The 121,996-nt window shown below is 45.7% G+C and overlaps 4 protein-coding genes across 7 annotated transcripts; 1 reads left to right on the forward strand and 3 right to left on the reverse strand.

Annotated features, from left to right (window-relative positions):
- Positions 1 to 1,611: 1,611 nt before the first annotated feature.
- Positions 1,612 to 25,570, reverse strand: LOC108937589 (apoptosis regulator Bcl-2-like). Of its 2 annotated transcripts, none has more exons than XM_029253638.1 (2): positions 24,857 to 25,570; positions 1,612 to 3,076 (listed from the first exon to the last, which is right to left on the reverse strand). In XM_029253638.1, exons 1-2 carry the CDS (start codon positions 25,340 to 25,342, stop codon positions 2,930 to 2,932), a joined length of 633 nt encoding a protein of 210 aa, XP_029109471.1. In that variant the 5' UTR covers positions 25,343 to 25,570; the 3' UTR covers positions 1,612 to 2,929. The 2 variants fall into 2 exon arrangements, with proteins under 2 accessions (XP_029109471.1, XP_029109472.1); XM_029253639.1 differs by lacking the exon at positions 1,612 to 3,076 and adding an exon at positions 19,644 to 19,715.
- Positions 25,571 to 26,623: 1,053 nt separating this feature from the next.
- kdsr (3-ketodihydrosphingosine reductase) lies at positions 26,624 to 36,041 on the reverse strand. Its single transcript, XM_018757479.2, has 10 exons — positions 35,165 to 36,041; positions 33,875 to 33,964; positions 32,512 to 32,568; positions 31,986 to 32,051; positions 31,244 to 31,339; positions 30,076 to 30,267; positions 29,899 to 29,982; positions 29,735 to 29,818; positions 29,533 to 29,634; positions 26,624 to 29,239 (listed from the first exon to the last, which is right to left on the reverse strand). Exons 1-10 carry the CDS (start codon positions 35,351 to 35,353, stop codon positions 29,120 to 29,122), a joined length of 1,080 nt encoding a protein of 359 aa, XP_018612995.1. The 5' UTR covers positions 35,354 to 36,041; the 3' UTR covers positions 26,624 to 29,119.
- A 3,710-nt stretch (positions 36,042 to 39,751) lies between these two features.
- On the reverse strand, positions 39,752 to 51,621 carry vps4b (vacuolar protein sorting 4 homolog B). 2 transcript variants are annotated; one of them, XM_018757464.2, is made up of 13 exons: positions 51,403 to 51,621; positions 50,255 to 50,366; positions 49,825 to 49,925; positions 45,532 to 45,643; positions 44,891 to 45,041; positions 44,157 to 44,215; positions 43,808 to 43,927; positions 43,421 to 43,577; positions 43,135 to 43,283; positions 42,125 to 42,206; positions 41,562 to 41,781; positions 41,334 to 41,474; positions 39,752 to 40,890 (listed from the first exon to the last, which is right to left on the reverse strand). In XM_018757464.2, the coding sequence occupies exons 1-13, from the start codon at positions 51,421 to 51,423 to the stop codon at positions 40,789 to 40,791; spliced, it is 1,527 nt and encodes a 508-aa protein (XP_018612980.1). In that variant the 5' UTR covers positions 51,424 to 51,621; the 3' UTR covers positions 39,752 to 40,788. The 2 variants fall into 2 exon arrangements, with proteins under 2 accessions (XP_018612980.1, XP_018612981.1); XM_018757465.2 differs by lacking the exons at positions 49,825 to 49,925; positions 50,255 to 50,366; positions 51,403 to 51,621 and adding an exon at positions 47,335 to 47,600 and having other exon boundaries at positions 39,753 to 40,890.
- Positions 51,622 to 54,267: 2,646 nt separating this feature from the next.
- LOC108937590 (laminin subunit alpha-3-like) lies at positions 54,268 to 121,381 on the forward strand. 2 transcript variants are annotated; one of them, XM_029253747.1, is made up of 78 exons: positions 54,268 to 54,753; positions 55,793 to 55,945; positions 64,809 to 64,926; positions 68,379 to 68,497; positions 68,699 to 68,869; positions 70,441 to 70,538; positions 71,788 to 71,903; positions 73,815 to 73,933; positions 74,502 to 74,592; positions 75,512 to 75,643; positions 78,715 to 78,765; positions 79,038 to 79,088; positions 79,772 to 79,909; positions 82,073 to 82,207; positions 82,506 to 82,643; positions 82,768 to 82,826; positions 83,926 to 84,025; positions 85,059 to 85,111; positions 86,009 to 86,114; positions 86,212 to 86,311; positions 86,618 to 86,774; positions 86,881 to 87,013; positions 87,371 to 87,513; positions 87,860 to 87,966; positions 88,056 to 88,209; positions 88,771 to 88,922; positions 89,105 to 89,213; positions 89,876 to 89,973; positions 91,615 to 91,792; positions 92,153 to 92,279; positions 92,674 to 92,813; positions 93,336 to 93,451; positions 94,380 to 94,591; positions 95,277 to 95,481; positions 96,588 to 96,732; positions 96,860 to 97,000; positions 97,110 to 97,271; positions 98,713 to 98,814; positions 99,586 to 99,669; positions 100,769 to 100,999; positions 103,381 to 103,494; positions 104,488 to 104,606; positions 104,738 to 104,818; positions 104,998 to 105,098; positions 105,250 to 105,303; positions 105,410 to 105,561; positions 105,899 to 106,009; positions 106,151 to 106,262; positions 106,492 to 106,656; positions 106,756 to 106,952; positions 107,096 to 107,212; positions 107,597 to 107,751; positions 108,685 to 108,826; positions 109,174 to 109,273; positions 109,471 to 109,587; positions 110,082 to 110,252; positions 110,342 to 110,490; positions 110,608 to 110,811; positions 111,072 to 111,220; positions 111,337 to 111,496; positions 111,690 to 111,817; positions 111,937 to 112,084; positions 112,277 to 112,384; positions 112,595 to 112,746; positions 112,938 to 113,055; positions 113,161 to 113,301; positions 113,516 to 113,646; positions 114,036 to 114,170; positions 114,518 to 114,657; positions 116,517 to 116,529; positions 117,503 to 117,616; positions 117,705 to 117,882; positions 118,051 to 118,206; positions 119,640 to 119,805; positions 119,966 to 120,096; positions 120,278 to 120,371; positions 120,478 to 120,597; positions 120,870 to 121,381. In XM_029253747.1, exons 1-78 carry the CDS (start codon positions 54,478 to 54,480, stop codon positions 121,013 to 121,015), a joined length of 10,209 nt encoding a protein of 3,402 aa, XP_029109580.1. In that variant the 5' UTR covers positions 54,268 to 54,477; the 3' UTR covers positions 121,016 to 121,381. The 2 variants fall into 2 exon arrangements, with proteins under 2 accessions (XP_029109580.1, XP_029109579.1); XM_029253746.1 differs by lacking the exons at positions 116,517 to 116,529; positions 117,503 to 117,616; positions 117,705 to 117,882; ... (4 more) ...; positions 120,478 to 120,597; positions 120,870 to 121,381 and adding an exon at positions 114,962 to 116,003 and having other exon boundaries at positions 54,273 to 54,753; positions 114,518 to 114,653.
- The last annotated feature ends 615 nt before the right edge of the window (positions 121,382 to 121,996 follow it).

The raw sequence follows: 121,996 nt of genomic DNA on the forward strand, positions 1-121,996 counted from the left end.
CTGGTGGACTGACTTCGCACTACAGCAGTGTGACAGAAACCTGGCTGAAGCAAGGGCATTTCACTCTTGTCCAGTGACTTACCGCATTCGACAAGGAACTTTTATGGTAAATTACCCATTTATAAAGCTGTAACACTAAATTAGGGTGGGCAGTTTGGTCAGGATATTACAGCAGGAGGGGATTTGACCTGGGAATGTTCAGGTGTGAAGTCGGCCTTTGCTTTGGAAAGGAGGAAATGCTCAGTTGAGATAATTGATCAGTCTTAAGCTGACACTGTTCAGCTCTTTTCCCCCTTTCCTTCACTTTACCACTAGGGGGCATTAGAACAGTGGTGGAAACATGGCCATTCATTTTTCCAACTGCTTTCCTGTCCCATCAGTCTTGAACAAATAGGGGTTACATAAACAGGTTGACCCTGTTTCAAACACACTAGTGCCTATCTAGTGGGGGCTGTAATGTAGTGGTTAGCAAAGCTGCCTTGGGAGTCAAAGGTTGCAGGTTCAAATCCCCTCTGGCTGTAGTACCCTTGACTGCCCAAGCTTGTGGGAACAAGGGCTTACCCTAAATTGCACCTGTAAAATTACCCAGCTGTAGAAATGGGTAAATAGGAAACTATAATTACAGGTACCTTAACATTCTAGGCTGCTTTGGAGAAAAGTGTCAGCTAAATAAATGTGATGTGGTCCACACTTTGAAAAGCAAGAGGCATTGTGTTGTGGGAGGTTCAAACCCGGTAAGTTGAATTTCCCACACCTGTTGGCACCTGAGCTGTGGGAAGCGGTGTGGAGGGTGGGAGCAGGTCGGACCGGACGTAGCTTCCCAGCACGGAACAAAGAGCGATGCAGCTGAACCCCAGTCCCTGTTCACTCGCTGCAGTATTGCTCAACTGAGTGTTTAAATTGAGGACTTGGGGTATAACCCTTTCACTCTGTTCATAACTGTCACTGTCAAACAGATCTGATTCACAGGTTTTATTACATTTTGGAAATGGACATCTTTTCATAACCTTTCTAAGGTAGTGACCCAGTGAAGTTGATGCAGGATGTTCATGTGGACAAACAGTAAGCTGTTGCTGCATTTGTGCCATACATTTACCACCTGTTTGAGTGCAAGCAACTCATGGCTGTTAAATCTCCAGTTTCACACAGTGAGCCAGGTGGCCTAGAGTGGAATGGGATTGAGACCCAGTACTTCCTCCACCCATGTGCACCCCTTTAAGTGATGACAGGTAGGTAGTGCACTGACTAGTCCTGTAAACCAGCAGTGGGGTACAAGCTTGGCTCTTCTATATAGCCATTTTGCACTTTTCCAACCTCCCCCAGTGCTGATGGGTCATTTTTACTGTTAGCCTAGGGTAAGTAGAGGCACTACAGCAGGAGGGAGGATTCACAGCTTACTTTTGATCAGAAGGCAGCAGATCTATCCTACCAGTTTCCCCATAGAGGGGGCCTCTTACTGAGTGGAGCCCAGCCGATCACACGGCTCCCACATGACAGACACACACACCACTTAGCTGCACTTTCCTTCTGTATCAATGGCCTCAAAAATGCAAAGCGCTGGAACTTTAGAAGGGGTTGCATGAGGACTAAACAATTTACAGTGCAGGAGGATGATATTTAGATCCAGCTCACTTTAGTTCATTCTAATATCTACAGTCAATTCAAACATCACTTGAGGTCAGAACCCAACAACCAGCCAATGCTTCAAGGACAGGTCTCTTTATTGTACATGTTAATGCATGAACAGGAGCTGAAAGTCACAGCTTCTACACATCCAACTTAAGTACGGAACTGAAGGAATAAGAATAAAATACACAACTGTTAGTGAATAAAATTAGGGTTAAGGTCTCTGCTGGATGTCCTCAGGTGCAGTGCCAACACTAATGGGGGGGGTTTGTACAGAGGAGTGGAACAGTGTGTCAGAGTGCCACGTGGAGGCTCCTGTCTCACGTCAAGAATTAAACATCCAACCGCGTCCGACACGTTGTCTAGTTTTCCGAAGCTATACTTGGCAGACGGGAAGGTTCCAGAAACATCTCCCAGCAAGGCACCCCTCTATGTACAATGAACAGCACAGCATTCTGGGATGGTGCTGCCCGTGGCTGAGAGTTCATGGGATGACCCCTTTCAGGGACACATTCCAGCCTGGTGATGAACACCTAGCTGCACCCGGAGGCTCCACCCCAAGATTGTGAAGAAAGCGTTTATGGGAATGAGGAGGAGAACAGATGGGGCAGGCAGGGCACCCGTAGGATGTGGGTGCAACTCCCCTATCCATTTAGCCTTTGAGTGTCTGCCTGCTCTCTGGAACAGATCCAGACCCCCACACATTGCACATCCTCACCTGCAGACAGGTGGAGGCACACCTGGTTCCCTCTCCCATGATCCTTTGAAGACAGGGCCAGCTTTGAAAGACCTCTTTGTGCATGCTCCAGGAATGAGGGCATCCCCACCTGAAGGACATTGGTGGGTAACTCCCCATATCTCCTCCCCCACAGTGCTGTGCCACCAGTTCCCTTCCCAACATGCTATGTACAGCAGTCCAAAAAAATCCAGTTATGCTTTTGTTTCATAAAACAAAATCTATAAAAAAAAGGATTTGAGCTGTAGAAAAAAAAGTACAAAAATGTAGCTCCTTATTTAGATGACAGGAAGTGAGGCTCTCGGTATGATATTATGGCCAAGTGCAGCCCTTTGTACCTGAGCAGGGTGGGTGGGCCTTCCTGTCCAGCCAATCAGAGGCCAGATGTTTAATGAGCCAATAAGAGCAGTGACGTGTGCTCGATTAAAAGGACACACACACACTTCACAGTTTCACACTATCCATTAAAACCAGTGGCACCGCAGGCATCAGTGTCCCCGATTCACTGGTGTCCATCAGAGCTGTGGGACGGCTGTGCTCGGGAGAGGTCGCCACCGGTGTTCGGTCTCATTTCTGGGCGAAATAGGCCCCGACCGTGACACCGACAGCCCCCAACGCAGCCAAGCCCGCCAAGCTGAAGACCGCCCTCAGGTTGGACCAAGAACCGTTGGACCCGGAGCCAGTCCGACCATCGTACAGCTCCACAAAGGCCTCCTGGAAACGAAGGAGAAACATGGAGAAGTTAACCCTCACGTTGCTGGAGGAATGACACTTTTTGGGACCGTCGCCTTGTACCACTAAACGAATGTCACCCCCTTTGGGTGGAAAGGGGGAATGTAGGTGAAAAGTCAGTTTTTCAAAAAGCCCCCCCCACCCCACCTGTGTGCTTATGAGTGCCCCTCACTGGCTCAGCCCAGACTGTAGGGTGGGGCAGTGGGAATTGGGTGACTACTGGAACCCACCTACACCACCCCCAAACCACAAAAGGCCCATTCCTTCTATCCACAGCATCACTGTACTGTTAGTATGTCATGCATTATTATTATTTGTTCATTTCTTCTTATGACATTTTTCTCCAAAGCCACCTATAGTTCTAATCTACACCATTTACCCATTTATACAGCAATGTAACTTTTACTGTATCAGTTCAGGCTAAGTACCTTGATCAAGGGAACTACAGCAGGAGTTGGGATTCAAATCTGGGTCCTCAGTGTGAGGCAGCATCTCCGACCACTACGCCCCCTGCTGCCCCTAATGCTGCACAAATACATACCATTTTGCTCGCACGTGATCGTGAAGGCTCCTCCTAGCCACCGCCTTACAAAACTTTCTTTTTGGAACTGCCGTGGCATCTAAATTACATCCAACACTTATCAGGTGCCAGGCAGCGGTGGCAGCGGTAGCAGCAGTATGGGTTCGAGCCCAACTGCTTCTTGCATGCTCTCTGATCTCACGACTGCTGAGAAGGACCCTAAATTAATAAGCAGGGTCCACATGGGGGGGGGGGGCTGTGCATTCTGAAGATAAGCCTCCAGCAGCAGAGTGGGAACACAGAATTACTGCACCCACCTCTGCTCATCTGCACTGATTCCCTTCACTTCTTCTTAGCTCTGTTAAACTACTTACACCAGTTTACCCATTTATACAGCAGGGTAATGTCATTGTACCATTTCAGGGTAAGTACTCTGATCAAGGGTACTACCAAGAGCAGAAGTGTCTCCTGCGTAATTTCAAAGTTCCACTGCTTCCTGCAATGACTGGTCATCAGGGTGCAGGCAGAGCCCATCATTCCCACCCTTCATAATTTACGCCGCCGGGCCGCTTACCGTTCGCCCTTTCATCCACGGTGACCCACATACTGCGAGCATCACGTCGGACCATCCCGAGCTCACGAGTTCTCCTGCCCGTTGGCAGAGACACGTGGGAGCCGGGGGGGCCTTGCCCCCAGTACCTGTTTATACCACCAACACCACCTGCGCCCTTCCTGCAACACCCTTATCTGGGCCATGTCGTTCTCCGCGCACGCGTGCCCCTCAGAGAGGGAAAGCAAGAGCCCCGGCCCAAAGCTGCTCTGTTCTGCAGGAGAGGAAACACCGGGGTGGAGGGGCTCAGACAAGGTGCCGTTTGCCTTTGCTGGCGGATGGTACGAACACACATGCGAAGCAGTGGCGGGCGGTCGCGTTGGCACGCAGAACCTACCCAACCTCGACGTGACTAAACCGACCTTGTAAATCATTAGAGAATCATTAGGACCGAACATCTACAATGTTTAAAATGGTGAAAAGGTGCGGAAGAGACTGCCCTGTGATGGACCGGTGTCCTGTCCAGGGTGTACCCTGCGTCGCACCCTATGCTTCTGGGATAGACTCTGGACCACCAGGACCCTGCGCTGGAAAGCGGTTATTGATGAACAAATGCATGCAGGACACGTCCATTTCTACACACACCTTTCGCCACTGCAGCGCTGTGAACCAACAACGTAATGAACGACCCGTTTCCATCCCCTCCTTTTCGACAAGCATCAGGGTATGAAGGGTCTGGGTTTGAATCCTACCTCCAGCTGTAGCACCCTTCAAGGTAAATTGCCCTAAACATGTACTGCTAAGAAGCCCTACATGAATCCCAGTGGCACTGACCATCGGGGTCCTGTCGCGGAGACGACAGGCTGCGAAAATAAGGAAACGTCCACGCCGCTCTGCTCATCGACTCACGGGCAGCTGCTACAAGAGATCAACATGCGTGTGCCCCGGGAAGAACAATGGCACGGGTCACCCGGGGACTGAGTAAGGGGAACTGACACAGAATGAAACTGGACGTAAGTTGAAACGCTGTTTGAGAAGAAACCACATGACCAAGCAGACACACACACACACACAGCTCTGACTCAGCCTTGAATGCTTTTTTTTGATTTAAAAAGAAGATAAAAACCTTCGGTGGGAGTCTACTACAAAAACACCTCTTTGCCACTTTCAACATTCTTAATAAAATTTATTATTACGGCGCTCTGTCATGGAGAGACACTACAAAAGAAACTATCATACACACATTTACAAACCACAAAGTAGTAAGCATTCAAATAACAGGGACAAAGCAATGGAATAAAAATTTCTATAAATATGAGATATGATATTCACTAATGGTGACGCAGTAGCCAGGTGGTGCTATTCAAGTCCTTAAAGACAAGCAGGTAAGCTAAGGGGGCCACTATGTTTCCGTAACACTCAAGCACACACACAGTTGTTTAGACAAATTCATAAGCACATCAAGCACCTGAGAATATCTACCAACTCTGAGTGCGTTTTATCATGTAGCCACAGGTGGTGCAGTGGTTAGAGCTACAGCTTTCCACTCCAAGAGCCCGGGGTTTGAATAGCACCGCCTGCTGTAGGACCCTTTATCGAGGTACTTGCTGTAAACTGATATAATAAAAGTTACCCTGTCTGTAAATCAGTGCAAGTCACTTTGGAGAAAAGTGTCAAAGGAATTAGTTAATGCAGAAGTATATCACCACTGCATATTCTCAGACGTCATTGACCCTTCTGCAAATCCAAAGGGAACCAAACCAGTAGCTGCCTTGTTCCGATTAATTTTACATCCATTATTATTTTGCAGGTCTCATAACACAGACATGCCCCCTGACCGTGGAGCACAAGGTGGTAGAAGTGTCAGCAGCATGAGCCCATACCACTAGCCTGGCTGGATATTTATAGAGCAGCTAACGGTTTACTTAGCACCAGTGTGCCACCAGGGACTTGAACCAACAACCTTCTGGTTGTCAGCCCAGGTCTAGAAACACCGTGCTACTTGACTACTTTAAGCCAGCTGCTCACCTACAATAAACTGGGCAAAGTATTCTGACCGCACGCAATACCCACAGCAGGTGGGGAACATGTGCAGCGCACTTGGTGCAGCTTCACTTGCCTCCTACCAGGTCATGGGCACAAGGGGTGGTTTCTACAGGAACCTCCATGGAGTCTTTCCAAGCAGCGGCTCTGGCGGGTGGTCACTGTGCATTACGGGACCTGCCACTTGCATCATCAGCTCTTCCCATCATTCCTCCAAACTCCTCACCCATGAAAGACCTCAGTGGGACTCGTACGTAACTGGGATGGAATCGGAACACAACCTGGTACACAGCGTCACTACATCTGAGTTTACACAGAAGCATTTTTTAATACTGTATCAGTTCAGGGTATGTACCCTAATCAAGGGTAAACAACCTGGGGCTTTCATGTAGCCCTAACCACTATGCCACCAGCTGCCCCGTTTCTAACGCAGACAGACATGAGCACCAAGCATACAGGACATTGTGTGTACTTGACCCAATGGGGCCCCAAACAAAGGCTACCAGGTCAAGGTTTGAAAAGTAAGAGCACTCCCACCAGAAGACTGGAGCATTGGGTGTGGGATAGAGAGATATTTTGGAGAAGTTTCACCAGCAGGTGGCATAGTGGTTAAAGCTGGTGCCTTACACTCAAAGGACTAGGGTTCGAAGGAAGAAGAAATTTGTTTATATAAATATCAGCTTGTCGCTGATTGTTTACAGAACACAATCAAACCTGGAGCTCAGATGACGGCGCTTTGTTAACCGAGCGGAAAACCAGGCATTTGTACGAGCAGCAGCTGACGGGGCTCGAGGAGCCGATAAGGTTCGACCAGCTGTTGTGGCGCTGCGGTTCATAACTCCCTTATCGAGACACGGCGAGATGTGGGATTAGACGCATTTCACCAAGTGCGTGGGCATCGTCCCGGGAGCGCCAAACGTGGGCGGAAATTGGATCCCACAAAACCCCGATGGGGAGGTTCGAGAGATAAATCCCCAGCAAACCCTCCACTGCTTCTTCGGCTAAAGACGCACGGAGGAGACGAGCAGCTCCTGCTGCTCCAGCTAAACAACTTGAAAGACCATTTAAGCACAGTAGATGTGACAAGTGCCAGTAGGTGGTGCAGTGCGGTTAGAGCAGGAGCTTTGCTGTCAAAGGATTCATGTTCGAATCCCACTCCTGCTGCAGTACCCTTGTTCAATGCATTTACCCTGAATTGATACAGTAAAAGACACCTTGCTGTATTAATGGCTAAATCCCCGAGTACCTTAACATCGTAAATCACGTCGGAGAACAGCGTCAGATAATACCTGTGAAAGGCCAGCGTCAGCAGCCCCCCCCCCCAACAAATTCCAGTGCTTCCTTAAAGTTGCCATCAAAGACTAATGTGGATGGGAGGCCGCCCCGGATGGACCCGCAGATCGACCTGCTTCTCGAAGCACATCCAGCATTTTAAACGGCAGATAAAAGGAGCCACGTTCTACACCAAGACCCCCTGCAGTTGTGAGGATGCAGACAGTGCGGGAGGACCTTCACGCATGTTAAACATGCCTATCCACCCTGAAACGGGACGCGCGCTGACCTCGGCACACGCAACCATCACTCAATGCTAAGCAACCAGACTTGCGAGCACGAGAACGCAGCTAAGTCATGGTCAGGTGTCTCAAGGAATCAATCTAATCTATCGACCCACCTGAGGTATTGTTTACCATGGTATTCGAGTGCTTCTCATCAATTCAGGAGCAGGGGGACAAAGAATGAAATCCTTGTGGAAAGATCCAGCACCTCCTGAACACAAGGGACAAAGGATGAAGGACTAGGTCCCCAAGCAACAATCCTCATTATCAACCTCTTGTCCTGTGCAGGGTCATGTGGGTCCGGAGCCTATCCTGGAGTAAGAGGGCATAACATTTTACACCAGTCCATCAAAGGGCACGCTCTCACACAAACAGGGCAATTTATGGTCATCAGCCCACCTGAAAGATGTCTTTGAATGTGGGAGGAAATTCATGGACACACGGAGGGAACATTCTAACTCTACACAGGTTGCCAGGCAAACATCCACAGAGCATGGTTCGAACCCATGTTTAAATGGGCAGCAAAGCACTGCGAGGCCCCCACTGCGACCCACCGAGCCACCACTCCACCTCCATCCTGTGCTCAACTGCTTGTTACAGTGAAGATGAGAGCACCTTTTATGAACCTATGAAACATGAATGCTCCTGCAGCAACTGTCCAGGTGGTATGTTGCTGGTAGGGGTAACGTAGTGGTTAGAGCTACTGCCTTTGGAGCCACAGGTCGCAGGTTCGATTCCCACAACCAGCTGTAGTACCCTTGAGCAAGGTACTTACCTTGCATTTCTCCAGCAAAATTACCCAGCTGTATAAATAAGTACCTTAACAGTGCAATTTGGAGAAAAGTCAGACAAAATAATTTAATATTTCTAATAAAAACTTGACAACAGAAGTAAAATGGGGCATGAAAGAAAAGAGTTATGCAGTTTAAGGAAACTGCCATATCAGTGAATCGATGACATTAATTCTGGGAATACAGCTGTTTTATAATTGCCTTCACTCGACTTAGAAAAAATTTTTTATACAAAAGAATGGGTGTCTTCCTCTATATTCTTGTTAAAGCATAACTATAATCTTTCTTTGGAAAAGTTATGAAACTGATAACGCTGACTACTCCTACATACTTGGCAAGGAGATGTAGTTTATTGTCATGATCCACACCTGAAGCGCCCTCTGTACATGTGGGTGGACCAGGTATTTAACTTTTCCTGTAGAAAACTGGGCATGTGAGCTGCATGATAATTCAAATACATTCTGAAATGTCTGGACACTGGATCTCATCACAAAGGTGAGTCAGACAGTACCCACAATGAAGCGTTTCCGAAAGAACGTAGATCGCGGATACTTTTTCACTAGCCCTCATGGATGGTGTTACATCATCACACCTGTGAAACATTGTCACCTTTAGGAGCCCTTTTATTTATCCTTAGGCATTTACAGTTTCTCTGCGCCATTTCAATATTGCTGTAAACCGGCGCTGTTCCATTGTTGATAAAAAGAAGCATGGAATCTCGGCGCCGTTCTAACCTTTGGTATCTCATTGCCGGTTTCCCAAGCGGTCGAACGTTACCATTAGTGTTAAAACGGTGAATCGGAAATGCAAAGTATCAACTAATTGGTATCAAACTGGCAGTGAGACTGATGCCACAGTTGCCCCTCTATGTTTCGCTGCTTTTGCCTAAAAGCCGGTCTTCTCTGTGAAAGAGGAGCATGTGGGGGGTGGGGGATTACCGTCACCCTCCGAAACCCAACACCCGGCTCAGCCCAACAGCGGTTATCCAATACAGCACTTTGCATGTTCAATTTGTGATCATCCATTAGAGAGCTGGCAACAAAAAAGGTGCACTTTGCGGGTTCTCCATGGCACAAATCACAACTCAACTGGTCTGCAGTGGCCCATCTTCCAGCTTCTCAAGTCCTGTGTGAAGCCCTTGCAGATACCAGCAGCAGCGGAACAGCTGGACACCGTGGGGTGGGCGAATGCGGAGTCCGGTGGCAATGGAACAAGACCCCTTCAAGGTCCAAACAAAGGGATCCACGTTAAGAGATGTCTGAGAATTAAAATACTTGAGAAAGTCAGACAGGTTCAATTGTTCTGATACCCGTCACATAGAGGTGTGGTCAAATATTACAAAACTGTATGGAAAATGACTGCCACCATAATAAACGAACCATGTGATACATGATTTTGCATTTCCTTTCTAAATTGCTTTCTGGCTAGAAAATACCCAAATTACTAATGAATAAAGCAAAACACCCCCAGTATTTTGGGCCATTTCTTTATAATTGTTTAGGAAAAAAAAGTTATATAAATGGGTAATAACGTAGGTAGCTTAACACTGTAAACCTCTGGGGGGGGGGGGAATCAGCTAAATGAATAAATATTTCAAACCTGGTCACCTACTTATTTTTGGATATCCGATACATCCCAAAACTGGACACTCTCAAAGTCTGATGAGGCAGGTAAAATGGAAAGTGTACCTGTCCTGAGGACAGCCAAACAAATTATCATCGAGCCCTGAATCAACAGCCAACTGGATGCCTCAACGGAGTCGGAGTCCAGGCGTCCGCAGACATCAGCGGGATGAATAATTGAGTGCAGGCGGGCCTGTTTAAACCACACGCTTCCTGCTATGAAATATTCATTCAACAGGGATTTGGTAGTGTGCCATGTGTAACATCAAGAGCGTCAAGGCTAACCAGATGGTTTAGCCTTTTCTACTCCCTGACATGAACACGCAATGAATTATTGACGAAAACCCGGAAGCCGCACCGCTTTGAAATATTTCATCAAGAACGCCCCTCATTTGTGAGCACCGGGGGTGATCACCAGTTGCCTTTAAATAGTCTCCGAGGGGTAACCCACAGGAGGAGACGCGTTCTGGCAGCGAGGCCTGAGAAAGACGACGGCGGGATCTCCCTCTCCCACAGGAAGGGCAGGAAGCTGCCGCCGCTACCTATTAATAAGCAGCGGGTGGGAGTTGAGGAGGGCAGCGATGACTCGTTGGGTGCCGCAGTATTCCCAGTCACCAGAACAATCGCATTTACGGGCGCCACCCTGATGTGGGGAGGATCGCCCAGCGTCGCCGTGGAGAGCGAGGTCAGACGATCGGATGGCAGCCAGGGCTCGGGGTTACACCCAAGGGGGCAGCAATGTCATGGACCCTCACACACTGACATTCCATATCTTACAGCTACCAAGCCACTGGTTTTGGGGTGCTTGAGCAGGAGATGCAGGGATGTCAAGCTGAAGCAATGCAAAAGCTTCTAGAGAGGTAGTGGTCAAACACAAACTCCAGGAAAGCCTTCAAACAAGCTCTTGAACTGTTGGGGGGGGGAGCTTGTTCTCGCAGGACCCGGGCAATCAGCACAAACCAGTCACTCCTACCAGAAAAGGCAGGAAAACAGATATGGGTTCCCACTATTCCTGGAGGACTTAACGCTTGAGTAATTCTACCTGAACGTCCGCCAAATCTGTGAGCTGCTTTACTGAAAATTTCACCTGCAGCAGAAGCTTCCAGCAGCCTTCAACAAAGTCGTGTCAAGTGTCAAAATGACTTCATTTACAGTGTTGCTGTTTTGAGATGAAAAAAACTGAGCGCTGAACATGAAAACTGGAACCATGAACAAGGTCAAAGGCTTCAAACCAATCTACCATTTTCCCATTGGGCTCTGAACCGATCTTACCAGTCTACGGCCCCTACATTTACATTTATCTGACACTTCTACAAAGTATCTTACAACGTGAAGCTACTTGCAAAAATGTATAGAGCCGAGACATTTTTTACATTCTCAATCGAGTGAAGGTACTTTGATCAAGGTTACTACTTCAGGAGGTGGGATTTGAACCTGGGACCAGAGACCTCAGGCTCTAATCACTATGGCACTGGGAGCCCCTGCAGCATAACCACCTGACTTGGACACACACAGTAATGGACAGGGAAGAGTGTTGGACAGTTTCACCACCCTTTCCTATACACCTGTGCACATTGGGAGGGGGGGGTATTATTTTTTTCCAAAAAATTGGAAAATGTATTAAAATACTGTAATACACAGGACTGTCTCATTCAAATGTTTGGTCACCTGAGGTCCAGTCACACAGGGTTGACCCATCAATCATTTACTGAAATCTACATCAAAACTTCCCTGAGGGTTTTATATTGAAAGAAGAATCACAATACTGAGACAAACTACACATGATTCAGGCCCAGCAGGGAAGTGGAAGGCTGTGAGTTCACAGGTCAGTTGCAAGGAAATCTACTGAACTTACTTGGCACAAGTGTTACTGTCTGGGGCAGGGGGAGTAAACATATTACAGTCATTAATTTTGGGGAAACCAGTTGTTGACATGTTTCATTAGTGGTTAGAAGAAGCTGCAGATACACTAGTCCTTCATTTGAAACAGTGCAGATCGCCAAAGAAAAATTAACTCCTCCCATCACTTCAGAGGAGGTAATGAAGTATGACGGTGCCCGTTTTACCTGAGCCAACAGGTACAGCAGAAAGGAGCAGCTCAGGCTGTGTGATTCCTGCACTCAAGGAAACGCTCAAGTGTGTAAACTGTGCATCTCCGCAGCTGGTTCTCGTACAGGCTGGGCTTCGATCCACAGCTGTTGCCGAACACAGGGTTGCTTAATGATGGCCTTGATGGTGGCTCTCATTCAGATGTAATTTAGGGCCATTTCAAAATCACTTTAATCCCCAAAGTGTTGGGTTAGAACAGAAACAACCTGATTAAAACGTCAACATGAGCAGAGCAGAGCTAAAAAAACAAAACACTGTCTGATGTAGCCTTTAAAATGTTTACTAAATGGACCAAATCTTGATCTGGTTTCTATTAAGAACCAACCCTTAAAACCAGTAAAGTGGAAGGGAATAAAACCCATGGTAACTTTTGGTTAAAGATCTCAGCACATTCTTTGCTGTGTCTTCTGGAAATGCGGTACAGTCCACAGATGAACTTGTCAGGTTGAGTAAGGAACTCAACACGAGTAAAATACCGTCTACAGAACAAGGGTAGAACTTCTCTGCTTTAGATAAAACTACCAATTATCGTAACATACTTCAGACTTTTTAGGTTAGGGCACCAACCTCGCCAGTCTGGCAACGCTAGAGTGGACCAAAGGATGAGTGTTTCAATGACATGAAGAAACTGACACACCCTCCGAGAGACCCATTGAATGAGTTTCATCACCAAACACCACATGGCTGATACATGTGTTGGAGGCGAGACAATGGTGCTGCTGTCTTTATCTGACTTATGGCCTCCTCTCCATGAAGGGTGCACAGTGAGTTTCACACGGGGAAGGCCCAACACAGAGCTTGGTCCACACAATAAACAGATCATGGGAAAGCTCCAGAACAGACATCAACATAAGACGTAACATTGGAAGAGAAACGCAACTGAACAGATGACATTGAGATGTTCACCATAAGGGCCACCTCCAGTACCAATACGCAAAACAAGTTTAAAGACTTTACGTTAGAAGACCAAGTTCAAACCCCAGGAGAAAAACTTAAGGGTGACAAGGTTCCTCTAACAGCCTTGAACTACTGCAGTTAGAGTGCAGGTATGTCATGTAGAAGGACAAGAGATGATATGAGGCCTTTAGATGCTTGAGGGCAGCTTGTCTCTCACCGTCATATGCATCTTCCATTAGTCGAAAAACTAAATGAATGACACAGCCACACAAAAGGAGCTCTGTAGTTCTCCATTAGTTTGTTCCGCTGGAATGCATGTGCTTAGCTTGTGAGGTCTAATCTCAATCAGAAGATCTCCATCAGAAAGTAATCAGGGGAGCCAAAAGCACAGCAGAACAAAGCTGCCTGGAAACCAAGTTGAGGGAGTCAACGGAGATCCTCGAAAAGCCTCCAAACCATCAGCTCTACTCGAATTTACAGAATAAAGCTTGTGCTCCAGCAGAGAAGCCTTCAGAATAGTCCTCTTCTCCCCTCAGCTCTCACTTGATCCTGCAGACTCTGAGATGCACATCCAAAATCCATCATTGATGTATGCAAACCTAGAATTAGTCTTGGCCAACGATGGCCTGTTGCCTAGATTTGCAATATACACAAAAAAGATATCTTAGAGAGCTGGGCTTGAAGAAGATCAAAGCTCCCATAATTATTGCACCTCTTGCACCTTCAAATCATATGTCTACAAATTACAGGCCCACAATAAAGTCGCTCTGACAGAGTGGCCCATTGTGGCTCCACTTTATTAGCTTTTTTTATTCTTGCCTGTGGCAGTTCAGTTACAAAACACACTGCTCCGTGTAGCAGAACAACCTTTGAGCCTTTTTACAGCAAGCGCGTAGACAGGAAGCAACGAAGCACAGTGGGGTGTTTTCAGCACCCAAACTGCCTCCTTACTCACCCGACTCCAGTAACAGGGTTGAAGCACCTGCCTGTGGGGCTTCTACAGAGAAACCTTGACTATTAGTTATTATATTACTGCTATTATAACCCCTCACTCTTATACAATCTATCCAGAGCAGCGCCATAAGAATTTACCTTCAAGCAAAGGGTTCCTTCAGGTACCCTACCAGCCACATGCAATGGCAGCGGGCATGTAAAGGGTGAGGGTGAAATGGTGCCACGGGTGACATTTACTTTACTGGCTTTACATTCAGTTTGTTTGCAATTAATGTTGCCTTTGCTGCATTTAAAGTTTGTCAGGCCACCCGATTAATTTCTGCATTTCCAATAATTAAACGATCCATGAACTTGCACAGTACAGTAAATTTCCCTGTTAAGCTGGCAGTTGAGTACTTCCTCTAAATGGGGGGGGGAATTAAATCTCTTGAGCCATAACAAGGTGAGAACATGTTCAAAAGTGGAAAATTGCTCATTGCTCCCACTTCCCAGCTTTCTCAAGCCTGCCAACACCCCCCGCCCAATCCCACCCTGAGTCACATCACAGGTTCATTAAGGGGTCTTTGCTTGGGCTCATGGAGTGACAATCCACAAGGTGACCTGCAGGGCAGCACCATAATATCAGCCACCCAGGTGGATCTACTGCTGAAGTTCCCATCGGCTCACCAAGGGCAGGAACCCGAGGGAGGACGTGCCCTTGCAGCACAACCTCACGTAATGGCGAGCAAAGCCAAATTAGCAGCACAGACAAAACGCCACGGAACCGGCGCGCGTAAAACCCGCCGGCACGGAAACACAAACGCCACCGTGGTGGGCACATCGGCCGCCCTCGCCAGCTTTCCCAAAACAGACCGCTGCTCTGACACGTGTGCCGTCCCCGTGAATCTCTCCACCCCCCCCGAGGAGCCCACCCAGGGCTGCCGGTCGAGCGCCGTCATCCGACACAGCCGCCCGTCATGTGGTCTGGCTCACATGCAGCCGCCGTCCTGGGACCCATCGAGATCAAACAACTAATTCCTGCTCTGCGGCGCAACGCTCGCTAAGGGCTTCCCGCTATGGGCACATTGTTTGGGAAAGTGAATGGCGGGTTTGCAGGCAGTCGGACCCTCATCCCCCTGTGAGCCACTACTGGTGAGGTGCAGAGTCACAGGGTGCTGATAAGTCACATTACTCCACTTACCAGAACAGACATCACAGCTCAAGTTTCCAAGACAAAACAGTTTTCTTGGAAGAGTCCACAAGCAGTCAAGATGTGCGACTGGAGAAAGGGTACAACCCACAGCCCACCCACGACATCCTTACAGGCATTAAGCTACGGCACGTGAAGCGCGGAACGCCGACGCATTTAGCCGTCATCAGCCAAGAAGGCATCCGCAGCATCACCCTGCCAACAAATCTCACTTTATTGGACCCATTTTGGATAATTATGCAATTTCTTGTAACAAGCCATGTCTAGACATATGCTTAATGTTCTCGCCGCACAAAAATAAACAAAGGAAAAAGGGGGTGGGGGGTAATCTATTCTACAACTTCCATTCCCCCCATTATGAAATTGAACAGCATTTTGACGTAAAGTCCGAATCAAGAATGAAACTGGCAGGTATACCCAACACCACCTGCCAAAGGTACGTAAGGGTCAGCAGAGCGATCAAGGATGCTTCAGACAAGGAGACCTCGCGGCCCTCGAGTCGAGTGTTTTAACAGCTCGCTGAAAAATCACATCTTCTCACCTGGTTGCCAGGCAACATAACTTCCAGCTTGTTCGAATGCTGGCATTGACACGGGGAAACACGCATGTCAGCAGAAGGGCCCTGAAAGGCAGCGGAGAACAGCATGCTGGTACTGCACTGTGCCCAACCAGACGGATCTTCGCAGATCACCCATCGCACCTATATACCCCTTTAGAAGAGAAAATTGGAGTTTTCCACTGCACTGTGGAAAAAGCAAGTTCCGCCAGAAATTCCAAGAAGTACGAATTTGAGCAAAGCAAAAAATCAAGGACACCCTGTCCGAGTCACATGTCCTTACATATTTCAGCAGCCAGCCATCAGCCGCCTGATTATGCAAGCTGCCCAGGTGACTAGCATGTGGCTCCACGGTCCACAGAAAACGGGGAAGGTCGACTCAAAGTTTTTACAGTACGACACTTATTCGCTTAGAAAGGATCCTTTATCCAGAAAGGCTTCACCTCATTTACAGTAGCACTACTCAGTACTTGAGCTTTCAGGGTTTAGGCTATGGGGCAGCGCAGGTCTGGTGAGTTTGGCCAAGTTCAGTGCAGAGGAGCAGCAGCAGAATCAATGCCCTTCATCCAAACCAACTTTGGTCGCTGTTAGCCGGAACAGTTATTTATACAGGTTATACAAATTAGGTTTCTCAAAGAGACAAGAGAAGGCTCTTCCCGTACAACACATGTTACGATGCATTGAAACTATGTAAAGGTCATCCGAACAACGCCTTGTACGGAATACCGAGCTGAAGGACTGAACTGAACCACGGTAACCAGATTGGCTGGGCACAGAGGTGATATGCAAGGATGTGCAAACATAAAAATTTATTTCCAAAACAAAGCATTTCCAGCGTACCATCTGCAAGTGTGAACAATCCCATCAATGTCTATACATGGCTCAAAACCACCCATAGGCAGACTCTGCCTCCTCTCAGAAATGAGCCAAGATGGATTCAAGAGCTAAACAATTTAGATTTATTCCTCTAAATAAATTTAAAAAAAAAGAAAAAAAAATCAAATCAATACTATTTTGCAAAAGGGAGGCGCAATGGCACAGCGGGTTTGGCCTCTGCCTGCTCTCCGGTGCGTCCGGGGTTCGAGTTCCGCTTGGAATGCCTTGCGACAGACTGGCGTCCTGTCCTGGGTGCGTCCCCTCCCCGTCCAGCCTTTACGCCCTGTGTTGCCGGGTTAGTCTCCGGCTCACCGCGACCCCGCTTGGGACAAGCGGCTTCAGCAAATATGTGTGTGTGTGTACTTTGCAAAAGGCATTTCCCCATTTCATTTTAATATCAAACACGAAACCAGTTCGCCTGCTTCTGCCACCCATTTCCCAGACCGACTCTTCCGGGAACATTAAAGAGCTCAAATCCCACAATTTCACTTTCCCTCACTATGGTGCTACTATCTAAACGCAACCGAGTTCTTTTTCTTCAGGCATATTCACCGTTACTAAATATATATGCTTACGAACGGTGCGTATGTGCAGGGCAAAAGGTCCGTCCCCAGCTGAGGGGGCGTCACGGGCCACTCTGAGAACAGGGCATTCCCAGGCCAAAGAGAGGTCACTCAGGAAAAGCACACCCAGATCTGCCCCATTCAGGCCACCGCATTCCCCAAACCCGAACCGCTCCCAGATGAGCGCTCGGCTGGGCGCCGGCTCAATCGCAGGAAGGGCTTGCCACCCGGGGCTCGCAATCTCACCGACTTGTTTTAATCGCGATTCATTCACGGAACAATGTGCTGCGCCCCATCCCGCATTCTTTCCGCCATGAAATTCTGCATAATCGACATGACTTAATATCCAGCTAACTGCAGCATTCCTGGCGCATTCTGGAGGGGGTGGGGTACGAGGCATGGGCGGGTCGCGGCAAAAACAAATTAACTCCAAACTGACGAGGAATCGCGATAAAAGCAGGACCGCGGAGGGCTGATTGTTCACAGCACCAGCGGAACAACCCTGTATTTTGAGCTCCGCTGCTTTAGCAATTTCACCAAATATTTACAAGAAAATTTACCAGAAGGGTGGCACAGCATGTAGCACTGGTGCCTCAGCTCCGAGGCTATGCGATCGGTTGTCTCCCCGTGGAGTTTACATGCTTTCCCGTGGTCACAAGAGGTTACTCCAGGTGCTCTGGTTTCCTCCCACAGTCCAAAGGCAAGGGTTTCAGGTGGATTGATGAGTAAGTTACCATGCCTCATGCTTAACACTTCGGGTTAGGCTCTGGACCACCATGACCCTTTGCTGGACGAGCAGTTGAGGACAATGAGCGAATGAAAGAAATACTGTATATAAACGAGCACACAAGCCTGTAGAAGCTGTCAGCTTTTAGGTGACGCACAACAGTTTTAATTATTGATTCATTAAAATAGGTTTTAAACCACAAACTGAAGAATGTATGAGTTGATACAGAGACCTTTTGTCTTGGTGCGTCCATTCTGATTTGCGTAAATAAAGCAAAAGCTCCGAGGTGCTTCCCGATTTGCAGCTAAACGACTAAACGGAAGCACGGCTCATTCCGCCGGAACACGAACCGCAACATTCCAGCTGGAACGAAAGGCTGAGCCGAGCCCGTCGGTGTTCCAACGGCCGGCGGTTCCAGCGTCGCAAACAGACCCGTGACAGAACTTGGTCATGAGGAAACAGCGGAGGACGATATTAAGGATGTCGTGAGGCCGGCGTGCGTGCGTGCGTGCACGAGTGTGTGTGCGTGCAGCCCACGTGACTCGAACCATTACACAACGTACTGCCCGTCCTGGCATCCTTTCCTGCACCACTTTGACCAACGACCCAGCTGTGAATATCCCTCCCCAAGACAACAGGTACATTCTGACGTGAAGGGGAAAAGCCAACGGCGAGAAGAGCAGTCACTCCCATGCATGTGTCAAATAAATAAATAAATAAATAAAAACGAGCTAATGAGGGAATGATAAAAACCCGGCGAAATGAGCACAGGTGCGGATTTCGGCTGGGCGCCGCGTTAACTTCCTTATCGCGGTCCACTGATGTCCACTTGCTCTGTCTAATCTGCTCGCGCTTCCTGACGCTCTGGAAAATATTTAGACAGACAGAATGTTTAAAAAAAAAAAAAAAAAAAAAAAAACATGTTCAAAGAAAAAGGCCTGATTGTTCCAGCCAGCTCAGATTTGTCCTCGCACCCGGAAAACCACCAATTAATACGGGTCGTCACAGCATTTATAGGGCCGGACAAAAGAAAGGGCTTTGAACCCCTGAACTGAACGCGAAGACCCCGGGTCTCCCCATCTCCTTCCAGGCGTGTTAGAACAGCTCCTTTAAACCCAGGTGAAAATTGCGATCGTAACAGAGCTCCAGCCCTGCCTTTAACCCGCAGACAAACCACATCAGTGGGTCTCGAAATGCTCCACGCAGCCACAGCCCTCATTTTCCCATCTTCGTAACAGGTGGAAACACACGGTATGCAGGTTTGGACCGACTGCACCTCCGCTGCTCCCTCCTGCTGATCGGTGCATTATTGTCCGTAAGGAGATTGACGACAAGAGCGGGGGCAGTCCTGGCGACCTCTGACCCCGGCTAAGGGCGACCTGTCGGACTTCGTTTCCGAGGAAAGGTAGCGGTGAGGAAGCAGACCTAGAGCCAACCGCGAGAGGTGGAACGCGCAACCCTTGGGCTTGGAACCGTTCTTCTGCTGGGTCCCTGCCGGTAGACCTGGACTACGTGGGGAAAAGCCCTCCTCTGGAAAGTGCACCTCCTCACGAATACTCACCCGAGCAACAGGGAGGAGGCGTGGCGGTCAGAACCGCCGTCTTCCACTCAAAGGATCCGGTTCGAATCCCACCTCCTGCTGTTCCATCCTTGATCGAGGAACTCGCCCTGAATGGATCGAGTAAATGACCCAGCTGTTTTTAAACAAGCGCAAGCAACTATGGAGAAGAGCATCAGCTAAATTTTTATATATCAACACGGGGGGGGGGGCACATTCAAAACACTCCCACAGAGTCAACGGTGGTGCCCAATTATCTTGTCAGCTGAAAGGAACGCCACTCAAAACACGGTCAACGTGGCAAGAAAGCGGCACGTTGGACGAACGAGGACGCGCTGAACGGGAGCAAGGGCACGTCAAGCCCGCAGGATGAGGAGAAGCATAAGACGACAGAAGTAGCCTACTGTCCATCCTTGGAAAAAACACAAATGACAGCTGTTTTTAGCGCCTCCTCGTTGCGTGAGCATCCCTTTGAGCCGCTAACGTTTCTGCAGAAATTCTGCGGAAGGTGCCGTTTTCGCTAGAGGTGACATACAGAACACCGGACCTATTTTCAGTGTCACTTTCTCAAAAACAGGAAAACCGAGGAGGAGAGAGACTAGGGTGGAGGGAAATTTCCACACTACTTCTTTTCTTCTTCTAAGTGTTGCCATTAAGCTAATTAGCTGCCCACTTGGGTCTAACTTTAGTGAGGATAAACAGAGCCACACCAGAGTTAGAGCTGAGTGCGAACACACAACCACCAGGGCGCTCTGTGACTTCTGGCTCTCATCCTGCCAGAAGGACTCGCTTGCGGTGCTGCGTGTTACAGGTTACGGTGACAAACGGCTACAACACGGGTCAAACCCAGGGCTGCTGAAGGGAACGAGAACATTCGGTGCCAATCCTTATTTATGCAATAATTATTGTACTTCATTTTATGAAGACCATACAAGGCTACAGCCAGTTTGGCACACCAACCCATCGACTGAAGTGACACCTCCCACCATAGCAAACGCCCCCCTTTCTCACTTTTCCCTCTCTCAAGTCTTGTCACGAGACTGTTCACGGTATTTGAAACACGCAAGTCAAACACATGCTGAGAAACATACACAACCTTTACCTGAAGTGCTCAAAAACAAGCATTGTGTAGGGGGGGGGGGGCAGCCTGAGACTCACTCTTTTGCCAATCCAACATTCAAAAATACACCAAGACTGTCCCATGTACAGTATATCTTAACTGGAGTAAAAATTGTTTACGAAAATCAAGCAGTCTAGCAGATGTTTAACTCAAACTGTGCTAGAAGTGCTCTTGTTACACACTGATGAAGCAAAATCCCTTCAATCTAAAGGAGAACAAAGCACAGGGCAAACAGTACAATAAGATGGGCTTCAACATAAATCACAGTTGTGCAATTGTGACAAGTTCCATGATAATGTTGTGGAGTTCCAAGAACCCCCGCTGCCCCCCCCCATGGAGGCCTTAGTGGTACACAAGGTTCAAATGGAAAGAAAAAAAATAAGTGAAATGTTTCCATAATCCATCAAACACTGATTGGGGCAACATGCCCTCCGAATGCAAGGGAAAGTTCAGCTATGGTCCATTTTGCTGCCAGATTCAAGTTGTGTAACAAACAAGGCACAAGGTACCGGGTCCCAGTTAAGATCAAATGACTCGTTTTCAAGAGCGATGAGAGAGACTCAAGACAATATGACCCTGCAGCTTAGAGCTGTCACCATCACAGGACATCCTCATTCTCAGCAGAGATCTGAGAAGTCAACTGACATGCATCTTGTTGCTGTTCTGGCTTTCATGTAAACACAAACAGTACTTGAAGGGGACTTGTTGATATATTGAAGTCTCCTGTTGCAAGTCTTTTAACATCTGCTCATGAATCCACCTATATTTACACAGCATGAATCATTAATACATCTAAAAAACATGTTATACATTACAACACAAGTACTCCACACAAGCCTTTGCCGCATTGCAACCTTTTTTACCCTTCAATTACTGACCCCCTCCTTACTACTAAATGCTTTGATGGTGAAACAGGTAGGTTGGAAGAACTAGGCCCGAGTGTTTCTAAACCCTGTTGTCAAAGTAATGCCACTAATACAGCAAACACTAGCATCGCATGACAAATTAACGCGGTTCCGGTAGCTTCCACCGCAAGTGATGAACTCTTGGCTTAGCATCTATTTGCCTTGGATTTCCACAGCGGAGACCTGAGGTGGTCTTGAGATGTGAAGCATAGCTGGTGTGTCGACAAACAGTAGAACAGGTTTTAAGGAAAAGAAAAACAGCTCACAGCAGTAAAAGCATATGAAGTGGGATTTCCCCAGAGTATTCAAATCAAGGGTGGGGATTGCATCCAGCAGCAAAAGTAAAGTTCTCCATGGTAGAGATATGAAAATAGGCAACTGGAAAGGCTTCATATTGAAACTGTTCAAAAAACATTTATCTAAAAGTTTGATTCAGCCCTTTGGTTTTCTTGTTGAACCACAAACCCAATTGTTTTTATGAAGTTATGGAATGTAGGCTGGATACTCATGTACTTGACAAAGGAAATTTGCTCTAATGTCATGATCCACAACAGAAGTTCCCTCTGTAAATATGATTACCAAAGTGTTTAGTTTCTCCTTGGGCTTGAAAAAATAATTTCTCTGCATTGGAAAAAAAAAAAATTTAAGGAATTCTGGAATGTTTGGACACTTAAGTATTAAACAGAGCTACATGACCAAACCTTTCAATCACTGTAACCTTTTGACCCTCTGCCCTTGTTGTATGTGGACATCTGCAATTTCTCCGTTCTGTTCCAGTCTATGTTGCTGTGGCCCGGTGCTGTTTATAAAACCGAGAAGAGATTTTATATTAAGCCCAACTCGCACCTCTTCCACAATGCATTTCCACCCCCCAAGAGTCTGTGGCGGGGCGCCAGCGGAGATTAGAAAAGGGTGACAAACATACACAAAGAGGGAGTCGGCACATATGTGTAACACGAGCGAAAGCTTTCATCATATAGTTCCTGGCAATGATAAGGACCCCGATTTCTTGGTGAAAAAACACTGCAACAGCAACAGACTTATCAGAAACATACCGAGGGAGGGGGGCTGGTGCCGTCTTTTCATCATCTCCCAGTGCCAGATTAAAAGGAGGCATTCGCCCTAAATGAACCAACGCGTAGGCGACAAAGGGATTATTAGTTCCAGTCGCCCTCTGTCTCCAACAACCAAATCTCATTTGAAAGCGGGATTCGATCCAAGACGGGCAGAATGAATCGAGCAGAATCAGGACTATAGATCCCTTTGGGGGGTTAAGGAAAAAAAAGAGGTCTGGTGTATAAACCTTATGAATGGCAGGCCTACGAAGACACGCCAGCAAACACGAGACCGTTAGACACAGTGGCAGGAGGACTGTGTTACCTGGGGCGATTTATGCCAAATTACGCACTATCTTCACACGCAGGGCCTTTAATGCAAATGTTCTTATGTTCGCTCATGAGAAATTAACTACGGCACTCAAATCATTTATCGCCCCCAGACAGAGCGGTAAAGAGCGCTAAATAATGCAGGGGGTTGTTGAGTTCAGAATAAATGGCTCCTTGGTGCTTTATAGCCTATATGGAGGGAAAGGAAGCCTGTAGGGGGCAGAATGTAGTGCCTGCGCTTGAGTGGCTTCCTGCAAACAAAGGACGGAGGACAGGCGAGTGTCGAAACAGGTAAAACGTCAACACGTCCTGTGTCCCAGGACAAGGAGTGTGATCCAAACCAAGACTAAAGACTGCGCGACTCTGGACCTTAGTGTGCTGCAAAACATATGCAAATTAGCACCCGGTGTCCCCTTGAACGTCCCGTCCTGGGTGCGTCCCCTCCCCGTTCAGCCTTGCACCTTGTGTTGCCGGGTAAGGGTCCAGCTCTCCGCAACCCTGCTTGGGACAAGTGGTTCTTCTCGCAGGACGGATGGACTGGATGTCCCTCTGAAACACCTGCAGTGTCTCACTACCCTGGTAATTACATCATTCAGTAATTTAACAGCTTGGGGTAAGAGAGCAATTAAGGCAGGAGACAGAATGACAATGTAGAAAAAAAATTATATAGGTTTTGTTTGATATTTTCCTCTAAAGTGAGTTACAGTGTTGACCTACTGTGCATTTTATCGATTTATACAGGTGGGTAAAGTTTATACCAATTCAAGGTAAGTACCTCGATCAAGGGTAGGAGGTGGAATTCGAGATAATCCTTTAAGGACAAAGAGGCTGCTCTAACCACTATGCCACTTGCTGCCCCTGAGTGGGGACACAGGGACATTGCTTCGGTGGAGCAAAGTGGTAGAGCACCTTTTCTCCCATCATGACATGAAGCATCGGGAAGGAGCACTGCCCCAACTGGCCTTGAACCTGCTGACAGTCATCCTCTCTACAAGACAATTACTGAAAAATCTGCCATATTTCACAGAACAACACTTTCGTACCCTCCCCTTAAAAAAAAAAAAAAAAAAAAAAAAAAAGTGATAACGCAACAATGAGAAAAATCTCAGTATGACTACATTCAGGGATCTTAATGATGGGGGAAACCAGAGAAAATAAACCAGCTGTCATTTCATGCAGTTTGGATATTCTTTTTTACAAAAAGAGTGACTGTCAGCAACAGTCCAGTCAGTGGCTTTCCAATCTAGTCATCCATTGGTATGGTGATTACACAAGATTGATATTTTACAATCTATAAGAGCAGTTCGCTACATGCATCTGCATGTGAAAGTCACAATCATCCTTAGAAGGAACTGGAAGGTTGCAGAGATGACAAACACCACTGAATGCAGGTTGGGTCTCAATCTGACATGCACATACATTTATTTAGCTGATGCTTTCCTCCAAAGTAAATTGGTGTTAAGCCACTTACACTGATGTATTCATTACAGGGGCAATTTTACTGTATTAGTTCAGGGCAAGTACCTTAATAAAAAGGTACTAGAGCAGGTGGTCAGATTCAAACCAGAGTCTTTTAATTCAAAGCCAGCAGCTCTAACCGCTGCACCACCTGCTCATAAAATACAATGTATTCAGGCTAGATAAGTAAACCACCTGAAATCTGTGACCCTTAACTATGCCAGTGTGTGTCCTGGTCATAAGGCTTGAGATGATGGGCGGCGATGTTGCGCCACCCATCACACCTGCCAGCAGGAAGGAACCTGCTCTTCCCAGTGCCAGTGGGAATGACCGCACCCCCAGGGCGCATCCCTGTGAAGGACGAGGAGCTGACAGAGACCTACCCATCCGCCGTTCTCCTGGATCCAGCTCTGCAGGGGGCCGTTCAGGTATTCCGTCATCCAGCTCGCGATGCACTCCACCTGCTGCGGCGCGTCCCGGTTCACGCACTCCACGCAGAGCGCCCCGCCGAACTCGAGGAAGGCCACGATGCGCCCCCAGTTGACGTCGTCCCTGAAGAGCTCCTCGACGACGGCGGAGAAGGTGCCGCGCGCCCCCCGCGGGCTCAGGTTCACCTGCGATGACAGGTGCGCGAATTCGTGCAGGTAGCGGCGCTCCATGAGGTCCCCGGCCTCGCGCAGCACCCTGCGCAGCGCCGCGTGCGCCTCCGCCGCCCCGGGGGTCCCTGGCGGGAAGCCATTTCTAGGGGTGGGCGTGTCCCCGTTGGACAGGTGTGGGTGGAGCTCGCGCGCCACGCCCCTCCGGCGCAGCTTCTGGCAGATGTAGTTGTCCACGACGAGGCGGCTGCTGTAGGGGGTCCCGGTCGTCATGGCGGCTGCTGGAGAAGCCGGAAAGGAGAGAAACTTCCTGCGCGCTGCTTCTCCGATTCTTTTTCCCTTTGCTTTCACGCCGGGAAATGCGTCGCCATCGCGATGCCCCGCCACGTGGAAGCAAGAAGAGAACAGAATGTGGGCTTCGAGGCGCCCTGACTCCTCAGATCCCCGGAGCGGAGAGAGCGAGGAGGAGGAAACGCGTTTTTTTTTTTTTTTTTCTTTTTTCCTCTGTGTGTATGTTTTTATTCTGCCTTCTTCCGCTCCTCTCCTTTCCTCTCCCACCTGGACTGAAAGGTAAGACACGGCCACGATCTCCGCTTCGGCTCTGTCACCGCGCTCTGCTCGTGAGGGGGAGGCGCGTGCGCGCCGTAGTACCTTTAAAAACCACGTGCGGGACACGCCCCCTCCGGGCTATTGGTCATTGGCGGGCGCACGCACGCACTCGAACCCAGGGGTCTCTCGTCCGAGAGGCGGATCGCGGAGAGACGACAAATATAAAACACATAACCCATTTGTCCAGACTGAGGGGGAGGAAGAAACGATCGACTGCGGGTGGGGATGAAGGTCGGGGAACCAGTCCTCCGTCATCACTCCATCCCGCATCAGCCAGCACTGGCAGCAGTACCTCCATCACTCTCCCTCATCCTCCTTCTTCTTCCTCCGACATCTTTCCTTCTCTGTTCCTCTTTGAGCTCCACCTGTCAGACCGCGCGAATGAATGAATGAACGAATCCTCTTCACGCTGCAGAAGAATTTCGCTCGTCGTGTTCTTGAACTTAGTCTTATTTACTTAAATATCATTTACCCCTCTGTTTATCTCCAAGTGGGTTCATGGAATTACTTGAATGGGACTACGTGAGATCGCAGAAGTCTAAATGAATTTAAGTTGCACTATTTGTCAGGTAAAACCACCAGTGAAACAATCTTAGCTGATGCTAACTGAGGAATTTATGAAACTTGAAACATACACATCCAAATAAATAGAAATCTGTAAAAGGTCTATAAATCACCCATCGCCAGAATATTTCCTGTGAATTTATTTATATACATTTTCTCAGCAGTCTCTTCAGATTCTTCAAGCCCTCCATGGCCTGGAGAACATGGAACGGGCTGTGCTTTTTGCCACAGGCGCAGTACCGCCCCCTAGCGGCGATCACAACTAGGACTGCCGCCCTGACCTGTACAAACACACCCTTGAACACATAAAAGAACAAAACGTGACATTTTCAAAAGTTATTTATTTTTATGTAACAAAATAAGACAAAGCAACATTGTTACGCTCTTCCTTTTTCTCCTCAAAATGGCACACAAGGTGATATTCTTACAAATTTGGCATAAACAACAGTAAGAAATAGGTGAACATATCCTGGTCTTTCTGATAACTTAAAACAATCTATATTTTTACCTCTTATTGTATAACTTTAAACCACCACAACGAAAAACTGGAACTAGGGCTTAGCATGAGTAAAAATATACAGGAATAATTCTAATGAGATGCCAGAAAGAACGAGAAACACAGGCATAACTTGCATAGCTTTAAATTGTTTAACGAAAATTGCTTTGTAATACGCTACGTCAAACTGCTATGAAGTACGGGTTTGCTGGCGACAGTTGAGGAGGAAAGAGAAACAGTTTCAGAATGAGAACGTCGATGGGACGAGAGCTGTGTCTGCGCGCCGTCGTCAAGCAAGAGCATCATCGCCCAGAGTCACATGCTCCCGCCATCATGCTTCCGGTCCACGAGGGGCATCATCGCGTAAAACCACGGTACGAGGAATCGACAATCGTTCTCTGTGGAGACGAGGTGGCGCAAGAAAGAGCAGTCGTCGTGACGACTGATGCATCACCGTCACGGCATTAACCACGCATCTCCAACTCTTAAGGCTGAGGCCGAGTTCTGATTTGGCGCTTGTCTCTGAGGAGAACAAAGCAATGCTGCTTACGCACACCTGCACCGCAGTGACCCCGGTTTCCGCAGAGACCCTGCATTCCGGTCGAGCAGTACACCCTGTCCACGGTGACTGCTGGGAAGAGTGGCGGCGAGCGCTCGCAGACAATGGAGCGGTTAAGAGTGCCGGTTGGGGCGGCGAGACTACAGCTCCGTCTGGCTCCGCCCTGTGACCTGTGAGGCATCTCCTCGAACCCGCGAGTGTCAGCCTCACAGCTCCTCTCCCCTACAGGTTCAACTTCCACTGGCCTCTTTTACCTTCTCCGAAAATGGAAACTGCTTTCACAGCAAGACGCTTACACGCACGCACGCACGCACACAGATTGTGTCCACACTTGTGTTGCTGAATTTCCCTTGCTGCTCAACTGACTCCAAACACAGTGTGTGTCACCCCGGTTATACTATAAACGGCCAATGAACACTAACTTACACTCTCTGGGCTCGGAACGATTTCCCAGCACACACCGCAAAGGCCGAGCGGAGTGTGAGAAGTCCATGGCTGTGGCCTTCTGGAAGCTTTGAATCCCTTGGGCTCAGCAGTCAATCAGTGCTCTCTAGGAGTGCTGCCCAGGTTGTGTATTCCAGTCCACGCCCCTCCCCCTCCTCGCAGCTCCCCAACGCAGCTGACACACACAACCTCTGTGCAAAGGCAGCCGTAACATTGGACAAACATGGTGGGAACGTTTAAACAACATCTACATTGGTGCATCGTCGTTAGCCAGGAGGGCAGCAGCACAAGTCGGAACAGTCATCGCGGTAACGCAGGAAGAGGAATGTGTGTGGAGGCGAATCAGTATGAAAAACTAAAACACTTTGCCTGCAAAGTGTTACAATAACAAATCAGTCTAACTGGTGTCAAGACAAAACAAGGCCAGCAGGTGGCGCAGTGCTTAGAGCAATCACTTTGCAACTGGAGGGCCCAGGTCTGAATCCTAAACTCCTGCTGTGGTACCCCTGATCAAGGTTTTAACCCTAAATTACTCCAGTAAAAATTACCCAGCTGTATAATTGGGTAAATCAGTGTAAGTAGCTTAGTGTACAAACCTCACACTGTCAGTTGTTTATGAGAAAAGTGTGGGATAAATGAGTGATACTAAAACTGGAGGATAAGCAGGTGGTTGTTAGTTCTTCGCATCAGCGCTGGATGTTTTCAATCATCACAGTTCCCAAAAGCTGGAGAATCACAGAATGTGTCTAATTACCATAAAGAGCTCTCACATTGACTTAAACACTAAATTAAAGGTGTTCTTTCATACATGACACAGTCCTGAAAAGTTCAAACCTTGGCTAGTAAAATATCCCCCACTCAGTTCAGTGTAAGGTACAAAACACACACATAGGAATTAAAACAATACTAAAGAGCTGTTTTCATGAACAGCATCATGTTGTGCCGGTTTGTGAAAGTCATGCAAAATCTTTACTTATTAGTGTCACCTATATAATCTATATTGAGTTAAATTCTATATTTTACCATGTAATGAGAACAGAATTTATGACAACTCATAGCTTCACAAGTGCTGGATTATGGACTACTGAGAATATGCCAGAAGGTTCTCTGTCTGGTGAGAGAAATTTCAGTGTTTAAAGCAGAAAGTCAAAATCCAACAAATCAGAACCTGCCGTTAGGAACGGAAAGGCTTGAAAATGCTGTGTGCACGCTGCTGTCAACAGGGAGCAATTGTCTTACACCAGTGATGCGCCCACCTGGGTGTGGCGCCCCCATCCTTCCACAGCGTCACAGTGACGCAAGGGTGGGGTTGGGGAGGCAAAGCTGCTGGGCGGAGGGGGGTGATTTGGGGAGGGGTGGGTTGGCTGCAGTGAGTGGGTCATTCGCTCTTGTCTGCACCCTTGGACTGCTCCCTCTGGATCATGCAGCGGCGGATGATGCTGTCGAAACTTCCCAGGTAGAACAAAGCGATGGTCCGGAAGAGACTCATGGTCAAAATCTGTAGGGCGTGGAGCCAGGTGATCAGCCAGCACCTTCCGCCCAATTCCACAGTCAAATACTTCACAGTCTGGTCGAGACCCATGTTTCTCATTTATGTTCATATTCGGAAGAAAACGAGCAGTTTTAAGCCTTTGTCAAGGTGAGGGTCAGCAGAAGTGTGGTGGCTTGTGACCCATCACCCATCTAATAACCAAGTAAAACATCAGGAAGGTGAGGTGTGTCTCACTTAGCTTGCTAGTGGACTGACTGATAAATGGGGTCTGAGAGGTGAGGGTGAGGATGGTATTTTACCTGCTGGAGCCCCTCTGTGATTGAGGTGACCGGCGACATCCCGCAGGTCAGCGCTGAAAGCATGTACCCGTCGGGACCCACTGAGCTGTTGAAGTTCCCCTGCTGTGGGCGACAAAACATAATACACAAGATGAGGCAAATATGGTCTCCATGGGCACTGACACCGGGGATCAGAGCTGCTGCTAAACTGCATTCATCTTACCACGGCATCCTTTACCACGATTTTGGCAACCTGCTCCGGTTGGCACACGCCCGATGTTTCAGAGATTAGTCTCGTCTCAAGGGGCTGCGAGAGGAGAAAGGGCTGTGATCAAAACGTTGCCTGTGATCCAGAAACCCGAGATGTTCTTTATCAGACATGCCTACCTTGCTTTTGTTCTCCTCGGCGAAGCCTGGCGTGTCCGTGTCCGGCGGATAGGCTACAGTCACATATATGTTGTATGGCTTCATCTGCAAGGAATTGAAGGAAACCTTTCAAAATGAGACAAAACACCTAGCGAGACAGTCAACATCCCCACAGTGGGGCGGAGCCCTCGCACCCACCTCCATCTGCAGTGACTCAGCAAGGCCACGCAGGGCAAACTTGGATGGCGAGTATGCGGTGTACCCAAAGAGCCCGATCTGGCCTGCCTGCGAGGACACGAACATGATGCGGCCCATGCGCCTTTCCTTCATGGTGGTGACGACAGCCCGAGTTGGGTACACGCTGCCCAGGTAGTTCACCTCCATCAGCCTCTGTGGGAGCATGTGTGTACATACACACACACACACACAAAATCACTGTGATGATTTTTACCCAAGCTGGAAAACCCCTGCCGAGTTCAGCCAGACTGGACCAGATAGGGAACATTCCAGAATTCATGCGACTGATGGAGCAAGCTAAGTGACCATCACTTTCAGTCTGGTAATTTCCAGAACAGCAAGTAGACAGCGCATAATTATTGATTTGGAGCATCTAGGGTCATAATATGGATTTTGAGGACATTATGACAGCTGGTAGTGCAGTGGTTAGAGCTGCTGCCTTTGAATCCAAAGGTTGCAGGTTCAAATCACACCTCTAGTGATAGTACCCTTGAGCAAAGTACTTATCCTGAATTGCTGCAGTAAAATTACCCAGCAGCATAAATGGGTAGATAATGGTAGAAAAAGAAGAAAAGCACCCGACAGTGAAAAGACTAAAATGTAATTATTAGTCTCCTTAACAAATGCCTAGAAATTATGCTTTTGAAAAGTAATTTTTTTGGGATATTTTTCAACATTTTAGTTGCATTAAATTTCTGCCTCACAATCTTTCTTCCCTATTTTTTCTGCTTTATACAATTTTTCCACAGTAATGCTTTATCAATGAATGGGGGTGTGGCGGCGCAGTGGGTTGGACCACAGTCCTGCTCTCCGGTGGGTCTGGGGTTCGAGTCCCGCTTGGGGTGCCTTGCGACGGACTGGCGTCCCATCCTGGGTGTGTCCCCTCCCCCTCCGGCCTTACGCCCTGTGTTACCGGGTTGGCTCCGGTTCCCCGCGACCCCATATGGGACAAGCGGTTCTGAAAATGTGTGTGTGTGCTTTATCAATATGTTGTGGATACTTATGGATTTAGCCTTGTAGTTTAAAAAAAAAAAAAAAAAAAAAAAAAAAAAAGTCAAGTGCAGCAGATTAGAGTTGGAAGAGTCCAGTTGAATCAGCACAGAGGTCCTCAAACCTGTGGAGAACTGACCTTGAAACAGTCAACCTCCATCTCCTCAAACTTGCCGGACAACGATGTCCCGGCGCAGTTCACCAGCATGTCCACGGGACCTAGCTTCTCCTGGGCCTACAGACACACCCAAAACCGTTACTACAGTGGAGAAGGTATATCACCAGGATCTCTCCACCCCTTTTCAAACAGGGCAGCACCACAATGCTTAGAAAACATCAAATAATCTGAGTTTGTGAAACAAAGATTATTTTTAGAAAATAATCTTTCTTATTTTCTAAAACTTCTGTCTGCAGCTGAGCAAAGGGATCCATGTTTGCCCCCCAAGCCGACAGATGGCAGTAAAGAGCACCCATACAGAAGAGCAGTGTGGCAACCACCTTAATTTGACACCTAATTTGAGTGTTTACAGCTCGTGCTTATTGTTCCAGTGTCAGTGACCAGTAACAAGTTGAGGAACACTGCATGTTTATGTGGTGAATTTGTGAACAACTGGTACGAATAGGAGTTCATTGTTTTTGAAGTCATTTTAAATTAGCTGTTATAAATATATTTATAAATTATATATTCTTATGAAATATTAAAATAAAAAGTCTAAAAACACTTATCTGAGACTTTTACAAAACCTTAAGGATACATCAAAGGGCATCTGTAGTATTAATCTTTCATCAATGATGACTTTGGAATAAAATTACTCCAGAGTTACAAACAAAATGAGTTACAAACAGCCTTCTGGTCCCAGAGTAAAATCCCTTAACTTTACCTGTTTTATAACGCTTTCAACCTGGCCATAGTCCTTGGACACATCCACAGATATACAGAGTACGACCTACAAGAAAGCACATATCGGTGGAGTGATTGGAGCAGAAGAAACGTCAGTTTCTCAGAAATTGTTTATGAATTTATCAGGTTCACTGAAACAGTGATTAGGGCCAAAATCTGACTTCATTTCATACTATATGTGATCAGAACTCCAAAAAACACGGGGACAGAGGAACATTTTACTCTCCCATTGGTGCTGAAACTGCACAATGACATGGAAATATTTGTACAGATGGTCTCAGTTTCATGGTTTAGAAATCTTTAAATAGTTTATATCTGCAAGATCAAATCTGCTCAGTTAAATCCATATGCACAAAAATGAGGTCCAAGGTTTGGAAATGACACAACAGAGTGTTATGCCACTGTTGATCACAGGTCTGTACTACTCCGACATTCAAGGAGGACTAGAAATCAGAATCATCAACACGTCTTTGTCACATTAAAAAAAAACACACACGTCCACATACCTGCTTGTCGTTTATTGCGCATTTTTCAACCTCTTTCTTAGCTTGAACCAGTTTGCTCTAAGGCAGAAAAAGTAAAAGAAACTAGGTCACTTTACAATGAGAAGGCCAGAAATTTATTCAGTAATTTAATTTTCTATTTTTAACACAGTACAGCTTTGGAAAGACTGAATGAAAAGTGGGAAAGGGGCACAGATAACATCACGTAACATGCCATAATTGAGGCAGCAAAATATGTGTGTTCCTGAAATCATTTAGCAGGAGGTGTCTAAGGGCCAGTAAGTGGCGTGGACTTGGGTTCAAATCCCACTATCGCTGTAGTCGCTTTGGTCAAATTACTTTCCCTGAACTGATACAGTTAAAATTACCCTATTGTATACATGGGTAAATCAGTGTAAGTAGCTCAGTGTTAAAACCTCACATTGTAAATCACCCTGGAGAATGTAATTGGGTAATTAATATATAATATTTAATGTTACATTTAAATACAATGAACAAGATATAATAGTTTATAATCTACAAACAATAGCGCAACATAAACAATGTAGATCATCTTTTGCTTTTGAAAGCAAATTTTAAACTCCATGTCTACAAACACTAAGTGTGCAGAGACTATAAAATGGTCTTTATTTCCGTGATGAAATTTCTACTGTGAAAATGATTTTAATAAGCGCCATCTTTGAACCACAGTGGTCTATATTTATTTTGAGATCCTTTAATATTACAGCAGTAGCTACGGAAAGAGATCCCCTCAGCGACTTGGTTTTCTTGGCTGTCAGAGTTAAGGAGTCGCTTTGAAATCACGCGGCTCTTCATGTCTTGCCTGCATTTCATTATCTCGGCCAGCGGGATGGTCCATTCATGAATAAGTCAATGTGCAGCTCATCTGTGCGGCAGCGGGACAGCGGCCTGTGTCTGTACACCGTTCCTTTGACTCGCGCTCCTGATGAGCCCACGATTACAAGAACCTTGTGGGAACTTTGACTGCAGACAGGTCACATAACCATCAATCCTTTTCAATTAGCACAAAGAGCAAGATAACTAAATCAGTGCTGCTAGGATATGAGTATAATAAAGGGAATATTTTTCTGGCCCAACAAATGTTTGCGAGACAATCCATTAATATTTACTAGTGGGTCGTGCCAAATTTAATGATTATTAAATAAAGGTTTAAATGAAACTGAAGCACAAAAGAATGACTAAATACTGTATGATCCTCTGATGTGAAGCAAAACTAAGCGAATATAGCCTGATGTTCCAATTCCAGTTCCACAATTTGCAGAAACAGCCAAACATCCACCATCCACCATCCTTAAAGGTTACTCAGCTCTACCTGGCTGAGCAGCCGGTTGGAATCCGGCCTTACCTCGTCCCGCGCCACCAGCGTGATGAACGCTCCTTGTTTGTAACACTCCATGGCGATGCACTTTCCAATCCCACTGGAACCTCCAGTGACCTGAAAGGCAATGCACCATCGGGGCCATTAGGTCAAAGGTCATTCAAGAGGAAGCAATGCTAACATCTTCCATATTAAATAAAGATTTAATTCATGTTTTAAAAATCAGTGTAAATGTTAGATCACACAACCACATTTGTTACCTGTCCTCTAAGAAATGTAGACCAAAAAAAAAAAAAAAAAACACTCTCACCCTCTACACATCACATCACATCACATCACATCCTGGCTAAAGAGAGGAGCACCTTCAGCGACAAGCACTTCCAGGTGTGCTGTTCCAAGGAACCAGCTGCAGTCATTCCTGGCAGTGATCTAGACTCTACAATTTCTCAGGAAGTCGGCGCAGTACTGATGTCTTACAGTCTGAGGGGAACTGAGCTGTCTGCACTATTTATTCAACTGCGTACTTTACTTTTATTCATTTAGCTGACACTTTCCTCTAAAGCACAATTATTTACCATTTATACTGGGTAATGTTACCGGAGGAGTTTCGGGCGAGTTCCCTGCTCAAGGGGACTACGGTTGGAGGTGGGGATCGAACCTGCGAGCTTTGGATCCAAAGGCAGTGCTCTAACCACTACGCCACCCACTGGTCCCACTTTACACCTCCGGTGTCTTCTCTCATCGTTCTGTTGTATATATGCTGCTATAGCCTTATGTAATTTCCTTTGTGATCAATTCAATTTTTATCTACAGTTAAAGTACCAGCATTAATGCTTTAACTCCCTCCCACAAGTTGCACATACTCTTTGATTTACTCACGAATCTGTCTATCTCATAATATCTGGGCCCAACCCTAACAATGAACTTCAGCCCAGGTTCACAGGTAACGGTTACAACCCCTGTTGTCACTACTAATGGGGCAAAGAAACCATTGTAATAAATAAACTTGGCGGGGAGTAATTTAAAAAGAGAAATGAAGCGAAGACCGTTCAAGACGCAAACGACGATGATGACATTAAAAACAGATTCAGTTTTTTTTTTTTTTTTTAACACAAACAAAGTTGTTCATGTTTAGAAACTGCATCATGCACAATCAATGTCGCTTAGCTCATGTCATCTATACACAACGAATGTTAATAATTGGCTGGAGTTGTTCGGGCTGAACGCGGTGACTGTGCCTCCACAGGTGGTGTTTCTCCCCCCGGCCTCTCGGTCCCGCTCCCGTTCCCGTCCCGCTCCCGGGCCGCTGTCACTCACCACGACGTGCGCCCCGTTCAGCTTCAGCGGCTTGGGGCTCATCAGCGGCGAGATCATGTAGAGCAGCAGCACGAAGGCCACCACGAAGGCGCCCACCACCAGCAGCATAGCCAGGCCCAGCAGCAGCCACCACGAGTCGGGCAGGAGCCAGTCCAAGATCGCCGGGCCCCAGCCTTCCGCGGAGGACATGGATGGGCCTTCGGGAGCGGGGAGGAGCGAGTGCTGATGGGTCGCCGAAGTGGGAGTTCCCGCACTGTTTTCCAATGGACTTTGTTACGTAGGACCCTCGGCTCTGCTGCTGCCAAGACTCCAGCTAAATCATATCATCATCCAGGCGGTTGTGACATGAAGCAGAACCAGACGAACTGTGACTCCTCGCAGCACCAACTTAGGCACTTCCGGGTACGTCTATGGGACTTGTAGTTTTTTAAGTCCACCACGAAAAAAAACTCGGAACTTCGAGTGTGAATATATAGAACTTGTACAAAGTTTACCCAAGCAAGTGCTTTATCAAGACACTTCAAAAAGAGACATCGACATGATCAGGTGCTCATTTAATGAAGGTCCCTCAGAAAACAGCTCTTCAACGATTTTGGTTCTGCTGTTGATACGCACAGAAATTCTGGTCGGACCTTCTTCTTAATGCAGCTTTTCCTCTCATTTCTCCTTTACTTTTAATCATGTTTTGCTTGAATTCGCAAATGTCGCAGAGATGACGTAGGTACCAGATACAACCCTGTTTTTTATTAACCAAATATTATATGACTGTAAATTTAGTAGCCTTTATTACTGTTTGTAAAAGAAATTAAACATTATTAAGAACGCTATTCTACTTTATAAAAACAGCAAAGAAAATGTGCGTCTGCTGACGTCTTACCCGACGAATAAGTCTTTATTTACTCTTTCTCTACATGTGTTTTTATATTTCTTTTTAATTTATTTACTTGTTTATTTTGTGTATTTATTTTAAATTTCTCTAACATTCCCTCTTGCATTGTTCTTCTTTGTAACATTTGCATCTGGTTCCGTGTTTTCTCATGATTTTGACTTTTGTAATTACTTGCTTTTGTTAATAAAGTTTGTTTAAAAGAAAAACTCTGAGACTTCCGTCTGTTTGTTTGGAATTTGTAGTTTTTATGGAGAACAAGAAAAAAAAAAACTCCTGCACTTCGAGGTGTCTGTGTACAATCCAATAAAACTTTATTGTCAAATTTCTCTGAAATTTGTTGTGTATCATAGGGGGTTTTATCCTTCAGGACAATGACATTACAGACTACGGGTAGCACACGAGAATGTAACAGAACAGAAAAAAAGAATAAATTTGGGTGTAAAGGATTTCTCTGTGTTCGTACCTCGATCATGGACACACACAGTCTCAGCATTATATTGTGTGTTTGGGACTTTGACAGAGTCTGAATCGCTTGTCCCATACGGGGTCGCGGGGAGCCAGAGCCTAACCTGGCAACACAGGGCATAAGGCTGGAGGGGGAAGGGACACACCCAGGACGGGACGCCAGTCCAGCGCAGGGCACCCCAAGCGGGACTCGAATCCCAGACCCGCCAGAGAGCAAGACCCGGCCAAACCCGCTGCGCCACCGTGCCCCCAGAAACAAACAAACACTCAGACCTTCAGCCGGCCGAAATATCACTTTCGGAAACAAAAATGGTCAAACGGTAACCCTAATATTACCCCGCTGAAAACTGAACTCTGCAGTTAAACTTTACAACATGTCTATAGCAAGCAAGGTGCACCGTTGCGTCTAAATTTTACAATTTGTGTGGAATATGCTAGTAAACCCTGACAAAGAATATATATATATATAATTTGAGTTGTGTGCAGGGGGGTGCAGTGGCGCAGTGGCGCAGTGGGTTGGACCACAGTCCTGCTCTCCGGTGGGTCTGGGGTTTGAGTCCCTCTTGGGGTGCCTTGCGATGGACTGGCGTCCCATCCTGGGTGTGTCCCCTCCCCCTCCGGCCTTATGCCCTCTGTTACCGGGTAGGCTCCGGTTCCCCGTGACCCTGTATGGGACAAGCAGTTCAGACAATGTGTGTGTGAGTTGTGTGCATGTTTGTTTACAAATGCTGTTGAATTTGCTGTGGGCAGCACAGTAGTGCAATGAGTATAGCTGCTGTCTCACAGCACCTGGGTGGCGTGAGAGGATGTGGGTTTGATCCCCGCTTAGTCTGTGTGGAGTTTGCGTGTTCTCTGCGTGTCTGTGTGGGTTTCCTTTGGATGCTCTGGTTTCCTCCCACAGTCCAAAGCCATGCTGTTCAGGATCGCCCATAGTGTTCCAGTGTTGTATGTATGATGACTGACATATAAGTACTGTATAGCAGTGTGAGTCCTCTTAATACTACAGTGATCACTGGGAGTCGCTTTGGAGAAAAGTGTCTGCTAAGTGAAGTAATTGTGTATGGCTGTTCTTGGTGTTGAAGTTTGAAAAAAAAAAAAAAAAACTTTGAATGGCAAATAAAATCAGAAGGAAGATCAGTTCCAGAATAAAAATGCATAAGCATATTATTAAAGAAAAAACTTAAAACTGCCTGAATCAAACTAAAATTGTCACTTGCAGTATAATGTTTTAAAGAATGAGAACAATTTAATCTGTGTATTTCTGTATGTGGTTTAAGTGCTTAAATTCATTGTGAATAAACCATAGCACAAACATCTGAATCCATGAGTTAAAAAAGAAAAAACTGCCAACCGTGCAATGCAGGATAAAACTAAATGTCAGTTAAACGTGTGGATGGTTCCTCACCCGGAACAATCTCCTCAATGGATATCGGTCTGGTTTTAAACTTAATCACTCCACAGAGATGACTCTTCTGTCGGTGTCTGATGCTCTCCAGTCTGCTAGAGCTGCCTCCCTCCCCTCAGTCCTCATCCTCCTTGATCTGTCTGCAGCATTCAACACACCGGATTCTACTATCCTCTCTTAGTCAGTTTGGGATCAAAGGAGCACTAAGATGGTTTGAGTCCTACCTATCTGACAGATCCTATCAAGTGGTCTGGCGGAGCTCCCGTTCTTCTCTGCCTCTCTCAACCGGTGTCCCGCAGGGCTTGGTTTTGGGTCCTCTTCTCTTCTCAATCTACAAGTATACCTCCTCCCTCCGTTGGGTCATAGACTCCCGTGGATTCAAATCCCACTGCCATGCTGGTGATAACCAGCTCTTTCTTTGCTTTCCACCTGAAGCATCAGACATTTCCGCACGCATCGCTACCTGCCTGTCGGACATCTCTGCATGGATGTCTGATCACCACGTTCAACTTAACCTCTCCAAAATAGATTCTGAACCTCCCAGCTGACCTGTCCTTCTGTCACAATCTTTCGATCAAGTCGACAACTCATTCATTTTGCCTACCTCCTCAGCTAAGAGTCTGGGAGTGACGATTGACTCAAGTCTATCGTTCTCTCAGCACATCAAAGCCACAACCCGGACCTACAGATAACATCCTCAGGATCCGTCCCTACCTCACAACAGACTCTGCCCAACTACTTGTCCAGGTGACATCCCGTCTGGACTACTGCAACTCTCTCCTGTGTGGCCTTCCTGCTACTACCATCAAACCTCTACAGCTGATACAGAATGCTGCTGCACGAGTTGTGTTTGATTTGCCAAAGTGTTCCCATGTATCCCCTCTACTCATTTCTCTGCACTGTCTTCCTATAGCTGCCTGGATCAAATTCAGGACCCTAGTTATAGCCTACAAATGCATCAATTAAACTGCTCCCAGCTATTTACAAGACTTGACCAACTGCTACACCCCAATCAGACCACTTCGCTCGCCTGGTGGTCCTATGCATGAAAGGTAAAGTGTGGAGGTTCTCGGTTCTGGCTCCGTTGTGGTAGAATGACGTCCCCCCTCTCACTAAGAACTGCTGAAACTGTCTACATTCAGGAAGGGTCTGAAAACTCACCTTGTCGGGCTCACTTCGCCCATCTCTCAAGCTTGTTTATGGTGTAAATGTTCACGCCCAAGGACTTTATGATCATGCTCAGATAGGGTTTTACACAGCTGCTACTCCTGTATCGTATGTAAATGTTTGTGTACCTTTTTTAAAAAAATAAATTGTAAGAAGGTGATCAGGAAGTTTTGTGTACCTACTCGTGCGATGAACATTGGTGCATAGCGGAAAGAAACAAACTAGGTTTACTTAAGAATCGCATGTCTGCAACTAAGTCTCCCTTTCTCCTAATGTAATATACACATTTTATTTCTCTGAGATGTATGTCATTTTGGAGAAAAGCATCTGGTAAATGAATAAATGTAACGTAAATGTGTTCTATGTATAGACAAAATGGTTGCAGAAAATTGTATTTATCCCCTAGAAATTCCAGAACAATTATAGTGACAATAATAAAAGGAAATTGAATTTTTTGCAGATGGCAATATAAAAGAAAACTCAGATGATTTTCAGTAAGTATAATCTTTATTTACAAATGCAAGAAAAACAACAACAAAAAAAAAAAGAAAAAAAAAAGTCTTTTGTATATTTAAATGGAACCCTACAGACATCTCCACACTTCCATAAAAGTGAATAAAATGTCTAAGTTTACACTCTTTATGTATAAAGAATCATTTTTTTTTATATTTTTAACAGGAAAGAACCAGCACCATGAGTGCAGAATATAGCTGTATACAATCAACATACTAAAAGGTCTAAATATGCTGATATTAACCAAATACCAAATTCTAGTAATATAACTATAAAATGCACACTGTGAAGAGGTTTCTGTGGAACGTATCTTACAATGTAAAACCCAAATAATAAAAACCCCAACATTTCAATCGAAGGCACATTCGGAATGTTGCCACGTCCAATGGCAGACATTACAGTACACATAAAGATGCTGTTCCAACACCCCTCCTCCAAAATACATTTCATTCTATTATCCGTTTCCACATATTCAATTTAAGACTCAATATAGTTTGTCAACTTGTAGTTTGTCAAAATTTCTTTCAGTCTTTATGTGTTTGATGTCTCTGCAATAAAATTGCATGATGTTTACGATAAAAAAAACTGGAAGCTATTTTCAGAAACATAGTGAACCTCATCAGTGTCCTGGATAACATTTTTAGAACCTATTTTTGATCCCTCTAGAATAAACCAAAATGTCAAAGCATTTGGACCAGAATTTCTACAAAGGGACAGTAACTTACACAGGGTCACTTTGGTCTGGCTGGTCTAAAGTACTTATATCCCCCATTACCTGCATGACTCCAAAACCATTTTTCCTGAAAAAGATGTTAAGAAAACAGCTACAAAGCACAATGACCACACTGTTAGTCTGATTTTCCCCACTGCCAAAATGTGTTTAAAGCAGCTAATAAAATGGCTTGTGTCACGAGCTTTGATGCCCTGAAAAAATAAACTTACATATATACACGTGTATATATTGATTGGCAGCAAAGGAGGATTACACAGTACAGATAACATATTTTGAAGCCCTTGGGTGACCCTGGTCAGGTTACTGAATCAGCTTCCTGCTTGTACCGGGAAATAATTGGAAAGGACAGAACATTAGATCAACAAATCCAGAGAGAGCAGGGGGCAAAGAAACAAACAAACGGAGGAAAACAATTTACAATCGATTCACTTTGATTTCTGTAGAGTGGTGCTTCAGCCTTCCTGTCCAAAGTCCTCTGTGAATTTCTTCAGTTTTTCCAGATCCTGTTCATTAACTGTTGGTTTAGTGTTGGAGAGAGACTTCTCCATGTCCCGCTGGAAGTACGAAGAGCATTAAACATTCTCATCCATCCTCACTTTCTCTCAGAGCAGAAATATTAAATTATTTGTTTATAACACGGCTTGAATTCAGTGTTTACTTTTAATTAATTTATCCGACACTTTTCTCCAAAGTGATTTACAGTATTAAGGTACTGAGTCATTTAACCCTTTGTATAGCATGGTCATTCATCAAGCCTACTATAGTAGGAGGTAGAATTTATACCTAAATCTGTTGATTACAAACCAACAGTTTTATCCCCTGTGCTACTTGCTAACATGTCTCCGATCAACAATCATAGATAGCTGGTGACATAGTAGCTATGGCCCTGGCTTTCTGGACACCTTACAGATGTTAATTCACCATTAGGGCCTTTCTATTGTACCAGTGCATGCAAAACTGCATAAAGCTGCTTAAATACATTGTGCATCTGCCTTACCATGCTGACAATTGGCTCCAAAAGCTTTTCTCCTGGGACTTCCATCCAAGTCATTTCTATGGCATTTGGATCCCCTGGAGAACATGGAGTCAGAAGGTCATCTACCAGGTCATTGGGGTCTTGCCTTGATGGTCCTCGAACCTGTAACCACAGACAACAACAATGAATGAAACTTGCAATGTATCAAAAGCCTATAAAGGAAGCAATGAACCACTGCTGGCTAGATACCTGTTTGAAGTGAGTAGCTGACTGCACTTTCCGGACCGGCTGCATGAGGGCGTCCCTCACAATGATGCTTATGTCAGCACCAGAGTAGCCCTCTGTCTTTTTCCCCAAGGAGACAAAATCTGCTTCCGTCAGGCTGTTTGGGGTGGAGCCCAGGTTCAGCTTGAACATGAGGGTGCGGGCATGGTCCTCGGGCAGCGGAATGTAGATGCGCTTCTCAAACCTGTAGCAGAGAGCAGGATGAGGACTGCCGATTGGCTACCTGTCCCGTTTGGCTAATAATAGTTCCCATTGTGTTTTCCAATGACTCACACTCAGGTTGCTACTGCCACTGCCATCACCAGTTCAACCAGTAATATCAATTCAACAATGCAGCACTAATTCTACATTCTGGGCTGTGAAAATATAAATGTGTAAAAATTTTAAGAAAATTTTATTTAAAATGTATTAATACAAAAAGCTATACTTCATGGTTAGTAAACACTGCATAATACATTTAGTAAAAACATATAAAAAAAATTTATAGAAAATGATAAAACACAACATGAAAGGAGCGAAGAGCTTACCGTCTCCGGATAGCAGAGTCCAGAGTCCAGGGAATGTTTGTGGCACCCAAAACCAGGATTCCATCGTTGTCATTCCCAACACCTAGACCCAGATCAAGCCGTAAACATAACATTGACACAAGAACGACACAACTAATAGACAACACTTCCCGAATAAGCTCACAAGAACCAGTAATGCAATTAAATACCATTCATAATTATAAATTACTCAACAAATGGTCTAATTTCATTCACCTAATCACACACAGAAAGGCACTTCTTGACAGTTACACTATAATGTAAAAAATAGAAGGAAGAAAATGATTCAAACTTCCTTGAACCAGTTGTCCTGAATGCACTGATCAGGACTTAGAGTAATGGCTCATCAACTTAGAAAAACAACTGGACTGGATGTCTGTTCATAATTTGTTTGGTTCATAACTTCAAAGCCACTTTTCGCACTAACTTACAATCAAAAACTTAATGCAGATGTCCCCGGAAGTGTGACACTGGGGAGATTTTCTAAAAATCTCAGTTACAGCTGTATAATTGAACACTTTGTAAGACTATCTACTTTGATATAAACTAAAACTCAAACATTACTGGGAAAAACCGCATACTCCTGTTCAATAAGGATTGCTGACATTCATCCTATAAACAAGTTCAACATTTCTAATTAACTGCCAACTCACAGGTACACCACACGCAAATAGTAAACACTAATATGAGTTGAAAAAGGGAGAACCACATTCCTATTCTGTTTTGATGCCATTTACTATCATCTGTTGGCTCCGGTGGTAAAGGTCATGTCTGTGCAACAATAAATTTTATATAACAGACAAGAGAAAAAAATATATACAAAAAGCGGAAAATGCTGCTATCTTTGACAATTCAACTTGACCATTCACAATATGAGAAGCCAGGCTTTAATAATTTACCAAACCTTAATATGGCTGATCAGTTTTGGTTAAAGACTCATTTTAAAATGCATATTAGGTAAGAGATGCAAGTTGCAACAGCTTCTCTCTTGCCTTGCATCTGGACCAGAAACTCTGTCTTGATGCGTCGGGCCGCCTCGCTTTCATTCTCGCTTCGCGATCCACACAGTGAATCAATCTCGTCAATGAAGATGATGGAGGGTTTGTGCTCCCGGGCCATAGAGAACAGACTTTTCACCAGCCTGGTGAACGGAGCAAGGGAAAGGAGAGATGGGAAAAGAAAAAATAAAATTTGAATAAAATACATGAAAATTACAATTTGTCATAACTGCAGTCCCCAGAAGACAAACAACAATTAAGATTAAAATTAACCACTCACTTTTCACTTTCTCCCAGCCACTTGGACACCAGGTCCGAGGAGGAAATGGAGAAGAAGGTGGAGTTGTTGGCCTCTGTGGCTACAGCCTTTGCCAGGTAAGACTTCCCTGTTCCTGGGGGCCCAAAGAGTAGGATTCCCCTCCACGGGGTTCTCTTCCCTGGATGAGAAATCAGCAATCTTACACAAAGGCAACACACACTGCCAAAGGGCAACAAAAGCCTGGAACCCATCTATAGGCCCTGATCCCAGAATATTCTTGGGTCCAAACCCAGGCAGGGCCTAAAAGATTCTTCAATATTTCACTAAATACACAGGTTTAGAATGGGATAAGGTATAAAGCAAGCTACTTCCATATGCTGCTTCTGAATGACAGCACTTATCCCCTACCTGTGAAAAGGTGTGGGAACTTGATGGGCAGGATGACGGCTTCCTTCAGAGCCTCCTTCGCCCCCTCTAGCCCAGCCACATCATTCCACTTGATGTTAGGCTTTTCCATCACAATGGCTCCTGCATATCTCACAAATCAGATGCACTTTAGTAACAATTTACAATTAAGTCCCAAGTTGAGAATGTTTTCAACCTATGACAGTAGGTCTAATTAAGCTGCTCTGAATAAGAGTGCTGGGTAAGCACCTACATAAAAAAAATTAATGTGGAGAGAGAAGAAACGTAGAAGGCTAAAACATTAAGTTAAAGGGTTACTCGTAATGTGGCATGTCATCCCGAAGAGACGTACCTGAAAGCTGATTCTGGAATTTCTTCTTCTCAGGATCCTCTCCTTCATCACTCTCAGTTCTATAAAATAAAAATAATTTCAGAACACAAACACGATGGTGTAACTTTGCAATACATAATGACAATGTGGTTGTAGCTAAAAGCTACAAAGGATGAGTAGGGATAAGCTCACATTCTCTAGAACAAATATTGATATGTCACAGTTGACATAATACACTACCAACATCATCAACAAAAATTTTATTCAGCAATGATGCCACTTTAGGTGTACATGGTGCAATTACTGACTATAATGTTTCAATTACCATTCTTTAATTCTGGTTCTTTTATGTCATTCATTATTAAATGGACATCTGATCTACAACAAAACTATAGCGTGCGCACTTGAGAGAAAGTAAATACTTGGAAACCAATTTGTGCATTGGGATATTTTCCTAAATTTACGTGTAAGTCTTCTTATGGTAAGAATAACGTGTTTAATTGAAATTCCAGATATAATATTCTGAATGTTAAATACCAATTTACAAACAGAAAATGTAAATTTAAAGACTCAAATGTAAAAATACATTCTGAATTTTATAGGTCAACATTTTTTGTTTGATGACTTTGGTGAGTTTTAAGTGTAATGTATAAGTTAACTGTAAGTGTTGTGCCACTTCCCTTGTTTTGCATTCATTTGTTTATAAACATTTTCTGAATGAATGAGCCCAATGCCTCCTTAACAGAGTGCCATACCCTTTGTCATCAGCCTGGGACTCCTTCACTGGCTTGGCAGGGGGAGCTTTCTCCTTCTTCTTTAGATATTCCTTCAGCTTCTCCGCTCTGTCCAGGTACTCTGCACACTTTGCCCTGATGCTCTGCTTACTTTTCTCACCCTGGGCTTCATCTGGGAGGGGAGTAGGAGGGTGTTGTCAATGTATATAGACAACGTAAGACACCAGACTTCACACATTATAATCTGATTGCTGATGTTATTATCTGGGGGGGGGGGGGGAGAAATCACTGGAGCTTCTCAAAGGTACAACAATTGAGTTTTACTTGGGAAAAGTATTGGCAACCATCAGGTTACAGGTGTTTGTTAACCACCAACAGCACCTGCTGCAGTAAGTCAGGAGCAATAGATTAAAAGGTAACATACTTCACGCACAAATAATGGTGAAGGAAATAGTTACTGATCTAGATAACATTACAGAACCATGTCCTGGATAAGCAGTAAATGAATATTACGCAGAAAGAAAACTCAAAAGACAGGTTAGGCCAGCACAAACACTCATCAGGCTACAGATCCAATCAGACCATCAATGGATGCCAATCATCATCGCAGAGTCATCACAGCAGAACAGAACAGTACCGTCAAAAACTGTAACCATGCTTACATTTGACAACATGAAGGAAGTACTGCACGGCATGTTGATATAAACGGAGAGCTTCTTCATAGTTCTGTGCTTTGTCTTCTTGTGCAGCCTTACTGGCCAGGTCTATAGCTTTCTGAAAATATAAAGACAGAATCAATACAATCACATTTATTTATTTAGCAGACGCTCTTCTTCAAAGCAACTTCCAATGTATACTATGTAGTGTTATCAGCCCACAAACCTTATTCACCAAGGTGACTTACACCGCTAAATGCAACACTTACAATGGGTCACTCATCCATACATCAGTGGAACACACTCTCTCTGTCACTCACACACTATGGGGGAACCTGAATAGCATGTCTTTGGACTGTGGCAGGAAACCAGAGCACCTGGAGGAAACCTACACGGACACAGGGAGAACATGCAAACTCCACACAGACTGAGCGGGGATGGAACCCATGTCCTCTCTGTCACTCACACAGTATGGGTAAACCTGAGCAGCATGTCTTTGGAGTGTGGGAGGAGACCGGAGCACCCAGAGGAAACCCACGCAGACACGGGGAGAATATGCAAACACCACACAGACTGAACAGGGATCGGGGATCTCGCACCACCCAGGGACTGTGGGACACCAGTGCTACTCGCTGTGCCACCGTGTGAATACACATAAATAACCACAATATTGACTTTCATGTATATTTTTCTTAAATCTTAAAAATAGGCTCTATGCTGAATAATGACAAAATCAATTGATGTTTCATATTACATGGCTTTCACGGGGACGAGGAGAAAAATGCAGTACATAAGCCAGTCGGCTGATCCTGACATGCAAATTAGACGTCACGTCATCTCGAACTACGTCATCAATGCGTTACGTTACCTCAGTACGCTACGTCACTGTCCAGACTCCCCCTGTCAGTAACTCCTTAAAACCCTCATGATAAGGGTTTCTGTACGTTGCAGAAAGATACAGGTAAAAACAGACACATCCTTTATACCTCATCATATTTTTTGCAACGTAAAACACCCCAACTGAGTTGCGGCGGCACACTGCCAAGCTATGGTTCTCATTTCCCAAAAATAAAGTTTCCATTACACATGTCAGACAAATACGACGTTCCGCTTGTAGATGCGTCAAACTAAACACAGTAGCTTATTAACATTTAATAATTTCCTTTCGCCCCTAACTTAAAAACAGACTGCGAACAAGGGCGACATACTGTCGTGTGAAAGTATCTTTCTCACGGGAAGTATCATTCTTCACACCTGTCCATTTACTGTTAAATCTGCCCACCACGCGATGATAAATTGAACGCTTATAACCACACGCTAAAGCAGCCAACTGAAGCAAATTATCCAGAATAACAAAAATACTGTCCAGCTGACCCGAGCTCTACCGGTCAACTGTTCACGATTTAAAGCCGTGGATGAGTGACACGACCGGCAGAGAGATCAGATGGGTCCTCGTGACTGAACAGGAGTGTTGCTGGAACCTGGCTGTACTGAGAGCAGGAGGCCCATGTCATGATTACTGGGTTACTGTGGTATCTCCGTCCCCGGGCCGTGTACACACAGATGGCATAATAACGAGCTGTCTCTCCGTTTCTATTCTACCGAACCAGGAAAAAACAACTCCGGCAGAACGGGTAGAACCACCATGATGCCGGGTGGATGGGCCATGCCATGGCATTCCTGTGAAACGTACGGTTAGCAACATTATAAGAGACGAATATGTATATGGTAGGAAAGCAGATACAATGGATATTTAACACATTCCACAGAGATGTGGACAATGGAGCAAAAAAATCTGCCGCGTCTTACCTGCAGATTGTTGTTGGCAGCCATACTACTACTAGCTCGTAAAAACAATAACCCAAAGGCTATCTAACTCCAGCAACGGCGTCGTTTCCACACTGTTCTGCGCGCTACGAGACGTTAAACAGCTGACCCGACAAATACATTTGATATATATTCGTATTCTTTTTAATTTTAACCTGGTAGATCGTTTGACAATAGCGATTTGCTGAAGTGAGATGGAGAAAACTTCCGCATCAAGATGTCGGATGTCACTTCCGCCTCGGGAGCGAACACGTGACCACAGGAATGCCGTGACGACAGTTACGTGGATACGCCCGGCGCGCCTTTTTACGTCAAACCTTAGACCTTGGAATACGTATTTACAGTATTATTTTAACTGTACCATTAGTTTTAATTCTTATTTTGTTCTTGAGCTTGACATTGTACCCAAAAGACTACGTAATAATAACCAATTGATTATTACAAATATTTTCTGCCAGCTTTTTTCAACTATGACAGCTACTTAAGTTTAAGTGGAGCACACTTTGAGTTTCAGTAAAATGAGTTTAGATTTAAATCAAATGACTTCTGTTCTGATGTTACACCTCACGTTGTTTTCAGAAATTATTATTTTTTTGACTATCCACATACCACCCAGACCACATGTACTGCATTCCACTACCAGCGTAGCAAAGACAACACAAGTCAGCTAAAACATGATCATATGATAATAAATAAGAGATCTAAAGTTTTTTGTAAAATTTCAAGACCAGGGATGGCAATCATTACTGCATAGGTAAATCTCTTTTTATGTGTTTCAACTACAAGTGTAATGTGCAGCAGGTGGCATAGTGGTCTGAGTTGCCACCTTGCAGTTTGAAGTTCCCGGATTTGTATCACCACTCATACAAGGTATTAACTTTAAACAATAAATAGAGTACATACAGAAAATGTACACAGTAAAATTTGCCTACCTGCAGAAACAGATAAATTATTGTAAGTAGCTTCGTGTACAAACCAAACATTGTACTTCTCCCTGGAGAAAGCTCTCAAAGAACTTTTCAATTTGCTTACATATTATAATAATTAGGACCACTACAGTGAAACAGTACGTAGCACTGGTACCTCAAATTTCCGGGACTGTGTGTCTGGACATAGGATTACATTCAATCTATTTGGAGTTTGCACATACACTCCATGCGTGGGTTTCCTACAGGCACTCAGGTTTCTTCCCACGGTCCAAAGGCATCTGTTTCAAATGAACTGGTGGCTCTAAATATCCCATAGTGTGTGTATGATTGCTCTGGGATGGACTGGTGTCCTGCCCAGGGTATACCCTGCCTCATCGCTTATGATTAAGGAAAACACTCCGGATCACCACATTTGAGCATTAGATGGAGTGGCTGTTGACAATTAATGCATAATGATAATTATCCATCCATCCATTTTCAATAACCACTTTACATTTACACATTTAGCTGATGCTTTTCTCCAAAGCAACTTACAATGTTAAGCTGACAATTATTTACCTATTTATGCAGCAGGGTAATTTTACTGGAGCAATTCCAGTAAGTACCTTGCTCAAGGGTACTACAGCTGGAGGTGAGGGTCAAACCTGTAACCTTTGGGTCCAAAAGCAGTTGCTTTAACCACTATGCTACCAGCTGTCCCTGCTTATCCTGTTCAGGGTTACGGTGGTGTTGAGCTTGGCACACCAGTCCACTGAAGGGTAGCTACACACACTCACCCATTTACACTCTAAAGACAATTTAGAGACACCAATTCACCTGAACTGCATGTCTTTAGACTGTGGGAGGAAACCCATGTAAACATGAGGAGAACATGGAAACTTCACACAGAATGAGTAGGGAGGGAACCCATGTTCTCTTACACCACCCAGGTGTTTTGAGGTGGCAGTACTACTCACCCGCTGTGCCACCCATAATGATAATTATATCAGATGCAATTTACCTAAAGTATGATTAATATGAGTGGCACGGCACTGCAGCTGCCTCACAGCCGCTGCACTTTTTGGGCTAAAGTTTGAATTACATTTACATTTATTCATTTAGCTCATGCTTTTCTCCAAAGCAACTTAAAGTGTTAAGGTTACAGTTATTACAAGCTCCAATCCAATATTACAAGCTCCAATCCAGCTCAATCTGTATGGAGTTTTCGTGTTCTCATAGAATCTGTACGGGCTTCCTCTGGTTGCTTTTGTTTCCTTTCACAGACCCAAAATATGCAGTTCAGGTGGACTGGTGATAAGTTGCCCTTGGTGTGTGAATGGTTGGGTGAGCGTGTGTACGAGTGGCTACCCTGCGATGGACTGGTGTCCCATCCGAGGTGTTCCCCCAACTCGATTCCCCTGACCAGGATAAGCGGTTAATGAAGATGGATGGTGGATATAATTTATATATTTACATTCAGAACATCTTGATACAAGTATAACAGTGAAAAATGTACTGCTGTTCCTCTGTTTTCCTGAATTTCAGCCTTAGATTTGACAAAGACCTCTTTCTCCTCAATGTATTTCTTTAACTCCTCCACTCGGTCCAGGTACTCTTTGCATTTGTTTCTGATCTTCTGGTTTCCATCTTTCCCCTGTGGTTCACCTGCAATAGTGAAAAGAAACCATGGGATTCTGCTGTGTTCTTTGGCCCATGCAGAAATCATATTTAAATACAACACAAGATGATTTACATTTACATTTATTCATTTAGCAGATGCTTTTCTCCAAAGCAACGTACATCTCAGTACATCTGACATTAAAATGTCTAGCTCTATTTGTAATTATTTTGAAATTATTTCAAATGTCTTTAAAAATTTTTTATTGCTTCTCTCATGTGGCTTAGCAAGAACGTGATAAAAACCGGCAGTTGTTGAGGAGTGAAAAACTAAGTTCTTTGTTCAAGAATCAGAACGATATTGACTTGACACTTACGTTTCAATATGTGCAGAAAGAACTGAACGGCCTTCTGGTACAAAAGAATAGCTTCTTCATAATTTCCAGTCTGGTCTGCCTCTGAAGCCTTATTGGCTATACTGATAGCTTTCTGAAAATGTAAACAAAGATATTATTATTATTATTATTATTATTATTATTATAATAATAATACCAGGTCTCTTAAACTGTGCCTTTAAAAGCAGATTTCCAAATTACCTTACAATAAAAAGAGAGACAAACATGGTAGAGTAATGAAACAATGAGGATTTACAGTGAGTCATATAAAATGACATCAACACATTTAATCAGCAAACTAAAACTTAAAGAGATAGGACTGATTTGCATGAACCTTCATATTGCTTCATATTACATACTAGATAAATTCATAGAGTGCAGTGGAAAGCACCATAAACATTAAACTTTAGTATATAGTCCTATTAGGGAACTAAGGCCTTAACCAGACTGTTGTGGGATCAAGACTCAAGAACACATCTCCCTTTCCTCTGGCTCCCTGACATACTGAGACTGACAGTGCCGAGAGAGCCAGAGGAAAGGGAGATGTGTTCTTGGGTCTTGATCCCACAAGAGTCTGGTTAAGGCTTTAGGCTTAGTTCCCTAATCCATTCATTTAATCCGTTTATTTACTTAATCCATTTATTCTGACTCACTCACTCTCATTGTTTCATTACTCTACCGCTGCCGCCGATCCGAAGAACACAGGTACACTGAACCCGAAAGTTACTTCTGAGATACGAACAGGTGCGAGTGAGAGAGCGAGTACAGCCCATAATAATGATAATAATAATGAAATCTGACAACGAGTTTTTCCTTCGCTTGGTGAAAAAAAATCCAAAACGATCAGCGATCGCCGATGTCCAAGAAGTCAACAGACATGTAACATTTCATACGATAATATACGTGTCGTTCATGAACAAACAGCGAACAGCTTAAGTTGATGTTTCAATTTTCACGTCGCGTGAGTCGCAATCGGACTGTCCCGCTCCTATAATAATCATCATGTGATGTTAAATAATTTAATACATGTAATCTCCGTCGATCTTCGACTAACTTATTAACTACGTTGAAGCTGTACAGTGAGGCAAACCTCCACTTTGAAATTTTACTGTGGTTTTACTGTACTGTACCTGCAGGTTCGTAGGCTCCATGCGGACGGTTTCGTTTCTGCACTTTCATTCCTGCTCTCTTATCCTATGTGGGCCGAGGAACAACGAACGAAATGCGCGGCCGACACGCCTCCTGGTCCCGTGCCGCGCGAGCGAGGAGTGCCGCGTTCTCGGGCGCGAGTCTTACACGAGTATCGTCCGTCGCTGTGTGTGTTTCAAAGAATCATATTCAGCCACGGAAGAGAACGGATCAGGAGAGTATCGCAGCAGCACTTAAACACCCGTGACCTGCGCAGTAGCGCTGGACTTGTATCCGGAAGGTTCTTGGTTCGTGTCCCACCGATGATCGTTATGGCTTGTTTAGTACTTTTGATCAGGATACTTACAAGGAAAACAGCCCTACAAATGAGTTAAAAAGTGTACCTCGCTTTGGACTTTCAGCAGCAACGAGAACATTTCTGATCATGATGATGATTATTATTATTTAGCACTGCTGCCTTACACTTCAAAGACTGTGGTTCAAGTTCCACCTCATGCCCCTTCAATGTAAAACAATCAATAAATGCATAGTTCACATCTTTATGAAGTCCAGAGGTCAATATAACCAGATTCTTATAATAATCAAGCTAATTCTGCAACAAAAATACTGACTTTTTTTACAGTATCTCTCCAGAGTCAATAACAGGATTATAAGTCACCTTTGACCAAGGCATCAGCTATATAAAAAATAATAATAGGTAAGAGACTGAAACACAGCAAGGACTGGAAGACTGCTCATAAGGAGTACAATGTGTGATTACGAGGTTGTAGGTTCAGATCCCTCAAAAAAATAGAAAAGAAGCATGCATGCAGGACTGCTTCAGAGGAATAATACTTAATTTTTAAAATGTATGACATTATAATTTGCAGTTCTCTGACTTTCTGCACTTTCTGATGTGTATCATGTAAAGAAAGCCATATGCCTGGCTTTAGAACACACACCCTTCAATGCTGGATTGCCATGTGTTCATACTAAAAGCCTAAACCACAGTTCTGGAAAGTGTTGGATTCAGAAGCAATAATGTGGACTTCCAACAGCTAAATCAGCGTGAAAACTTTATGACAAATGTAAACTTGGCCAGGTCAGTTTCTAAGGGACAGACCCACATGCAGGAAAACAAGATCTCACAGCTCAGGTTAATTAGTCAGTCATTTATTTTTTCAGATTACACTTTTCTCTAGTTACATACATTGATCAACCCATTTACACAGCAAGGTAATTTTTATTCTGGGAGTTCAGGGTAAATACTTTAATCAAGGGTTACAATAGCAGGAGGTGGGATTTGAGCCTGAATCCTTTGAGAGCAAGGCAGAAGCTCTAACCAGTACACCACCCGCTGCCTATAGGTCGTGAGGGGGTGTTTGTGCAGGGTGGGCTAAGGTGTGGTATGGCATGGTTGGGGTGTGTACAGGGTGGGGCATGCCTTTGAACCCCTGATTCAAATTCCATCCCATCCCAAACCACATGCCCCAGTTCCCCCTATGAACACGTTCCCTCAAGCCCCAATGCTCCATCTTTGAGTCTCTTTCTCTTCCCAGGATTTCACTGTCTTGTGGGCAATTTTAACAGACGTACAATTACACTGAGGTATAATTAAACAAAAATCCCGATTTGTGGCATGAAAGCTAGGTGTTCCAATCCTGACACAGCTCTAAAATTCCTAGCGACTCGCTGTTGCTCTTATGAGGAGTTATAAGATTTTAAGGCCCAAAACATCTCTCTACAATGTCTCTTCATTACCCCAGATTTAAATGCCCATACTGTTTATTTGTTTAGAAGATACCCCAACCTACAATGGCTTAACTCGATTATAGCTCTCCTCCTTCATTCGTCCGGATATTTCTCTGAGCAATTAAGGCCTTAGGGGTATCTTGGTAAAACAGTAAATACCTGGAAATGCCACCTACTGTGTCACAGGCCAGGATCACTGTTAAGGGAGGAGATCAAGTCCTTTGTGGGTTTGTACAAACCACAGGGACTCCATTCTGTGGCCCCACTGGGTGCCGCACAGCGCTGCCCTGCGGAGCGCTTTATGGGATGGACAGACTATTAATATGTACAGTCATATTAAAGCCCTCATCATGAGAGAGCATCCGTGCGTTTGTCTAAAGTCGTCCACACAATAAACAGCTCATAATATTTCAGAAAAATTCAGACTGAAGGAGGGCTTACTGTAGCCCGTGTTGTGTACTATTACCATGGATATGGCGCCACCTGCCGGTCATGTACATTATGCACCACAGTAAAATCATGTGGCAAAGCAGAAACTTTCGGGCAGAAAGTTATTGCTGCTTGCAAACGATCCGACGCTTCTGTACACAGCGACTGACAGGAGTAAACCCTGTTTGTAGTCCTACTTTGGTACTTTTAAGGATCAGCTGACTATAAGTACCTTGATTAAGGGTATTAACCAACAAGCTGTAAGGCCAAGTCCCAGGCTGTGCTCATGATGATGAGCTCGGGGTACCTGCGGCCAAGGTGCGAATCATTTACTGACCTTGGTCGGAGAAAGTGGCGTCAATGCCCTGGCCTGGAAATCAGCGACCGAAGGTGGAGGACAGCGGAGTTACAAAGTAACAGGACGCGTTAACACTGTGTTCTTAGAACATTACTCTGCTCCGGTGTTGATTTGCTTTCGTCACAGCGCGACTGCGAAGTTACCCAGGTTGCGGTACTCAGCGGAGAGCCCTTCTCTCCTCCAGCGCAGGACTCCACTTTCCCGTTTGATCTGTCACCGATACATACCTGACCCCCCCCCAACCCCCCGCCATCACGTGGCACCAGCCGATCCCAGCGGGGCGACCCCCATCCCCAGTCAGTCAGGCGGCGGAGCTGCCGAACGCAGATCTCCGACTTCTCGCTGCAGAGCCATGTTCCCCGAACGGGACTCGACAGCAGCACCAGGCAGGAGCAGTGACGCCCACAGGCGCAGCCTTCGTGTGTCAGTGCGATCAGTGGGGCGTGTGGGTGGTGCGCCGCGCGCGCATGGACGCCTAGTACTAGTATGACTCGCAGCTCGCGCGCACAATCGATAAGGATCCTTCAGGTGGAAGATCATGGCGAGCAGCGAGATGAGATCGCGCCTCCGGTGCGGCCGCGCTGCGCTCCTGCTGCTTCTCACCGCGTCCCTCGTGCGCTTCGCGCGCGCACCCGTGCCCGGTAACGAGGTGACCGGGTTCAGCCTCAGTCCCCCCTACTTCAACTTGGCCGAGGGAGCGCGGATCTCCGCGAGCGCGACGTGCGGCGAGGACGAGCGCGGCGGCGCGCGGACGGAGCTCTACTGCAAGCTGGTGGGGGGACCGACCACAGGACCCCCCAGCCAGACCATACAGGTCAGTCATCGCTGCCAATATGTACTGCGCTTATTGCTATATTATATGTATGCTATTGGCGCGTGCGCTGCAGTGCATTCCATTACAACAAACATGGTTAAAGTAACTTTTTTTCATGCAGCGCAGCACAAGTTGGCGGTGCTCTGCGTGTGTGCGTCTCAATAATTAGTAGTGCGCGCGTGCGCGAATATACAGTAATAATGACATATTTGTGCATTTTCAGCCCGCTCTGGCAGCGACAGAAACAAGTTTTTCCAAATAACTCGAACAAAAGTTGGCAGGATGCCTAAATAAACGCTTTTCTTAAAAAAAAAAAAAAATCCCGATAATTCCGACATGGAAAAAAAGGCGCTTTAGACCATCTTTCACGCGGAAGATTAATAAAATCATGCACTCGTGACATAAATAATGTTGAGCGTTTGCTTTTCGGACGATAATTAAAATCGGGAACAGTGGGCTTAATAATAACCTCCTGGAAAAAGTGATTAGTGTCATTATTTCATCATATTCCGTCAAACAATAGCTGCGGGTGCTGCTGGGGGCTCGGTTTCCTGCTTTGAACAGGAGTATTGTACTGTACTGTACTGTTAAAGTGTTGCTGTGGAAGAAGCAGGTAAAGCGGCGATCGCGGGGCAGGTGGGTCACCTGAAAGGGGGGGGGTCCCACAGAATCTTGAGCTATTTACAAAAATTCAGTTTCTTTTGGTCTGGACAGGCAGCGGAGCTGCTCCTTTTGTTCCCCTCCTCCTGCTAAGTAGGGACTAAATTAATTGTATAAGAGTTAAAGGAAGTTGAAGTTCTCTGTGCCACAGCCCTGCTGCCAGTGTGTACAGTTTGCACGGCTGGCACTGTTCTGCAAACTAAGCCCGAGTTCTCTACCATGTGTGCACCATGGACTACGCCCATAATTCTAAAAGAGGATGAGGCGAGCCAACGAATCGTCAGTTCGGTGTGTTCGAAGACCGCTCCGCTCTGCTGGGCCATAGCTGTCGCACGGCACCCCCCATGACCACATCTCTGCCCTCCTCCCACCCCTCCAGGGCCAGTTCTGCGACTACTGTAATTCCAATGACCCTGACAGGGCACACCCGGCGAGCAACGCCATCGACGGGACAGAGCGCTGGTGGCAGAGCCCCCCCCTCTCCAAGGGGCTGAGGTACAACGAGGTGAATGTAACCCTGGATCTTGGACAGGTGAGCCACACCCCCCCCCACCCACACGTTCGCACAGACCTGAAGCGTGGCGTCATCAGCCCCATTTGACCACTGTGAGGAGCGTATGAAATGTAGCACCATGATGTCGTGCGGCAAACACTGGGAAGGTTGTTACTGTCTGCTACCGTAGGGTCCTGCTTGTGCTGACAGGACGGCTGGTCTGAAGATTTATTCATATTTATTTATTCATTCATCTGACACTTTTCTCCAAAGCACCTAAGCCACTTACATTGATTTACCTGTTTAGATGGCCAGGTAATTTTTACTGAGGTGGGATCTGAGTACAAGGAAGAGGCTCTAACCTTTCTGCCACCTGCTGGCACAAGTAAATGATGCAGTGGCATGTCTTCAGATTGCTCCGTAACGCACGAAGCTGAAAGACGTGGAGATCCTCAGTGTCACTGTGATCGTACCTCCGGGCTCGAGGCAGTCTGGACCCAGCCTCCCGTTGGCATGTGGGACATGTGTTCCTGGCTCTGGGAATCTTCTCACAATATGCTGTTTCATGAGGTGCCTCCAACACCTGCCTGATCTGAGGGCCACATGTTTGGGAAGGTGGATGATGTGCTTGGCATGTGCTTGCCGGTGAAGAAAATTTATACGCATTACGGTTTGGGTTGGTTCTGCTGATGCATACTGCTAAACATGAAATAACCAATAACAAATGGGGCAGCAGGTGGTGTAGTCGTTAGAGGTGCCACCATGACCCAGGTTTCAATCCCACCTCCTGCTGTAGTACCCTTGATCAAGCTACTTACCCCGAACACACACACACACACACACACACTTTCTGAATCGCTTGTCCCATACGGGGTCACGGGGAACCGGAGCCTACCCGGCAACACAGGGCGTAAGGCCGGAGGGGGAGGGGGCACACCCAGGACGGGACACCAGTCCGTCGCAAGGCACCCCAAGCGGGACACGAACTCCAGACCCGCTGGAGAGCAGGACCCCTGAACTCATTCTGTAAAATTTACCCAGGTGTATAAATGAGTAAATCACTGCAAGTCACCTTTGAGAAAAATCATGGTGTGTCATTAATTCAATTAAAGTCATTACGAATGCTTTGTTAGAGCAAAACGTGTCAGGACTGACACTATTTCCATGAGCAAAAGGCCTTGAGGTTTGCATTTGAAGACATGAAAGAGATTATCTACTGCTGTCATTTTAAAGATTAAATTATAGTGTGGGGGAGGTGTAAACTCCCTGACTGCTGTTGGCACTTTGAGACGTTTCTTGGATCTGGGCAAAACTGCATGGCGTGAAGGGGTCTCAGAAAGTCTGTGACAGTCTGACTGTGTATTGCAGAAACACTTCAGTAAGGGCAGCAGGGGGTGCAGTGGTTAGAGCCATTTGCTCTCCACTCATAGGGCTAAGGTTTGAATCCCATCCCCTGCTGTAGTAGCCTTGGTCAAGGTACTTATCCTGAGCTCATAGTGTAATATTCATTATCTAACACTGTGAGCTGCTTTGGATGAAGGCATCAGATAAATGAAGATTAATAACAGCAAAATATTCACATATCAATGCGTAAGAGCACATAGAAGGAGGGCTTTGGTTGAAAGCATTTGGTGAACAAATATGAAAGAAAAGCAAAAGTCTAGGTTAACGTGGAGTTATAAAACAGTCCTCTTTTTATCTTCCCTCCATTACTGAGCGTGACCTCATGGGATTAATAGAAAAACCCAGATTAGTGCAGGAATCTTCTGGAATCTCGCTGTCAGGAGTAGAGGGACGGTGAACTATTTCGGGACTGTTTCAGTCGCCCCTTCCCGTTTCTCTCCTGAACAGTTTGTGCGAATTCTCGGCAGGGCCGGACCCAATGACCTGCTGAACGCACATAGACGCGGGCAGCTTGTGCTGTGTGCGTGAGCTCCGTCTTCCCGTTGCAGCCCGCAGGTGCTTCGCTCAACTCCTGCTGCGCGTCGTTCATCACGGTGGATGTGTTATGTAACGCCGCCGCCGTCTGTGTTTATGCTGGAATGGAAGTCTGTGCTTCTTTTCACCGTCGAGGCCTTTGTGTCGTACAGCAGTGAAAAGCAAAGGTGTGTGAAACGTCGCAGATGGAGGGTGTCACTTCAACAGCCGGCACTTTTTTTAAATTAAACATCTCAGCATCGTGGAGAAAGTCCCCAGAAACGTGTCTGTGGAACAGGTTTTCAGTAAGATAATTATGAGGGGTATAAGTTTGCAGCCCGCTTTTCATTTCACACATATTCATCTTAGGCTGTTAAGATGCTTACACTGATTTATCCATTTATAAAACAGGGTAGTTTTTACTGCTTCAATTCAGGGTAAGTCCTTTAAAGAGCACTACATCAGCAGGTGTAATTTGAACCCAGGTTCATTGTGATGGTTTCACCCTGGGAGCATCTTACCAAGAAAAAAACATAAAGGAAATTAAAAAGTCATTAATTACAGTGCTGTGCAGTAAAAATGAGTGCATATATGGTATGTGTACCTGATCTCTGGCATGTGCTCAGGTCAAGAATGAAACCCTCATGTTTTGGAGCTCAGGCCAGGCATTGAAACCCCTTCTAGTGTGTAATGTGTTGCTACCGGAGGAGCGGCGTCTTCTGCTTGGCCGATTGGTAAAGCGAGTGACGGCGCCGCGCTGGAACCCCGGTCCAAAGTCTGTGCGCGGCTCCTTTATCTCAGGCATGTTAGAATAGGGCTGGCAGGCGTTCAGTGTGGAACCTCCACCCTGCCGCACCCTCTGGGACCTGTGCTGGAAAGGTGCTGTGGAATGTCTTCTGACAATCATTTCCTGCAGCCTTGGAAACTCTGTTAGCGAAGTGCGTCGGATTGTTCTGGAAATGTGTTCTAAGGGCCCCTGAGAAACGCCATGTGATTGTGTTAAGGGTGTGTAGTCACGCATTTGCATGTTACGTTGGGTTTCAGGTATAGCTGAAGCTCCCGAAATGAGTATTTTACTCATTCATCAGCATGGTCATTTTTACCGTGTCCATTCAGGTTAAGTACCTTGATCAGAAGTACTGCATCAGGAGGTGGGATTTGAACCTCCGAGTACAAAGGGCCAACCCTAACCACAGCGCCACCTGCTGGCCCCAGGAAATCATTGTATTCTCTGAGTAGAGATGTCTGTTCTGAAAGAGGTGGGTGGTGGTTTCCCAAAGTTTGCCTTCTTGTTCGTGCCAGTGTTTGAAAGTCGAACCCGTGCGGAGGTCCCCGTCCTCGGAGGTGCGAGGCGGCCGCCTTTTACACCTGCAGATGTGAACACGCATCTGATCCTTTTATGCCTTTTGAAAGGGACCTTGTTTATGTGGGATTTGCTGTGTAAAGGCACGGAAGACCCCCGGTATGCCCAGCCGCGTTTGATGGTCCGACAGGAAGTCCGTCCGCCCTTTCTCAGGCGCTGATGCATTCGCAGCCTTTCTTTGGTAGCTCCACATTTGCCCGAGCAAAAATGTACCTGCATGGCTCTGAGAGGGATAAAGGGGATGGAGTGAATGTGAGAATTAGAGCGTGATTCTGGCAGCAGGATCTCCAGGATGGAGTTGGTCTGGTACCTCAAACACCTTCTTCCAAACAGAATGACCTCTGGTATCACCCCTCCCCCCGTCGCCTTCAGTTCCCCTCCTTGGCTTCCTCTCTTCCTCCTCTTTGGGAGATTGGCCGGGCGGAGTTCTCATCTCTAAGGTGTGTAATGTAATCCTAGACTGACACCATAGGGCATGTTTTACCTTTCTTCTGCACACCACACCCGCCCTCCATGTGCCGGAAGCGGTGCTGGGGATTAGAGCTGAGCCCCTGCTGGCCTTGTTGCTTTTGCTGTGCGGTGTCATGCTTTTCACATCAGCTAGTGGAAGGAGCTGGTGGGACATTGTCCTCCGGGGGAATGTAAACGATAAAGCTGAGAAAGGGATGATGTCCACTGCTCTGTGCCCTCGTGATTATAACCACATTTCGGAAATGATCAGATGTCTTACCAGCCATTATCAGTGACTGCTCGTTCAAGTCATAGTGGTCCAGAGTCTACACCGGAGTGTAGGGTGAAACAGGGTACACCCTGAATGGGACACCGGTCCATCGCAGGGCAATCTCACACATATACACACACACACACACACACACACACTACAGCCAATTTATAGATCGGTCTGACTGAAACCAATGCCTTTGGACTCTCAGAGGAAACCAGAGCACCTGGTGGAAACTCACCCAAACATGGGTTGGACATGTAAATTACAGGCAAACTAAATCAGATTTGAACCCAGCTGTGAGGCACCAGCACTGCTCATTATGCTTCTGTGCTGCCCACTTCCGATGGGCCAAGATAATACAGTATTTACATGACCAAGACTTGACTGGTGCTCACCTGTGGTCGGCAGGGCACTGAAGAGTCCAGTGCTGGCGTTAACCGCACTCTAGCAGTGGCTGCTTCTTGATTTTGGTGCATATGACAAGATGGTGTTTTGCCTGTGTGGACACACAGTGTTCATTTTTAGGCAACACTTCTTCATCCTTTTATAATCATGCAAATTGTAAACTTTTGCTTGACCCGCGTATACATAAACTTGACACCTTTTCCTCAAAGTGACTTCCAGTGGTAGGTTTGTCCACTGGGCAACTTTACAATGATTTACACATACACACACATCACCTGAAACTGCTTGTCCCATATGGGGTTGTGGCGAGCCAGAGCCTAACCTGGCAACGCTGGGCGCAAGGCTGGGGGGGAGGGGACACACCCAGGATGGGACGCCAGTCCGTCGCAAGGCACCCCCAGCGGGACTTGAACCCCAGACCCACCGGAGAGCAGGACCCGGGCAAACCCACTGTGCTCCACTGCCCCCGTTTATACAGCAGGGTCATTTTTACTGTATAAATTCAGATAAGTACATTGTAAAGATTGTTCAGATCAAGGGAATTACAGCAGGAACAAGGGTTTGAACCCGAGTCCCTTTATTATAATGCGATGACCCTAACCAACTGGAGGCCTAACTGACTACAGAGCTCCAGCTGTTGACTCTGGACCTGTTTCAATGGACTCTGGCCGTTCAGGTTTAGGAATTGGACCAAGGTACAGCTGGTAGCGTAGTGTTTAGTTCTATTGCCTTTGGACTCAAAGGTTGTAGGTTCAATTCCTATCTCCAGCTGTAGTAGTGTTGAGCAAGGTGCTTACCATAAAACTACCTGGTTCTATAAATGGGTGAGTAATTGTTGGGAATGTTAACATTGTAAGTTTGTTTGTGTTAAAAAAAAAAAAAAGTGTCAGCTAAATGAATAAATGAAAGCTGAGACAAGGTACCGCTGACATGTTTACACCGGAGCCCTTTGGCTGAGCCGGAATGTGCCGCTGCAGATGATGTCATGTTGTGGTGGGCCCTCGTGCCGCGGGTCCCGCGTGTGTCGAGATACAGCCCGCACTCTGCTTCCAAATGAAGGAACGGTGTTTTCCACAATCTCGTCCCGAAATGCGACATTCAAACAATGGAGCCACTGATGAACAGGGTTACTGAACCTCTTTGCTCACCTGAAGTGCAGGTCCACATGTGACACCGAGGATCAGGGTTCCACGCGCTCCCTTCTGCGCTCTTCCCCCCGTGTGGACGCGGGCCAGACCGGAGCCGTTCCGGAACTCAGGTCGGAATGGAATGCAAAGCAGCTGAGGAAAGCTGGAAGGTTATGAGAGCGAGCAAGGGCAGGGGGAGACTGGGGTCCCAACCAGGGTGGAGAACAGCTGGGGGCTCACGTCGCCTCCACCTGGTGTCTGCAACTGCTCATTTCAAGCTGTGGGTGGAGGAGTTCGTGGTACAGAGCAAAAGATTAAATTACTTGGACTATAGACATGGATTTGTTAGCTGAAGGTTGTTGGTTTGTGTCCCATGCCTTGTTACAGCTTTATCACCTTTGCTCAGGGCACTTACCACAAATAAAAAAAACGCATGCATCTCAGCTGCCTTGTCTGGGGACTGTTACTGGCCTCTGTTTTTCACGTGGCCCCCCCGGGGCCTCACTCAGGTCAACTGGCATGAATAATTACTCCTCCAGGTGACACTGGAAATCTTATGGTTTTGGAAACACCAGGTCAGCCCTCTGAGCTCTGTGTGATTTACCGCAGTCACCACCTGGGCAAGCTTTTGGTATGTGATCTGGGGGGGGGGTTGTGACTCAGAAGACCCCCATGATAACAGGGTAATTTTTACTGCTTCATGTGCAATGCATCGAATTGACATTGTTCGTCACAGCAATGATGAATAGAACCTCTCGGATGGAAACCAGAGCTTTAATGGTTTAACAGTTCGTCCGCTTTGCCACAGAGGCGCCACTCAGCCACGTTCCTCACGCTCCTCTGAGCGTCTTACCGCGTTGGGTTGACGAGCAAAAAAGAGTTAGCAGAAGAAACATTTTATGGGTTCCACTTCCTCGCAAGCCATAGCAATAATCTTCACGTCAATAAGATGAAGAGTTTTCCACTGCTGTAGTTATGAGATGACTCACTTGTGATCTGTGAGGATTTCCAGTTACAGTTTGGCCGATTCTCCTGGAGAAACGTGTCCTGAAGCCTCTGTGGTATTTTTAGCGGTGGTTCCTTTCCAGCAAGTGTTTGTGAAACACCATTTTCAGAGCACGGTCGAGCTCGCGGACGGCTCCCGAACAAGTCGGGACACCGTGCGTCGCAGCACAGCTATGCGGGGATGAACGAGAGCCGCTGCTGGGGAAACGCACACACACACACACACACACACACACACACACACACACACACACACACACACACACACACACACACACACACGGAAAATGGTTCTTTCAGAGTGTATTCATCCACAACGAATACGACAATGCTTGTCTACCGGCAGTTTCTTCAAGGATGTCACATGAGTATGCGAGGTCGTAAAGATTCATGGCTGTGATTTCAAGTGTTTCTATTTCCCAGCTTTTTTGCCTCTATTTGCATCTCACTCACGAGCTGCACAACTGTACAAATGCACGGCAATGTGTTTGTTGCTCCTCCAGTGCATCCTGGCCATTTCCAGTTATTGGAACATGTGGGAATGGTGCGTGTGTATGCATGCATCTCCATGTCTGTGCTTATGTGTTCAGACCCCCCCCACAAGCTGGGTGTAAGGTTTTCCTTACAAGGTCTCGCTGATGGCACACGGACCAAGTGGACCCCTCAATTCCACTGTGAGAACAGCACATGGCATGAGGCCCTACGCATCGTGTGCGGAATATCCCAGAAAAAACACCTATTTTTGGACCCCCAGCTACATTTTGTTTATGCTCGGAGATCACCCCCTCCCGATCGCTTTGCCGGTGGAAATGGGCTTTGATTAGTCGTGGGCGCTCCTGCATGCTGCGTGAGGAGGAAGTGGCTGTCAGCTCTTGTGGAATCCCCCCTACTCCTCCCCAGGGCTTGTCTTTTCATTGAGCTTTTACCCATGGAGGTGCTTTTAAAAGGGGTTTAAGAGCTCGCCTCTGTGGCAGCGTGCATTAAGATACTTACAGTGATTTACCCATTTATACATCGTGGTAATTTTTATTGTAGAAATTCAGCGTGAGTACCTTGATCATGGGTGCTGCAGCAGGAGGTGGGATTCCAACCTGCCCTTCTTCATGCAAGGCAAGGGCTCTAAAGGTTACGCCACCTGCTACCAGTGTAAATTGTCTTTAATGTTGACAGGCTATGAAACTATGATAATATGATAAAAGCTACAGAGTAATTTAATGAACTGTACATATTTCAATGTACAGGTAACTGTCACAGTGGGTAGCACTGGCACCTCGCAGCTTCTGGTCTGTTTGGACATGGGTTCAAATAGCTCAGTCTATGTGGAGTTTGCATTTTCTCCATGTGTTCCTGTGGTTTTCCTCCAGGTACTCTGGTTTCCTCCCACATTTCAAAGACATGTGTTTCATGTGGGTTGGTGACTCTAAAATGTCCATATTGAGGGAGTGAGTTCGTGTGTCTGTGTATGTGTGTGATTGCCCTTTGATGGACTGGTGTCAACACCCTATGCCTCCAGGATAGGCTCTGGACCACCGTGATCCTGCACTGAATGAGTGGTTTCTGATGATGTACTGGGGATACAGGGGTTGAGGCTGTCGAAGAGCCCAGAACTCTATCTCTCCTTTACACACCATGTTTAGATGTCAACCAGGTTGTGCCTTTGTCGTTGCTTACAATAAAATCCCTTCACTGCTCCAGTGACAGAGACACCATTGAAGACGCTGAGTGGCTCAGTTCTGCTCAATTTTCCATGTATTCTTCTGTTCCAGTTCCTTTTTTGCTGCTTGAATGGGGGCGTGTCAACATCAGCAATCTCGTGTTTTCAGTGCTCGGGCAGATAACGTACCATGATGCCTGTGCTCAGGTGGTTGCAATCAGGAGCCTGCTGGCCACTCTGATTTTGATGTGGGAAATAAGGGCCCCTCCTGTCTCGATGTCCTGAGATGTACAGTATTTAACCCACGAGTCTGATATCAAACCTCTAGGACTGTTAGACCATTTGTTTCATTCCAGCTCAGTCCATGTCAAAAACAGCTTGGGGAATTTTGATGCAGGAGAGAGCAGGATGACAGGAGAAACAGAGCAGTCGTAGTGGGGCAGCAGGGGGCGCAGTGGTTAGAGCGGTCCCCTTCCACTCCAAGGTCCCAGGGTTGAATCCCCCTTCCTGCTATAGTACCCTTGATCAAGGTACTTGCTCTGAGCTGATAAAGTAAAAGTTACCCTGCTGTATAAATGGGTTAATCACTGTAAGTAGCTTACTGGACCAAGCCTCACGTTTGCAGATGCTTTGGAGAAATAAGAGTGCAAATAAATCAGTGTAAATGTAGTGAAACATAGTGCATCATGTTCCTCTCTTGTTTCCAGCTGTTTCATGTGGCATATGTCCTCATCAAATTTGCCAACTCCCCTCGGCCTGAGCTGTGGGTTCTGGAGCGTTCCGTGGACTTTGGGAGGACCTACAGCCCTTGGCAGTACTTTGCACGTGAGTATAATCCCTGCTGCACATTTCTCAAGATCTTGGTCCTCCGTCTTATACTTTTATATATTTATATGCAGTGTGTGTGTGTGTGTGTGTGTGTGTGTGTGTGTGTGTGTGTGTGTGTATATACATGTATATATGTAGTATGTATGTGTGTGTATATATATATATATATATATATATATATATATAAAATACTGTGTATATATATGCTGATATATTTTGTATATGCACACATGTAAATAATAAGCACGAATATGTACATATGTATATCTATGGATGTACATGTATGTGTATATGCAACCGTGAATCAAAAAGTATCTGCTATAATCTGCATTCTTTTGACCACAGATTATTCTGGAAACTTTTTCACTTTCCATCAAATATAGTGTATATTCATGTTCCTATATATCTGCTGGTGATTACGTGTTTGCATAATAATATATGTGTCTATATCTACACAGCTTTAGCTATATTTATATGTGTGTGCGTGTATTATAGAGGTGTGTTGCAAGGCACATCTGAGGGAATCCAAGGGGATCGAGTGCAGTCCGTTTCACCGTCGTCACTTAATGCACTTAAATGAAACAAACTTCCGAGTAAACGGAACTCCCTGTCATTTCGCTGTGACTAATTCATATCCCTTGCTATTTATAGGAGTTTATGAGCTCAGAGGGCGCAGAGGTCCAGCTCACTCAAACACCTGGTCGCACTCAGACGGCTGTTTTACCTTTGGCCGCATCGCAGGCTCTCGTTGCGATGAGTGGCTCTGCAGTGTGCAGAAGTCGGTGCACATTTTGGGATTTCTCAATTAGCCGCATTTTAGCTGTTCAGTTTTAGTACAGCGAGATGCAGAATTTCACATTTTTGAGATATTAAGACCTTTACGAGCTCCTCTGTCCCTCCCTCAATACACTTTTATTTACCCTGAGTTATATGTCACTTTGGAGAAAAGTGTAATAAAGAGACATGTAAATAGAAGTATGTGAACGAGTGACACAATCAGTGCTGTGAACAATATAAGCAAGTAGTGGCAGCATGGCTACAGGTCTGGACAAAATGATTCTCAATAAAATCTTTGCGGAGTCACTGCTATTGTACCTTAATTAGATTTTAAGGGAATGGATGCAAATAAATATTATAAATGACTTTGGACAAAGGTGTCTTTTTCACGGACACCAAAACAAATTAATAAAATGTGGATTTGCCACATGGAGGTGGTGATTGAAAGGTGTTTTATAGATTCTGCAGGCGACGGCCAGGTAGACGCTTCTCGATAAAGTGCTGAATGAGTTCAGGGGAGGGAGGGGTTGCCCAGTCCATGCGGCTCCTGTGTTTGTCTTCTCCCTCCATGTGCTCTTGGCTCTGTAGATAACATGTAGATATGGTGATATATGTAGATATGATGGGCTAGGCCACCATCTCACAAAGCAGGGTGGGGATGACTTCATCTATGTGCGCAAGACAGGTGTGAACCATTTGAGTCGGGTCTTTCGACAGGATTTCATTTGCCTGGTACGGGATGAGGGGCATCACAAGTCATCCATAGGATCATAGTTCACAAAATCTTTAGAGTTGCGTATTTTTTTGCAAATTCAATTGTAGCGATTTGCACGTTTATACAGCAGGTTCATTTTCACTATAGCCATTTAAAGTAAGCAAATTGGTCGAGGGTACTACAGCAGGGGCTGGGATATAAGTCCAGGTCCTCCACATTCCAGGCAGTAGCTGTAACCACTGTGCCGCCTGCTGCCCAGGGCACTTTCGGCAAGAAATCTGACTTTATTTCCATCACTGTGGTACAGTCTGTCTGGGTTCTCCTTGCCCAAGGTCTCTCGCTTATTGTGAAATTCTGCACACGGTCCAAGATGAGTGATCGTCCTGATGAACGACAGAGCGAGAAGCTTACTGAACAGTTTTCTTCCTCGTGTGTTCATGAGAGCGTACGTAAATGACGAAACAAATGATAAATTTAGGTTACAGGAGATGTATTTTTTGTATAAATCCAAAATAAACATTGTGCCTTTTAAAAAAACACTCCAAAAACTTCTCTGCAGGTCCATGTATTCGGAGCTGTGTCCAATTTATCAACTCGCTCTTTATCTTGACAGCTTTTCTCGCTGCCAGATGTTCTGACGATCTTTGATCTATGCGTCATATTTATTTTTTATTGCTATAATTTTTTTTCTTTTCATGAAAAGAGAGATTTTAAGTTGCACTTCAAAGGGTCGCTATAGAAACGTGGGTCAGCCTCGGCTTTTTCGGGACACACCTGGCGGGACGCTGAGTGATGAGGCCGTGCGTTCTCCACCCTGCCTTCCGCGTCGCTCCGTCTGCCGTGTGCCGAACTCCTCGCAACACGTGCAGCACTGTGCTCCTGCATGCCTGCAGCCAGCAATTAGGTTCAGTGCATGTAGCAACCAAAAGTTGTTCCTAATATTCTTTTGCCAGGGCACATAAACCAGTTTAAGTGTTATCGACCATATGCCATTTATGCTTTAGATTCACATTTATTCTTTTAGCAGACATTTAACACGTGAAACTCAGTTTACACGCAACAGGCGAAGAGCTTCAGACACAGCCGTCAGAGAAGATGATGTTGACTTATTTATGTAGTTGTTAGGAGATCAAGAGAGAGATGGGTATGAGACCTTTCTTGAATGCTGCGAGGGAAACAGCAGTTCTGAGGGACAGAGGGAGCTCATTCCACCACATTAGGGACAAACTGAGAATTAACTTTCAGTTTTGAGCCTCTTGCGAGTGGCATCACCAAGCAGCCAGAGGTGGAAGAGCGCAGCCCTCTTGCTAGGTTTTAGGGAGTGATCAGGTCCTGTAGGTATTGGGGTGGGTCCTTTGACTGTCTTGGGGCTCATAACCAAACTGTTCTACCTGATACAGCTAAAGAAAGGCGATGGACAGTGACAAGGAAGGGAGACTCTTGGGAACTCTTTGGCAGGTCAAATACTGGATCTGTAATACAAATTTTGAAAACGTGGTGGTTCTCAATAACATTTGGTAGGCCAGCTGAGGTGTGTACACAAGCTGCAGTGGACCAAACCATATTTCTTTGAAGAACATTCCACGTCAACGGGTCCTATATTCTTTAAAGAGAAGGGATGCTGGGAATCGCCCAGGGCCGTGCTTTTTGAACGTTCTTGTTTGGTTCGATGTAATGAGCCTGCTGGAGAATTCCTGTCCTTGCAGAGGCAGTCAGACGCTGCAGCAACATGCTGCAAATTCTTCCGTTCGCAGACATCCTGGTTTCGGGAGGAATGTGTCATTTCGCAGATGGTCGTCTGCATACTGTCAAAAAAAAAAATCGCACTGAAGATGACTCTCTCAAGATGTCTTTGGGCTAAAAAAACAATTATTTGAGCACAGTCTTTGGTGCTCATCAAACAAATGCATTGAAAACACTTTTGAGGGGAGCTGCTGTTTTTCCTTATTTTGAACAGATTTGAAACGGGAGTGCATCGAGACTTTTGGAAAGCCTCCCAACGGACGCATCGTCCGAGACGACGACCAGATCTGCACCACTGAGTACTCGCGGATCGTACCCTTGGAGAACGGCGAGGTGAGGATGGCGGCCACCTTTAGGACAATGTATGAAAACAGGCCAGCAGTGGGCAGAGTGGTTAAGGCAGCAGATTTACAATCAGTTGAAGTCAAGGAATTGTTGGGCCTTGTAGAAGAGTGTTTAATGTTGTTTTTTTTTCTGCACAAATACGTAATAAAAATTAAAAGATGTGATGAACTTTGCTGTCGTGTCCTCCAGATCGTGGTGTCGCTGGTGAATGGTCGCCCCGGAGCCACCAACTTCACCTACTCGCCGCTCCTGAGAGACTTCACCAAAGCCACCAACATCCGGCTTCGATTCCTGCGAACGAGCACCCTCCTGGGGCACCTCATTTCCAAGGCCCAGCGCGACCCCACCGTAACGCGCAGGGTGAGCCGTGACCGTGGGTTTAGGTCTCTGACCCAACACGTACTGCAAAATCACTGCCTTTCGCCTGACACAGTGCAAATTTTGCAGTGACGTTACATTTCCATAAATATATTTTATAAAACGCTTTTCTCCAAAGCGACGTGCAACTCGGAGTGAACGAAAGCGCTTCAACAACAAAGATCTTTAGACACAGGTTTGTTGACACAAACCTTGTCTGCCTGATAACACCATGTTGCCGGTTCACATCCCTCAGGTAGGTGCCTACAGAAGTGAGATTCAAACAGGAGATACATAGAAAATCATAGCAGGTGGTGTTGGACTCATGTACGGTATGTAGCTGTCAGGAGAGACGTGGCTCTGAAAGAGGTGGATTAAGGACTCTTCTTGAATGTTTGGAGGGATTCAGCAGCTCTGAGGGACAGAGGGAACTGCACTTTCCTAGACATCCGTGTTCACTGCAGGTAGGGAGCTGCTTGCTGTCCTTTTAAAAGAGAGTATACCACAAATGAGGAAAGTCACAGTGTTCTTCTGAGTTTGTCTGATTAAATGTCACTCAGCATCCATTTTCTGGGCCTAAGCTGTAATGTCACAGTGATTTGGAGGTAACTACAGCGTTAGAGGAATGTTGGAGCTGGCTCGCTCACATCCACATATGAAGGAAAAATTGGCCAAACTTAACCTAACGTTTTGATGACTTTTGAAGTTGTTGTTTCAGATTTCCCATGGTGCTCATGTTGGCTTTAGCAGTTTCCCTGCCGTTTCCCGTAATCTGCCCATAGATACATTGTGGTAAAGGAAGGAACGCAAGGGATTGCTGTTTCAAAGTCACACAGGCAAAAGTTGTTCACATTTTTCAATAACAAGACCTAATGTGATATTCCAAATTTTCCTGGAGTAAATGGCCCTTTGTGCGTGCATGTGTGCGTGCGTGTGTGCGTGTGTGCCAGACTTCTGTCTGTTGGCACCACAATACGCTCTCCTGATTTTCCTCCTTGCACATTCCTCCATGTTGGGCATGGTGCCACCCTAAGCTTTCCTGTGAGGAGTTCTGGGCACACAGACATGGTAATGGCCTAGGGTTGCATGCCAAGCCAGCCAATCAGAGGCCAGTGCTCAGAAACTGCCCCGCCCCCTAGCTTCACTGTACAGTAAAACATAGTCTGACCTCTGACCTGCTGCTGTGAGTAGCCAGAGTTCGAGAAGAATGCGGTCATTCTTGCGACGTACCTGAACCGTGATTTGGAGTTGTTGTTAACACTGCCGTCAAACAGTTGCAATTTACTGTGTACATTTTTCATTTTAATAATTTCTTTTCTTTACGTGTACACGGAATGCTATTCTTAGCACTTTGCTCATGTGAAAGTACCGCAAAACATAAGATTTGAGCCTCATACGTTTGGGTCAAAAGTCCAGCTTCTCCATTTTTCAACACCTCATGGGTTCTCCTTCTTTTGTAGCAGTTCACTTCTCCCCAGTTGAGCAGCTGATTGTTGCCGTTTTATGCTTATGACATCATGGTGTTTCATACTTCACTCCTTCATGTGACCCACGTCTTCCTCTGCCCTCCCCAGTATTATTACAGCATCAAAGACATCAGCGTTGGGGGACGGTGTGTGTGTCACGGCCATGCCCAGGTCTGCGGGTCCCGCGACCCGGACAACCCCAGCCGGTAGGTGCTGTGCTCAAAGCCACCGCACAATGTTTCCTTCTGATAATCATCATAGTAAAAAATGACCACTTAATACAATGAACACTGTTTGCTTATTATGGGCTTGTACATTGACTGACTTTGTTTTTTTTTTTTTTTCTCTGTTAACTTTGAGTTTCCTAAAGTGGAGCCAGCTTGGTTTGAGATCATTGCATTTATATTTCAAAGGTGGAGGAGCACAAAGCTTTTGCTGGGGTGTGAGGGTGCTCAGGTCCTCCAGGTACTGAGCTACAGGTCCTTTGACCAGATAGTAGACTATAACTAGAGTGCTGAACTTGATATGGCCAGGCTGACAGGCTGCTTGGAATCACCTTAATGGTATTTTTGTTTAATAGATAAGCAGAAATTTGGAACAAAATTACATTTTTTTTTTTTTTTTTTTTTTTTTTAAATGTCATGCTTGCACGAGGTACATGAAGATATCTTTGTGAAGTCTCCCACTCTCTGGACCTGAATCAAGGGGAAGCAGATTTAAGGAGGTTTTTTGCCTCCGTTTCCCATGCGATCCGTAATCTTGCTTCCCGTTTCACAGGGTCGCATCTCCTGTGCTCGGTATCCTGTTAAGCGTTACACAGGCATTCAGAATTTAAAACTAAAACAGGGAAAAAGCTGAGATAATATCAGAATCTAGCATGCTAAAGATAGCCATGTGTGTTAGAGTTAGGAAATGACCACATGATTGTTTGCTAACGGTTGCTTAATTAGTACTGATTGTTAATGCAGAAGGGGGGGTGCGGTGGCGCAGTGGGTTGGACCGGGTCCTGCTCTCTGGTGGGTATGGGGTTCAAGCCCTGCTTGGGGTGCCTTGTGACAGACTGGCATCCCGTCCTGGGTGCGTCCCCTCCCCCTCCAGCCTCATGCCCTGAGTTGCCAGATTAGGCTCCGGTTCTCTGCGACCCCGTATGGGACAAGCGGTTCAGAAAATGTGTGTGTGTGTGTGTGTGTGTGTGTGTGTGTGTGTGTGTGTGTGTTAATGCAGAAGTGGAGGTGAAATGGAAATAAAATCGTGAAGATCTAGCGGTTTTCAAAAATCTTAGCTTTCATTAGAATTTAACTTTTTATCTGCCATTTCTTATACTGTACTAATAAAGGTATTGAAAATTTTTTTTAAAAAAACATTTAAAATAAGACTGCTCTATGGATCCTGTTTTCAGGATTACCAGAACATGGTAACACTTTTGGTACTTGGTGCGGTTTATGGTTTTTTCAGATTTCGCTGCGAGTGTCAGCACAATACCTGTGGGGAGTCATGTGACCGCTGCTGCCCAGGTTTTAACCAGAAGCCCTGGCGTGCGGCGACATCTGACAGCGCCAACGAGTGCCAGCGTAAGTGCCTGCAGCAACAAAAAAAAGTGTTCCGTTAGACCATCAGCCAGGAATTCCCTGCATTTACCTTTCAGAAATACTGGCATTTATTTGCTAAAGTCTGGTTGTTTTTTGAAGTTATATTCAGGACCTACAACAATCCCTGGTAGAAAAAACAGGATGGTTGTATCAGTAGAGTCGAGTTCATCAGGTCCTCTATAATGAACTGACGTAATTCTTATCTGAAGTAATCATCTAAGTGATTATTAAACATATAATGTCAAAATGCAAGGATGTCCCTGCTAGGAAGTTAGAGCATTACATTATGTAATTTGGTGTTTATTGCCCCAACAATGGATGTGTTGACATAGGAGGGGCACTTCTGATTCCTGTACCCAAACTGCAAGAACTTTCTCTGCCGTTACCTTCATTTCTCTGACACCTTGTGCTGTAATAATTAATGAGATTGATTTATTCGTCCCTCAGGAATGGTTTAAACTGCTTCATCCTGATACCAGACAGATACTCATAAAACACATATTGGTAAAGACAAGTTTGTTATTCCTGTGGAGGTCCCGCTTTGTTGTTCTGTCTAGATTTTATACTCCAGAGTAAGAAAACCTTACTATTATACATGTAGTAATAGTAGTATTGTGTATGTAGAATGGTATATGGTACTGGTCAAAAGTATGAGTACACATGCTAGAAACTATTTTTTTTTTTTTTTAATGATATTTCACATCCAGGTCATTAGTTTAAGTTGTCTTTTCCTTTCCTTCTTGACCAGCTAGTTCTTCAGCAGGTTGTGTTTTAACTTGGAATCTTGCTGAAGAATGAAGAATTGCCCAACAGGCCTTGACGATGCAATGGCATGCCTTTGGGACTGTGTGAAAGGAGGATCTGTCTTATGTAGGATGGGCAGAGTATCATGGCATGTAATGTGAATGAGCAGAGGAGAGGAGGTAGAAGGGGGAAGCTAAATGATGGTGTAGGCATTAGAGCTGCCTGTCTGGTTGTGTTTGTTTCTCAGAATCTCATTGTGTTACATCCAATCACAATCATACTATGGGATTGGGAAGCATACACCTTGGATAGACTAAACTGGAAAGTAGTGAATGAGAACAGGTGAGCCAGATGCCTGACCACCACATGACCCAGAAGTACAGCACACTATGATGGCCATGTTGGTTGAAATGACCAACTCTGCGACCAGCAAAGTAGCCCCATATCATGATGCTGCCACTGCCATGCTGCACATTGGGAACCACTCAGGCACATCTCACATGCTCACCCTCTCTCTGTCTTATAAATACTCTCCAGGGAAACCCATATACCTGACTTTTTTGACACATTTGTCCAGAAGCCAAACTGCTGCTCATAAGATTTGTTTTTAATCACAGGCAGGTCTCACTTCAAGCATGTACACTCAAGCTTTTGACTGTTACTCCTGGAAAGGTGCTCCAATTTTCACCTGTATAAAAACCCTTTGATCTTTGCGTAGCAGGGACTGATACGCTGAAAGAGGGCAGGGTTGTTTGTACCGATACAGAGAAGCACTATCCATCCCGTGGAAGATAATGGCTATCTGATTATCTTTCGTTTGACTGCAGAAGCGAGCACCGATCTTACCTTTGAACGGAGAGTGCTTTCCTCACCTGCATCCCAGTGTTCCTACATGCAGATAAAGATGCAGTTGACAGCAAACACGGGAGCGTGCTAAACCCGCTTACGGAGCTGGGTGGTAATCACCCTTTTGTAACAAGCGGACCATCTAAGCACTTGAAGGTTTCGGTGTCCTTAAGAGACTTTTTAGCTGCGGACAGATCTTGCAGCATCGTTTGGAGGGCTCTTCATTTCTACGTCCTGGATCCACAGTGATGAACTCCCTTTGTTTTGACCCTGCCCCCCTACCCCATGCCCACTACCCCGCAGCCTGCCAATGTCACTCGCATGCCACTGACTGCTATTATGACCCGGAGGTGGATCGCAGGAGAGCAAGTCTGAACATCTACGGACAATACGAAGGTGGAGGGGTGTGCATCCATTGCCAGGTATGAGGATGTCGGTCAAGTCGGGGCAGGCTTCCGAGTTTCTGTGACATAAGGAAACAGTGCCTCATTCCACAGCCAGACAGTGGAGCTGTGCTATGGCACTATGGAGGCTGAAATAAAATAATTTCTGCAGGCATTAATTCCTGCAGTGTTTAGACTGTACTCACGGCTCTTTATGTTTCCTTTCACATCCCCTGAATATGAGTTTGGCCCCTTTAACTGGATATTTTGTTTGCAAAATGTTAATGTTTCAGTAGAGTTTGGAAGGATGGCGTATATGAGCGTGTTTGTGGAATAACATTCTGTGGCCTGTGGCAAATTATTATATTTATCAATAATGATAATGATATGCACAGTGTTTACTTTGGCAGATGCAAGTAGTTTGCAGTCATCATAACCTGAGGTGAAATAGCAACAGAACACAAGTGAAAACACGCCGAGTCTTTGCACGTTGTTCAACGTTTGAAATAAATGACAGCGGGGCGGGAAAAAAATCCCCAAAAGGCGCCGTTAAAATCTGAAAGCGCTGGAAGACGGAGGGTACAAAGCAGATTCTCGTTTTCCGCAGCACAACACGGCAGGCGTGAACTGCGAGCGCTGCGCGAAGGGGTATTACAGACCCTACGGAGTCCCACGGGAGTCCCCTACCGGGTGCAGACGTAAGCATTCCCTATGGCCTCCACCTCAGCACCTCCTCCTGCTTCTTCCCTCCCCAGCCTGACTGGCCCAAAGTTGGCTCTTTCCTTTAAGATGGCAGTTCTTAACCTCAGGTCCATGGACTTCAGGGGGTCTGTGACTTGCTTTGAAAATAACAGGCACAAGTTTGAAATAAAATAAAAAAAAAAATTGACTGTTATTAATATCTACGTAACAAGGTTATGTGAGCGTAGTCAAGATTCACTGCAGTACATTGAGTGCAATATTTCCTCCAGATTTATTTATGAATACTTTTCTAGGAGGGGTCCTTTGTTCCAGTCGTGTTCTTCCGAGGGTTTGTGCTTTAGAAATGGTTCAGATACTCTAAGACAGCACTAAATTGGTGTGAATAATTAAAAGTAATAAATCATGCTGTCCAGATCATGAATGTGAAACCAAAGGGCTGATAAGGTGTTGTGGGCTTCACAAAGCTATCACTTGGTTATTGTTTTAAAGTCTAACCAGTAGCTAGACACCACTCAGTCACACCGGCTATTTATTAACTGCTCGTATTGGGTTATGAAAGGAATTTGAAAATGGAAGCTTTTGCAACAGGAAGACACTTTGATGAAAAATAACACCTTTATGGTAGCAGACAGTGTTGTGTAACCACAGATGATACTGGCGCTTTGATTTGTCTCAACACGCTACATTCACACCAGCACCGGACTGGTTTAGTGGCCCGTTGCCTGTATCTCAGTGTTTCCATTGCATTATGGGTATTACAGTTTTTTTGAAGTCTTAATATAGTTTTTCATTCATGTCTAAACGGAGCAAGCCGAAGCAGTTTTTTGTTTTGTCGGATTTCGATAACCGTTCATAACCAGGAAAGGTGCCGGCGTCGATGTGTGTGTTCTGCATCGTGTGTCTGCGCATGCGCAGCCTGCAGGTGTGACCCGCGGACAAGCGCTGGCTGTGAGGACGGCTCAGGACGATGCATCTGCTTGCTCAACTTCAGCGGCGCAGACTGCGAACGCTGTGCAGATGGTCACCACACGTACCCGCTTTGCATCCGTATGTACCTCCTTGTGGGTGGGGTTTAGATATGGGGACATCTGGCAGGTGTTACTCAGATTTTCATTTTGTAAGCAGTGGTATAATGAGGAATCATAACCAAAGTAGAAGGACATCACCAGGTGTGACTGGTGAGAAAAGAACCATAGATTAAACTGAAAACAGCATTCCTGGTTTTTATTAAGTGGATATTTCGGTATGTGATGTTATGAATATGGTATCTTCTCAATGAATGAATGAATGGTATTATTTTGAGCATACTGTGCCTTTATGTCCTGATACCCATCTGGATTACCTCTAAATGCCTGGATAAGCAGTTACTGAAAAGGATCAATGTACAAATGGGTGGATACTTAATTGAATAGATAATGCAGTCTTTGGGGGCATTTACAACTTCACACTGATTTTTTTTTATTATTATTATTATTGAGGGGAAGAAGCTACTCTAGTGGTTAGAGCTACTGCCTTATACTTGAAGAACCCAGATCTGAATTTTACCTTCTGCTATAGTACCCTTGAGCAAGGTACTTACCCTGAATTGATACAGTAAGAATTAACCAGCTGTGTAAAGGGGTAAATGATTGAAAGTCATTTTGGAGAAAAGAGTCAAATAACTAACTGAATGTAAATGAACAAGTGGTCCTGCTAAAATAGAAATAAAATGTTTCCACATTCGGACAAACCTGGCAGCCCTGTATAAGTACAGTGGGGTTTTTCTGTGGTGGCTTAGTGGACTGAGCATCACATCCTCCAGCGTGTTCAGGTCCCTGGCATCGAAAGGGCCACACCCACATGGTGAGGAGCCCCACCTCTGACCCCTGCATGGTGGATGGGACCTCATGGGAGACTGACACACAGAAACACACAATGTCTACAACCGCTCATCCCGGGCGAGGTCATGGTGAACCAGAGCCTAGCCTGGCAGCATGGGGCGCAGGGTTGAGGTGGAAGGGGACACACCCTGGACGGGATGCCAGTTTGCTGCAGGGTTCGAACCTCAGACCCACCACAGAGCAGGCCCCGGTCAAACCTGCTGCATCGCCGCACCCCCTGGCACCCAAACAGCACAGCAATAACACAATCAACACATTGTCCATGTGGCCCAAAAGCTCAGTGTGTGCCTATTCCTGGTGGGTGTAAATCCCTGTCTATTCAAAGCTCAGATGTTTCATTTTTATTATAAGACTCTTCTGCAAGCTGATGAATGGTAATCCGCCACCTCGTGTTCTATGAGTCTACGACTGAAATTTAATGAATGAATGAATGAATGAATGAATGAATGAATGAAATTGCTGTAGCAGGAAAAATTGTGCACATTATCAGCTCGGCATCCATCTGAGGGGAGAAGCTAATGTCCACATGTCTGTTGTGATCCATATCTTTGGTTCTATTAATCACAGTCAGAACACTGGGCTGTGTCTGAGTAGAGCAGCTGTCTCCACATGGCGTTTGCTCTGAATTGCATGCATAGAAAGGGTTGGGGCTTGTTCCTTCTTTCCAGGATCCACTCGGCTGGTTTGTTAACCCCCTCTGAAAAGTACGTGTCTCGCTGGGTGCATTAACCACACAACCCTCAGGTTCTGCACCGATGCCCAAAACACAGTCGTAATGCACGAGTTTGTGCAATCAGGTCTTATTTAAGCACATACAATGGCACAGGTAAACAAGACGTGGCGCGGCAACTCGGCGGAGAGCGCCAAGCAGCCACAATGCGCTCCCGCTAAATGTTTTCATATTTGTGCCTCTTTGTGGCCAGCGAACTGTTGAGATTTACAACACAATTTCCCCTTTTCTTTTACATCAGGACCGACTTGCAGTAAACAAGCAGCTTCGCTTAGTCAATGGCCTCTCTGTTTTCGAACATTACTCATTGAGGTGGGGAGACACGGGGCTTGAGGTCTGACCTTATCTGTACTTGTCAGTGATACCGCAGTAACAGAGGGGTTCCTGTGTCCATGTTCAAGGTGTAAGTGAGGCTGATTGGTGTCATGTCGGGACTGATGATGCTGATGTCCTTTGTCATTTTTCAAATATCATCATCCATACCCTGGAAAACAGATACAGTAGTGGTTAAAGTTACAATAGTGGACTTATAAGATGAGAGATGCTGGTTCACATTCCGCTTTTTTTTAAATACCTTTTATTAAACTGTATAGCAGAAATTGGTCAAATAATACAGTAAAGTATCCTCTCGTGTTAATGGGTCAAAATAAAAATTTGATTAAAAAATACAACCTAGGAAACTATAATTATAATGGGTCATTAAGTGGTCAAGAATAAAATGTTGCTGGTTCAATCCGTCTTTCTGTCTATATTTACTGGCACATGCAGCAGGTACAATAACTGCACAGTAATGTGAAATTGTATATCGAAAAGCAGGAAAGGTGCCCATGCTGTACTTTGTCTGCCCTCTGATGCACAGTGCATTGCCTCCAACGTTGTGAGGTTTGCGTGTGCAGCAAGTGATCAACCGCTAATCTCAGCGTACTTAAACAGAATCCTTAAACATGGTGTGTGTGGGCTGCCTTATTTCCATGACGTTGTGTTTGTGACACGGTGGATTCCCTGCATGCAAACTGTGCTAACTACTGCTGCTATCATCAGAGAATTTAAATCGGCTGTAACTTTACGGAGGAGTGACCGTTGGAGAGCAACAGAGTACAATAACTGTGTAAAATGGCATATATTTGCACGTATTCATTTTTCTGATGCTTTTATCCCAAGTCAGTTAGTGTTTCCATTTTAAAAAAAAAAAAAAAAAATGTAATTATTTATTTACCCATTTATACGGAAGATAAATATTTACTCTACATTTCAGGGGAAGTACCTTGCTCAAGGAACTATAGCAGGAGAAAGGATCTGAACCTGGGTTCTTCAGCTGGAAAGCAATGGCTCTAACCATGACATCACCTAAAGCACCATATATGTATATGCACCCCAAAAGTACCAAATATATGTAGAAACCCTTCCCCCTGATTTCTTTTCCTACCGGTCTGCTTTTCCTTGTGGTCATTGAAAGTATTGGGGATGCTTGCTTGATCTCTTAATTTTTTTTTCCTCTGTCTCACTAGGGTATCCCATATACCCCAGCACAACCAAATCCCCTGCAGGCCACATCATAGGTGAGTTGGTAAAAACGTTCTACTCTGCTGTCATTGGAAGTATGTCCAGGCACCGACCCCCAGCGGAATAGTGCGTGCCCAGTAAATGGGTAAAGTGATGGATCCAGCACTGAGCCCAGAAGCCGCAGGTACACCTACGCCTAGCACAGCGTGTGCGGAAACTCTTTGTGTTCACCTGTAACCTAAGTCAATGTGTAAGATGAAACCGTGACCATTCTGTGCGCTCGAATCTAACGCCGGAGTGCACTAATGCCAGTTGACTCCTCCCGCAGACCCCCCCTCTGGCTGCTCCCCGGGCTTCTTCGGACCACCCAACTGCCAACGTAAGTGTGACCGCACGACTCCAACTGCCTTTTGAGCTGCAGATCGGGGATCGTGGCCATGACCGTGGGACTCTTCCGCGAGCTCTTCCCCGTGAAATCTTCCGGAAAGCACTCTGTTCACTCAGTCATCTTCAGCTTTTGGGAGATTTTCTAAAATGCAGTGCGACTTACATCAAAATCCACAATGAAACCATTAAAAACATCAACTGTCACAAATCCGTACAGTGCTATTAAGACCAGTATAGTTCTGCTGTCTGACTCCAGTTAATCAAAAAGGGTTTTTTCAGCCAGGATCTGTTCTTTCACCCCTATTGTTTCCAGATGATCTAAATGACTACGTTTCTGTGGTACAGTAACAATAGTGGAGCAATTTTTTTTTTCCCCCCCCTTAAATTAACTCCTTCCTGTTGGTGCAACTTTTCGGTATGTTGCGGCTCCTGTTCTCATGTATTGACTTAGTCTGTTACAGAGATATTATTGTACCTTATACAATGCAGCTTGATTGTGAGTTCCCGCAGTTACCTAACATTCAGTGTTTTGCTCGCCATGTCACTGTTTTTATTTTTTTTTAAATTGCTTTGAAACGCAAAAAACTGGTTACATAAATCCTCCATCATCACTGGGGAAGTGAACCAGGTCTCCCTGTATTAACTGCTCTCTTTGTGCCTCTCTGCCCGCACCAGCCTGCCGCTGCGGAGGCCTGGGGGTCGCGGACCCTGCGTGTGACAGGCGGAGTGGAGACTGTGTGTGTCAGCCTGGGTTCGGGGGCAGGCAGTGCGACCGCTGTGCCCCGGGCTACTTCAGCTACCCCTACTGTCAAGGTAAAGGGGTCCGGTGTACTCGGCTCTGGGAAGAAATACATAGGCAGACAGACGGATCTATAGATAGAAAGATGCTTTGCTGATCCTGAAGGAAAAGCTGTTTTAGTATGGTAAGTGTGATCGCGGTTTAATGTGGTCAAGTTTAGTTAAGTGGGGTCTAGTTTTTCCAGCTGTTATCATGTTTGCTCAAGGACGGTTATGCTTCTGCCTGCGTGAGGCCGTCGTCCAGCGGGTGGGTGTGGGACTCATTAAAAGAAAAGAAGCTTGTATTAATAGCAGCTCCATTCTGCACTCCGAACTCCACCGGGAGTTGTTTCTGCCGCTTTGGGCACCGCGAGATAAATCCCCGAAAGAAATGCGCACTCTTATTTTTAGGACACGCGAGTTTCCCAGTCCGCCTTCGGCCAGAAATATTTGCTTTCATTGTTTATCGGAGAATGTGGAGGAACAATCTGGTGCTTTCATTCACTGGGGATATAACATGATCTGAAAAGAATTTAATATATAACCTTTGGGAGCTTTTTCTTTTCCAGTGCTGGTGAGAGGCTGAACGAATCAAAAAGTTATTTTGCAGTGTATGGTAAAAATGGCCATTTTGTAACACAGACGACACGTTTTTCCACTCGGTGGTCGAAGAGGTTGGCTGAGGTGGTCACACTGGTCAGACTTGGTCACCTGTCATCGCTCCTCAACTTTCTTTTTTTTTTTCTGTAAAACGTGCACTGAAAAGGCTGGACCTTCCAAAAACGGTGTCGCTTTCCGGTGGAAACTGTGTGAATTACACACTTTGGAGGTAGCGTGAGCCCCGGGGTCAGAGTCGAAAGACTGCGGTTCTGCTTCGGGGTAGGACTTTTTCAGAGTCCGTAGGGTATGGTTCTGTCACGGGGAGGGACGCTTTGAGAGTCTATACAGTATAGTTCTGTTTCAAGGTGGGACAGCATAAGAGCCAATAGATTTACATTTATTCCTTTAGCAGACGCTTTCCTCCAAAAGAAAAATACGATGAGTGCATTACATCAACAGAAAGAGAGACTTGGATGCAGACCATCATTCTAAAGCACTTTTGTCACAATCCACCATATGAAGCAATATACATCACACAAGTAGCTGTGTAAAGGTTTGTTTCTTATTAAACATTTTTTTTTCAATCACAAAATTAACTCAAAATCACAAAATTGTCCCATCTTGCAACGCAACCATAGACTATGCTTGTGTTACAGGGTGCGGCAGCTTCAGGGTTCGTGACATCCCAGGTCCTGTTCTTGGGAGGGTGATAGAGATTTTTTTTTTTTTTTTTTTTTTTTTTTAAAAACTTTGACACTTTTCATTTATTTCCACGTTAGTGCACAGGCTGCAGCCTGTCATGACATAAAGTCCCAAAGGCTGAGCTGCACATTGCTCTGCCTGGGAAACAGCTGTAAACCTGGATGCAGGCGCTCTGGAGCACTTTGATCCGGTTGCCCCTGGGGCCTCTTATTGGATTACACTGAAAGATTTGGTGCATCACGAATGGCGCTATCGCCTAACTTGAAATTCCAGCCCGGTGAATCAATGCCAGTAAAATCTGTCATAACCTCTCATTTGTTTCCCCTGAAACCTGGTGGTAGGCGAAGGCATTTGCCGAATATTTGTCCAAAGTCTTGCTGAGGCAGTTAGCTGCACTGAGGTATTGTGGGAAACCAGCCATCTGTGTAAGTCTGTAAAAATCTTTGGACCTTAATGACACCATGCTGTTTGTTTCGCACCAAATCGCAGGACTGAGTGTTTCTAAAACTCACATTCAAACTGTTTTTGAAGTTTTTCCATTTCACTTGTGCTTTGATTTCACTGTTATATGTTTCCCTTATAGTCTTATTACACTGTAGCTGCATCATTGTACGACATAACAAGAATCATTAAATAGCATCAGGCAGGTTTATTCTGGGGTGGCACAGCAGGTAGTGCTGGTGCCTCACAGTTATTGGGCTGTGGGCTCAAATTCTGCTCAGTCTGTGTGTAGTTTGCAAGGCCTTGTGGGTTTCCTCCAGGTGCTCTGGTTTCCTCCCACAGTCAAAAGACATTTTTCAGGTGAATTGGTGATTCTAAATTTCTCAGTTCTCAAACCCCTTGTTCATATGTTGGAACTGTCCCACCCAATTTCTGCCCCGCTGTCCACTTTCCCAGCATGCAACTGTGACAGCACGGGCGCTATGGACCAGACGTGTGGACCCAGAGGCCAGTGCCGCTGCCACAGTAACTACGCAGGGCTGCGGTGTGACCAGTGTGCCCCCGGTCATTATGGGTTCCCCAGCTGTGTCCGTGAGTAGCGCCCAGACCATGTCTGTGGAGTTTTACTCTCAGTATGACCCATTTACCTCCATCGTCTTTCAAACGTTTAACAGAACCTCACTTATTTCATCTAAACCTGGTGAAATAACCTTTTATACCATAATTACGTTGAAGCGGACTCAAGTTTGAATCACACCCCCTGCTGTAGTACTCTTGACCAAGGTACTTAACCGATGCGGTAAAAATTACCCACTTGTATAAATAGGTAAATTTTCACGTTTTGATAAAGTCATGCAATGTTTGGAGCAAATCATCTCTCTCCACACAGCCTGCCAGTGTTCCCCAGACGGCGTGTATGAGGTATCGTGCGAGCCGGTATCGGGTCGGTGTCTGTGTCGTCCCGGTGTGATCGGACGGAGCTGTGACCGCTGTGCACTGGGGGGGCTCATCTTCCCCAACTGTGGAGGTAATCCCACCCTACCGAAGAGTCTAGACTCATGAGGCGGTGTCACCATGGAGATCGCCTCACACCCTGGTCCTGTTAACGTGGAAAAATCCCGGCAGCAGTTTTCTTTTATCGCCCGTTTTAGCCTCGGCTGGTCCGTGCAACCCGGTGGGATCTGAGATCAGCACGGGGGATCCGTTCACGGTGAGCAGACGGAGTCACGCACTGGTGCCAAGTGTATGAGTCCTGGAGTGTGCGTGCGTGTGCGTGTGTTCCCAGTGCTGACAGAGCAGTGTGATTCACGACAGGAAGCGGGACTCGTGATGGACACGCCGTCCGGTGTGATTTCAAAAAGGAAAATGAAACATCCTTCCTTTGAGATAAAACATGCCAAGCAATTAAAAAAATGCTGAGGGAACTTTTGCTCGTTGGTATCAACCAGTCAGAGACCAGCTTGTCTGAATGTGAGACGCGGACTGATGGAGCTGAACAACATCGCAGGAACTGGTGAAATATTATTTGCACGTTGGGGAAACGCCATTTCCTCTCTCCTTTGACATCGTTTGGCTGTCCGTTGTGTGTTGTTGCTGCATCCGAGCGGTTTGAATCACGCTCCGTCTTTGTAGCGTTTGCATGTTCTCCCCGTGTTCGCATAGGTTGTCTTCTAGCTGCTCTGGTTTCCTCCCACAGTCCAAACCCTTGTATTTCAGGTAAACTGGTGACAACACAGCGGGGGTGCGGTGGCGCAGTGGGTTGAACCACAGTCCTGCTCTCCGGTGGGTCTGGGGTTCGAGTCCCGCTTGGGGTGCCTTGCGACGGACTGGCGTCCCGTCCTGGGTGTGTCCCCTCCCCCTCCGGCCTTGCGCCCTGTGTTGCCGGGTTAGGCTCCGGTTACCCGTGACCCCGTATGGGACAAGCGGTTCAGAAAATGTGTGTGTGTGTGTGTGTGTGTGTGTGTGTGTGTGTGTGTGTGTGTGTGTGTGTGTGTGTGTGTGTGTGTGTGTGTGTGTGTGTGTGTGTGTGTGGTGACAACACATTTCCATTTGTGTGTGTATGTTACATTGCTCTATAAATGTGCGAATGGCTACAGGTAGTTTACTGCAGTGTATCTAGCAATTTAAGTCACCGTGGAAAAAGATTTCAGATAAATACTAGTTAGTGATCTCTCTACATCATCTTGAAGAGAAGCATCTGCTAAATGAATCAATGAAAATATATAGTAAGCACCACGCGCAAACACGCGTGCAGGTGTGTGTACGGTATCGGCCTCCTGCTCACATGACCTTGCCGTGTTTGGATGCAGGGCTCCTGCCGCTGTCTGGCCAATGTGGAAGGCCGCCTGTGCGACAGGTGCAAGCCCCTGTACTGGAACCTGGCTGTGGAGAACCTTGACGGCTGTATTGGTAGGTCTCCTTTTGGTCCTACTACTCTCATCCTCACTATCATTATTATTATTAATATTATTTTTCTGTCTGCGTGAAATTATAAAGCTCAGCTACTGAATGGCTAACAGAACACAGGTAGTCTCATTGGAAAGCCTTAAATGCAACAACAAAAATGTTTTTTTTTTTTTTTTTTTATTCTTGACATGTGTATGTGTACAATTTTCATTAAACTGAGAAATGGCAGAAGAATCTGGTATTTGTATATAGCCACTGGGTGCAGCCTGCAACGTGTGAGAATGAATTCAGCAGTAAGGTATATTATTGTGGTGTCTCAGAATGAAAACCCTTGTAAATTATTATTATTATTATTATTATTCCTATTACTGGTCACCGTTGCCTTCTCAGCGAAGCCCAGTAAGGCTGTCGGCAGCACAAGAAAACCCAAAGTTTGGATTCATCCTCTGCCAGCTTTTTATGGGGATTTCTTTGTATGTTTAATCTTTTATCTCTCCATAAAAGAAGCTAAACACAATAAAGAGTGTAAACCTTACTACTTTTTTTTTTACTTCACATTTTAAAAATAATCTTATGTTGATGCACCTTTTTAACCTTAACTTACACAAGTGCATAGAAGCGTGTGTGTGTGTGGATGGATGGAGATGTCTGACCTTTGACCTCTGCTATTAAAGATGCCGTCATATGTCCGCCATGCACGTGTTGACTTGGCCGCTTTTGCTGCTGCGATCGGGGTCTTCTCCCAGGTTTCAGCAAAATATGGAAGGGGTGGGGATACAATATCCCAAGAATGTGCATTTTTTCTGGTGCCTGAAGACGGACTGGGTTCGAGTGTTTGAAGATGCTCCCTTTGATCGGGAGGCCAGGGAATGGGGCGCAGTTTGTGTTCCTTCTTGCCGGTGAAAAGGGTGCTGCCCCTGTAATCAGTGTGTATTCATCAGCGCCTCTCCCTCCCCCTCTCTCCCCTTATCTATTTCCGGATTCCTTGTGCCCCCCCCGGGCCCCATCCTTCCCTGGCCCACTCACACCTCCCCAGAGTGCCAGTGTGATGTCAAGGGCACCCTGAGTGGAGTGGGGGAGTGTCAGCAGGTGAGTCTCCACTGCTTTTTACACTGTTATACAGTGAAACTCTCATACTTTATGCTGTTTTCTGCTGTCATATAGAGCAGTAGGTTACATAGTAGTTACAGCGTTACTGTTTGTAGCAGTTTAAGGACTTGGGTTTGAATCCCATATCCTGCTTTAGTACCCCTGGTCAAGGGACTTACTTTGAATTTATCTTGTAAAAATTTCTTACTAAAAAAAAATCAGTGTCAATAACTTAGTTTACAAACACACACACACACGCTGTGTGAAACCACTTGTCCCGAGTGGGGTCGCAGAGAACTGGAGCCTAACCTGGCAACATAGGGCGTGAGGCTGGAGGGGGAGGGGACACACCCAGGATGGGACGCCAGTCCGTTGCAAGGCACCCCAAGCAGAGCTCGAACCCCAGACCCACCAGAGACCAGGACCCGGCTAAGCCCGCCGCGCCACCACGCCCCGTGTATAAGCTTGCATTATTATAATATTGTGAATATATGGTGTAAATTTACTTTATTTATCTGCATTTCTCCAAAGCAACTTACTGTTAAGCTACTTGCAATGATTTAGCCGTTAATACAGCCGGCTGAGCAGATGGACTGAGGGAATGTCCTTTGCATGAGGGCCCGATGACAGGAGATGGCATTCAAACCTGAGTAGTCAAAGTCCAAAAGCAGCAGTTGTAACCATCCCACCACCTGCTGACCCTGATCTATAAATTCTGTTCATTTATAAATTAAAAAATAATAATGATACAAAGAAAAAGTTGAACTGCAGTAGTGACGAATGTGCTTGATCGCAGAGTCGCAATTTTACCGTACAGATGTACTAAGATCTTCCTTTTTAACCATTTGAAATATCATAAGTGGTGCAGTGCTCATTCATATGGTGTCACTCTTCCAGCAAAACGGCGAGTGCCACTGTAAGCCCTACGCCTGTGGTCACGCCTGCAACACCTGCAAGGATGGCTACTTTCAGCTGCAGGAGATGAACTATCTGGGCTGCCAAGGTAAGGTCACCACGGAGGTTGCTGTGGCACGGACGTCGGGCTCCGCAGAGCGTGACACGCTCCGCACGCACCGAGTAACGCCTGTGCCGTCCGACAGGCTGCCAGTGTGATGTTGGCGGGGCTGTCGGGACCAGCTGCGATGAGCACTCGGGGGAGTGTCGATGCCGCCAGCACGTGGAGGGCCACGCGTGCACGCGGTAAGGGTCCGCAAGGGGACACGTGGAGCGTAGTGTACGTTCGAGCCGTCATGGAAGCCGGCCTGTTAACAGTACTGAGACACAGAGGAAGCAGCTCAGCCTACACCATCCCCACCATGCGCTGCTTTTTTCTTGCAGAAAATTTGAAAATCTGAGCAATGCATCAAAGCAGGGAGTTTCCCAGAATCCTTTGCTGTATGCTTGCTGTGTCAGTAGTGTCTGTGCTTTTTTCATTTCTGCACTGATGAAAGCTCAGAAAACTTGCGCGCTGAAGGTGACGCTTTCTCCGGGATTTGTGTGCTGAAGGCCAGAGATGGGATTCTACGTCCCTGACCTGCACCACATGAGGTTCGAGGTGGAGGATGGGAGCACACCCAACGCAAGGCCTGTACGTTTCGGCTACAACCCGCAGCACTTCCCGGACTTCAGCTGGCGGGGCTACGCCACCATGTCGGAGGCCCAGGTGAGACTCGTTTTGCTCCTACCCTCAAGTCTCCCTCCTCCACTGTGTTTCTTGATGGTGGTCCTGCAGCCTGCTGTGACCCCGCTGACCCCTGACCCCTTCCTAGGAGGAGGTCCGGCTCACGGTGCACGTGGCTGAGACTGGACCCTCGCAGTTCCTCTTTGTGCTGCGATTTGTCAACCGTGGCACCACTAGCGTAACCGGCCGCATCACGGCTCACCACATCAGGACTGGTAAAGGTACAGAACTGGGACTGGATCCCGTCGGCCAGCATATTGATAGACTGAACTGAAAGTTTCCCAACGCTAAGGCCCCCGAAAGAATGACACACCTCCAACACATGCATTGTTTATCTGCCATAAACATTAATTTTCTCCCCAGTTTACTGCCGATATCTTTTTTATTAATCTAGTACTGCGGTAAGAACCTGCCTATTTCCGCCTGTACAATTAATGAATTTGCATCAGTTAGCACATTTAGCGGTTGGGTCATGTTGTTATTATTATGGAGGATGTCATTTTTGCAGTATGTTACGGTGGATGTAGTTTATTTTTTGTCTTTTTTGATGTCTGCTTATCCAACCCGCCATCCTACAGGGTCAGGTCTGAGCAAGGAAGTAACGCTCCCACCCAGTCCACGCCCAGCTTTCCTGACTGTCCCAGGAAACGGTTTCGCAGAGCCCTTCCTGCTGTCCCCTGGGAAGTGGATCATCCACATTCGGGCAGTCGGGGTCCTGCTGGTGAGTGACGAGTCTGATTCCGCCCAACACTCCCCATCCTGTAGCGCTGAAGGTGAACAGTCCAATGAGGGGAGGGGAGGATCTCCCTCAGCCAATGAGAGCGAAGGGGAGGAGCTTCCCCAAACTGGCAAAAACACGGTGAAGGAGTTGCTGAAGAGTTCCCTGTGTTCTAATATAGTGAAGAATGTGAACTGGCAAAGCGACGAGGAGTTTGTTTAGAGGGAAAAAGCTCTCAGTGGTACTGTGAAAGTATCAGTGCACGACAACAAGGTTCAGGCACCGACGTGTTCGCATGGCCTCTCGCTCTGTCTTACGTCTCTCCCACCCCCTCCACCCCCACGTCCAGGACTACCTTGTTCTGGTGCCCAGCACTTACTACGAAGCTTCTATTTTGCAAGAGAGGGTCACAGAGCCATGCACCTATCTGGCCAAACCAGAGAAGGCTGACAGGAGGTAAGCTCGAATCCCCAGCATTCCCCGCCACCGTTGTTCCGTCAGCATCTCGTGACGGCCGTCTCCGTGCTCCCGTCCTCCGCCTGCAGCTGCCTGCTCTACAGACACGTGCCTATGGACGGCTTCCCGTCGGCGCTGGCTTCCCTGGGCGTGTTCTACCCCCGCAGGAGAAGGGCGAGGCAGGTTCGCCTGCTACGGCCCACCCCGCTCCACCCGGAGATGGCTTCTGTCAGCGGCCAGCAGGTGGGCGGAGACATGGGCTCCTTAGCGTGCGGCACTTCTAAATCGCATTTCTAATATTTTCTGTTCCGCCACTCTTTGTTTTTAAAAAAAAAAAAAAAATGTCAAACTGGTTTCTTGCCATACTTTTTCCTCCAACTGCAGCACACGTTATGTCGGTGCTCGCGGACAAATTCGCTGGGTTCTCAACTTACAAACACAACTGGGACAACTGAGAACTGTAACTTGAGTTGTCATATCCAACCACCATGTTACAATAAATAGAAGCGTAATAATACAGGTATAGCTTAATTTATTCATTCATAAATAATCTGTATGAATTTTGAGCATAGATACTAAATGAATAAACTAGTTGGATAAATGAACAAAAAAAATGTTCTTATGTTTGAAAATGTATAACTTGAATGTATGCATCGTGAAGGCCTAGTGTAATGAGAGTTTGTCTTGTTTTGCCTCATGGGAATCATCCCAGCATGCATTTCCACCTTGACTACAGCTATAAGCACTTGAGATGCAGTGGGACTGTGGTCATGTTTTCACGGTCATGTGACTGCGTGTGCCCAGGCCCAGCTGCGGCTCACGTTGCGGGTCCCGGAGCCAGGTCGGTACGCGCTCATCTTGGAGTACGCCAGCGAGGTCGACGCCCTGCAGAACGTCGACTTGCTTGTGGACAGCCAGGCGGAAGCCCGAGTGAATATCTATAGCTGCACGTACAGGTGTGCGTGTCCTCCGAGACATCCCTGTGTGCGTGCGGGGACAGTGCCGTCTGCGCATACAGCTCCCCCGTCTGTGCATACTGATCCCTTCGAATCTGAGCACGCCCCTGTATGTCTGCATGCTGCGATGCTTGTGGATCTGCGTGCAAGCGTGCGAGTGTGTTTGTTTCCCTCCTCCGCAGCTTCCTGTGCCGCAGCGTGGCCGTGGACAAGATGAACCGTGTGGCCACGTTCCAGCTGAGCCACAGGTCCGATATCCTCCTGCAGGCGCCTGCAGCCTTCTTCCTGCTGGTGAGTGGCACCTCCACTAATCCAACTGTGACCTTAGACCAGGACCACACAACACACATTTAATCACTGGCACTTAATTCCTCTTCATTGCATTATACTGGGCAGCAGGTGGTGCAGTGGTTACAACTGCTGCCTTTCACTTAAGGGGCTCATGTTCAAATCCCACATCTTGTTATAGTGTCCTTACTTTGAATTGATAGAGTAGAAATTACTCTGGTGTATAAATTTGTGATTCACTTTAAATAGCTGTGGGGGAAAGCATCTGGTAAATAAATGTCTAAGTTAGTGTTTTCTTATTGACATATTTCTTCTACAGCAAAAAATAAATCCATTACATGTGGTGCCCTATAAAATAAATAACAGAAGAGAGATATGCGTTCTGTTTTAAGAATTTATACTGTATGTTCTTAAAGGTAACCGGGGGGCGCGGTGGTGCAGTGGGTTGGACCGGGTCCTGCTCTCCGGTGGGTCTGGGGTTCGAGTCCTGCTTGGGCTGCCTTGTGACGGACTGGTGTCCCGTCCTGGGTGTGTCCCCTCCCCCTCCAGCCTTACGCCCTGTGTTGCCCTGTGTTGCCACTGCATGTGTGTTCTTAAAGGTGTTCTTCGGCTGGGTGACCTCTCCTGTTCCACGTGTGTTTATTCCCTCTGTGTGTGCTGTGCAGTACAAGGTGTCGGCAGTACCTAAGGGACAGTTCTCCATGGAGTACCTGGACCCCAAGGAGCTGTGCGTCTCTGTCCATGGACGCTTCACACAGGACAGGTGCGGTCAAAGGCATGGGCGGACGCCTTCTTTCCGAGCGCGTGACGTGTGTAGAAGCGCCCCTACATGTCTGGCATCAGCACTTAGAGGAATGTGATGTGCTCTGAGCCAGTGAGTTATTTTCTGGCATCGTCCTCGAGACCCTTTTGACAAGGAGCACCTGGTTCTTATGTGCGAGTCCCTAAATTCCAGAGGGCTGCCGAGGTGCCTCACTTGAGGCTGTTAAAGGTCAAGGTTGAACATCTGGTCCGCTGTTGGGTAATGGGGGCAGCAGGTGACGTAGTGCTGACAGCAATCAACTTGCAATGCAAAGACCCGGGTTCGAATCCTACCCCCTGTTGCAGTACCGTTAATCAACCTGTTTAAACTGAATTGGTAGAGAAGAATTTCCCTGCTGTATAAATGAGTAAATTAATGTGTGTAGCTTAACATTGCAGGTCACTTTGGAGGAAAGCACCAGAAAAATGAATAATAATAATAATAATAATAAGGTTGTAATCCAGTCCCGTGGCTGTTGACGCTTGTCCTTATCACTTTCATATTAATGGACTTTTCCAAGTGAACTTTGATCCAAACTGTTTGTTACCTGGTGTCAGAAACCCCTGAAAGACCATTTCTGGATGCATTTTGTGTCGCTTTCTCGCATCACGGCCGAGGTTTGCCCCACATGGCAAAAAGTAAATTCGTATCAGCTTTCTGAACTCCAAACAAGACGCGATACAGAATTTCGGCACGGTTTTCTCGAAGTAACATGCAGTTGTTCTTCAGGGTTCGTGCACATCATAAAAGTGGTTTCCCGATGTGTGGTTCCGCTTCATATTCAGCGCACAAACGAGAGCCAGGATCCGACACGGAAGAACAACTCTTTCACCGCTTGTTTATGACAGGAATGTTGATAAACTCAGCACTAGCGCACAATTCGGGTTCGAGCGGTGTCTTGTTTTCTACAGGCACAGGATGGAGACGCACATCCCAACTAGCTGTTTAACAGTCTCACTGAAAAAATAACCAACTACCATGACTGTAACAAAACCAACTATTGTACTGTACATGCTTCCCACATCCACTCTATCACATTGACAGTCTCGACCAATCAAAACCACCGATTAGAGTAAATCTAACATCAAAGCTGAAATAACAGGTTCTGTACTAACTTTTTGGAATAAACTGTAAGCATGTAAATATTGACTCAACTATTTACCATAAAAGCAGTTTCTATAGCATGAATGCTCCTGCATGGTCATCTTTACTCTTCGATGGCAGGCAAGAGTAATGAGTAACTGTAGGCCTGAGCCACATGCACACACGCGCGCACACACACATGCACACACACCATAAAAGGACTGTACCTCTCTCTATGAGACTCTTTGAATAGCTTGATCAAAGTTCTGCAGTACTTAAGTAGTTACCTCTGCAGGGATTGTGGGACTCTCTTTTTCGATTCTGAATTTCAAAGGTGGGATTTCAGTCTTGGGGTTGAATCCTTTGACCACCCAGTGACCCATACAGGAATGAGTCATGCTACACTTTATCAGGGCTTTGCAGATGGTCAAAAACTTAAATCCCCTTCTGTGTGTGTGTGTGTGTGTGTGTGTGTGTGTGTGTGTGTGTGTGTGTGTGTGTGTGCGCGCACGCACGCAGCCGCCATTGCCTTCCATCCCAGTACGAGATACCATCCTCAGCATTGGTTTTGGACGCTGCTCGCCAAGGCCATTTGTCTGTCCCAACCACACCATACGGGGTGAGAAAGAGGAGGCAGACCGGGCCGCTTCACACGCACGCGGGCCGACGGAATGGAGTACTCCTGAAACACCCACAGGTACACCCACACTTCAAGTGTGAAAGGCCGCAGCCTCTCGAATGGAGTGTGTCATAGTGTGTGTTCATCCCTGGGGTGCGCACTGAGGAGTTATGATACCTTGGAGTCAATAACAGGGCTAGAGAGCACTGGAGACAGCAGGCAGTGTAGTGTATAGAGTTGCTGCCCCCAGACTGGAGATCCCTGGTTTGAATCCTGCTGTAGTACCCTTGATCAAGGTACTTACCGTTAACTGGTACTGTAAAAATGGATAAATCAGTGTGCAAGGTGTCTTAGCGTGCAAAGCTCTCGCCTTACTGAAATTACAGTGTAAATGAGCGATCAGGATGTATTTGCAGCTCTCTGATCTCCTGCCTGCAGAGCGAGATCAGCTTTAGCGCCCGAGTCCCGGCGACGGGCCTCTATGTCTTCCTGGTGCAGTTCCTTCAGCCGGAGCACCTCTCCTTCCCCTTGGAAGTGCTGGTGGATGGAGGCAGATCTTGGCCAGGTGAGCACATAACCTTCAACTGGATGGATCAGGTGGGTGGCTGATGGTTGAGCTAAATAAACCTGTGTGGAATTACCTGCAGGTTTGGGGGGTGTGGCTGTTTTGACACCCTGTGTTTACTCAGATTCTGTAAATGGTCACAGTGATTTGAGATGGAAGTGATTTAACACCATGAGCTAACTGGAGCAGCAGTTGTGAACCGTCGCCTCACATCGATGGGAGTCCCTTACGGTTAGAGCCCTAGGGCAGTGGGGCACGAGCTCCATCTAAGTGGGAATTAGCGGTCAGGATCCAGACTCACCAGGCGAGATCAAAGGATGTGACACACAAGACTGTATGATATCCCCACCTCCCCTGTGACCATCTGACCCTCCTCTCCATCACACGGCCCTAGGCTCCATCAACGCATCCTTTTGCCCCCATGTGTCGGGCTGCCGAGACCTGGTCATCGCTGAGAGGCGCATCGCCTTGGATGTGCTCCAGCCAGAGCTCACTGTCACTCTGCGAGTCCCCCGAGGGAAGACCCTAACCCTGGTGAGTGCCCACCGCACCCTGTTTACCATGGACGCAGACCCACTTGGACAACCGCCCTGCCTATCTTCAGGATCGGAGAAATTGTGCAGTTTCCCTCTGGTGAAATAAAGTTTTCATGCATTTGTTCATTAATTCAAACCACAAGTCCCAAGTTGCACTGCCTAAATATTTCAAATGAATAATGATAAAAGTAAGAGTAAGGATTGTTTGTTTTTGGTTACTCAGTATGGAACATATTAAGTTATTTTAATTTAATAATAATAATAATTTGTGTTTTTCAGTTTATTTGATACTTTTGTCCAAGGCACCTTACAGTGATAGATATTCAGTTTTACAGCTTTTAACCCTTTTATGCAGCTGGGTAATTTTTACTGGGGTTAAACTCTACTGGTAGATGCTGCGTCTTTTATCTGCGGAATCTGTTACCAAAAACATGTTTTGTTTTAATGTTTGCTGCTGTTCTGCAGAGATGTGAATCAGAGAAGAAATGTTTCCTGAAAACACATTGTTTTGTCTTTTCAGGATTACATCTTGGTCGTTCCTGATGAATCTTATACCCCCGAGCTCATCAGGGAGAAGCTGCTGGACAAGTCGTCCGACTTTATAAATCAGTGCGGCGCAGACAGCTTCTACATAGAGTACGTACTGAAGCTTTGCCCGTGTTTTTAACTACTTCAGCTCTAGTGGTTGGCATGTCTAAGTGCACTCTGCGTGCACAAGCTCCGCTGAGAAATGAATGGAAACTCCCTATAGCAACTGTGCGCTTTAAAATTGATTTGATAATTATAGTTATTATAATGCTCCTGCCAGGTGGCACAAAATTACTATGCCAATACACCTTGAATAACACATTTTCAGCCAAGTAGATTCCAGGCAGGAAAAAGTTACTTTCATGTTCCTGTTGCAGTAACAGTGTAAGATGGTTTTACACTGTGGCATTGTAACATTGAACGGTGTTACACAAGACGTTATTTGGATCTTATTACTATAATGTTAGAAATTATCAGCAATATAACCTTATACAGTATTACCATAGGGTTACAGTTTTGTTGCAAGATGTCTGTTCACCTTTTTACACTATTACAGCTGGTTGTTTCAGGGACGGCTGGTAGCGTAGTGGTTAGAGCTGCTGCTTTTCGACCCAAAGGTTGCAGGTTTGAGCCCCACCTCTAGCTGTAGTACCCTTGAGCAAGGTACTTGCCCTAAAAAATTGCTCCAGTTACTTTACCCAGCTGTATAAATGGGTGAATAATTGTAAGTACCTTAACATTGTAAGTCGCTTTGGAGAAAAGCATCTGCTAAATGAATAAATGTGTTACTGTACTCTTGTACATTGTTACTATACAGTAACAAAATGCTTCTTTTACCTTAGGAATTGTTACCCTAATGGTCCTCGGAGTTGCTGTAGCATTACACAGTGTTGATGTAACATTAATAAAATTGTCATAATGTTACACAAATTTGCTTTACTCTTATAAAAAGTTGCTATAATGTTGCAGAATTTTGCCGCAATGATCCATGCTACCGCAGTTCAGTAATGGTGCTCTCTCTGCGTCGCTCGTCTAGCCCCAGCTCGGCGTCCCGGTTCTGCCGGGACTCGGCACGCTCCCTGGCGCTGTTTGCCAGCGACGGTGCCCTGCCCTGCGGCTGTCACAGCTCTGGGGCGACCAGCCCCACCTGCGAGCCCCTGGGGGGGCAGTGCCCCTGCCGGCCTCACGTCATCGGCAGACAGTGCACCCGCTGCGCCACCGGCTACTACGGCTTCCCCTACTGCAGACGTGAGCCCCCGTTCGCAAACTCTTTACCTTCTCGATTGCACCGCTCTTCTCTCCTGAGAGCGCTGTTCACCATCATCATGAGCTTTAACTATTTGTTTCAATCACGGTCTCCCTAGTATTCACAGCAACGACAACCCAACAACCTACTGCTTCAAAAAGTTACACCGAGTTACCAACTGTAACTAAAAGCTAGAAGCAGAGGGCTGGTTGTGTTCTGTTTTGCTTAACTAAGTTAGTTCCCTGTTAAAGCATCCTAATGCAAACCTGATTCATTAACACTTTTCATTAGAACTTTATTATCTTCAATCTATTTCTGAGCTAAAATGGATTTTAAGTGACTGAAAATGGGTGCTCTTATTGCCGTGTGTTGGATAGATGAGTGTTATTCTCTAAAGACGGAAATTTTGAGAAATAGAGTGGTAAAGAAAAGGCTGTTTAATAAAAAATAAAAACTGTACAATTTCAATATCTTTGAAAAGCCATAACTTAGTCGGGGAAACACAAGAACCGAGTACATTTTTGGAAAAATTACCCAAGGTGATTTGCTTTGTTGAGGCCAGCTGTACAGGTGGGTATTTTTACTGGAGTAATTGAGGGCATCATCCAAACCCCAAGCAGCTGTGAGAGTCCTGCAGTAGGAGGGGGCCATGTTATTGACGAGTCTCTCGGGTGGCTCGCCCCCCAGGCTGCGAATGCGGTCGCCGGCTTTGTGACGAGGTGACCGGTCAGTGCATCTGCCCGCCGCAGACGGTGAGGCCCTCCTGTGATGTGTGCGAGAGCCAGACGTTCAGCTACCACCCGCTGCTGGGCTGCGAGGGCTGCGACTGCTCCCCGACTGGCGTGAGCCCCTATGCCGGGCTGGACTGCGATCGCACCACGGGCCAGTGCACGTGAGTCACAGCAGCTGGGAAAAGCAGACCGCGTTCCCTTAAACGTAAATGCGTAACATCCTCCGTGACCGTCGCGCAACTGAGCGCTCACTCCAGTCTATCACGTATGCGATTCTACAAAAGTCATTCTGACATGTTGGTAATCTTGTTATATGTAAATAAATGTTGTATTTAACATTTATTTATTTAGCAGACGCTTTTCTCCAAAGCGACTTCCAATGAACTGTATGTAGTGTTATCAGCTCACACACCTCACCAGGGTGACTTACACTGCTAGATACACTACTTACACTGGGTCACTCATTCATACATCAGTGAAAAACACTCTCTCTGTGACTCACACAATGTGGGTGAACCTGAACATCATATCTTTGGACTGTGGGAGGAAACCAGAGCACCGGAGGAAACCCACGCAGACACAGGGAGAACATGCAGACTTAACGGGGATCAAACCCGTGTTCTCTCACACCACCGGGCGCTGTGAGACAACAGCACTAGTCACTGTACCACCATGCTGCTCTATCTTACATCTCTTAAGAATTCTGTGCTTGGAATCCCTTTTAATATTTAAGTGATTTTTTTTTTTTTTTTTTTTTTTTTTTTAAATAATATGGGTTTCATTTTTCAGATGAACTAGCTGCACAAGAGAAAAAATACTGATAATTTCATAATTCCGTAGTGGAAAATGCCAAATCTGCATTTATAATAAAATATTTTTAATGAAGGGGGGGCTGCGGTGGCGCAGTGGCTTTGACTGGGTTCTGCTCTCCAGTGGGCCTGGGGTTCGAGTCCCGCTTGCGGTGCCTTGTGACAGACTGGCATCCCATCCTGGGTGTGTCCCCTCCCCCTCCGGCCTTGCGCCCTGTGTTGCCGGGTTAGGCTCCGGTTCACCGCGACCCTGCTCGGGACGAGCGGTTTCAGACATTTTGTGTGTGTGTGTATTTTTAATGAAAATATTTTTTAATGATGATGTAAATCATGCTTCTATGAAGTAAACAGTGAACAATGCTCAATCAGTAGCAGATGCTGAACACAGCTGTACGCCAGCAAATAGCCTAGCCTCACATTGCCTGTACAAACGCACCCCCTGTCTGCTGGCGGTGCAGGTGCAAGCCGAGGATTGCTGGGCGACAGTGTGATCGTTGTGCCCCGGGATACTACGGCTTCCCCGAGTGCGCGCCCTGCAGCTGCAACCCAGCCGGGGTGAAACCGGACATATGCCACCCCGAGAGCGGGAGCTGCCTCTGCAAGGTGACCCTGCTGTCATCCCCACCTGCTAGTGGGGGGTCCTCACTCTTGCACACCATGAGTGGGCTGCAATCGCAGTCTTTGGCACTTGTGTTGGAATGTTATTAACCGACCTGCCCGTGTTTCCCAGAGAAACGTTGTGGGTTCGAGGTGCGACGCTTGTCGCGCCGGCTCCTTCCACTTCGATGCGATGAACCCCGATGGCTGCACCACCTGTTTCTGTTTTGGGGCCACGGAGCAGTGCCGCAGCTCAGAGCACCGCCGGGGAAAGGTGGGCACGTTGTGGTCGTGTGCCAAACGGAGCGACTCGCGCTCATCCCCCAGTGTTCGTGCAGAGCATCAACGTGCCACTGACTCTCCTCACGGTTCTGCCCTTGTAGTTTGTGAACATGCAAAGTTGGCGCCTGGAGATGCCAGACCGGGAGGAGGTTCCTTCTGTGTTCAACTCGGCCAGTAACACGGTGGTGGCCGACGTGCAGGAGTTACCCGCCTTGGTCCACAACCTCCACTGGGTGGCGCCACCATCTTACCTGGGAGACAAGGTGAGTACACCGGCTCAGCTTACAAACACACTTGGCTTTGGAAGTCTGTCTGTAACTCAGTTTGTTCATAAGTCCAAAGTCCCTTTTAGCGCAGTCAGAATCAATAAAGGCTTAATAATGCAGTATGTCCTTCTGTTGATGTAATGTACTTTTTGTATTGTTCTCAGAGATGTACGTTGCATTGGAGAAAATAATAATGATAATAGTAAATGTAAATATATACATATTTGATCATTAGATTTTGTAAAAACCTGACAACTCTATAATAAATTACAATGCTCTTTTTATTTCATTATTTCATCATTTTTATTGTCTTCAAAAATATTGAAATTAAAACTGATTTAAAGCGACTGAAATAAGAAAAAAATACACCATTTATGTGCCATTTCCTAATTAATCCCAACAATTTGACTAATTCATTCCATGGGTGTGCACTATTCATTAGCTTCTGGCTACTCTCAGCTATCGGTGCAGTCAATAAAAGCTTAATAATACTGATGTCCCTATACTTATTTATGGGTTATGTTGTGTAAAAGTTTCAGATTAAGGTATGACACATAAAAAATACTATATGCTGTAAGGCTTTATTTCAACATTTTTATTAACTTTGAAGTGCTGTATATAAAGATCAAAACTAAGTAGAACATTAATAGAAAAAAATCCTTCTTTCAACACAATTGTTCTTTTAATAAACGTGCAGCATTTTCTGTCTACATGAGAGGCACTTACAAACACCTCCCACACTCATTTTGTTTGAGTGCCAACTAATGGTGAGAAGTAGAACACAAAAAACAGATAAGTGAAGAAAGTCCATCTAATTTCAATAAGTGCTTTGTCTGGAGCAGGGTTGCAGTGATTTGGAGCCTATCCCAGAAGCGTTGGGCACAAGGCGGAAGGGGGGGTGCGCCAGTCCATGACAGGATACCCACACGCTAAAGGTTAGGGTGCAGACACAGGGAGAACATGCAAGCTCCATACAGACTGAAGAGGGGTTGAACTCACGTTCTCCCACATGCGGGCGCTGCGAGGCGGAAGCGCTACACACTGCGTCACCATGCCGAGTGAAGAAAATGCAATTAAACATAAATAATTAATCAGGAAAAAATGTTTGTGTCTTTGAACGTTTATAAACCGAGGAAGAAGTGCATTCACTAATACAAATAATGCTGATGACAGGTAAGGTGACAGGTAACTGACTCGTGTTGGCACAAGGCACATGGTCCAGGCTACAGTGTCAGCGTCCCTCCGGGATCTCTGTACCATGTAATTTTGCTGGACGTCCCTTCGCCTTCCTTTACCAAGGTGGCCCTAGAGCTGATTCACCTCTCGCTGATCCATCATTTCAGCTGGCTGAGGATTTACACGAACCTGATGTTTGTGTGTGACCAGATCCCAGTTCTGATCCTCCCTGTCACCCATTGCTGATGTCACTCTGCTGCAGGTCTCTTCCTACGGGGGATTCCTGACCTATCAGTTGAAGTCGTTCGGGATTCCCAGCGAGGGGATGGTCCTGCTGGACAGGAGGCCTGACATCCTGCTCCATGTATGTTGTCTGTCTGTCTGTCTCCTAATGACTGTACGTCAATCTGAACTGCTCTGTTCCATTAAGTCCAGAAATGTCAGAGTACACTGATTTAATGGAAATTACCGTCAGCTAATTCATTCTACGTTTTGTAAACGGTCCTTTAATCAGAGAAATAAGCAAGTTTCCAGCAAATAATTTTAAGGCTGCTTGCAGATATATTTGACACTCCATATATTCTGATATTAAAGCTCATTCATGCACGATTGGATGGTTATAGGGTGATTAGATATTGAAATGATGATGAAAGTCCAGTGTAATTCAATATATTTTTAAAATTTTCCAATTTTCAGAAAAATGGAAATAAGTCTGCAAAGAGGAACATTTAAACTGATTTCAAAATCATTTTTATTCGATATTGGAAGCGATTCACTTACATTCAACTTTTAATAATAACATAAAAGAGGTTTGAAAAGAAGTTTGACTGGAAAATGCAATGCTGAAAGCGATGCGCTGTCTTCAAAAGTGGCACCACGATCATTAGTAATTGCAGAATTACTAATCATTAGTAGTTTTTTTTTTTTTCCTTGATTTGGTTGGTGAATCAGCAAAATGAAACCTGAACTCTTAAAAAAAGGGTTTTCCAAGCATAAAACTTTTAATATGTGTTAAATAAAACACTCCGGAATGACAGGTCACTCACATGACTTTAGCCCCCCACCCCCCTGTAGTCTGTGAAGATGAACTGCATACATAACTTCTCTTTCTGTGTGTTTGTGTGTGTTATAACAGGGACACCATATGACACTGGAGTACCTGGACCCACACGCACCCTCTCCGGACCGCCTGTACCAGGGACGAGTCCAGCTGGTGGAGGTAAAGAGCAACTCCTAGCAATTATTACACATCTTCCTCCAAAGACATAAAGGCTGACTGTGATGATTCTGTGGATCTTAATCCTTCCTGGACGTGTCTGTGTGCAGTGGTGTGAGTGTCACCAGAGGCGGAGAAAAGAAACCACGATGTGTGTTGTGCCAAAGCAAACACACACACACACACACACACACACACACTTTCAGAACCGCTTGTCCCATACGGGGTCCCGGGGAACTGGAGCCTAATCCGGCAACTCAGGGCGTAAGGCTGGAGGGGGAGGGGACACACCCAGAGTGGGACGCCAGTCCGCCGCAAGGCACCCCAAGCGGGACTCGAACCCCAGACCCACCGGAGAGGAGGACCCGGGCCAACCCACTGCACCACCGCGCCCCCCTCCAAAGCGAACACGCGCTGGAAAATTCCGTTGTTACGAGAACGAATATCTGTGTGATGACTGACGACTGACTCACGTTCTACTGGCCCTAACTGGATGTTTCCAGGACGATGCTTTGGTGTTCAAGAAATATCCGCAGCCTCAGACTATGCATCAGACTGCTCCCCGAACTACTCATTACTGCTCACACGTTTATGTTCTGCCCATACTTTATGTCCAGCTCTGGATTAAGGGTTCCCGTCCGGTATTAGATGTTGTAAAAATGAATCATAAAAATGGTTGTCCAGTGTATAAAATCATTGTGTAGTTGAAAAAGTGTCCCTTTAAATTATTATTATTGTTGTTGTTGTTGTTATTGTTGTTATATAAATTAGTAGCTTTGTAGAAAAGTCTCAGATTAATTTAAACTGTAAATGTAATATTATTGTTGTTGCTGCTGTTAATTTATCTTTCCCCAAAGCAGCTTCACTGTTAGGTTTGCACATTAAGCTACTTATAGTGATTTCCCCAGTTATATAGCTGTGCAGCTTTTACTGTATCAGTTCAGTGTATGTCCCTCGATCAAGGGCACTAGTGCGGGGCATGGGATTCAAACCCAAGACCTTCAGCTGGAGGGTGACAGCTCTAACAATTACGCCCCCTGCTCTCCCCGCAGCCTGTGTTTGTCGCTGTGTCCCCTGTGTAACGGGAGTCTGTTTGGCGCAGGGGAGCTTCCGCCACGCTGGGACCAAGCGGCCCGTGTCCAGGGAGGAGTTCGTGATGGTGCTGGCAGGTCTCGGGTCCCTGCGGATCCGCGGTCTTTACTTCGCCCAGAGCCAGAGGCTGAGCCTGGGGGAGGTGGGACTGGAGGAGGTTAGCGCCTCGGGAAGCGGAGGGGCTGCCAGCGCTGTGGAGGTGTGCACGTGTCCCCCGGAATACCGCGGAGACTCCTGCCAGGTAGGGATATGGGGACCAGGGGAGATGGGGTGGAGCATGGGCCACAGGTAGAGTTTTAATTTAAAGAATGAAGAGGAAAAAAAAAACAAATAAAGCGTACAGGAGACGGCAAACAAAGAAAGAACTAGAAAAAGCCAGCTAAGGTGTGTTGGGAGGGAACCGCCTGCGTGTTTTATAAAATATGTAGCCCGCGGGGATGCTTCCCTTGAGAGTGCTCCGCTGCTGCTGCCATGGTAACAGAGGTGTTAAACAAAACACGGTGCCCATGATTTCTGGTAAAGGGCATTGTTACTGTGCTCATTGGGGGTACAGACCAGTCCCGTGTGTCCATCTGGGGAAGTCTGCGGGGGGGGGGAATTGGACTATTTCACCTTTTTGGCACTGTCATTAAAGACTGAATGGGTCTGGATATTTGAACGGTAATTTTTGGCTTCAAAGGTTGCCGGTGGTAAACAAATCAGGCAGTTGGATAAGTGAAGCTTGTATTAATATTTGTGTTTATATTCTATATTGGTTTAATAATCAATATTATTTTACGGCTCAAAACCCATCTCTTTCAGAGCCACTTCTCTCCTGATCTCCCGACAGCTACATAATTAAGTCCAACACCATCTGTGATTATTTATGTATTTGCTATTTGAATCTCACTTCTATAGGCAGCTACTTGAGGGATGTGAACCAACAACATGGTGGTATCAGGCAGACAATATGTGTGTCAATAATCCTCTGTCTGTGTCTAAAGCTCTTTGTCTGTTATTGGTGCACTTTTGTTCACTCTGAGTTGTACATCACCTTGGAAAAAGGTTATTGATAAATGGACGGATGCAAGTGTATTTAATGGTTCGGCGATTGTCTTAAGTGACTGCAGGCTCGGGTTCAAGGCCCAGTGTGCCTCAGTCATAGGTTGTAAGGGTGTGTACCGAGGAAGTCGGAAATGCGTTCCCTGGAGCGCGAGGTGAGGTTGTCTGACACACTCTGGGGTTGTGGGTGCGGTGCCGGGTGCGGTGTTGCTCAGCGGCGCTTGCCGCTCCGGGGCACTCAGACGTCTGTACTGCAGTCTGGCTCTTTGGACCGTGTGATTCAGGTGTGCGTCTCACTATGTCTGACTACACGCATGTAGGTGTTCGGTGGGGGTGGGGCAGAGTGGCCCGCCCAGAGCTGCCTGTGGAATGCGTGTGGCTGTGCTTGACTGCAATGTTGTGATTCCTTGCCCCTCCTGGGGTGTGTGTGTGTACAACCATTGACGTGTTGCTGCAGTGCCCTTGACTCAGGTAAGCTGTTATGGGGGCGGAACTAGTCGGTTTCCGCTTGCTGGGGCTTTAAAAGAAGGCTCTTCTTACTGGGAGGGGATACATTTCCGTCGGAGAGACGCTTGAAAACACTCGCTGAACTGAAAGGCATGAGGAGGCTGCTGATATGGTGGGCCCTCGTGGGCCTGTGTGCGGCCGGGAGCAGGCCATTCCCTCCGGGTTACAATGCTGCGCTATACGAGCGCGAACGGCAACATGGACAGCACGCGCTGCACCACGACCGAGGAGCGCAGAGGATTCAATACCCATCGGTCCATGACCAAGGAGCGCAGAGGATTCGATACCCATCGGTCCATGACCAAGGAGCACAAAGGGTTCGATACCCATCGATTCATGATGAAGGAGCACAAAGGGTTCAGTACCCATCGGTTCGTGATGAAGGGGTGCAGAGGGTTCGATATCCCTCACTAAACGACCAAGGAGCGCAGAGGGTTCGGCTCCCTGAGCTCAACGACAACGCTGGCCAGAGCGTTCGTCCGCCATCAGCCAATGACCAGGCCTTACAGGTAATCGGCACAGGTGTGAAAATCTGATCTCGCTGCAGAGCGATGGAAAACAACAGCTTGACTTCTTGTGGCAGAAATGATGAGGAATAAACTTGGTGTTTATGATATCATAAGAGATACGTGAGTACGTCACTTTGGGGAAAAGCATCTGCTAAATGAATAAATGTAAATGTGTCTGGGACAAGCGTGGTGGTGTTGGGCTCAACAGAAAGCGCTTTGTCCGGACAACCGTCAGCCGTCATTAGAGTTACCCTCCTTAATCTGCTGGTTTTCTCCCAGGTGACGCCCCGCTTGGCTGCGGTTCAAACACTTATCATCTTCCGTCAGCCACACCTCATCACGTCTTTAGAGCTCAGCCTGAGCACCACAGCTGTGTTCTCCTTTCTGTTTTATTTAAACCCGCAGAAACGACGACGACTTCGGTGTTGCGATTCGTGCTTTTCTTGGCTCTCGGTTTCCTTTGTTATGGTGAAACACTGAGGTACAAGTAATATCTGCCTAACAATACTGCCAAAGCGCTCGCTCGCTGCGGCTCTAACTGCTCTGGTGTGTTCTCCCCTTCCAGAAATGTGCACCTGGGTACTACCGAGAGAGGAACGGTCACTACCTGGGCAGGTGTTTGCCGTGTTCCTGTAATGGACTTTCCAACGAATGCGATGAGGCCACAGGCCGATGTCTGGTAAGGATATCGCTCGCTTTCTTCGTATCCAAATTCAAATTTATTATTTAAATACTAATGAAATGTGTGCGGAGTTATGGTTAGAGCTTCCACTTTGTACTCGAAGGACCTGGGCTCCAATTCCGCCTTCTGCTGTAGTGCTTATCCTTAACTGAAATTTACCCAGTTGTATAAATGGGTAAATCACTGTAAGTAGCTTACCCCAATAAGACACGATGGAGAAAAATGTCAAATAAATGTATACTTTAAAAAGGTGTGAAGAAACAGTGGTTTTAATATCACAGCTGTGAAACTGTACTTTTGATTTTCCTTGCCCAGGTCAAAAGTGACTCCCATTAGTTATGACTAAGAGTATGTTTTTGCTGAGGCCCTGTAGCCCCGAGCCACCACGGTGAATCAGTGTCTAGACTGGCTGACTGGCGGCTGCCACAGGGGTACGCCACAGGAACGCTTATCGCACCAGTCTTGTATTGGGACATAGAGTGTAAAGTCAAATATGCATTTTATTACACATCATGAATAACAGCTCATTTGTCATGCGATGCCAATGCACTGGGGTGTGACTTTGGAACACACACCTCACCAGATCATTTCAGGGAAGCTGAGACCTTTATCAGGGATATTTTAGAGATTGGTGCTCGCATGTTAGTGAAGCAAGGTCTGGCCCAGGTTCATACACAGGTCATCACAGATCCTTCTACAGTTCATTACCCCTCGCATGAGCTGCTCGGGCACCTGGAGCATAGGGCCACACACATACACACACGGGAGAGATATGCAGAGTGGCACCCAAACTGTCTGCATTTGCTGGGTCACAGCACCATCAGAGCCCCTTCACAGCAGCTAACTGGATGCGAAGCCCAGAGATGGTGATGATTTCCAGGAAAAAGACGATAACTCATCTGGACTCACTGAAACAGCAAATGGTCCTGATGCAGCTGTGGTTCGAGGCCCAGGGTCAAGCTTACCCTCTCTTTTGTATTGACTCAACAGAATTGCCAGTACAACAGTGCTGGGGATCACTGTGAGCGATGCCTGGAGGGTTACTATGGTGATGCTGCCAGGAGGACCTGCCAACCCTGCCCATGTCCATACAGCTTACCATCCAACAGGTCAGTGAGGGCATGCTGCTATGCACCTGCACTGTTGCAAAGGGGAAGCCCAGCAAGGAGTACTGTCTCTTACTGTCATGCCTTGTACCAGTATAAATAAATATTTAATCTTCCAAAATATGTGATTTCAGTTTCGCGACTGGCTGCAGAGTGTTTGCTAGTGGGTTGCAGTGCTTCTGTAAAGCAGGATACACCGGATCCAAATGTGAAAGGTGTGTACATTACAGATGCTCGAACAGAACTATGCTTAAAACCAGATAAAAATGGTCAAGACTCCTTTTCGGTGCACATTTTTATTGCTGAGTGAACAGTGTTGCAGTTTTGGGATAGTTATCGATGATCGTTTATGATCAATTCGGTCCGATGACAAGGGATTTGTCTCTCTCTTCAGGTGTGCCCCAGGTTACTATGGTGAACCCACAGTTCTGGGAGGGAGCTGCCGTCCCTGCAATTGCAACGGAAACCCCAGCAGCTGCGATCCCAGAACAGGGGGTGAGTGTCATTTGAAGGGTGCCCCCCAATGTTTGTGCCACCCACTGTAACTGCTTGGAGAAATTGTGGAACTGCTACCTGAAGGTTTACTTTCATGTTCATTGTGAAGGTCTTTATGGTGAACATCTTCTATAATCTCTTTGACCTCTAGTGTGCAACAATGCCTTGGAGCCCAAAGACACCAACACGGACCAGCAGTGTCAAGGTAAGGGTCTGCATTTTCCTGATGTCAGAATATTCCCACTGCATATGTTCCAGTTTGGTAGGGCGCACCAAGATGTCTGAAACGTTGGCCTTGCTGTTGCCTGCAGAATGTGACAGCTGCGTGAAGACCTTGTTAGATGATCTAGACAGGCTGGATGAGCTGCTGCTAAAGTTGAAATTGCAGTTGGAGAGCGCCAACTCCAGCTCAGCAGCCTGGGACAGGCTTAAGAAGCTTGAGGACGAGATAACGGCCACCAAGGTACCGCTTGCTCTTCTGCTCTGTTGTTATGAACGCCTGGCAGGTGTATGAAAACAGCTGTGAATCTGAATCTCCTGAGCAATCAGAATGTATCTGTAGTGGGTTTAGTAGCCATTCAGCAAATTTGATATCCTGCTAACCAAACTGTCTGTAACATAGCCTTGTTTTCACACCTTGTCACGTGGCCACAAGTTTAATTTTCCTTGAAGCGTAAGTCTTAACATGTTTTGAAAGGGCAGCACTTTCTGAAGAACAGACACCATCTCGTTCTCCAATTTGTTTTCGTATATCACTCCACTTAACAGGAATTTGGTTAATATTTCTTTCTTTCTTCCAGAAACTGGTGGACAAATACAACTTGAGTGTGAATGACAACAAGCTCAAGGTGGCACAGCTGGAGAACGATATGGAAAACATACATGATGATATAAACGTGCTCAAAGAGAAGGTACCGGAACAACCATCACATGCTGGTGTTTTGCACCCAGATTTGTTTGTTTATTTGTTGTTCTGTGGATTGACCATTGGTACTGTCCTGGATGTAGAGGAGAGGGTGCTTTTTTTTCTCACCTTGTTGCATTGTGACCAGGCTGACAGCAGTTATGCGAAGGGTCAGGAAGCTATCAAGAATGTGGAGAAGACACACGTTAGGGCCCAGGATCTCTTGTCTGAGGCTCAGAAGCTCTTCAAGAAAATACAAGGTAATGGTACATTTAATCACTTGATGCTAAAACATCCATTTCTATATGGTTGTTAAATTGCTGAATTCTTCATCCCTCAAGTCAATTTCTAAGTGCTCTTTGGTAATTTTTGTCATATCTATTATACAATCCTGTGACTCTTCCCTTTGCTTTGACTCGGTCTCTGCAGACTCTCTGTCCCACTTCCTCTGACTCGGCTGGTGACTCCACCTTTGTCCCTTTCCCCCAGACCTGTTGAAGCAGCTGAATGGGTCGGACAGCAACAGCGGCGTTCCCAGCAAAGATCTGGCCCGCATGTTAGCCGATGCTCAGCGCATGGTGCAGGAGATGGAGACACGCAGCTGCGCTGACCAGTTGACCGCTGCGGAGAAGGAGAGAGAAGAAGCACAGAAACGTATGACTTCAACCATTCCCATCTCTCCCCCTCTCTAAAGCAGCTGAAAATTCATGTGTGTACATCATATGAGATGTCTTATCTCTGCTACTCTTTCAGTGCTGGACTACATCAAAAACAATGTAACCAATCAGCACGAGAAGAACCAGGCAGCAGCCAGTAGGATCTCAGGATTGCTGAAGGACTACGAGTCCAAACTCAAAGACCTGGAAAGGGTGCTGAAGGAGGCAGAAGATACAGTGAAGAAAGCTAAGAGGCAGAACGGACTCAATGATGCTGCCCTAGAGGAGCTCCAGGTAAAATTTCCACTATTTTCACTCAGGCTTTGATTCTGTACTGATTCTGCTGACTGTGTTGCTTTAAGAATTATAATTCACAGTGCACCTATATAGATGCGTTTAATTTCATTCTGAACAAAAACAACTTAAAATGGTTTCAGAATCGCGCCGAGGACCTGAGAAAAGAACGAGACAAAGTTTCTGGCCAGGTGTCCATGGCAAGAGATCAGCTAAAAGACACTGCTGACCTTCTCAAAAAGTTGGAGGACAGCAAGAAGGTAGGAGAAACTGGATGGCAGTTTCGCAAACTACAATATTCATCTCAATCTGCACCAAATTCAACTCAGTTCATCCATTTTCAGTAACCATTCCCTAGTTAGGCTCCATACAATATGAAGGAAGCGCAAGAAAACATGGAATAAGGCAGTGTGCACCCTAGAGGAGATGTGTGAAGACAACATCTTGCTTATGATTTCATGAGAGAATATCAAGCGAAAAAGCCCTTTGCAGTTATTCTGTATCCAAACTGACAACTGTAGTCGAGTATTGACTCGCCCGCTGATCAGCTAAGGATCTCAGGATCTTCGATACCAGGTTATTGTTGGTAAAGGTATGATGCTTCGTGCCATGCTGAGCAACCGTGTTACATTTCTGAAACACAGGAATATGAACAACTAGCCGCACAATTGGATGGTGCCAAGACGGACCTCACCAAGAAGGTGAACCTCATCTCCACAGCTGCGTCAAAGGAGGACATAGTCGAGAGAGCGGAGAAGCACGCAGAGATCCTCAGCCAACTCGCCAAGGACTTGCAAGAGTGAGCTAAATTCTTTTTAAGTCTATGGAAAAAGAATGTTCTTATTTTTTGTCACGTGCATCATGAATTTATAGCTACATTTAGCTGACGCTTTTCCCCAAAGTGACTTACAGTGTAAAGGTATCATTTGTATAGTAGGGTAATTTTTATTGTATCAATGCAAGATAAGTATCTTGATCATGGTACTACAGCAGCAGATAGGAATCAAACCTAGATCCTGTGAGAGGAAGACAGCAGCTTTAACCACTACAGCACCTTCTGCCCCTTGATAATAATAAGAGTAATAATAATAATAAATGTGTGGAACTGTAAAGGTAAACAGCATAACTGAAATAATTCCACTAATAAATCCTAAATACAGTAGTAATCATGCTTCTTATTGTAGGCATCAGGTATCATATACAGTATGTATAACTGAAATTAAACTGAGAAAGAGTAGAAGGAGCTGGTTATTTTGTATTTTGTCACGAGGTGCAACCATGGAAAATCAGTTCAGCGGTAATATATATTTTATACAGTCAGAAACATTGTTAAGCATACTTTTGATGATTCACTAATGCCTTTTCAGCAAAGCCTAATAAGGATTCAGTACTGGATTGGGACCTGGGTCCTTTCAATGCAAGGTGGCAGCTCTAACCACTATACCACCTGCTACTGAACTTATTCTTCAAGGAACTGCAGTTAACACAATGCAGTTCTTTATTTCTGTTTGGTTTAGAGTTTTTATTTACCCCTGTAGTCTGACAGCAGTGTGAAGGCAGAGAGTGACTGCAGCGGCATGCCTTCCATTGTGTGCACTGACATTTCACAATGTGGACATGTGTGTTGACTTGTTTTCCAAGTTTGGGGCTATAGGTTGAGCTTTGGGGGATGCCGGTGGAAGAGCAGCGCCTTGCATCCCACTCACATCCGTATGATCCACTTGCTCCACAGGGCTGTGAGGAACGCAAGCGGCAGCTCAGATGTTCGTGCTGCCATTGATGCCATCGACGCATACAAGAACATCACGGAGGCAATCCGGGCTGCGGAGGAGGCTGCAGGTCAGGCAAAGGAAGCTGCAGATGCTGCTTTGAAGGTGAGTTGTGCTTGGGCCCCCTTGCATTTGTTTGTTATCTCAGGCCACAGGATAGGTACAAACACACACACACACAACCACAAACTCTTCTGGCCTAGAACCCCAAGGCAGATAAGGGCTGTGATAAGTAAAGTGGAACTGAAGGTAGGACCGCAGTTTGCAGACCCTGAGTTATGCAGCATTCTTGGTTTAAGAATTGTATTAAAAGTCAGTAATGTTTGAAAGTGAAACACACTGAGCAAATAAATACAATGCAGATATTTTGCCTTCATAAAAGTCAGGGATATTTTCGAATTTACTTGCTCGTCTCGTTTACTCATTTCTGTCATAATTCATTGTCCTTGCAGGATATTGAGGAAGAGAATTTAGCCCAGAAAGCCACGGACCTGAAAGGGAAAGCAACTGAACTTCTGAACAGTGCCTCAGATGCAAAGGACAACCTTGATGGTCTGTTGTATGCTTTTTTTCTTGTTTTCCCTTCTTTATACATATTATTGCAAGTGTACCTACAGTGTTGATGTCCTAGTCAGTTTTGGGTTGAACACAGCTTCTTTGTCACGGTTGACTATTTCTCCACTGAAGGATATCAGTCTTTCAAGGGCTTGCACCTTCCTTGTTAACAATGACCTTTCCCTGTCCTGCAGATACCACAGTTGCTCTTGACAGCTTGAAGAATCGCCTGGATAAAGCAAAGAAGAAGAAAGATGCCCTGAACAAGGAGATTCTCAGTGCTAAGAAAGAGATGGACCAGATTAAGAGAGGTGGGAGATCCTCTAGTCTTGGGGAAAGAACTCCATCAGGGTTACCAGACTTGAAAGCCTGTTGGAAGACCAGCTTTCACATCAACTCTTAAAACACCAATGGAGTCACTACAGAGTGTCCAATCATGGCAGGAAGTCTACATTTTTACCCATTTACAGTGAAGGATTTTTGAGAAACAGAAGTTATCTCTTTTCTTCAAGGGTTCAGTGATATATCTTCTTACATTTATTCATTTAGCTGATGCTTTCCTCCAAAGCAACTTACAATGTTAGTCTACCCACAGTTATTTACCCCTTTACACTGCTAGGTAATATTACTGGAGCAATTTTTTAGGGTAAGTACTTTGCTCAAGGTTACTACAGCCAGAGGTGGGGATCAAACCTGGGACCTTTGGGTCCAAAGGCAACAGCTCTAACCACTATGCTACCAGCTGCATTCATTCACTGCACTACAGAACGAATGTCCATGAGTACTTTTTTTGTGTTTTTTCCAGACGACATCAATGATATGATAAACAATGCCAAGAACGCAGCTGCTGCAGCCAACGACACAGCCAATGATGCACTGAACAGGCTCAAGACAATCCAAGATGAAATGGACAAAATAAAGATTGTACCCCAGACCTCCAATTTTGACAAAATACTGAATGATGTCGACCAATCGGGTGAATGTCACAATTTAACCTTTTTACAAAAGGGCAACAAGTCCCCTGCTGAACGCTGTTGTAATATCATTTTCTGACTTTCTCCTCAGTGAAAAACATAACCAGCACAATCCCATCCCTGCTGGACAAGATTTCCAAGGTGGAGAATCTGACTACCCAGCTCCCAAGCAACAACGTTTCCGAGAATATCAGGAGGATCAAGGAGCTGATTGAGCTGGCCAGAGATGCCGCCAACAGGGTGAGACACCACCTCTTTCCTCTGGCTCTCCAGACTCCAAAATGCCCCTCGCCTAACAAACTGGACATGCAATGGAAATGAAAACATCCCTCTTTACATCTTGTATCCTATCCATAGATTGTTGTCCCCATGAAGTTCAGTGGCGATGGCTATGTGGAGCTGCGTGCGCCCCGCAATGTAGAGGACCTGAGGGCGTTCACCTCCCTCTCGCTGTCCCTGCAGCGGCCCGAAAGCACCAACGGACGAGGAGATGGGCGCCGCAAGCGTCAACAGGCCACCGATACTGGCAACATGTTTGTGCTCTATCTCGGCAATAAAAATGTGAGTGCCCGCTAGAGGTGCGGCATGGTGGTGCGGCATTGTGGAACCGTCCAGGAAATGTTTGTTAGATTATAATGACCAGTAGAAGAAGTCCAAACATTATATTTTGGTTCTGAAGTCTAGAGGAAAGTTTAAATTTATATAAAGGGCAGGACCACTGAAACAAGTGGGAACCAGGATTAAACCCAGAGGATGATCACTGGTGGAATATCATACAAGCACACTATAGCATCTTGTTAATCACTTCTTCCTCCTCATAGGCTGCCAAGGACTACATGGGAATGGTCCTCAGGGGCAACAAGCTCTTCTACATCTACAGACTCAACGGGGTTGAAAACGAGATTGAGTCTGACTACATCACCAAGTCTGTCTCAGAGCCAGCCTTATTCGACCGTGTGGACCTGCTCAGGTACTCTGCTCTCTGCTGATTGCCCTCTTTTCTGAAAGTTCCTTGTTTATTCATCATAATCAAGTGAGCTCTTTGTTGTTGATCACTCATTTATTGACAATGATTGCTCTCCCCAGAATCTATGAAGATGTACAGTTGAATCTAACACAGAGGTATACGTCAAGCAGTCCTGGTGCCATAACCAGATCCAAAAAGGGGGATTCCACATACAACCTCTTTGATACTGACCCGTCTCAAGTTGTCTTCTACATTGGCGGATATCCAGATGACTTCACAGTAAATACACTTAAATCCTTTGTGACCAAACAAGTGTTCTGAGTTATGTTTGCTTTTCAGTTCATAAAAAAAAAAGCAAAACAGTTGCTATCCTGATTGTGCTATCAATGTATTTCAGGCAAAGGTGTTATAAAAATTCAGATGCTGGTTAACATTTTAAAATGCACACTCACAATGTTTTTTTATTCTCCAGCCACCGACACCTTTAAAACTGTCTAAATATGAAGGATGCATTGAGCTTGCCACCTTCAATGAGAGATTCATTAGTCTTTACAACTTCCAGAAAGCCGTCAATGTTAATAAAGTGTTACCATGTAAGAGGTAAGTCTGGACAAAATCGAGAAGGAATATTACCATTATCGTTGGAATGTTAAAGAAAGGAAAACATAAATTCTAAAATCTGTGTTTTAGTTGTAAGTTTTTTTCCCCTTTCCTTTCAGATATGCCCAAATCTCACCATCATTATACTTCGAAGGCACCGGATATGGCAGTCTGAATATTTCTGTTGACACTTCAGAAAGTCTCAGACTGAGTTATTCAATCAACAGTCGATCAGAAAATGCACTTCTGTTATACTTTGGGAATGAGGTAAGTTTCTGAATGTCAGTTAAATGCTGATTATGACATTTACCTTTTTATACATTTTAGCATACATAATCATATATATACTGTGCATAGACATATATCTGATTTATAATCGATATAATCAAGCATAGTCAAAGGTTTTAAATCAGTATTGGAATAGGAATGGTTTATTCTGACTCTGCCCTCTACAAACAGGATTCTTACTACACCATTACTGTGGAAAGAGGTTATGTCTTATTTCGGGGCCGTGAAGGGGCTAATATTTTGCCAACACAGAAGAGCACAGAAAAATTGTTCCCTTGGGTAAGAAGTCAAATTGGTCATTTATTGAACTGATGATAAAAAATGGTGAACACATTGGAAGGAAGCTTGATAGCTGTTCCTTTCCTTGCATATGAATTATTGCTATGTTCAAGAAACATGTAACAAAGGTTTCAAAATTGCTTGACTTACCATGGCAGCTGTGACGCTTTTTCATTTTCTCTTTTATTCTCTTTCTTTTTATTCCTACAGAATACGGACAGATCTTTTTTGTTTATAATGCGCAGTAATCGTATTTCAGTCGTCCGCCTGGACAAAGTAGATATATTCAGAGCCTTACCTGTCCACCAAGGGGTGTACCAGAAAATTTATATTGGTGGCCTGCCTTCGTTGCTGAGAGAAAGGTACAAGTTCTTCATTATTGCTATGCATAACGGTTATGTTTGTATGTGCAAAACATGGATGGTTGATAACAAATTTGTACAGAAACATCTGTAAAGAGGACAAATTTATGACAGTGTATGTTTTCTGTATTTAAATGGAAGCTAAACACATATCACTGTGTTTTTTTTTTTTTTTTTTTTTTTTTTCCCAGGGACAACATCACAGCCCCCCCACTGAAAGGCTGTCTGAGGAACATCCAGGTGAACACCGCCAATACTGAGCTGAGCGAGAAAGTGGGCATCAGCCAGGGCTGTTCTTCAGATTTTCTGGTGAGCTTCCTTTCAGTCCTATCCCCAAGTATTTGTGTTTGTGTGGGGTGGGGGACTGGGACAGCTGGGATTTTTAATGCTCACCTCTTGCCTCTGTGACCCCAGATATCCCGCAAGGCGGAGTTCAGCCTCGGTAGCAGCCTTTCGGCCCCACTGGACGGCTTCAGTCTGACGGACGGCATGACTGTTTCCCTGGGCTTCCAGAGCACAAACAGCGAGGGCCTCCTGATGGAGAACAGCCAGTTGGTGAGACCTCCTTCCCTCCCCGTCGCGCTCTTGTCGGTAACACTATTGCGCTCTCCAATCTGACCACGACAGGACTCCACCTCTTTGCTCTTCATACACACATTTCTCAGAAAATGCTCACATTCTCTGATCTGCTGAATATGCTGCAGATAGGTTTCTGATACTTTGACTTGTATAAACATTCAACACTAATTAAACGTTCATATTCCAATAGAACGAAGATCTCGAACTGTCTTTGGCCAACGGCTTTGTGCTTCTTAAGTTCAACAATATGATCTTGAAGTCAAGGAAAGCGTACGCAGATGGCAAATGGCACTACGTGACCATCACCAGACAGGGAAACAGGTAAGTTAGTTTCTTTTGATTTAAAAACGTCACACAGTTGTCCTGGACACCTAGGTAAGGTTTTCTTAAAACGGACGACTGCCTAAAGTTGCTAAAGCACATGGAGATGTGCATACCTTTTAAAACAATGCACATAACATTCATAGTTTTTAACAGAGCTGCACTTCATGTCACTTAATCATTTGGATTAAATTTCTTATTAAACACAGTTGCTTAGTAGCCAAAAAGTACAATTTTTTTTAAAACTCTTAGCTATTTTATTATTGCAATCTAGATTAAGCTGCTTGCTCAAGGGTACAAGAGCTGGCCAAGTGCCCTTGTTTTGCCCATGCTGTGGATTGGGCACCTAGGGGCACTAGGTCACCTTGATGTTTCTCTGGTCGCTGTAGGCTGGATCTGCGAGTTGACGAAGACGACTTGGGTGAACTACAGCCGTCCACCTCCCCGGTGGCTGTGGACAATATCAACGTTACTCTGGGTAGAGACAACTTCCAGGGCTGCCTGAGCAACCTCTACACGAGGAGGTAATTCCTGTTGTCTGCTGTTACCAACTTCATTGTCTACTTTTAGTTCCTAAACACACGGAAGCTGACAGGTCATTCAGGGTCAGCGTCTCACAGCCAATTCAAATAAATCCAAATTCCAATTTACAATACATTTTACTATATACTTAACACTGCAATTAACCTTAAATATATTTCTAGGTGAAATTTATCAGTATTGTACACCGAGAGACACATGCTTGTGTGGATTTTATCCGGCGGTCTTTATGGTCCAGTATTTCTGTGATTTTTTTTTTTTAAGCAGTTAGGGCAGATCAGCCAGAAGCAGCCTTTACAAAAGCGTCTGATGTTGTGCATTTCTTTTCCAGACCCAGTAACTTGTTCAGGCCAGAGGACTTCAGTGAGTTCGGTTCCACTGGAGATGTGCTGGTTGATGTCTGCAGTGTGGACCACGCCCCGCTGCTCATGCTGGCTGCCCGTAACAGCAGCAGCACTTCCACAATGGTGGGTGGCACTATGCAGGGGAGCTGAAGAATGGGTGTTGTTTAGGAAAGACAAAACCAAGAATACAATAAAAATCCCCAATAATGTTCCTGTTTACACACTGGGAAGTATTTTTATTTAAATATGTACTGTGGTACTAACGGTAATTTTGTGTCTTAATGTAACATGCTCTTTAAAAGCTTATGCTGCAGGACAATCTGTCATTAACTGTACAGTTTTATGAATCAAATGTTATTCTTCTTGTCTCTTCCTATGTTAGTGTGATGCTAAATAAATGTTAACCTGCTCCAAAAATGCTTTGCTTTCAGAGCTGAAGAAAAGGAACAGATTTCTGAAATGCAGACATGTGGATTAATGCGGAGATGTGGCCTCATCCTGTCTTTTGTCTGTTCTTTTGTTGTTTTCATGGCACTTTGTGCTCCACTGAATGGACCTACTAACACAGTACTTATTTATAATAACTCCTCCCGGAAATGTTCTTGATATATATATATCAGCCTGTTAAACTGTGTTCTCCTTTGCTCTTTGTGTTTTTTTTTTTTTTTTTTTTTTTAAATTAAAAGAACATGTAAAAAAGCACTTTAAGGTTCTGCTATACAAACTCACCAAAATGATTGATTTTTTTATGACCTTTTAAAAAAAATATGAATGTGCGTTTAACAGTCGGATTAAAAGACATGCAAATTTTATTTGCGCCTCTTAATACTTACCTCTTTCTATATACCGTATGACAGAAGTCTCCCTGCTTGTTAGAGGCATAACTGATTCCAACACAACACAGGACTAAAATAAATGTGTGTCATTTAAGATCTGGATTTGTTCTGGGTTTCTAAAAATAAACTCTGTAGTTAAAGTGTGGGTATTATTAAAAGCTAAATACAGAAAAGGAAATATTACTAATAAAGGAGTATTTAAGCAACCCTGACAAAAACCCTGTGTTTTTAAAAAATCCTTTTCACTTATGTTCACATTCATATTGCCAGTTTTTTTTTTTTTTTTTTGTGTTGTCATATTTTGGACAAGCTGCAACTCCTGCCGCTGCTATTCTGTTGGAAGGTTCAAAAAGAAAGGAATGCGACCAGTTCGCACAGCAATGTTTTCTAAACCACATAATCACATCTGGCCAATGTGGTCTTCTGTATAGCCAGATTAAATACCTCTTAATTTTTCACTAAAAGAAATTTTTTTTTAATTATTATTCTGTGAAATGCCTTTAATTTTTTGCCTCCTTTCCCCATGTGTGTTACTCCAGTATTTCCATACTTGTCAGGACAGAGTACAAATCACAATCTCTGCACTGAGGACAATTTTCAAGAATAAAACCACATAAAAGAGACAACACTCATTGTCATATTGTCATACCTTGTTTCGGTAACAACCATTTGTGCTCTCTGTCCTAATAAGATTTACAATCAGCAATAATGGTTTTGTGCAAGGGTGTATCAACCAATCAGTAAGAGAAAACATCTCTTGTCCCCCTAATTATGTGGAATAATGAATAATCAGTAACTGAAGCTGTGGCCAATCAGTGGCATTTACTTGCACCAGCTAATTGGTGTGATTAGTGCATCGCCACAGCCATGTCCACAGCACACCAATCACATCGCATGCCTCTGCTGAGAGGAGCCAATCAAAAACACAAAGCAACGTGTGTATGCGGAACCCTAACCTACACCTCTAATGGCACCACACAAAAAAAAAAACAGAATTTGCTGAAACTGCTAAGTGAGGCTTGGTACTGAAGTTGCCTCTCTGGACTCTTTCAGCTATGTCTCACTATCATAACCCTGGTGCTCCACCCCCTTTTAACCACTGTATGAATCTTCATGCTTCCTTTGAAAACTGCCTGTAATTGTTCTCAAGCTCAGGCTCCAGCGTGCTTGTTGAGAAAATCCCCGTCTTTGCCAACTAATGTTGACCCACACCCACACAAGTCATTAAGTGGAAGCGTAAACTCATCCTCTTGCTTCTGTACAAATGTGGTGATGTTATGAGTTGGAAGTATTATTCTCTAAGGAAGTTGCATACCAACGTTTCTTTACCAAACATACCCATTTGAACACTAAATAACTGAACCAACCAAACAGTTAAAATCTGAGGATCCTGGGTTGGTTCCTCGTGCCGTGCTGTGTATGTAAGACAGGCAAACAGCCGCTGGGAGTCCTTAAGTTTTAACGGCGGGCGAGATGATGTGATTACATCTGCAGTGTTGCATGCCTCTCCTGCAAGTGCCAACCTGTGGTTGTGCTGGGACTTGCTGGTCGTTGGTGATCTGTCATGGAGATGTGCTCCACCTAATTGCTCACCAGCTTCCATCCCACCCCTAGAAGTGCGCCCAGCATGTCTTTAAATTTCGATGTGTGTTCAACATGCAACACTGGTTCTATAAAGGGTCCTCTCACCAGTAGAGTAGTGCTTCTAGTGCTGCTTTTATTTGCACCCTTTCATACTTACCGAATTGTGATAACTCTTCTCATGTTATTCCAATGACTCCTTTATGCATGCATGCATGCATCTGTCTTTCTAATTATGTCTTTGTGTTTTTCTGTTTATGGCGATGCTGCAAATGAGCCACATTTCTTAAAAATCACCACAGATATGTTTCTTTCCCACAGATATTGAAGCCTCTGCTGTATCCATAAGGTGTTATGAAGTGTTTTCAGTGTTCTGTTTGACAGCCTGCATAATTGAGGGGATACCCTTGAATTTGGCTTCCACTGCAGTTCTACAGGCTTTTCTGAAATGTTGCATATGCAGGACTCAATGGAACAAGGTTCGATCGCCTTGCAGCCTTTCTGCCACTTCCTGACATATCACTGTCCCTGTGTCCAACAGGAAGATGGGTCGAGGGAGAAAACTCTGTCGGGGTGTCAGCTCCCAGTGTCGGTCCACCATGGCCATCAGCTTGGGGGTCCCATCAGTTACCTGAGCTATAGTCTCAGCCCACAGGTGCTCCAAAACGGGTAAGCCCGCTCACCAATCATGTCTCAGCTATTCTACAGGCCCTGCAGTGCTGTGTGACCCTGTAAGAATCATGCTTTTGTGTCCCAGGCCCCAGTTCTCCCTAGACTTCAGGACCAAAACAGCGAATGGACTCCTGTTCTACGTCGGTAGCATGGAAGGAAAGTCTTACTTGGCGCTCTATCTATCGAATGGCCGGATCCGGCTGGCCGTGGAGAGAAAGCAGATTTTCATAAGGGAGAAGTTCAACAATGGGAGATGGCACACGGTGAGGCTGGGTTTGGGAACTCCTGTTAAACACCTGCAGATCTTGATGAGTGGATGATAAGTGAGTGGTTAAGTGTTCTGACCTGCACCACAACCTGGTCCTCACTGGGCCCATCTATTACTGCATGGAAATTTTGTGCACTTTCATTCACGTGTGGACACTGCACAGGCCATGTTCAGCTGGGAAGAGAGGAAAATCCGTCTGGTTGTGGACGGACTCCATGCCAAGGATGGTTACCTGACATCCGATGAGGGGCTCTCCCTGAACCTGCAGCCTCCTGTCTACTTAGGCACAGTGCCGGCCTCTGTACACACTGAGCATGAGGTACGGGCTGATCTGACCTCTACCAGCTTTTAATACCTGTTCATTGATTCATCATTTATCATCTGTTACTTCTACATATACAGGTATCACTCAATTTATAAATCTAATCCGTTCCAGAATGGACGAGAACAGATATACTATGTATATCAAATTTTCAGATACCAAGCCTATATTCTATTACTTCAAATGGAAAAAGTAATAATGTGTTTCCAGGCTATCCGAAACCCCAAACGTATTTCTCCAAATATCACTAAAACAGTGCAAAACTTCTATATAATAGAACAACCAGCCTTGACCATGCTGTTGACAGACTCAAGATGCAGAAATGTAAGAACAAAAGCTTTACCATGCTGCAGCAAGGTTAAACTGCAGTTCTCAGCAAGCACACAAACACCCAACAAGTACTATAGAACAGACAGAAGACCATAGGGGCCAGAAATTCCTCCATAACACAGGTTGCCCATTCAACAATACACACTCAGGTACAGCACTGCATTATGTGAGAGCTACAGCTCCACCCACTGCAATGACTACCAACCCATGATTTCAGCACGATATAGAATTATACAACTTTTCATGTAAATAGCTCTGCTGTCTCCCTAATCATTCCATTAAAGGGCAGCTTTTGCAGTTCTTTGTTTCTGTGAGGTAGACATTCAGCAGCCACTGACATCACCTCCACACAAAATTTCCAGAACTTCCCATAATGCAACATTTTCACATTCCTAAAAAGTGACAGGTCCAGATCACAGGTCAACACGTGAATTACTACATGATTTTCAAACACACACACACACACATTTTCAGAACCGCTTGTCCCCTACGGGGTCACGGGGAACCGGAGCCTACCCGGCAACACAGGGCGTAAGGCCGGAGGGGGAGGGGACACACCCAGGACGGGACGCCAGTCCGCCGCAAGGCACCCCAAGCGGGACTCGAACCCCAGACCCACCGGAGAGCAGGACTGCGGTCCAACCCACTGCGCCACTGCGCCACCGCACCCCCCGATTTTCAAACACTTAATTATATAATTAATGGGTATGTTTCTAGGCAGTACGTTTTGGAAACAAATTGTGTTTTCCTTATATCCAGCGGACAACAATGAAAATAGGGAAAACGGTACATTACTGCACTTCTGCTGCCCCCAGTAACACATGACTTTTAAATGTTACTTTCGACAGGCTTTAGATAAATTTTAATTATACTGATTTGTCATCCCGTGAATTGAAAATTGAGTATCAAAAACCAAGAGCCGTCACACCTATATTTCAGATAGTTTGGAAATTGAGGGATGTCTGTATATAAATTTTATATTAATTACTTCCTGCAGTTCGAAAAGGTGTCATGTTCTCTGTAAAATGCACAATGTTATTAGTGGAATATTATTTTCCTGGAATTTACCTGCGGACTATTTGGCGCCCTGTTTGATCCAGTGGAAGACCCTCCCCAGGGAGAGTGTGACTGGCTGCATCCGTAATTTCAAGCTGAACGGCCGGCCAATGGGAAGGCCCAGTGTCAATCACGCGGCCCCGCCCTGCTTCGACGGACCAACTGAAAGTGGTGCCTACTTCTCAGGACACGGAGGATACGTCGTGTTAGGTGATGCAGCACTTTTCACTTTGGAGTCAAGCATGCTGGGCATTTCAGATTCTACTCCGCTGAGAATTTCAATCCATCTGGAAGCAGAGCAGCCAGAGTCAGTGTTGTATCATTACTTTTTCTGGGATATTCATAGCTGTATCTCACTCCAATGTTGCAGAGGACTCCTTTGTTGTGGGCCTCAGTTTTGAGCTGGTGTTCGAGGTTCGACCCAGAAACCTGACCGGGGTTCTGTTTCACGTTGAGAGTCCTCATGGACACCATCTGAGCCTGTTCATGAAGAAAGGGGAGGTGAGCCCCCTCCTGGCCACTTGGATGTATTGCATTACAGCCTATGAGACTACAGCTGCATCCCTGAAATCCCCCCCCCCCCCCATCATCTTTTTTTTTTTTTTAAACCCCCATCGGCTTGTATAGGTCACGAACAGACTGTATCTGTGGTCATTATATGTTTCACACTTGCATGTTGCAGGTGACGGTTCAGGTGAACAACGGAGCAGGGCAGTTCAACGTGTCGGTGATGCCCCAGCAGTCTCTGTGTGATGGCACGTTCCACAGAGTCGCAGGTGAGCCATCCTTCTGTCCGCCCGCTGGCCGGACTTGGAAGTGGGGGGCCTGCTCCTGGTGAACTTGACCTGGAGATGAATGACCACACGACTCTCTCACCCACAGTGATCAAGCGCAACAATGTGGTTCAGCTGGATGTGGACACGGAGGGCCAGTACACGGTGGGGCCTTCTTCCGCCATCTTAACCGATACCAATGACCCCCTCTATGTCGGTGGTCTTCCAGGTATGTTTGCACTCTACCAGCACGTTTGGAGACTACAGTTAAAATCCCAGCTGTATAAATCACCATATGTAGCTTAGTATACAAACCTCATACTGTAAGTTGCTGTTGAGAAAAGTGTCAGAGCAATTAATAAATAACCACGTTACAGGCATGTCCCTGTATTTATCTTCAAGCCTCAAAGAGCTTTTGGCAAGTCTGTTGGATGTCTTCTGTCATTTATAATTATTTATAGGATTGCATATTCTTTTTTTTCTTTCCTACCCGCGACACAGAAACTTCGCACCACTCAAATCTGCCCTTTAGGACATCCCTAATTGGATGCATACAGAACGTCCGAATCAATCTGGAGCGCGTCTCCTTTGACAAGGTTGCCCAGGTATCTGGTCCCGTGAACCTCAGAGAGTGTCCTGCCGGATGAGTTACGTGCCATTGGCCACCTGGACACTAGACACCTCAGCCTATGATCTGTGCAGAGCACGTGTCTCTGTTACCATGTTACCACGACTGACCTCAATGGACTGTCAGGGCAAAAGATTCTGATACCTGCTCTTGTTTATTTATTTTGAGATGAGATTATCTATTTACACTATCTTTACATTGAATATACTCTTATCTTTTAATTTCTGTTATATATAAAATGAGCTACCAATTTGTTTGGTCCCACGAAATGTCTGTGTAAATATAAAAGGGGCGAGTACAGAGGTGATTTGCTCTTTCTATGTAAAGCTGTTTACTTCCTTGGGAATTTTAAATGTTTTTCTATACCTACCAAAAGGTAATATGCGATTTCTTGTTGCACCTATACTGATGTAAAATATTACTGAATAAACTTTTGTACAAAATTACTGAAATTATTTTTGTGTTTTCTTTTGGGTTTTACGTGAATTTTATTCAAAATCAGTTTTACAGAATGCAAGACTTTGCCAAAATCACTTCAGAATTGTTTAACAAGCTTACTTCTAACAAATTTGTGGAGATACTACTGTCCTAATGCTGATGTCATGGCGTTTTGCTTCTTGATGGAGCAAAAGGTTGTTAATGATTAATGATAATCAATGTCCTTGTTTATTGATTTTAGGTTGTTTTTATTGACTTTACGTCTCAGAAGTTTTTACTGCTTGGAATAACATTAGCAGGTTCTGCAAAAAAGGCCTACAGTTACGAGCATACAATGTCATCTCTGTGAAATATTTCCGCCCACGATTAAGATCGTTTTGTTCACATCCTGACCTGTAGTCTTGTCACAGAAGGCATCAGCGCGAGAGTCAATGGAGATCATCTGCATGGAGCAGAGCGCGCTGGCCAATCAGGAACAAGTGGGCGGGACACCGAGGGGTCGTGCGGCCACAACAGGACGTCCGTCTCCACATCAGGGCCGTCGGACTGAAAGCTGCAGAGT

This window comes from Scleropages formosus, chromosome 7, assembly GCF_900964775.1.
Source record: "Scleropages formosus chromosome 7, fSclFor1.1, whole genome shotgun sequence".
Classification (NCBI taxonomy): Eukaryota; Metazoa; Chordata; class Actinopteri; order Osteoglossiformes; family Osteoglossidae; genus Scleropages; species Scleropages formosus.

Bases quoted from the DNA above. Each gene is read 5' to 3' on its own strand.
- LOC108937590 (XM_029253747.1), top strand. From the start codon at position 54,478: ATGGCGAGCAGCGAGATGAGATCGCGCCTCCGGTGCGGCCGCGCTGCG. The intron at 82,644-82,767 runs GTAATCCCACCC...CGCCCGTTTTAG, and splicing joins CATCTTCCCCAACTGTGGAG to CCTCGGCTGGTCCGTGCAAC. The intron at 105,304-105,409 runs GTAAGGGTCTGC...TGTTGCCTGCAG, and splicing joins CACGGACCAGCAGTGTCAAG to AATGTGACAGCTGCGTGAAG.
- kdsr (XM_018757479.2), bottom strand. From the start codon at position 35,353: ATGTCCTCCGCGGAAGGCTGGGGCCCGGCGATCTTGGACTGGCTCCTG. The intron at 32,052-32,511 runs GTATGTGGACGT...GCTTTCTTGTAG, and splicing joins GCGCAATAAACGACAAGCAG to GTCGTACTCTGTATATCTGT. The intron at 29,819-29,898 runs GTAGGCATGTCT...CTCCTCTCGCAG, and splicing joins CCGAGGAGAACAAAAGCAAG to CCCCTTGAGACGAGACTAAT.
- vps4b (XM_018757464.2), bottom strand. From the start codon at position 51,423: ATGGAGCCTACGAACCTGCAG. The intron at 49,926-50,254 runs GTAAGTGTCAAG...TCACTATTGCAG, and splicing joins CTTTCTGCACATATTGAAAC to GTGAACCACAGGGGAAAGAT. The intron at 41,475-41,561 runs GTATCTAGCCAG...CTGTGGTTACAG, and splicing joins CAGCTACTCACTTCAAACAG to GTTCGAGGACCATCAAGGCA.
- LOC108937589 (XM_029253638.1), bottom strand. From the start codon at position 25,342: ATGACGACCGGGACCCCCTACAGCAGCCGCCTCGTCGTGGACAACTAC. The intron at 3,077-24,856 runs GTAGGTCTCTGT...CTTCGTTTCCAG, and splicing joins TCCAGGAGAACGGCGGATGG to GAGGCCTTTGTGGAGCTGTA.